This window comes from Oreochromis aureus, linkage group 9 (genome assembly GCF_013358895.1).
Source record: "Oreochromis aureus strain Israel breed Guangdong linkage group 9, ZZ_aureus, whole genome shotgun sequence".
NCBI lineage: Eukaryota > Metazoa > Chordata > Actinopteri > Cichliformes > Cichlidae > Oreochromis > Oreochromis aureus.
Genome location: NC_052950.1, coordinates 19,728,553 through 19,872,731, shown reverse-complemented (window position 1 = coordinate 19,872,731; position 144,179 = coordinate 19,728,553). Strand labels below are relative to the sequence as shown.

The following is a 144,179-nucleotide window of genomic DNA, read 5'->3' as shown; positions in this document are numbered from 1 at the left end:
CTGAATGCACTGAATCCAATGGATATTATCAACTTTGTTTTTAAATTTTGCTTTAATGCACCGTTATTATTTTTATTTATATGTATAGAAAATATCTTTCTCCTCAGACCAATCTTTACATGTGGCGGAAACATCACAGAAGAGTCCGGAGTAATCGGGAGCCAGGGGTACCCAGGAGTTTACCCTCCAAATACCAAATGTGTGTGGAGAATCACAGTGAGTCCAGTTGTTTTTTTCATTCATAGAATATGATGACAGTGATAAAGCATTGTTCATTTAAAAGAAACCTACAGTATGACAATCTTTGGCTTAGTCCAAACTCCTAATTTCCTTCTAAAAATAGTTAACCACAGCCGCAGTTAGCTTAGGGCAATCTTTGCTGAGTGACTCTGTGATGTTTCTGTACTTTACAGCAGTGAAGCTGATGATTAGGTTGGGAAAACGGCATAAGCTGGGTTAAAAGGTTTGAGAGTATTAAAGTAATTTAGTATTTGCTGAAAGGTCTATGCTCATTTGTTTGTTATGCCATTTGATAATAATAATGATTTAACTAAACATTCTCCAACTCCCCACCCAGGTCCCGGAGGGGAAGGTGGTGGTACTGTCATTCCGCTTCATTGATCTGGAGAACGACAACCTGTGTCGCTATGATTATGTGGATGTCTACAGCGGCCATGTCAATGGACAGAGACTGGGTCGCTTCTGTGGGACGTTCAAGCCAGGAGCCCTTGTTTCCACAGGCAACAAGATGCTCCTGCAGATGGTATCCGATGCCAACACTGCTGGGAGTGGCTTCCTGGCTGTTTTCTCTGCTGCCCATTCACATGAGCGAGGTAAGAAAACATGGGAAGAAGAAGAAGCTTGTGCATGCTTCCTCTTAACACAGTTGTCTTAGTCAAAGGTGCCAAGTTTGCAAGGATAGCAGAACATCTTGCTGCTATCCAAGCATGTAATGCAGAAATATGTGGAGCTTCTGTAATGTTACTAAGAAGTAAATGTTACCTTGTTTGTATGCAGACAACCAGTAAAACAACAGGATGTATCTGTTCGTGTAGTGCTCAGTGAGAGCAGGTCTGTGGGCTAAAAGTCCATGTGGACAAAAAGAATGCTGCGTTTTAACTCTTCTCGCACTGTGATGTGGAATTTCTCATGTTTTTTGGCTATTGTGCTGCAAAGCAAAGGTCAGAAATATCACTTAGAGCCTTTAGCCTTTTCCTCACTGGGCCATCTACTGTTTTTAGAATTTTAATGTCTGGTTTTCTGTACCGTGGGAGCTGACAGCTGTAGTGGACAGTGTCAATTAACCAGTCGGCCAGGCTCTTACACGCTGGCAGAGAGACTGTTGCTATCCTGTCTTTAAACATGGTTAAAACTCTGCTGCATCACATGTCACCCATTTGTAAAGATTTGTTTTCTTCAGTTTGCTAAATGTATTTTTTTACATGCTGGAAAGGCAGAATCAGTTAAAGTATGTGTTATAAGGAAAGCGTGTTTTTAAGCGATGTGATCCTTTGAGAGTTATTGTTTGTTTTGAACTGATTTTCCTCTGATGGCAGTTATTTTTAAACCCACAGATGACTAATGACAGACTTGCTTTTTATGGTGTTCATAATGACAAAAAGGCAGTGAGAGCCCTTAGACGCAGTTAATAACATGAGCACATTACTGACTCACCATTGTAGCCTTTAAAAGATTGCTAAATAGCATTCATTATTTCATTCAAGCAATAACAGGAGCAGTATTTAGCTAATTAATTGTGTAATCCTAGCACTAACTTCAGTCATTTCTCCTCAGGGGACCAGTACTGTGGAGGCAGGCTGCTTAAGCCCTCTGGGACTTTCAAAACACCCAACTGGCCTGAGAAGGACTACCCAGCTGGAGTGACCTGCTCCTGGCATATAGTAGCACCAAAGAACCAGGTCATACATTTAATTTTTTACTTAAAAAAAAAAAAGGAGTAAATGCAAATGTTTCTTTCTGAATAACTGGCCTCAAATGAGCTGAAATTCCAGGAGATTGTGCAAAGGTTTTGAGTCACTCCTAATTTCTTTGTATTTTGCTTCCAAGGAGACACCCTGTCTTGCAATTTTTTAAAGTGGCATTTAGCAATACTTCTTCAGGATTTCTGGAGGGTTTTCAAAGGCTTTCTTTGAACATTGGCTGCTTTTTCACTCATTTTCAGGCCAGTCCTTGTACCTGAGCATTTTCAGGGGACTGTCTTTGTTTGTTTGTTTGCTTATTATGCCACTTAACACATATCTGTGAACCATTCAAATATAAAAAAAAAAGACTCCCTTAGTCAAATCTATGAAAAAATGCCAAAGATCTCACAGTTTGACAGGCAGAAAATAGTATTTTTGTAACAACAGAGTGATTCCCAATGAGTTTTTAGGGGAATACACACCATGTCATATCTTGACATGGTGTGTACCAGATAAACAAAGTTTTATAAATAAATGAAGATACAGAAGTTTTTCATCTAGTCTTTTTCCGTGCATGTTTTCCCTCTATATCAATGATGAGTAAATGCCAGTGACGGAATAACACTCTATTGAAATAAAACATTACAAGTTACCTGAGCCGTTCTTTTAAGAAATCTCAGTAAGTAAAAGGTGGAGTATATCTTTTCAAAAATGACAGCATACACTTTAGTCAGATGGTGCACCCTAGGGCCTGTTATAAGCTTTTGCTAGAAAAAAGAGGATTACTTTGTAACTTGTCTCCTGCTGCAGATTATTGAGGTGAAGTTCGAGAAGTTCGATGTGGAACGAGACAACTACTGCCGCTACGACCACGTCTCCATTTTCAACGGGCCGGAAATAAACGATGCGAAGAGGATTGGCAAATACTGCGGAGACAGCCCCCCAGCGTAGGTGATTTCTGTCATGCTGTAGATTTCATTTTCACTAAACCATCGCGTGATTTCATCTCAGTTCATCCTCAGTCTGCTTTCCCGTGCTGCTCTGCAGGCCGGTGTTGTCGGAGGGGAATCAGCTCCTAATCCAGTTCCTGTCAGATCTCAGCCTGACTGCCGACGGCTTCATTGGGCACTACAAGTTCAGACCAAAGAAATTCCCCACCACAACAGTACTGCCTACAACTACCACACAGCCAGTCACCACCAGGCCAATACGTAGGTAGCAGCTTATATTCAATAGAAACCATTAAAAAACGTCTAACATCCATAGACTTCTAATATCTGCATTAGCCGATTTGACTGTATTTGCTTTGTGCTGCTGGATTCTTTGATAACATCTGGGATTTTATATCCTTCTTTCAACTTGAGAAGGATCTGAAATCTGCTTCCAATAGCAAACGTAGGCAAGAGAAGGAAAGAGCGAGGTGCTTAAGTAGTAGTACAGTGTGCTGCTTGTGGCCATGCATTCTGCTACTGTCCCCACACATGTGGCTCACATAAGAGCAAATGCTCTGCTCACATAAAATAGATTATAGCAGTCAGCCAGTGAGTCAATAGAACATACTGGAAAGTATTGTCCAATTACAGATGCAGCCAAGCACATGTTGTAACACAGCATATGCTAAAACTATGTGTTATGCTCATAAGACTTTTCTCTTGTGTAAACCGTACATAACACAAGGGGTGGGCGTGTGTCTGCACCTGCAATCACAGCTCATTTTCATAGTCAGACTCGCATTCCCACACATTGTTGTTTTTTTCCCTCATTCAGGCTAGGTTATTTTGGCACCCCCCCCCCCGCTATGATATCAAGCTGTGTCACTGCTTTCTGGTTGGCTTATCTCCCCCCCTCACCCGACTTTTCCCTCCACAGTAAGAAAAATATTTGCACAGTCACATTGTATTTTCTTCAAGCCTCAGTTCTTTCCTTTATGGATTCCCTTCTATCTTTAACTTCAAAAACAGACGTTCCCTCGCCACATAATCTAGCTATTGTCTGTGATACTGACAGCCATCCATCTGGAGAGACACTTGTGTTACCAAGAATACTCAGTAAATAGGCTGCAGCAGAAGCAGATGGCAACATAACTTACATGCCCGCGTCACTGGCGGGCAAAATTACAGAGGCTGATTTTTTTTGTGTGTGTTTCTTTTTCTCTCTGTGCAGCTCTGAAGTACTCTGTTGCCCTGTGCCGGCAGAAATGCAAAAGACGAGGAACGCTTGAGAGCAATTACTGCTCCAGCGATTTTGGTGAGAACATAAAAGCTTACTGTAACTTATCAAAAACCACATTAAGCCATAGTCACTGATACATTCCAGCCATTTTTGTATCATTTAACATATCTGCTTTTGCAGATACTAATCCTAAACAGCTTGAATTGCAGATACTCTGAAGATATATATGAGCAGACCCCATGCTGACAGCCAAAACCCCCCTTAAGTAGCAGTTTATAGTCCTGATTATGTTGCTATCTTTGCTCTGTGATTTTTTTCCCTTACACATCTCAAAGACTTCCTTGATAGCCTCTCAGGAAGTGAATGATTGCATACAGTAGGGCACGGTTACCTGTAGTCTAAACACACACTCATACTCAGCCACTGACTGTAGGCAAAGTGGCAATAAATGAAGGTGTTTATTCAGGCTCGGCAATCAGACACATGCGGTTTGTGTCGAGGAAAAGGGGAAAAAAAGGAAAGACGAGTGATGTGGCGGCGAATGCAGAAAAAGTCGCTTTTACGTGATCGGCGCATCTCAATGAAACGGGGAGACGAGACATGACAAGGCTGAAAATAGCTGGTCCAATCAGCGCTCGTAACTGCTGGTATTTTAAAATAATCAAATTATGTGGTATCTACACATTAAATCATCAAACGCAGCTCGTGTAACAGTAGCAACAGATATAATAGCAGGACTAAAACAGGCAGTCCTCTGGCTAATTTCATCCCTGTCAGGAAATGAAACAGGCGGCATGTGAAGTCCAGACGCATTGGTACCATCAGGTTAAAGAATCCTGTTCATGCCGAATGAGCCGTGCCTCCTTCTCCACTCCATCAGCTCCAGTATCACTCAGCTGTCACTGCTAAACGTCACTTCTCCACCAGTCATGGAAACAAACGGCAAAACTGTATGTTTTCTTTTGTTCTCATGGAGAGCTGGTCAATCTAAACAGGAAATGGCTGAAACTTCACCCCGCACACTGGCTGCATTGTTTAAGCAGAATCAGACAGGAAAATAAACCTGGAACAAAGTAGCAAAGTATCTCTGCTCTGAGCAGTTAAACTGTCAAATGATCGTTTTCTGTCGAGTGACCTCGATTTCTTTCTGTCTGTGTGACAATAATGATTTCCCACGTTTACTTTCCTCTTGTTTTTTAGAGCTGGAATTCTTTGATGTTGTATTAAAGGGAGCTTTTACCTCATAGATGGATAAGGAAGCTTTAAAAAAAGGTCACAAGGGTGTAGCGCTCACAGCCTGAAAGGAAATGTATAGAGTCTATGCTGTTAATCCACAGTGACATTTTTAAAGACAGGCTGCACTTCAAAGAAAGGGAGTTGAGATGTAACACGCACATATTGTTCACAGCTCTCTCAGATCATTAATAATAACTATGGGAAACAGATTTCCTCCGTGACAGCAGTTTCTGTGTTGGAAGCATCCCTGTGCAACATTTCTGTGTTACATTTCTAAATCGACTCGTCATCTGAAACGTGGACATCTATTTAACTGACTCCACAAGATCAGTCTTCCAGTTTTGCATTTTTATTCATAGAATCTAGAATTAAAACCTTACTGCTTTTCCAGTTAAGCTGCAGTTTCCCCCATGTTTAAGATTTAGTTTAAGAAATACAAATGAGGACAAAATTATTAGCATTACTATGAAAAGTAAAGTATTTTTAACCCTCAGTCGTAAAAGGCCTACGGGGTATTGTCGATACACAAGATTGTGAATGTGAGGATGAGGGGCTAGTACTGGCAGTTGCCATAATTTATTAACAGAACAAGGGATGTTCAACATAGCATTTCTGAACATTGTGGTTTTCTTTAGAAAGCATAAATTATTTCTTTTTGAACACAATAATTTAATTAATTCATAAAAAACAAAACCCAAACATTTCTAGGGTCAGTGTTATTATACAAACAGACTTTTTTATTGAGCCATAGCACAATCACTGCTGTGCAGTGATGTGCTTTTACTTTGTAATGCTTAAAACTTGTACAATCAAGTTAAAACCGAGGGTTATCTTCCAATTTACATAGAGTATATAAACCTCAGCAAGGGTTTGAGCTATCGCTAGAGAAAGCGTGATGCCAAAAACAAAAGATATCACTTTAGACTTGAGAAAAAGAATTGTTGAGGCTCACTAAGCAGGAGGTGAATATACAAAGTTATCACAGCGTTTCCAAGTGTCAAAATGTGGCATGAGAAGCATTATCAAGAATTTCAAAGAGAGCCACAGAGTACAGAACAATGTTGGCAGAAGTAGGAAGTGAAAAATATCAAAGAATCTGGAAAGAAAAATAGTGAGAGATGTGCCTAAAGACCTCAGAACAAATGCCAAGACAAAGCAAGACCAGCAAAGTTGGATATTGTAGTCTGCACAGGAATGGACTGCAAGGTTGGAGGCCAAGAAAAACTCCACTTTTGCAGAAGCTTTTAAACCAATTCAATTCAATTTTAAGGAATCAATGACAACAACAGTTGCCTTTACATTGCAAGGTAAACCATACAATAGTACAGAGAAAACAGTGAGAACCCCAACAATCAGATGACCCCCTATGAGCAAACACTTTGGCAACAGTGGGAAAGAAAAACTCCCTTTAAACAGGAAGAAACCCCCGGTTGGGGGTGAGGAGAAGAAGACTGAGGTACTGTAGCACTTGCGGGAGCCATTGCAGTTGTAGTTTTCTGTACAAGAAAATGTATCTGTGGATTTTATATGTATGTATTCTGTCTGTATAGGCTTTTTTGGGGAGTTATATACACTATTTTTCCAAGAAATGTTTCATGTAATTTTTCATCTGCCTTTTGTGTTTAATACAGTGATAACTGGAACTGTTATTACCGCGGTGATTAGAGGTGGAAGTATGCATGCCACTGTCTCTATTATCAACGTGTACAAAGAAGGCAACCTGGCAATCCAGCAGGCAGGAAAGACAATGAGCACCAAGATCGTTATCCTGTGCAAAAAGTGCCCAGTTATCAGAAGAGGTGAGTGTACAGCGTACAGATGAAATTAATTTTTCTCAGTGTCCTCGATATAATTTTTTTCCCGGTTATTATCTGCAATATGATCATCACTGTATAGATTCTGGTTGACTGTTTTGAATAACTTATGACTCTGAGTTTGCCTCCTGTGATGCGCTGTCACTCTCAGTTGAATGAAAGGCGTTAGGTGAGCGGCAGAACTCACTGTCCAAACAGTCAATTCAACTCTAAGTACTGTAAGTTTATATGTATGCATATAAACATATAGTATACAGACCTGCTGTGGGCAGATTCTCACATTTTGGCCTCCCTGAATGTCTCTGCCGTTCTGCCACTGCATTCAGGTTTTTTTTGTGTGACCTCACTAGGCTTGAACTACATCTTCATGGGCCAGGTGGACGAGGAGGGCCGCGGAAAGATCGCCCCGCACCACTTTGTTATGGCGTTTAAGACAAAGAACCAAAAAGGACTCAACGTTTTGAAAAACAAGCAGTGCTGAGTTCCGGTAGCTCTGGTGACCTTCTGTTAACTGGTCTGCTTGAGGCTCAGCTGTGGATGGAAATTATTACGTGAAAAAACAAAAGCAATCTCCTTCTCAAGAACACAAACTAAGGATATGAAAACAAATCTGAATGTGTTTGCGGAGCTGCCGCTGCAAATCATGGAAACTACATGATTTATTCAGTCGATGGAAACTTTGTGTGTTCAGTCATTTTCCTGTCCAGTCACGGTAAAAAGAAAGTACATCCTCTGTCACTATTTATATTTTATGTGTTAGGATAATAAATACATTTAAAAAATGTAATCAAATTTATTTATTTAGCAAAAACCAAGTCAAAAGGTAGAAGCCACTTGTAGAACAGCCAAGCTCAGTAGGTTAGTATGATTCAATAGCTTTAAGAACCTATTTTAGCAGCAATAACTAGACTTTTCAGTCTCACATCCTTCCAGGTGAATTCTTAAGGTCCTCTCCAGCACTGGACTTTGATTGGACCACTGTAGCACCTCGATTCTTTTCTTTTTCAGCAATTCTGTTGTAGATTTGCTGGATTGTTTGGGATCATTGTCCTGTTCCAAGTTTAGTGAAAACCAAACACAGCATATAAGCATGAAGACCTCATACAGGCTGCCGAGTACCGTAGTGGAGGGGTGATGATCACAGGACCTGGACACTGTGCAGTCACTGAGCTCACCATGAACTCTCTATACAAAAGGATGACCAGTTTCAGCCCAGCATTAGCTGTCAGAGAGATGGCCTCACATTTGACTGTAGAATATTTTGGGATACAAAGGAGTTTTGATATGCTGTGTGTGGTTTTTGACAAACGTGAGACTGTGGATTATGACCAAACACTCACTTTGGTTTCATGTGTCCAAAGCACATTGTTCCAGAAATCTCGTGGTTTGTTCAGATATAGCTTTCCAAACCTAAGCCATGCTGCCAAGTACTTTGGATGAGAGGAGGCTTTTGCCTTGCAACCCTTCCAGATAAGCCACACTTGTTCGGTCTCTTTCTAACTGTGCTACCATCCAGTTTTACATTTAACGTGTTTACAGAGGCCTGTAGAGTCTGAGATGTAGCGGCCTGACCTTGAAGTGAATTAGCTGGGATGTCCACTCCTGGGAAGATTGGCACCTGGGAATATTTTTAATGACTGTATAGAACAGGGGTGTCAAACACAAGGCCTGCGGGCCAGAATTGGCCTGGAAAGATTCCAATCTGGCCCACTGGACGGCTTTGGAAACAAACACACTTACACACACAAAAACATCCATCCCTGCCGTAGAGCGATGGACTTCATATCTTTTGGGCTCTCAGCAACAGCTCTCAGCAACAGTTTCTTCTCTAAGATCATCGCTGATGTCTTTCCTCTTCGGCATTGTGTTAACACACAGCTGAAGACACCAGACAATAAAAACTGCCACAACTTGCGTGTCACATAGGTGCTCACACATGACGATCAGTTAATCGAATGCATCGATTAGCAGCTGCTTACTCCTCATTGGCCTCTTAACTCACATGTAAGCAGTAACGGTATACATACTGCTTCTGCATTTAAGGCTTAGTTTTTGTGTAATATGTCATGTTTTGTAGTTCATCTGAAGCTGTATTTATCTGATTTTGAGCCCTGCTAAGGAGCAGATGGTTTTTTATTATGTCCTGATACATAAAACCTTAGAATTGAAAGTGAGTGTACTTTCTTTTTGTTTGTTTTTCTTTCTCTTTCTCTCTCTCTTTTTTTTTACCATGACTGTAAATTGGATGGTTACAGAACAAACAAGACACGGAGAAATTCCCATCTGTCTTCAATTAAAAAGAACAGTCAGTCTGTTTTGTGTCCTTACAGAACAAACAAGACACCGTTCTCTGCCTCGTCACATTCATGGAGAAATTCCATCTGTCTGAAATCAATTAAAAAAGAACATTCAGTCTGTTTTTGTGTGGCCTTTTTGAATACATATTCTGCCTTTCAGTTTTCCCCTTTGAGGCTCTTGAATACAATGTGAATAAAGGATGGGGTTGATGCATTAAATAAAGATGTCAGTCTGCCGGACCAGTCATTAATTTAACAAGCTCGCGTAATATCCACAGGGGGGGTTTGTTGGAGCTATTTGTCGTAGCTTTAATGATGGTTTAGCACCTGCCATTAAATTCCCAAGTTCGGTTTTAATGGGCAGGTTTGGAAGTTTTAATTGTGGTGATTTAATGTGCAATATTTAATAGATGCAATATTCTTTCAGTTCTTCTGGTTTCACGTTAACCAAGCGAGGAGCTTATTTGCTGAAGCTTTTTTCTCGAGACTGTTTATGGATTCGGGCATCATCGTCATTATGATATTTTCTTAGTGTCTTTTTTTAGAAGCAAAGGTATGAAATGAAAACTATTTTCTTATGGAAAAAACTTTAATGATATTATTTATATTTTATTGTTGTCATCTGTCCAAATAAAACGCTTTCACCACTTTAGATTGTTTCTCTTTTTGTGTAAGACTTTTCACCTGGGAGAATGTCACATAATAGCTGGTCTGTTTAGAGCAGTGAGGCAAACACCCTCTGCTAAGCATGAGAATGGGTCAGGTGTTTGTAGGGGACTCTCACGTGGAGCGGACAGCTCGGGGATTGGCTGAATAGTTTTCTTGCTTTCAGACCTGTTGTAGCCAAAACAAAAAAAAGCTATGAAATCTCCAGGCCAATGGTTTTTTTCTTAAATCTTTATTTATCTATTGAAAACAATGGCTTTTTTTTATTTACAAAAAAGGTTACATAGCTGAGTAATAGATAGGAGGCCTGAGTCTGGAGGCTTTGGTGAAGGATACATATTTGTCTAGTTAAGTTCCAGGCTTAAAAGTGAGGTTTAATAGCCTCTGTGACTCAAAAGAGCAGAGTATTTTTTTTCTTTCTATTATTTTTTTTTTTTTTTGCACATGCTCGGGTCACACAGCATCCCAGATAAACAAGAAGCAAAGATTTTGTCATGAGGACAGGAGGGGAAAGAATAACAAGTCTTTTTTTAGCTCCTTGGGTAGAACATGGCATATTTGGAGGTCCGGAAACCCAACAGGTCCCTCATCTCATTGCGAAACTTTGACAGGTCTTGGCGAAGGTCGTTCAGATTTTCCACCGTGGCCTGGTCTGTGCTCTGCATCTTCTGCCGGGTGGAGGTCAGGTAGCGGTGAACTAGACAGCACATGATCTTCTGGTAGTTCTCATCCCGCTTCTGCTTCAGGTTCTTCCACTCCTGTAAGGACAGCATTAAAACAGAGGGTTATTTGTTGAAGATTAGAAGATGGGTTTGAATCAAACTTTTACAATACTGTTTATCTCTCACCTTCAGACTGTTCTGTCTCTTCACTTTGCCCTTCGAGGTGTGTGAACAGATCCACTTGCTTAGGCTGGTCACCAAGTAGCAGACAGTCTTTGGAGAAGGGAGGATGTTTAAGGGTGGAGGCAGCGTGCACTTGTCATCAAAGTAGCTGAGCCACAGTTTGGCCCGGGCAAACTTCCACTCTTTATCCTCGTGATTCTACAGGAGTCCAAAAGCCAATAAGAACACTTAAGAACGAAGGAATGTTGGAAAACTTTCATGCATTTAAACTTTCACACACAGTTTTACAGGAGGAATGTTGAAAATGCAAAACCACCACACAGTGGAAACTTAGGGGACCAGATTTTTGTGAAAGATAAGTTGCACTTAGCGTAATCAAAATCAAGCAGGCTTTCAAAGCAAAGAGCGGTTCCAAGGAAAGGAACTAGCTAACATCTGTGCAACAATTCAGGGCTACTTTGAGGAAAATTAAACCTTAAAAGTAAACGAAAACAGTCGGAGCTTTCAGTGCCAGGACAAATTCAAACTGCCCGTGACAGCAGTGAGACCATCAGCGCCAAAACTTATTTACACTTACAGCAATTTGCCTGAAGCTTTTATGGAGCATGGCCACCAGCAGCTTGGTCAGCACAATAACCACCACGATGTTGTAGGTGCCTATGATCATGGCGCCGACAAAAGAGCGCAGCTCCTCTGTGTAGCTGATGCGGGTGACGAAGAGTGCAACGTGTGCCAGGGAGAAGATGTACCAGAACAGTGCATAGCAGGTCCCCATAAATCTGCAAAAGAGACGAAGCTAGTACGTGTGCAGGTCAGATATAAACATACAACCCTGTCTCCAAAAAAAGATAAGAAATAAATACAAACCTACATTTACATAAAAAGAGCTTCCTAGAAAGTCTTTCATAAAAACGAGGAAGGGTTCAGGACTCTTTGAAACGCTATGTGGGGAAATATTTTAAGAATAGCATTTCTTATTGTAAAATTGCTAGGGGGCATGCAGATACATTTATCTACAAATATCACTTTATTAGAAGATTAAGACAGTGGTTCTTAACCTGGGTTCGATCGAACCCTGGGGGTTCGGTGAGCCAGTCTCAGGGGTTCGGCAGAGCCTCCGCCGTGACATGCACAGCTCATTTTGTGCACCAGTAAAAAACATATCTATGTCTTGAATTTGAAAAAAATCATATTTTATTTTTCACTAAAGAGGGGTTCAGTGAATGTGCATATGAAACTGGTGGGGTTCGGTACCTCCAACAAGGTTAAGAACCACTGGATTAAGAGAATCTGGAGAAATCTCTGTACACAATGAAAATGGCTGAAAACCAATATTCAGCGGTCATTATCTTTGGGCCTGCAGGCATTAAAAAACAAACACAATTCTAAAGTGCAACAATTAGTCAGTTCAGGGGTTGTTAACATGTGATTTAAGCAGATGCACGTGCCAAATTTTCTGAAATGTGTCACTTCAAATGCAAAACAATTTCTCCTTTGGTTTAATTTTTTTAACTGAACGTAGGATTTAAATGATTAGTTGTTAAGCCACTCTAAACTGAGCTGTGCTCCGATGCACAAAATGTCAAAAGAGAAAAGCAAGCAGAGAGAGACAAGAGCAATCTGACTGCTGTGCAGACTTTATTACACAACCTGCACATGACTGACTACTTCAGAGCTTAATAAGATTTACAAAGCTTCCAGGGAACACAGATGTGCTTACCCATCTGTAAAAAAGGTGTAATCTGCACAATTACATAAAAGACTACTTTCAAGTTTTAAAAAAAGGATTGTGTGTCACGTCACTTATCAGTTATTTTTGTTTTTATACTTTTACATGAAGATGGAAGGTGAGGGAGAGTTTTCTTGTGATGCTTCTGATGTCTTGTCTCATCTTCACAGCTTGTGCTGCAATTTTCTCCTAAAAATCTGACTTGAATGGTAACATTTACAAGTTTTACTCTGTGTATTGTATAGATTTCTGTGTATTTCTTGTATTTTTTAAACACACTATTTGTATTATTAACATTTGTCTCTGCTTATGTTAAAAATCACTGTTTAGTTTCTGTCCAAATTCTGTGCTAAATTAGTGTTTTCCATGTACATGATTTGAAGAATGTATGAGCTACACAGTGTGTATTTTTATAACAGTCCTTTCATATGCATTGGCAGTGCCTCATAGGCTTTTTAAACTATGTTGACTTACCTATTTTTTTTAGCTCTGAAGAAGGCACCCTTGTACTTAGACTTCACAGTACTGAATAAAGTCTGCGCTGCATAACTGTCAAAGTGCTCCCACACTTTGCTGTCTCTTTCAAAGTTATGATCTAATTTTACAGTATATAAAGATCACGTATGCTTATAAACATATATAAAGGATATAAACATATATAAAGGTTTTATATAACCTCCAACATCCCTCAACATATACACTAAACACTCATCATTGACGCCATCGCTGTCCAAAATGAATGAGGTTTGCCCATACGTGTGGAATGCGTCATTGCTCTGCTGCTCGCAGAAGATGCCCCCGCAGTCCTTGGGTGGATTGTTTTCCTTATCTTTCTGGTCCTTCCCATAGAGCTGGGTGAGTCCAATGGTGAAGGAGAATAACACAAGCAGGAAGAGGCCCAAAAACTTTCCAAACTCCTGCAGCATTTGTCCCATGGAGATCTAGCGAGAGATTAACATTTTCCTGTTAATCTTGTGCTGCTTGCTCTAACAGCTTTCTCAAAGAAATCTCAATAATCTTCATCAGCCTTTAAGCAGCTGGATTGGATTAAACTTGACTCTGGTTAATGTCTGCTCTGAGCATCACTGGCCTGAAATGAAAACAACTAAGATATTACAGTATCACATTCTCTGTGCTAAGTAGATCTCCCTTTAAAACACCAATCAATCAAGTTTATTGAAAGTCTGGGTAATGTTAGAGACTTAGAAGATTTGATAAACTAGATTTTCTATGTTCTCTAATCAAATAACTTTTGTGTAACTGGACTGTGATATTTTAAAAGTCCAACTACACATTAATTAGACACACTTACAATTACAGTATATTAGAGTGCAACTCTCTGATTTTTAAAATGTCACAGAAAGTGTAAATTATGTAAAAGTAACACTGTAGTACATTGAAATTCAACTATAGTCCAGCAGAATTTGTTTCTACTTTGTATACTAAATTTTTACTCTAGTAGTTCTTTTCAAAGTCATTCAGACTTTAGAAAGACGCATGCTCGCACTGCTTCACCACTCCATGACCACTCATAGCGTGTTTTTTCACCCATGTTCAGATTTAGTAGTGGTTCCTCAGGGAAGAGGAAGAAAACCTACTTATTCTGGCTGCTAGAGTTCTCTCAACCTACCTGAAGAAACACAGAGACAAACACGGAGGAAACCAGGAAGAGGACGAGAACACAGAAATCTTCTTAGAGCATTGGAAAGCCACTATTTACAGGCCTGTGTGGCATATCTGTTTATAAGGACCTCGAGATGGTCAAACAAGGTCAGAATACACTCTTACCCTTACAAAACACAAACACATATAAAGTGTCCAGTGTAAGAGAAAACCACTCTGGCTGCATGACGAATCATGATGTTTGATGAATGGTGAGTACAGAGTTTGTGCTCGAACCCAGGGAGTCTATTTGAGAAAGTTTGGTCTGTTCAGGTGATTTATTCCCCCCCAGTGTATTCATCTGCCACTTTGTACACATCTGATTTAGATGTGGGCGCTCCCTGCCTGACAGATATCCTAAACTGGTTACTGTACAAACAGAACAGAAATATAGCAGGTTATTACCTCCTCACCGTGACTGGAGGTCTAATGCATACCTCAAATAAATCTAACCAAAGATACTCAATGCAGCACTGTTAGATAATGAGAGGAAATTTTATGTTATTTAATTTAGAGACTGAAAATTAAACGCATCTATTTATCCATCCATTTTCTCAACTGCTTGTTCAATTTTGGGTTCCTGAGGCTGGAGCGTATTCTAGCTGTCACAGGGGAAAAGGCGGGGTATCCTCTGAGCAGGTCACAGTACATCAGAGGGCTGATACAGAGAAACAGGCAGCCACTGAAAGCCCACATTAACACCTAAAATCAATTAACAATTTCCATTCCACCTAACAAATGTATTTTTGGAGTGTGGCAGGAAGCCACAGTGGGCACAGGGAGAAAATGCCAACTCCACACAGAAAGCGCCCAGCCAGTCTGCAGATGTCGACGACATGGAAATGTATGAGGCCTCATTTAGTCAGGTCAGGATTCACCTACTTTACAGCAGGCAGAAGACTATGTTGGTGGGCCTCTGCTGAGTAGCCAGTTGAAACAGCCATATACCATTCTGGTTTCAGTAAACACTGACATTCCCGCAACAAAAACAGCTTTGCAGCTAAACCAAATGTAGTAAAGTAAATAAAAAGGAGGCTACAGCTCTGATGGTGCTGGATTCATCCTGAGATTTGTTCCTGTTGATTTCACTGCAGAAACTGTGAAATCGGTGCAGCAGCTCAGCAGTTTTGGGTCCTGAAAACTGTTAATGTTAAATATAGTGTCAGGGACCTGAGACTGAGTGACCCAGGGTCCATGAGCAGTTATGGACTTTTATATATCTTGTAGATATGTGTGCTGCACTGTGCTGCTGTCCGTGTGTCTTTTCTATGCTTGTGTGATAGATGGGATGTGTGGGTGTGGCTGAGTTCTGGGTTTCAGTCAGGCCTGATGGGTGTGGCCCTGACAGGTGGCTGGCCACACCTGAAGATCATCACACACACCTGGGGCTGATCAAGCCTCGTCGGGGAGCTATTTAACAGTGTGGCTGAGCGCTCCTTGGCGTGGGATTGTTGTGTGAGACTCCACGTTAGTGGTCTTTGTGAGCCAAGTTAAGTGAGTGCATGCCTGCAGTGGTTGAGTGTCCTGATGGTTGCTTCTTTGTTATTTTCTCCAGGAAGGAGCGTGGAAGACAAGAGCAGCGAGAGGAAGAGCACGGCGCACGGACTTGTGGGTGGAAGACACAACACGGGGGTCAAGGGAAAACACGGGGATTTATTATTCTGTGGATTATTTACACCAATGTAAATAAACGCACTGTTTACCATAAAGAGTCTAGCATTTGAGTCCTCCTTTCTCCAACATCCCCACAGCTTGCCCTGGCAAACCGTGACATATAGTAGTTGTCCCAATGAAACGTCAAAAGATGTAAACAGTTATTCGGCCAGCATTGATAGCAAACTCTGTAGAGACTGATCACAATCTTTATGGCCTCGATTTAATGGAATTAAAGCGGGATCCTGCTCGTGTCTAACATTACAGCGGTTTGAAAAAGTTAAGAAAGGAGGCCTCATTCCTTAGGTTTCCTTAATGGAAACTGAATCTGAAAGTATTTCATAAGCTGTACATTTAGGAGACAGACTCAGTTCAATTTAATCCTTGCTAACAACCTCTAAAGTTCATCCGTATACCTTTAGCATGACTTATTTCTATTCCTTTTACACACACTCAAATATCCCAGCTGACTCTCAGTTAGCCTATGGCACATTAATGATGTCAGTGAGGTTAAGTCTGGGCCGTGATAAACCCACACCACAGACGCATACTCCCACTTTCAGTCACTCTTTCCAAACTCAGTTGGGGGCAATACCCACCAGAAATATGAGCTGGCCTCTTCAGGGCGGGCAGAATGAGAGAAACATTCATTACTCCAACCCACATAGTACTGACTCACTGTCTGTGTGTGTGTCCATGCATGAGCAGGGGTACGCCTGAGTACAGCTGGACTGAATCCTACCATGCCAGATATCACAGGAGTGTGGAAATGTGTGGGTGCGTGTGCATTAGAGGAGAGGTGTGTCTGCCACGTGAGTGCGAGTACGGCTGCGAACACGCCAAACCAAACCAAATGTATTTTCAAAGCTGATTTTCCATCCTGTCAAGCCAGATAGTTATGTCACAGAGTGAAGAAGAAGGGCGAGAAGAAGAAAAAACGAGAGTGAAGCAGGAAGAGCGTAGCTGAAAAATGCTCATTAAAAAGCTACAGAGCACCCTGACTGTTTTATAAGTCAACCACAAACAGCACCTCGAAATAATGACAGGAAGGACTGACCTCACTGCGCACCTCAAGAGTTCTTTACGCTTTAAAAGTCACACTTTGGGAACAATGAACCTCACATTTGCTAACAAAAATTCAGATAATGGCAGGCTTCATGATTTCCCTCTGCCAGCTGGATAATAATATAAAACCTGATATGAACGGGACACCTATGGCGCCTGAGTAGAAAATATGCAAACCAGACTTCTGGCTTCTCCGGAGCTACAAAGAAATTTCCAATATTCAATCAAATGTAGTCATTTGGATTTCTTTTACATTTCAAAGACAAAAGTAACACTACTTGGCTAATAACTTCTATAACCTTTTGCAAATGGCAAGAAAATGCAAGCTAATTCTGGTTGGCATTATAAGCTAAAACAGGCTAATCAAGTGAATCCAGTGCAGCTTTTCCAGGCTTCGGAGAAGCTTAGGGAATATTTTTCACTTGGATATTGAATATTTTCCACAGTGCTCCATTGATGTATTTTCTATAAGAGATGCTCCTTGTCAGAAATGTCAGACAATAAATCCAATTTTGATTTGAAAAGAAAAAAAAACCATCTCACAAGTGTATTTAATAAGAGCTTCCCTTCTCTGCCCTGCATTTATTCCCATGCAGCCAAAATCGTACACATCGCACATACTTAAATAAATCAACTGTGTCCAATGTGAAGGCAGTCATTCATATAGATGATAGCAGTATGGCGGTGTATATGGTAAATAACCTGCAAATCCTTTTTCAGTTTATAATGAGCGCATTATCAGAGCAGAACACATTAATCTACTGCCTCAGTTCACTGTGCTTATACTTAATGCTTATGATGATGGTTATGCTGAGCACAGCTGGTGTGATGCTTAGAGTTGGCTCGCCCTGGAGTGTTCACATCCACTAACAGAGGAAGAGAGTGGGTGGTGTGTGTCTGTGTGTGTGTGGCGTCCGGGACAAAGATAAAATAAAAAAATTAAAAAATAAATAGGCGAAGCAGTTTTATAATCATTGCATAACTATTAGGCCATTTTTTCTCATTAAAGGGCTTTACAGATATATCACTTAAAACCCTCAGGGATCACAGTCAAATCTCATTGTTGCCTGCTTGCACTGAGTGAGAATCAAGCCTCTCTACAAAACACTCACAGCTACTTTAATGTATATGCCAACTGTTTTCCTACCTGTAGAGGGCCCAGTATGGAGCTCGTGGTGTACATGAAGAAAAGTCGCAGGTAACTAAGAACGTTGGCAAACGCAAACAGTCCCTCGGCCACCAGGATGGGATGGAAGGCATCCCAGTCCTTCCTGTTCTGCTCCTGATCTTTAAACTGCAGATCAAGCAAAGAGATTCAGAGAAAGATACACATCTGAATGTACTGTCACCGTCTTTAAATGTCATAGAAGGCATTGTTTTTCCAAAGGACACTGAACACTACATATTTCTATAGCACTGTGCAAGTCTTGAGCCACCCCTCATTTCTTTATGCTTTCCAAGAAGCCAGACTTGGTTTCAGTAATAGTTCTCCAGGCTTTCTGAAGGTCTTTCACAGTTGGACACCGACTACATTTTTACTCATTTTAAGTCCAGTAAATGTACGTGGTCATTTCTCTCTCTCGTTTTTAGCCTATGAATCATTCAAGCATTAACTCTCATTCAACAACTTAGCAATGAATCAACTTTAAACTACATCTTTAGGCAGTTACTAGCAGCCTGTCACAAGCACACACAGTAGTTTGTTCCTATTGTGAAATTGATGAAAAATGATAAAGATAAAATAGAGGTTTTGCACCAACAGAGTTATTTCCAAAGAGCTATTAGGTGAAAACTTAACATGCAGTGTCTGGACAAGTGGAGAAGAAAAGCAGTGCCTGGCTTAAAAAACTATCTAATGCAGATGAACAGTTCTTAAAAAATAGGAAAAAAATCTAGCAAAGACCTGACACATGACCTGAGAGATGCATCTGGACCTTCAGCTCATCCGTTTACTGTTAGCCAAAGTCTAATCAGAAATGGCCCCAATGAAAAGTTGGCTGCCAAGAAGCCATTCTTAAAGAAGGGAGTAAACGAATACCTGGATAGAAAACCCACTCAGCACTGTGGGATCGTCTTAACAGAGAACAGAACAAAAGGAAGCCAACACCCAAAAGAAGAGCTTTGAATGTCCTTCAAGAAGCCTGGAGAACTATTCCTGAAGACTACTTAAAGACATGAGAACTCTAAACAGAAGTCAGACCTCTATTTCAAAACTGTTTGGCTGTGTGTGCTCCGTTTACTGCCTTAGGTGAGCCACATTACACCTTTATCAATCTTAATGGTACATTAGAAAGCTCAATTCCTAGAATAGCTTTGCCCAGCTTTCAACTTGATCTGAGATCTAATTGAAAAAACAGATGAAAACACCTCCCTGGAGTGTAGCGTTAATATGCAGAATGATGAATCACAAGCATTATTCCACGAAAACTTAAATCTAATTATCTATCCATTAATGTAAGGAGTGTGCGCTATGTGTCTGTACCTTGCTATGAGCAACAATCTTCAGAGCAAAGGTGGCTAAGTAGAGGGAATTCATCACAAAACTCAGCTGGTTCCTAGACTCTTCCAGAAAGTCTTCCAGCCCCTCATACCACAGACGCTTCACATCTGACCACACCATTCCTATAGGGGGAAAAAGAATCCACCATCACCACGTACACACAGACGTATACACACACACACACACCAGTGGAAAAAGGATGTCATCCACAACATTTTAAAATCCCTTCAAGGCTCAGCCATCAGTCATCTCACAGAGAGAGCCCGGGGGAAACAGGAATGTGTGAGACACAGAAATCAAGAGATTAATGTGCTGAAAATGTGTCATCTGTGGGATTTAGGGAGGTGCGTGGAATTTAATTAAGATGGGTTAGTGTCTTTTTGTGTTTAAATGGCATTTCATCAATTCTAAATGTACAAAAGGAATAAAAAAAATTACTCCAGGTGCAAGTTAACGTTTAGCGGCGATTTTTCTATGCCTTGATTCAGAAACTGTTACAGTAGCCAAAAACCTGACTGATCTTTCCTTTTGTTTTAACTGAAAAGAAAACAGATGAGCGAAGAGTCTACGACAGAAATCCAATTATGTTTTTGTTTTTTTTGCAGGCTCGCACACACACACACTTAGATAGTGAGAGAAACATCCAAACACATATGCATACATGTAGCCTAGTGCACTCAGTCTCATAATAATAATAATAATAATGGATTGGATTTATATAGCGCTTTTCAAGGCACCCAAAGCGCTTTACAATGCCATTATTCATTCACGCTCACATTCATACACTGCATAGCATCTGAGTTTCCCATTAACGTGAGGCCTCTGGCCCAGGGGAATACCAGGATGGTGGGAAGAGGAGAAAGATGATAGGAGGCGGGAAAGCAAACAATGGCGAGCAAAAAGAAAAAACAAAAAAGTGATGCAACTCTAAGAACTCCCCTTCCCATTCTGATGACATAAGGCAGGAGGCTGCCTGAGACCAGTAACCGTTAGTAATCTCATTCCTCCCATTTAACTCATCTTGGGTGATGTGTTGATGCTGCAGGGATACTGTGCGCCATTGCCTCTCACCTTGGAGTTAAGGCTGTTTTTAAAATGAGGCAACCTTTAGAAAAAAAATGCGGACTTTGGTGAAGTTTATCTTTGATGCTGCTCTTTTGCAATGCTTAAGGAAATGTTCTCCCTCTAGTGGGCTATCGTAGCCCATGGAAAACCCCATTACGCTTCTTATCTAATGACTGACAAACTGATGTCAATCCTGCAGTGTACAAACTAAATTGACAATTACCCCACAGCACAGCACAACACTTTACATCATTGAATAATAGATGTCAATTGCTTGTAAATCCTTTTACATCCTGTCACATGAAGTTACTGGGAAGATTTATTAAAGAAAGAGCTGAAACCTAGATGCTGTGGTCGTGATGCTTTGTCTCTGGTGGAAGTGGCTCGGAGTTTTTGCAACCAAGAGACAAACATGCCTACTGAGGAAGCAGAGCTATTAAAGAGACTGAACGGCTGTGTTAATGGTTTCTTGGCAGAAGGGTAAGGTAAAGAGGCAGAGTCAATTTCCAGCTGTCACTATCCGTCCTTTTTCTGAAAAGATAGCCGGTGTATGTGTGAATATGTTTGCACGGCTGTGTGTTGACTTCATTGATACCAGCACTCAGAAGGGCCACAGGGGGGAAAGAAGAAGCTGCAGTTTCTTTTCTATTGTGCTCAATTAGAAGCAGGGCTGACGGATTTAATCCGGTCAAGCCGGGCTTTCTGTCATTTGGTGTAGAAACAGCCGTTTGTCATGTAATGCCTGATGTGATTATGGACACGGGATACTGGACTTTAGCCAGATCATAACAGGAAGCGCTCATTTTCACTACACCATGTTACCATATTAACCTTTAGTTTGTGGGACTGGGTTTTGACTCTATTTCTAGTTCCTTAATGTGCATTAGGAGATAGATAAGTATTAAATTATCGAAGCACTGAAATATATAAAGCACAATAACTACATATAATGCATGACACGCCTCTGGAAACAGCATTATGTGTTAATTACGGGGTAAAAATCTGACCTATGATCCAGAGGATGAGCAGGTAATCAATCATCTCAAGCGCGGGGCCCATCGTGTTCTTCTTGTTCTCGTTGTAGACCAGAGAGTACAGGTTAAGCAGCAGCAGGAAGGTGAAGTAGGAGGCGCTGTGGATGATGAACTTAACGAAAGGGGTATGGATTATTTGGCCAACACGGGAGCGTGGCACCAGAAGGTAGCAGACAGAAAGGAGAGGCCAAAGCATGGCCACGCTCAGAACTGTGGCCATTTTTAGACAGGTGTGCTTGCGTCGGTAGCTGGCCATCTCTCCAAACCAGACAGTGTTGAGGAACTGCTGACAGTTGGACTGAGCCACAAACTGTAAAAGGGACATAAAGAGAGAACGGCAGTTAAAGCATCTGTGGACAGATGTTTAATACGATAAACGAAAAACTTTACGAAAAATCAGCAAAGTGAAGAAAGAGTTCAAGATTTTGTGAGAACAATTCTTGGATTTCTGGGCATGATGATCATTTCACTGGAATAAATATGAAGCTACAGCCAGAAGATTAGCACAAAGACTGGCTCAAGAATAAATAGCTGTGTGATGCTGTGGATAGCTCCAACACCCAATCTACTTCCCCCTGTTTATGATCTAAGCTCTACTAATCAGTTGCAGAGTGTAATTTAAGATTTATTGCACAAACACGACAGCAGCATCAATCTCCTCCTCTAACTTTAGGCAACAGAACCAATAAACATGTCTTTTTTAAATTTCTGATACTCGTTAGGGATCGTCACAGGAGATTATCTGCCTCCCTCTTACTCTATCCCTAGCATCCTCTTCTGTCACATCAGCTGTCTGCACATTCTTGATTCTTCTCTGTGGTCTTCCTCTTCTCTTCCTATCTGACAGTTTTACAGTCACCTTTTTTCCAGTATATCCACTATGCCACCTCTACACATGTCCAAACCATCCCAGCCTTTTCTCTCTAACTTTGTCTCCAACAACTCAAGCTGAGCTGTCCCTCTGATGGACTCATTTCTAATCCTCCCTCTCCTGGTCACTCTAAATGAGCATCTTCAGCTTGGCTTCCTGTTATTTCGGCAGTGCCACTGTCTCCAAACCATACAACATAGCAGGTTTCACCACCAACTTGTAAACCTTCCCTTTCGCTCTTGCTGCTATCCTTCTGTCACAAATCAGGGCAGCCATTCTGACAATAAATAGGCGGTGGACACATTTGTTATTAGTCACACTGCCCTATTGCCCTCAGTAGCAACCTTATGAGTGTCTTCAGCAGCAAACAGTATGTTACTACCTGCCCGGTGATGTATGCAAACCTCTTTTTGGTTGTACTTGATGGCCAGTTTAAGTCGACTGAGGTTCATGCGGTCCTCCAGTAAGCCTCTCTTGTCAACATGATCCTCAGTGGATGTGTGGTTGAGAATCACTTCTAGCTCTCGAGAGTTTCGAGCCTGAGCCAGCAGGTCTTTGGCAAACATCTTGCACTGCTTTGCCAGTTCCTCATAGTCAGTTCTAGAGCAAATAAATTAGATAAAATAAGAGGATATTAAAAGGTTAAGATTCTTATCAATCTCAGGCTATAAAAGAAAGGATTTAAAGCATCGCTATATGTATTTACATCTGTTTACAGGCAAAGAAATTGGATTAACTCTCTGATGCATGTGCAGCAAGTTGACTCTACCTGAACTCCACTTCAACGAGACTGAGCTCCTTTAGGTCTGCGCTCAGCTCAAAGGCCCTGAGTATGGGATCTTCCTCTGTCAGCATGATGAGAGAGGGGCTGGCTAGGCATCGGTAGATGTCGAGACGGAACCTAAAACACGACCATGAACAGAAACGAGGCGGTTAAAAAAACAAAGGGGAGAGGTGGAAACATGACAGACTTGTGCAGACGGGAGAAGAAATCAGGAGAAACATTCAGTCCTCTATCTGTTTCATTTATACCTTCTTTCACCTCTATGTTGTTTGGCAGCCAAACTGCAGAGTGATTCATTTAGTGTACTGTGTGGGAGGCCACACTGCCCTGCACAGAGAAAAAAAAGGCCCCTGCGGAAGAGATCAGCAAAATCTCATCTGCAAGTCCGAGAAGGTATCAGAAACCAAGAACTCCTTCTTCCCAGAGGAACTGCTGCTGTTTTGCTGTTTTCCCTTAAATTAGAGTTTGTATTGATTTTGTATTTCAGTAAAATACCAATACTGACTCCCTACAGCTAGATCAGTCGAGCTTGACAATAACAGAGAAAATCTGGAGTCCTCTCGGGGACAAAGAGGATATTTGGGGCATTCATAGGACTGTAAAAAATGGCTAAAGCATTCCTAAAACCCAGTGTGTGCATATCATTGACTAAATCATCGACTTCTAGGAGTAGCAGACTGGATTTTCAACCTGATGCTGTCAGTGAAACAAGAGGCTGCAATGTTTCACAAAAGCCACTTTACTTGGAGCAAAACTGGGTTGATTTGTTGGGTCAAAACAATCAAAACATCACCTACAAAACAGAAGTAGTATCGACTATTCCAATTTAAAGTAATTGACCAAAAAAATAGTCCTCTGGGGCTCTTAATGCACTCGTCTGCACAAAGTCAATGCTACTTAAGTATTTTGTGAGCTCTGGGTAACTGTACCTGGAGTGTCGTAAGCTGTCCTTCTTGTTTTTAACATTGCAGAGCGTGCACTCACAGCCAACAGCGTGAGGCCGGGGGAGAGAGATGTCCTGCTTGAGCAGCATGGTCAGGATCTCGTAGTTGTTCCTGTGGGCTGCCAGGATGACTGGAGCCACATCCATGGTGGTAGAATACTCTGGATTCTGGATGCGCTGCATCAGTTTCTGACAAGAGCATGGATTAAAAAATTTTTTTAAAATACTGTAGGGGAATTATAGATAAGCAAGTTTTTGCCTTAATGGTGTTTGTTTTCTTGAAAAAGAGTAATAAGAGCAGACTTACAGCAATAGAGGGCTTAGAAGATCTCCTTGGCCTGTGGTTAAGGAGAATGTCCACAGCTCCTACCACCTCTGAGTCTATGGCCACCAGCAAAGCATCTGTTGCCTACACAGAAAGAAATGCACGATTTTAGTGATGTAAATGATGTCTTGTGTATATTATTTTGCCCCAAGTCTGTGCTTTCTCGTTACCTGGCAGCCATACTCCAAGAGCAGCTGAAGGATGTCCAGATTCTCATTCTCGATGGCGATGGTCACTGCATCTCGGCCCAGCACGTCCACACAGTTGATGTTGAGCTCGCCGTGTCTGTTCTCCTCCAGCAGTTTCTTCACCATGTAGTAGTCACCTGAGAAGCAAGTCAATGACAAAGCAGCACATCACAAATGTGATCCACCTTGGCAAGTTCTCACAAAGGCGGATCCTTTGAAGGAGCGAAGCATTAGTCTAAGCGCGGTGCCAAAATGACACAAACACACAGCGCCGGTTATCAGGCGAGCTCTCTCAGAGAACAGGCTCGGCTCCAGCGGCAACCCTTAATCTTGTGTAACAATAACATCTCCCTCAAAGGACAATTTCTGTTGCTGGGCCACGTTTAGGGAGACTTTATATGGTCACAGTGGCAGTTATTGGCTTAGCACACCTCTGCCTGTACAATGTTCTTAACTTATCAATGAAATATTCTCCCGCCACGGTGACCAGTTGAGAAAACCCATGCCTCTTTGTTATTTTACACTTACACTGTCCACGTCTTGCCTTGCTGGCATTTAGCTTGTTTGCATGAACTTTCCATGTTGGGGTTTGTGAAAAGTCAGGAGACCAGGGAGAGAAACTTAAAGTGGAGCAGACATTTAACTATTAACTGCCCCTTGGGTAAATTTCCACAGTATCCAAAGTGTGGGCAGCTGTGAGTGGTATACACTGGAGTGGGGGGATCTGTAATGATTGAGTAGTTTGCCAGCTGCTAAATGAGCCTGTATGACATCTGCCATGCTGTCACCCCGTGTGCGCTCTACCTCCTATATCAGACATGTAGCTTCAGCATCCCTAATGATCACAATAACGAGCTTCCCTCAGATCGTAGTCACGTGTTGCACGGACATCCCATTGCATTGCAAACAGGGAACAACAGCCCAGATATTAAATTAGACGAAACAAGAGCCAAACCTTTCTCGCATGCCAGCAGGAAGAGCTTCTCGTCCAGAGTCGTCTCCTCTTTCACTTCTCTCACGTCTTTCAAGGCCAGGAATTTGTCCGGAGAGGAAGCGTCCGTGCCATGGTACAGAGCTGCCATTACGACGGAGAGCGAGTACGGCAAGACGCTGATGTGCATCCCACTAGAAACCGACGACCATTACACGAGAAATCCCGTCATATGCGATGACATGTGAGGAATGCTTCTGTAGTTGCGCAGCAGAGGTTTAAAGCGGCCGACTTAAACCAGTGTCAGTAATCGCTGGCATTACCGTCCCAGCTCCGGTGCGTTCGCTTTTCCCTTTTTGGGGGTTAAAATATCGCCTCCTGTAGCCCTTTTCGCACCATCGATCTCAAACGTGGGGTTAAAAAGTGTTCACGGCGACGGCAAGTAGACGAAACAACGCGGTCATTTCTCGCGGCGTGTTTACAAGCACCATCTTCTCACTCGCATCGCAGTGGTCCTGATGCTGCTGGCGAGGCGTGCACTGCGCATGTTTCCTCCTCCACCTGCTTGATCGTTTCGCAGGCGCAAAGCCTCTTCTCCGTGATTACGTAACAGTGCATCTTTGCCGTGTACAGTACACTGTGTAGATTCACAGCGTGTGAGCGTTCACTGTGACAGTGCATGCACATGTGCTGACTCTGAAGCATGCACGTAAACTGCACACATACAGCACGTTAAGCGCTAAAGACTGGGAGATAAAGACAGAAATCAGCAATGGTTGTGGCTCCTGCTCAGGTCACTTCCTGCAGTAATGTGGAAGTCCTGATGGAAATGCTGTGTTGGGACATGCATGGGTGACATTTAGTGCACATGGATATGGATATGGCGGCATATGGCCTCACATAATCCGTGACAGACTCTTAGGAAATACATCTGGTATCCTGATTCAGTGAAATCTCTTTTTAATTATGCTGAAATGTAAACGTGTCTGTGTTTAAAGCACCTTATGTCAGCTTCTGTTGTTTAAATGTTCTATAGCCTATAGATGAAGTAAACAGTGATAACAAAAAAACATTTTTCATAGTGGATCTCTTGGATATACGTTTTATTTCCAAAAAAGTATTTTACACAATGAGTGGGCTATATTGCACTTAACAGAGAGAAACAAAGTATCAGTCATATTGCACTAGTATCTGATACTATCATTGTTTTCGAGACTTTTGCTTTTGGAATCAATCCACCCACTTTTAACAACCTGCAAAGAATATTGCTAAGAAATGCTGTAACCACTGAAAGAAAGGGTTTAATATGGACTGGAATACAGTTTTAGGGCACATGTACTTCATTCAGTTCATTCACTACAGAAAAGCAATGAAGAAGTGAAATCAAAAGAAAACACAAAATGTAACAAGCCTTCACATCCAACTCAATAAGCCATAATGAAGTGACAGTGAGTCAGCGTGCTTGGTGATAAAGCATTGATAATTAATGCTCAGCTCTCTTATGCAGGCCGAGTAAAGACCAAGATTATTATTATTACATTTGAAATCAGATGTCATTAAAGACGACCTTTGGTTTTTCTATAAATGTAACACAGTTGGCTTCTAAAATGTAGAAAGGTCTTTGTTTCTTTCTTTTAAAAAAATAAGAAATGTGTGAATATTGAATATTGGCTTGCAAATCATCACCACACACATTTCTGATGATGTGAGCCAAATATATTACTTTACTCACCACGCTCAGCACTTGCACTGCCAAACAGAACAAATACCATGCACTGAAACAGAAGTAATTTCCTGGGTGGGTTTCTGTCACAGTGTGAATACATGTTGAAAATAGGGCGTGGAGGGAAACGTGCACTTTCAGTATTCTCTGCTGTGTTTTTGAGTTCACTGTTTGACTTGATACAAGAAAAACACATTCAATGAAGGGCTCTTTGCTTTCCAACAGCACCGAATCCTAGCTTTTGTTGTATGAAGTTTTATAAACATCTGTAAAATGCAGGTGGAATGAAGCGGTTGCACAGTAGGAAAGGTTTCATATTAAAAACAAGCTTCCTTATAAAAGAATAAGATTAAACGATTTTTCTTAAACCAAGCTCTATTAACACCATACACTTATATTTTTATCTATATGCTTGCACACTGAAAAACGAATATAAATTAGTATGTCATATGTATGATTAGTATATTTGTTCATGATGTGGAAGTCTGCTGTTAAGTAGATCCTTTTTAAGGGTGGGACCTCAATGCTCCAGCAGAGGGCAGTCTGCACAAAGGTATTTCGCTGTAGACACCCGCATTGGACGAGAACAAAAATCAAAATGAAGATATATTGAAAGCACACGTTACCGAGAACAGGAAGGAAATACTGTATAGTCAACTCAAAGCCTAATATGTCGCTCTTCAGAAGGACTCACTCCATGCACAGCACTTGAGCAGGGCTTGATGAGAAACAGTATAGTAAAATCACAACGGGGATATTACCCTACATATTTAGAGGCTCCTCGCTGGGGAGGGTCAAGGGACTCGAGCGGTTTCAATTCATTCAGTCTATGCTCTCCCCCCCCCCGCCCGCTTGTTCAAGGTTGTAATGCCGCACAGGCAAGCGTCTTAGGAAAGATGATTTTCAATCTGCAGAGCATGTGTTTCCCTTCATACAACCACATGGCCTTTCCAGTTCCCGGGGAACAGCTGTCAAATGTCCCATTTCAGCTGATTCCACTTGAGAGGAGTGCTTGTCACTGCCGCTGAGTGTTTCTATCACGTCCAATGAAAAATTATTACATCCTCTACAATCATACTGTAGTCCATCACTCTCAGATCAGTTTAAGATTCAAGTGTTTCTATTTTTAAAAATTAGATTTCATCTTATTAGATAAATAATTCAGCGGTATGTGCATAGCTCTTTTGTAATGAAACAGGGTTTTTCTTTGCTGCTTTTAAGACAAACCCCGGGCTACCCTCTTGTGGCTGTAGTGAGTGGGGGGGGGCTAATACATTTAATTTGAAATATTGATTCTCTCCTGCAGTCACACACGATGAGGAGGACGTGGGTAAAAGGAAAAGTAAAGACTGGCTTTGGAATAAAATCACGGCCTTAAGACTTTTTTTATTTTTTAAAAAGAAATACTAAAAATAGGTTGTATATCGAAAAAAGGGAACAAAAAAACAAAACAGAAAACCCCCCAATCGCTTTCAGTGGGTAGAGACAAGAGGCCGGAGCACGGTTCAGACAATGTGAGGTGGACTTCACCTAAACATAACAACAGCACCGCCACCATCTATCCCCCATGCCCTCCTCATCTACCGTTGCTGTGATCTGTCGGAGCGTCCATTAACGTGACGGACTCGCAGCAGGTCCAATGACGTAAGCTGGCTGACGAGCGTCGGCTCGTCGCGCTCCAATGCGCTCTCTCGGAGGGCGGGTCTTGGTCCTGCTATTCAGATTGAATCGGCCCAGTTTGTATTAGTTGGACGAGCAGAAGAACGAGACGGAGAAACGTGTAAGAGCCCTAACTGCGAATAAAAGCGTTTCTCTGCTCCATCATGGCAGCTGCGGAGTAATTTTGAGGATCCGGCCCGTCGCACGGAATCGTGACCGACGCCCGAATCCACCGCATTTCTGAGGATGTTTCAGCTGGTAATTGCGCGAGGATGCTTCCGCTGAACGTGCCCAAACTGGGCGTCTGTTACAATGCTGAAGGCTTCTTGGTTTTTGTTTTGAACGCGGGCCAAACACAGAATCACTGCAACGCCTGATATGGACAACTTTAACGCTCCCCTCTTCTACCATTTCTATGACGAACATTGCGCAGTGCAGTGAAAAGGCTATATCGTTTCGTGGCTGTCGAACTGGTGCCGAATACATTACCTAATTCATCTGGTTGTTAATTCCCGGTGCAACCCATAAACACACTACCGAGCGTTTTGGTGCACAGTCAATGTAAGGAGCTTCGTCCAGCGGTGAGAGCCACTCTCCGAGGTTACAGATGAGAGGCAAACAATATCATCAACCACTAAAGTTGACAGCGCCTTGGGAGAAGGATGCAGGCTTTGGAAGGAAGCTTAAAACATACAGGAATCATACCAAGATAATAGCACAGCCTGGGATCGTGATGAAAGTGCTACGCAGAAAGAGGATTGTGTTGTTTATGGCCTATTTGTTACTGCTCGTGCTTACTATGCTTAACTTGGCTAATTATAAATGGACTAAGGAGCCGCAGCAGTGTAATCATCAGATGAGGAGCACCACTTATCAGAGCAGATCTGACATTCGCTTCCTGTACAGGCCCTCGCTGGCTAAGAAGAGGCAGCTTATCTATGTGCTGACCACCTGGAGGTCAGGCTCTTCCTTTTTTGGGGAGCTGTTTAATCAAAATCCAGACGTGTTCTTCTTGTATGAGCCAATGTGGCACATCTGGCAGAAACTGTACCCCGGTGACGCCGTGTCGTTGCAAGGGGCGGCCAGGGACATGCTTAGCTCCTTATACCGCTGTGATCTGTCTGTTTTCCAACTTTACAACAGCCCGGGAGGTAAGAATTTCACCTCCCTCGGACTGTTTGGGGCCACCCTCAATAAAGTGGTGTGCTCATATCCCCTCTGCTCAGCCTACAGGAAGGAGGTGGTGGGGATGGTGGATGATAAGGTGTGTAAAAAGTGTCCCCCTCAAAGCCTTAGACTGTTGGAGGAAGAGTGCCTGAAATATAGCACCATAGTCATTAAAGGGGTCCGCATATTGGATGTAAATGTGCTGGCCCCGCTTATGGAGGATCCGTCCTTGGATTTGAAGGTGATACACTTAGTCAGAGACCCACGGGCAGTAGCCAACTCCAGGATCAAATCCAGACACGGTCTGATAAGGGAGAATTTACAGGTGGTCCGCAGCAGAGACCCCAAACTCCGGCGGATACCTTTCGTGGACCCTGGGCACAAAGCTAACAAGAAGGATGGCTCAGACTACCACTCCATTGGAGCCATGGAGGTGATCTGCGACCGCACCTCCAGGACTTTGAGGACTGCCATAAACCCACCCAGCTGGCTGAAGGGGAAGTACATGGCCGTACGTTACGAAGACCTGGTCGAAAACCCAGTTAAGACCCTGAGGAGCGTCTACCGCTTTGCCAACCTCACTACCAACCATGACATTGAGATGTTTGCTTTGAACATGACCAGTGGCTCCAGTTCCTCATCTAAGCCATTTATAGTCTCCTCCAGGAATGCCACACAAGCTGCAAGTGCATGGAGAACAGTGCTCAGCATCCAACAGATCAAACAAGTGGAAGACTACTGCCACCACTCCATGTCAGTTCTAGGTTACGAGAGAGTGAGAACAGCCGGGGAGGCCAAGGACTTGAGCAAATCACTACTGACACACTCCAGACTGTGAAAACATCCTCACCACCAAAGACCATTTAATTTAATGTTCATTTTGCATAGAGTGCCGTTTCCTTATATTGTGGAATTAAAGCTTTACTTTGAATCAATGTTCCTGGATCTACATCGGCCGCATTTGGAATGTACCGTCAGTCGAGCGGTTGCAGCTCCGTTCAAAGGGACCACTTCTTTTATACCGGAACACCAGACGGGACCTTAGACCTCGACACTGCAACGTCTAAGAACAGTTGACTCAAAACTGCAACTATTAGAGAAAAAAAAGGAAAAAGAAGCTACTGTATAATTCATGTATCTTGTTATGATGACACTACAAAGTGGATGTTTTGGGGATATTTTTTTTGAATGTTTAAAAGACAAAAAAATCTGTTTTCCAGTCTTCATACTGTCTGTAAAGGTGAAACTAGTTAAAGGAAGGGTTAAAAAAATTCAACTGATTTAAAAAAAAAAAGAAAAAGAAAAAAAGAAGTTGAATGCTAATGTTAATATTTGAGACGTGGTTAAGGTCAGAGACAATCACTGGATTGGATTTTTGTGCCATAGGTAGAGGTGTTATCAGAACAGCAGTAGTGTTACGGCTAGATTTTACAACAAGGGGGACGTTTTGATTTTATTTTTTTCTTACATTTATTAATTTTTTTTTTTGTCGCCACGTCCTGACAGGATGATATCGTACACTGTGGACAATGTCATAACTCCAGATTCGAAAAGTCTCTGTTGGTGTCAGCAGTCTGTTTGTTCTACCATTTCAAATGTTTACAATTGCTTGCTCTTATGAAAACACATCTGGGAATATTGCATTGAGTAAAGTTCATAGTTAACAATACAGTTTATGCATTTGTGTTGAACTCAGTTATTTTAAAGCCATCGTGGGGGGAAAAATGTGGAATTGGTTCACAAAATTGGCTGCAGAGAGCAACCTGGAAGTTACTACACCAAAATAAGATGCAAGGTTTAATGCAGATGTGAACGATTAAGTTAAATTCTATGCGGTTTTATTTTAGCACCAAATCACAACGGCATTCTCCTCAAGACGCCTTTTATTGTAAGGTAAAGACCCAACAATCAAAGACCCTATATGAGCAAACACTTAGAGACAGTGGGAAGGAAAAACACCCTTTTAATAGGAAGAAACCTAAAGCAGAATAATAATAAATGTGCTACATTTATTTTTATTTACAATCAGGATTTATAACAAATTTTGTCTTTAAATGAATAAGCTTTATCAAAACTTTATTCAGTGCACACCTTTTGTCACTGTTTGAGAACCACTGTGCTGGAGAGGTGTCAGATATTTGTTGCTATTTGCTACATAACCTAAAGGTGCCCTGTGGAGGTTTCTGGCAAACAAACTGTTTACATTCTGTGTTGCTCACCAGCATGAAGTGTGTGTGCGTGCGTGTATATATATATCTGTCAGACAGGTTGGAAACAATTGCAAGTCACATTTGAAAAGTTAGAAACCGAGTCTGTGTACTTCTCTATTGGTTTAGATTTCCTGGTTTGTTTAGGTTTTTCTTTTTTGGCAAACTAATGCTAGTAAAGCCTGACGTAAAACAACCACTGAGTAGTACTTAAAACTCCACACGGTACCTTTAAGTGCATGGCTGAAAAATGTTAGTCACAATAGCTGGGGATATTTTAATAGCTGGGTGGAAGAAGTAATTACAGTTAGTGTCAACTTCAATTCTGTTGACAACAGCACCTTAGCAAAATTTCCCATTTAAAGAGTCAGTAGTAAAAGTAACATCCAAACACATTCATTGTGCTAAATGTCTTTTTACACACCTGACTGTAGTTTCAGCCCTTAGCTCGGGATGCAAAAACACATAAAAATTGTACTTGAAAAGCTCAATGGCTGGCGACTCCCACAACAACGACAGAGTCACATGGAGACTTGACAGCTTCTTTCCTCCCATGCGGAAGTAGATCCTGGTGTTGACAGGCATACTTCAAGCAGATCATTGAAATTGGATTTACGTACCATATGGAAACTGACATGTAAAACAAAGTTTGCATCACCTTAAAATGCAAAAGAAGCTTTTTTGCATCAAACAGATATGCAACAGAAGCAAATAGATTGTGTTATACACCAGTGATGTGTTGCTTCAAATATTAGCAAATGACATAAAAACTAGCAATTTTGCACCGTGTGAAATATTCATTAAGTATTTATTTACTTTGATAGTGAGCTGCAGCTTTAAGAAACAGGCCTAATAATGGTGGAAAGCTGTTAATCATCATCTCTTGCTTGGAAAAAGCTCAGAAATTCAAATTTGAGTGCATACAAAGAGGAACGCAATGTATATTTTAACAGCAAGTGAGAGCGGAAGAAAGACACATTCCAGAGATGCGCCCATGCATTCACAACATAAAACGAAAAGCCCCCGCTTCAAGGACAATGGCTTTATTAATACACGACTAACCATCTGCATATTCGCACAGCCTAACCTTCACAAATCGTATTTGTGCAGTAAACAACACCCCGTTTCACTCAAGGGGAAAAAAAAATGGGGCCCTGAGATTTACAGTGATGCACATAGAAAGCAGCAAAGTGCAATCTTTAATTAAAGCAGTTGGAGCGAAACTTCACATGCAAATCGTCTCTCTTTTTTTATTCTCCCCCGAAAGCTGTTAGTACTTTTAACCATTTGGATACATTCTTGCACAGCAGAGAATGATAAGGAAGACATGGCAGGAGATGGGGTGGTGGGGGTGGTAATAAATTTAGCAGAATACATTTGAATCAGTTAAAAGGATTGCAGCAGAAAACAGTGCAATAAAAGTTTAATAAGGGGCTGGGGAAGAGCTAAGCAAAGTTGGCAAGAAAATACCATTTCAGCTGATTAAGGGAAATACTGCAGTGTTCAATCACAGAGTACAGTGATGAGTAATTCTCCCTAAAGCTTGAAACCTAAGCATTACGTAACCGTGTATCATGTAGCTGCCCTGCTTATAATTAATCTCTGACTTAACATATTACCTTTATTTATTTTCATGACAGCTGCTGCTTTATGACAAAGGTGAAAGGTACACTTAACATTTTCATTTCAGTTTTTAACTTCCCCAGAGCAGTTTGAGACAAGGAAATCATCAGCAGTGCAACAGGAAGAGCGGTGGCCTTTGTAATTGTTTTTTTCCCCTTCCTGTGTGAGTGTGTGTCTTTGCGTGCATTTCAGCACAGGGGGAGTGCATGACCTTTTGGGAACCATTGAAACTCTAACTCTCAGTCAGCTGTTGGCAGATGTCCTGACCAGTGACCTCCATTCACTATGGGAGGTGGGGGTTTTGACATCAGGGAGCAATAGCTGATAAGACGAGGTTAGAGCTGAGTACTGGAGCCGCTTGCCTCCCTCGGGTGAACTGGAGCAGTGCCGAGGCCCAGGTCTCCGTCCAGCAGGTCCTCTTGGTGCTCGGATGCAGAATCGCTTTCGGACGATCCCTGCTGGCTCTCCGTTTTCCCCAAATCCAGGGTGTTTTTTCCTGCTTCTATCTCACACAGCTCTTCTTCTTCATCCTGAATTGCGAGTGGCAAATAACTCATATGTTCCTCAATATTTCTGGCATGTTGTAAACACAGAAAAAAAGTCTTACCTCCTGCACACGGGGGCTACTGAAGACTCTGGCAAATATACCACAACACTGTGGCAGTGACTCAGTCAGCGGGGGGCCACAATGAGTCAGCACTGGCTTTAGATATCTGTGACATTGTTAAAGGACTGTTCAAAAAGTGTGTACGTGTCAGTGATTGTAAACAGGAGATAAGGTGAAACAGTCGGTTGTAGTCTAGCCTGTCCTCCAGCTCCACAGTCAAAATAATAATAATAGCTAACAACACTAAAGCACATATCAGATTTTTATATGTATATATATATATATATTGAAAGAATGAGTAGGACAGTGACCAGGTACGGTGTTTTACCTGTGCAGGATAAAAGGTGAGGGAATTTACATGTTACTGGTGTTACGCTCCAGTAAAGCATTAACTGGTATGGCCTGTTGGGAAAGCCCAACTCTTTGTTAGAAAGAAGTGGTTAAAGTGAATCACTGCAGTTTATCATAAACATAACCACTGAGCGTGTGACTGCAAATTGTTTTAGATCTAAGCCATCAGACTTCCAGTTGTTTATATATGAAGACAGAAATGAGAGATGCAAATTTAAAAAAGTGTACTAAATCATAGTCAACTTGTGCTCAAAGCAGTAAAAAAAACATTATGAAAGTGTATTATTTCCCTTATGAGGTCACTGTCAGCTTACTGGCATTCAGTGCAATTGGCCTTCCGTTTTGAAGATGGCACACTGCAGAGAGCTGGGATATTAGTCATTCAAGCTTTAGGTACTTGAGCTATTTTTGTTCCAGATTCTTAAGCTGTTAGCATATTTAATATACATAGCTTTTGTCAGCTGAGTAGTTGTATTAAGGAATAAAAGCTCCCATGCAACACAGAGAGATTTTCCAGGAGGGGATGTTGCATGAGAGCCAACTGGCAGAGGGTAAGATCGAGATAAAAATAATTTGCTCTGAGAAAAAAAAAAAGGAAAGGTAGCAAATGGGTCGTTATCTAGTTTCAGCAAACTGGGTCAGCCTTGCATTTGATTGAAACTAGAGGCAAGGTCACGAATGCCTTATAAATGTGATAAAGTATAGTGAAAATGTGCATTTTGATTTTTGATCAGCGTTGAGAGGAGACGGTGGAAGCGCAGCGGTGCAGGTGGCAGGTGGTTACTAAACAATAACAGCGGCATATTTATAAGCTCTGGTCTGAAAAGTGGAGGTGAGTATGTTTGTGACATTTCGGAGCCCCCTGCTAGCATCTAATTTATAATCACCTTTCTGCAAGCGGTCATACTTTTCTCAATTTTTGCTTTGAGGGGGGGAAAAAACAACAAAAAAACTGACAAATTCTTATTTTACCAGTGCCATCCGTGTCAACCTTTGTACCTCACTGCCTTTTATGAGTAATGTGGGACTAATGTGGCACACAAGTGCACAGTCCTCTGGCATGGGAACAAAAGAACAAGGGTAAGTGGAAAATAATCTAATATGGAAATTGGTACCAGCTCTCGCCATTGGGGTTCTGTTGTTGAAAATGTGCAAGAGGTTGGAATTATAAGCACCATTCTGGCAGCTAACAGGATTTATTTATAAAATGTCTCAAATGAGAAACAAGGGAGAAAGGGGGGAGGGGTCTAAGGAGGGAGAAAAGGAGAGAATAATGTCTTCCTTGGGATGTGCCTGAGTGAGTTGTCTTCCTGTTGGCACTGTGTCCTCCTGTTCATTGCTGGCATGATACTCGACAGTGATGGTAATTATAACTGCTGGTTCTGCTCTCTGCTACACAATGGTGTCAGATTGTGTGTGTGTGTGTGTGTGTGTGTGTGAAAAGATGCTGAGTAGTTATGTGGGGGTAGAAGACCAACTGCTGCTTCAGCCACCATCACAGCAAGCACAAGTCCCACGCCGAACAACCCACAGGTAACCTTTTCCTGACCTTTCATGAGTTAGGGCAAGTATTAGAAGTGTAATACATGTGATCAGCTACTAGAGTTCAGAACACATGCAAGTTCTTCACCAAAACAACAAAGCAGGTTAGTCTGGTTTTGTTAAAAACACGCTGCTTTCCGGGGACTTCACGAAATCTTTTCATACTATGTTTGCCAGGAAACCAACAAAGGTTTCACCAAGTCATTCTAAGAAATGGCCTAGCACATGGCATGCAAAACATCTCCAACAACAACTCAATGTTTTTATCTAACGTAAGTTATGCTATTTAAGTAAATGGCTGTAAATAGCCTGTTTATAACTTGTGTGAAATCACCTTGTGCTTTGTGAAGCCATGTAGTAAAGCTTCAGCTTGAGCTTTCTGTCACATTCTGTGGTGTGTGTGTTTTTTTTAAACCACCATGACTGGCGGATCTGCCTCTACAGAAAACCGCCCCAATTTTTTTCTTTCCATGCTAGTTTTAGATTTTTTACCTCTATCTGACAAACTTTCCCACCGTTTTAAATCCCTATATATATATATATATATATATATATATATATATATATACATATATATATATATATATATATATATATATATAGATATACATATATATATATATATATATATATGCCTATATATCTGCAACCGGAAGGTCAGCGTTGGTTCCATCCCTGGGCTCTCTGTCCTGGTCGTTGTGTCCTTGGGCAAGACACTTTACCCTACCGCCTACTGGTGTTGGCTTGAGGGGCCGATGGCGCGATATGGCAGCCTTACTATTCTGTCAGTCTGCCCCAGGGCAGCTGTGGTTACAACAGTAGCTTGCCTCCACCAGTGTGTGAATGTGAGAGTGAATGAATAGTGGCATTGCAAAAGCATTTTGGGTGCCTACTAAAAGCGCTTATATGAAATCCAATCCATTATTATTATGATAATTTTTTACAAAAATGTATTGTTTTACTTTGTTTCATTTATTTATTTTTACAAAATGTCAGCTAATTACATTTTAATAACCAGATTTAGATTTTACTAGCAAACCATTCTATATTCTTACTAATAATATTCTTATTCTGCAATAGAGATAACATGCAGATAATGTAAAATTTGCTTTATTTTAGTTTCTACAGTGCAAAAAATGTTGCATCTGGGTCAGTGGTTTTAGACTTCCTCACATGCCACACTTTAATGACCCAAAGGTTAACAACGCTGGTGAAGCTGTTCATTTTTCTTTCACTTTATTTATAGATAGAAAAAATGACAAAAAGGCTTATAAATTAGGAACTATCTCACAAGTGTGGTGCGTACTGTCGACATAAAAAATACTGTATAAAATTGTGAAATATCATGTCACGTTTAACCTCTGACCTCAATCTGAATTTCAAAGTGATGATAATGCTATAGAGCTATTTAAAACTATGTTTCTTACCACCATTGTTTGTACTGAGAACATATAGGCATATAGGGAATTCGATATGTGTATGACTTTGGACCTCTGACCTCTTCAAGGTCAAATACGGTCAAGCTGTGATAAAAAGTTTTTATTTTTGGTAAGTTGATCAAAAATTGTGTTTTATCTATAAAGAAAATATTGTCAAGAGAAAGAGGACGAGCTGCCTCGTTAGTTAGAAATATACTGTTGTATGTTATTATATATTAAGTTCATTCATGTCCAGTTATTTACAAATCAATACCCACTATTACCTACTCCCACAAAATGTTACATAATGTATAATATTAATAATGATGTTTAAAAAGAAAACAAAAGTAAATACTGCCCCGAGAGTGAGCTGCCTTGGCAGTTTGTGCTTTGTGTGTGTTTTTTTTTAACTGAGTTGTTGACATATCCCTGAGTTTATCTGTCAATCAGCTATAGTGACTCATCCAACCTGGAAGAGATAACTTTGTTAGACAGCAGCATGTACAACAGAGAGTACAAAAGCACACAGGAGTGCTGAAACGTCAAAATATCCCTTACTGACAGTACAATTACTGTACATTTATGGCTCAGAGGACTGAGTTGAATTGGCCTCCTTCATTAAAGAAGACTAAGACCTGCCGCATGAGATGCATGGCCTTTTGTTAGCCCCTTCCACTGATACACCCACTGTTCTCAGTACTGCTTATTCTCCTAAAGACATGGGAATTTCCATGATTGCAGACTTTGATTGCATTGCATAATGAATACGTATACACGTCTTTCATAAGATACAAAATGTAAGGAGATATTTACAGTGGGTGCCACTATGCTCTACTTGGTGCTTCTTTGTTGTATGGTATTGTTTATCCTCGTAATGCTAAAAATATGAGTAACACTCGGAGATTTCATTTTCAAGCCACGGAACACCCATGTAATTAACGACATTGTACTTCTTCAACATGGGAGAAGACACGGGTGGCTTCTTGGATTCCAGACCCAAAACAAAAACATGTGGTTGCTGGGCTAACTCCACAGTATGCAAACCAATTCAGCTGGAAAGATCAAACAGGCTTTGATGTCCCCCAGAATGAGTGCTTGTCCTTATGAACCCTAAAGCCAGGCTGACGGGGAAACAGTTAAGGAAGCAGCAGTGTGCCTCAAGGATGCAGATGGCGAGCCAAGTTGAGGCTCAATTACCTGGCAGCAGGATTCCGGCTGAGGCTCCTCTCACCTGGTCCACTTCAAAGCATTTTCAGAATATGTTTTTCCTCCTCATCAATAGGAAACACTGGTCGGGCCTTTCATCCTGCTTCTCTCATCTCCTCTTTTCTCACCCACTCTCATATTTGCATGCTTTACATGATTCCAAAAACCCATGATATATACACGAGGTCTGGTAAAAACACACAGTCTGTTATAATGTGCAAGTTAACCCAATATTATAAGCTTTAAATATAGTCAGGGGTACAGTTCGTGCTGTTTTTTGGCTTTTAATTACGTGTTGCAACCAGCAGACATATTATACGAATGTTAGCATGCTAGTACATGTAGGGACTGGCTAGCTGGCTCATTAAACATAGTGAAGAACAGTCTGTTTGTCATAAGCCTACCGGTGAAGCTATTGCATAAGACAGTAGACGGTATTAGTATTATTTAAAATCATGGCCATAAAATTGGTCAGTGAATATAATTCTTTAACAAATTAACCCACTGTTCATTCTCAAGTCAATATTTACCATCTAAATATGTCTTAAACATTTAAATGGAAGTTGCAAGACTACAAGAAACAGTTTCATGTAAACAGAACGGAAATATGTCGTAATCAGATCAGAGAATTTCTCAGTGCATTTAACCACACTCGCCTTGCTTATGGTTTGCGGTTCAGCAGCCTGAAGGCTACATGTATTTGGATTTGATTAAAACCTTTACAAACTTTATGGTTTATAGTCCGTCTGAAATATAAACCAATACTGCCTGTTTAAAACAGTTCTTAGAGTAAAATATTTCACAATGAACTCCTTTGCAATGATTTTCCAAGACTAAAACTTAAGACACAGACTTATTGAAATGTTAGCAAAAATGACCCCGTTTACACTTATTTACATGAAATGAATTTTAAACAGAGCTTAACCAATAAAGGAATTTTAAGACTAATATTTGGGGGTTTAAACATCTGCTAAATGTGTGCTGCCGGGAAATTGCATAATTTTTTCAAAACCTGCTGGGCAATCTATGCAAGACCAACAGACAGCATGGCTGAAGGGTGTGTCTTCTTTAGTTTTTACATTTTTGTTTATCAGATAAAAAAATGACAAGTAATATCATAGCTGATACATCTGTCAGACTTCCTACATTGTTAATGTTATTAGTGGCATATGCAGGAAGTTTGATCTCTGTTTTTGGTGATTAAAATTCTAGCATTAGTTGTTTTTTCATAGACTGCTGTATTATATTAACGTGCCTTGCTAACAAAACCTGTTAGCATTAGCTGATAACTTAGCACTCTATCCCCTTATCCAAATATGATCAGTTCTTATAAAAACCCCAGGCAGTATAAAAAAATTATTCCCACTATTATCGTGAGGGTTACGCTCCGGGACCCCTGTCATAGGTGAAAAACCATCAATTAGAAAGCATGTTTATTTTATTATTTTATGCACATCTAGAGCAGGTGGTGCAGGGTGTTTTACATATAAAGCACCTTAAATGTGGGAATAATGCCTTGATCAATAGGCTGGATCAGCGATGTGGTGTTTGGCGGTAAGAATTTAATTTGTACACCTTCAAACAACAGGTCCCTTTTATTTCAATTTAATATTCTTTTAATATAAGTTTAAATAAATATGTGATATTTTCATTTCAGTTGTTAGAAAACGGTTATTTTACCGCAAAAATAATTACTCATTTTAGGCCATACATAGATTAAACAAACATGTTGATCTAAGTGTCAGACAGGAGGACTCAGGGTGTGGCTTGTTACTGTTAGCCAATATACGGTTTTACAGTCAGATCCACCCTCTCTCGTCGTATCTGATTTCAGAACTGCACATACCAGCTCTCACTGTCCATGAGTAACATATTTAATACCTCACAGTCTCAGGCTACTGTTTCAACGTGCCTCAAGATGTAACAAGAACACAGACTGAGGTTGCTCCTTTTGGATTTTAGTTCCACCTTCAACCCAATCATCCCGCAGACTGTCAGGAGTTATTGGTACAGTTGTGGAGATAGATCTCAACAACACGCTTACCCAGAGTGTCAACACTCTCAGCATCATTTAAAAAAGCTCATCGGCACTCGAATTTCCTGAGGAAACTGCTTACTTCCCTTCTCAGACATTTACACTAGCAAATGTATGAGAGAGTCCATCCACCCTGCACACACATATATACACTTTATACCACTTATTTTAATAGTTATGAGCGGACCATGACCGCATATAGCGTCCAGTGAAAAGAGGGAACAGCAGGAATGTTATGTTGTGAGGAGGCTTTTCAGGAAAGGAGGGACACAGAGACCTTCCTTTCCTTTTTGAGCTTTCTTCCTTTTTGATCTCTTTCTATGAGATCAGTAAAGAAGAGACAAACTTTTGAGAAACATTTATTTCATATTCTTAGATATCCTTATAAAATTAAAATAGATAAATATATAACCCTTTTGAATGTTTAGGAGTTACTTATGTTATTTATAACTCTTCCTGCTTTAATGTAAATTACATCAAAGAGAAGAAGGGAAAAACCGTGTATTAAGGGAAATAAAACAACTATCAGTCATGTTTGAACACACTCACCCATTCATTTTCATGGGTACGGTGCTAAAAAAAATGTATTTAAATATATTTTGCATGCTGTCAAAATAATATTAACCTTGTAGCCTGACCTTTATTTCTTCCATAATCAAAGGTCAGCTACCTAGCCGGGATAATGCCATTTCTGCACTCTCATTCATTTTAAAAGCACAAAACCCCAAACAAAACAAACAAAAGCTCAATTATGCATTAAATGACTATTCTTAATGATGATGCCATCAATCCAACATTGCACTGTTTTGCAGAAGAGATAAGCCCATAAAGTAAGATGATGTGCTCCTCACCAAGCACCAGGTCATGAAGTCATTAGCGAGCAAAATTCAATTAGCTTAAACTTAATGCAATCCTCGTGAAATCCTCCTGCAAGGAGTACAACTGTTTTCCTCCTCTAACTACACTCTCTGCTTACAGGAACATCTTACCATGTAGTTAACAGCAACAGAGGCGGCAATAGTTAAGCATTTTGGGAAATAACACGTATTCACTATTGTGCAAAGTTGGGGAGGGAAGTTCAACATCATTCCCATAGAATAAGATTGCAGCTAGTAAACCCTTAACTTTGGTTAGCATAAAGACTGACAGAGAAGCAAACTGTTAGCCTTGGAAATGAACTTTAGAGGTCCTGGCCAGATTTTGTTATCCTCAGACAGATCCAGCCTGGCTGTTTGCTTCCTGTTTTTAGAATTTTAGCTGACTGGCCCTTTATTTATTGTTGCTACAGACAAGAACATCAACCTTCTTTTTCCAAATGCAAATATATATATTTTCCAGATTGTTGCAAAATAAAATACAGGTGGACAATGGAGTAAATTTCTGAATACATCCCGTGAATTTATCTAATAACGGCAAAGGAATGTACAAAATGTATTCTTGCACGGAGCAAAGACTGTGAATTATTAATCATTTAAATATTAGATTTTAGATATAATATAATATTTGCTGCTTTTCTATCTGGAAAAGGAGTGCAGTGTTGGAATACTCTTTAAATAGTCACGATGTTCATAAGAAGTGATTGCTGAGAACTGTCTAAGTCACATGGATATCTAATTGTGTTTCAAAGTTAACTTGAAAATTAAGAACCTCTTAGATAAATGCATCCTAAAGAATAGTTTATATCAGGGAAACTACAATGAGAGCATGTGTGCAAATGGTCCTAATATAACTGCACAAAGGAGGTCATACACAGTGTATGTTTGCTAGCAGGCCACACACGTTCTTTCTGAACTTTCTGTTTGTCCTGGTAGATAAGGGTCTTTCTTCAAAGTCCATGTAATGAAGCACTATTTTTTCCTTATACTCACAGAACAGTACGGCTCCGCAGCGCTGCGTTAATTATTGTGAGTGCAAGCAGATGTGAGAGTGCTTTGGAGAAGAAAGCAGTGAAAGGATACTTGTAGTCGAGAGAGTGCCACAGGCCCTGTGTTGTGTCTGGCCTCTCTGTAGCAATCTGTAGACCAGAAGAGAACCAATGTTACTCGCCAGCAAACAAAGCCCGTCTACGGTGGGCTGTATACGGTGCTTGATGGAAATGCTGAAAACCTGCACCTGTGCATGGTCAGCAGGGCCATATCACATGACCACAGCTTGAACAAGAGGGTCAGACCTAATAAAAGGAAAATCCTATTCCCAAAAACGGAACTACCAATAGAGATCCCTCCCCATTACAGTAAGAACAACTGCTCGGGTCTTGCATGCATTCAACTGTTTTCATAAAAAAAGAAATAAAAAAGCTTGTCTCCCCACTGGGATCCTCCTCCAGCTTTTGGCCGCTTGATACCAGAGAGATGCCCAGACCTTGTCCCATTCATAGCATCCAGATAATAGTCAGTTCAAATAAGAGGATAAAAGAGAGTGAATGGAGAGCTGCTGGGAAGCAGTGATGGCAGGGTGGGTGTGTGCACAACAAAAGGCCACACTCAGAGGGCCTCTGTTGTGTTCTGCTCTGGATATTGCGCAGACCATCACTCAAAAGGAAGCGAAACCACATTTCCTCTTGAAGTGTTCTTCACTTTAATGCCGTGTGCTCTTAAAATAAACAGCAGACCCAAGATTAAAGGCTGGAAGCCCATTACGTGTCAGTAAGAGAGGGTGGAAGGATATGCTGTAAGTACAGTATTTGCAGAAATTATAGATACTGGTAAATCCCTATAATGTACAGTTCTCAATATTTAAATAAAAAACAGTGCACAAAATAATGTGAAAGAAGAACGTGTTGACCACAAAACCACTCGAAGTTTTATAGTCACGTGACTGCCCTCTCTCACATGTTCAACGAAGCTTGCTGCTTCCAGTGCGACATAATGCGTATGTAGGCAGAATCGCTTCTTGTAACACAGTGAAATGTAAGTGACTGTGTGACAGTCAATATAAGAAGCTGTTGGGCCAATACCTGTTTTTTTTTTGGCATTGAGCATATTCTTGGCAGCATTATTTTCTTAAGTTTAATGTGCACTCATTCTAACTAGAGAAGCCCCCTAAAACAAATCAGATAAATTCGTAAACAGACCGCAATGATGTTCAAGCTTCAGCATGCACACGGGATGACAATTAACTCGCCGTAACCCATCGATAAACAGTGGCACTAATATACAATCTTCTAAATGGGATTGGAGAAGCGATGCCTGCACATCAATGCGAATTGCACTGATTAAAAAAAGGATCAATTTGGAATATTTAGCCGAATCCAGTTATTTGACAGTCACATAATATTTTTTGCATAAAGAGGAAGCTGATAAACATTTCTATTAAAAAAGGCAAAAAATGTAGATTACAATTAAAATACAATTTGATCCCAGAAAGAACAAAAACAAGAGGATGAATAAATATGGTGAATTTAAAAAAAAGATTTATCTATAGTAGAAGCAAGTGCACTTACCTCAAAAGAGTGGTCCTCCTGGTTTTCATCTGGATCCACCCCCACTCTAGAGTGAATTAAAATAGAAGTACAGTGAAATCCTGACTCACTGTGCAATAATAATAAGAATTTCCAATAAGAAAAAGAATTCTCAGATGCTTTCGCTCTATAAGAATAGAACAAAGGTATCTGTGAAGCTATACATGTTTGAATAGTCTAATGCTGCATGCAGCTTAGCAGGGAAGGTGAAAGTCAGTCCCGTAACATGGCTTAGTTCTGAACATGACCTTTCAAACAGTTTCATCAAAATCAGCCTCATCTTCCACATCACACTGGGAAAATGTCAGCTGGGTAAACCTTTGATAAATGACAAACAGCGACGCAATTATGCTCGATATCATGCGCGGCTGCAGTTATTATCCTGTCAAGGTGTGTGGACCCCACTTTGCTGCAACAGGGCAGGAAGGAGAGGCCACTTGTTCGCTCTGAGCTGAAATACAGTGACTCAACAACAGCCCGAGACAGCCCCCGTGAGCCACTTCATCTCGGAATGAGAGCGTTATTTCAGAGTGCGCGTGTATTCGCTGCTTTTAAGCCTAAAATTGTCGGACTTTTTTAAAGCCACGTGGTGAAAATCTTGATATAACGACGTACCACCCGCAATCATTTACATATATACGACTGCACGAAACAGTGCACCAGCAGCACCAGTAGACTGGGGGCTTAAAGAGATGCAGGGAGGGAGATGGCTGTCGATTCTTGTTCCTGCAGGTCAGCAGTTAACTCTAATAGTCTGGCATTACTGCTCGGGATATTTTGAAATAGCCTTCTGTGCGTTTGTGTGTGTATGTGTGCTTTTGCTTTTTTTTAGTGTGCTATACTAAAGCCTTTTACTAAGAATGCGGTGCAATAACACAAAAGAGAGGAGATTCTCATCAGAGCATTACAGCTCTCCGAATGGTTGTACAGATTGTGTCCTGGCAGCCGTTCCTCCATAATCCATCTCTTTGTCAATGTTTGTCTTGACTGTGCTTCAGTTTCTCCCTCTCAGATGACTGCTCATCTTGGTTTTGCTTCTCGAATTTCAGCTTAGTCTTTGTGTTTTGTACAGTACAGTGGAGGCTGCTTTGTGCCTCAGTGTGGCACGGATGCTGTGGTTTGAAACTGTCATAAAGAAAAATATCTGGAGGTGAATGTATTTGTTGTCTCATCTGATACTGGCAGCATATCCCATTACAGAGTTTTCTCACTTTGTCACCTAATAAATCTAAAAGGTCTAACATTAGACAAAGATAACCCGAGTAAACAAAACGTGCAATTTTTAAATGATGATTTCATTTGTTGAGAGAAAGAAGCTATCCAAACCTACTTGACCCTATGTGAAAAAAAATAATTGTCCCCTAAATCTAATAACTGGTTATGTTGCTCTTGGCAGCAAGAACTACAATCAAGCATTTGTGATAACTGACAATGAGTTTTTCACATCACAATGAAGGAATTTTTGGCCCACTCTTCTTTGCAGAATTGTTTTAATTTGGAGAGTTTTTCGAGCATGAACGGCTTGTTAAGTCCATGCCCAAGCACCTCGATCTGATTTAAATCTTGACTTTATCTATGCCACTCCAAAACCTTTTTAATCCATTCAGAGGTGGACTTGCTGGTGTGTTTCCCAACATTGTCCTGCTGCAAGCGAGCTTGAGCTTCAGGGCACAAACTGATGGCCGGACTCTCCTTCAGGAGTTGCTGGTAGAGAGCTGAATTCGTAGTTGTATCAGTCATACCAACTTGTTCATGTGCTGACGCAGCAAAGCAGCCCCAAACCATCACACTACTGCTACCATGTTTAACTGTTGGCTTGATGTTGTTTTTATGAAATGCTGTGTTAGTTTTACAGCAGATGTTAAGGGAGTCACGTTCAAGTTTCTCATCAGTCCACAGAATATTTTTTAAAAAGTCATGTTCTTCTTTAGATGCTGTTTTGGGTTCTTTTGTGACGTCTTGGAGGCGTCATCGAGTAATTTTGATAGACCGGCCACTCCTGGGAAGGTTCATCAGTGTTTCAAATTTTCTCCATTTGTGGATAAAGGTCTCACTCTGATACACTGGAATCATGAACCCTTAAATATGGCTTTGTATTCCTTTCCAGACTGAGAGATGTCAATTATTTTCTTTCTGATCTGTTCCTAAGTTTCTTAGATTGTGGCTTGATGTGTTGCTATTTGAGATCTTTTAGCTTACATCACTTTGTCACATAGGTGCTATTTATGTGATTTCTTGATTTAACAGATCTGGCAGTAATCAGGCCTGTGAGTAGCTAGTGAAACTGGCCTCATATGATTAATCACAGCTTCTATCACATCATCAGTTTTTACCTTACATCTCTTAACCCCAGCCGTCGTTCTCCTCTTTTTTTTTAATGTAACATTTTTCATATCACTATCATCTCTACCCTTTCTTTCCCCTTTGTCTTCCAACCCCACTTCATCTTCTCTTTGCTAATTTGTCTCCCCTTTTAGCGTTTCAATATCCATTTCACTCTCTCAGATCGCTCTTCCTGTCATCACCACCTCTCACCTTCTCCCAATCCTCTTTCTTCTTTCTCACCACCATCTCTCTCTTCTCTATTTTCTCGCCACCACGTGGATCAATGCTTTCTCTCAACAGGAACAGAAAGGGAACTGAAATCAAATTTTTGCTGAATTATTCTTAAATTCCCTGAGAACCGCTTTTATCACGCAAGGGCTAAACTGGAGCAATTTATTTTAGCGAGGCGTAAAGGGTTGTGGAAGAACCTTGTGGATGGGGCAGGCTGTGACAGGCACATGCAGCCTGCACTGCATGTGACGCATCCCCTTCAGCTGGTGGAATGCATTCTGTGGCGACAGCCTCTGTCACTGAGCTGAGCTGAAAGAAAGAGGAAAGGGCAGATATGTTGCGAGGGAAGCGAACGAGGAGAGAAAGCTGCGGGTGTGAGCAAAGAGGAGATGGCGAGTGCAGCAAAAAACAAAAAACAACAACAACAACAAAAAAAGTAGTTTTGAGTTTCTTGAGTATGACGGAAGAATATCTTTGCTGACATGACAGTGTCAGAATGAGTGGATGCTATGTTGGAGAGTGCGTGTGAGAGGCAGGGAGAGTGAGTGAAAGATAGGACAAGACAGCCAGAGAGAGACAAAGAGGGAGAGACATAAAAGAGAATGGAAAAACAGTTATGTGGGGCTCTCACTCAATGCCAATGCAAGAGCGGAACAAGGAGATAACAAGGCAGTGGGCGTTTGTGAGACGGTGTCCTTTCACGGCCTTGCTTTTCAGATTGATACGCACCCTGTGCACTGTTACCTTAACATTCAGTGCACTGGGATTCAGACAAATCAAGTCCAAACTAACTACCCTGTGACTGTGAGTTCACATGAATAACTCTGTAAATGAATTAAAGTGGACAGCCAGGGGAACGCAGCGGGAGAGAAAAGAAAGCGCAACAGAGGAGGAAACGCGTGTAAACTTTGCATAAATTTATATCTACTACAGGAAAATAGGGGCGCAGACAACAGCTGAGTCATAGATACTTCTGTAATGAGCCTCCACAGGAATATGCGATCCTCCCATGGCCCACTTGTTTCTCCAAATGAGGCAGAGTTACCCCCATTCTGTAAGGAAATCACATCTCATGCAATAAAAGTCAGTCAAAAAGAAATTCACCAAGGAGTAACTCAATCTCCTGCAATCTGGCATGATTGTAAGACTGAGTTGGTGCTCCTGTTGTGCAAGTCCTCAGCATTGTCCAAAATCAAAGCCTTTTCTCCATCAGTGGCCTTTTTATGTGCTGATACAATCATGTGTCGCAATAAGCTCCAGTGCTCCTCAAACATCTCTGGACATATTCCAGGATGACACAACACTTTGTACGGGGCCCTTACTTGACGACTCATCCGGTTCTTTTGGGGAACATTGCTATTAATAAAAGCATGTTTTTAGGCCTGGGGTTTTTTATGTAAGAGAGAGAACTTTTTTTCTTTACATTATCTTGCGCAGCCATACATAAAAGCTGGAATTACACAGCAGAAAGCACCCTCACACACTCATAAATATCTCCTTACAAGTTAATACTTCCACTGTGCCTGAGAGAAAAGTGGAAGAGCGAAATAACTTGGCCTCGGGCAGTGATGAAGTATGCGGTAGGAATGTGTACGCGCAAATGTATATGTGCCCGCGTCTCCATTGGACTGTTATCACTCTAGCTGACAGTAATGGGCTGATAAAGCTGAGCTCACTGTCTTGCAGGCGCACTGAACATGAAGCCCTCTGAGAGACTACAACTGCTTTGCATGTATACCTCATTTATACACTGAGGGGAGTCTACAGGTAGTGTCTCAATGTGTTTGGCAGAGATTCTGTCCCCCAAAAAAGACTTGCAATTGTTTATTAAGGAAAAGCAAATGAGATATAATAGGAAGCTTAAGTTAAGAACAATCAAATGAGCTTCTTTTTTAAGTTCAAGAGCTCAAGCATGAAATACTTAGCAGGCAGGGTAAATTAAGTTATAGCACTCCTCCCTTGTGCTGTGCAGGCAATGTACAAGTTCTTTTTTTCACTGCTCTGACGGAGAGGCAGGGGATAAGGAAAACAAGGAAGAAAATCGAAATAGGGAGGGGGCGAGACAAAGACAAAGAGGCAGAGTCTCACAGGGACTGTGTTTGCTCTATACTGTGAGTATGGACAAGAGGAAAGCTCATCCTTCCAGTTTCCTGTTTGAAAATCCCATTTGGCTGTTCTTCTCACCGGGGACACACTGATACCATATTCGACAGCTCTCAGCAACAGAGCCTGGAACCAGTACTGACACATACGCAAGGATATTTTCTGGGTTTAAATTCTGCCCCACAGACTTTCCAGCTGCAACAAACACACTATACCCCCAATCATAACTACAGAGTACTTCCAGAAAACAGAGTACTTTGTTTTGCAATGCCATATCATATAAAGGCGACTGCAAGCTCAGCTGAAGCAAAATACATGCATATGTGTGTATTTGAATAACAAATAATCTATAGCACTACAGTTTATTCATCAGTAAAAGTGAGTAGATGCTCAGACAACATCCAGTAGAATTTGTGTGTAGATGCAAAAATACAAGCTACAGGTTATACGGGTTATATCGCAAAAAGGAATGTATCATGTGACTGTGACGTATATGACTATACTCGAGCTCTGGCATTGAGCTACAGAAATAAAATAAAATAAAATCCCAAAACAGTGCAGACATCAATACCTGCAATGACTCATAGGCTGGTTTTAAGATTTCAATGTAGTGTAGGCTTTGCACTGACAATAAAAAAAGCAGCACTGCAAGTGAAGCAAAGATTAAATTAAAGACGTGCCCCCCTCTGACTGTGAGAGCATTAGTAAACACAATGACACACATGATTATGACTTCATAAGACGTGTAAATATATTTAGGTTTATTTGATTATGCCTGATCCTTACAAGGCATTTATACTTTGCTAGCAAATGTGAATTTAAAAAACCGTGCGGGCTGCAAGAGCTGCCGAAGAACAACACTGAAGTTATCAATATGCGATAACTAACCACAATCACATGTTACCGAAACAAAATCCTGAACTTGAACTGCAGATGTCATGAGAAAGTCGAGCAAAGAGCTCTCTCACACCCACGAAACTCCAACACCCCACCGTGAGCTCTGCAGTGCGATCAGCTCCACAACTATGCACGAAAGGAAACCTTCAAGTGCCTAAACAGTCAAGTGCGATTGTTAAAGACATTACATATTGTGCTAGATACTGCAATCTTGGATGTGGACATTAGGACATAATGTCTTTCCAAGCTTTAAGACAGATAAGTTCATGCGAGCTATCGGTCATGTCCTTGGCCGAGCCCTGTATTGCTCAGTGTTATGACTCTGCTGTGGATAAGGACATAAAACTGGAAAACAAAACAACGCGTCATGAATGACCAAGTCCTCGACTGTAATATGTAGGTCGATCTACAAAGACCCAGAATGTGCTTTAACCTAAATTTCAAATCACTTGAGCTGGTGTAAAAATAAAACTGGCAGGGTGGTGTAGAGGGACGTGTGTGCCTGAGATGCACGTGTACTGAAGATATTAGCGGGGTGCGCAAAGCATTTACATAAGTGCACGGTTCGTTATCCTCTTCTTATCTCATCTAACCAGACAAAACTTTTTATATGCTCTGCCACTTTGCTCACTGATGAATGATCACCCACTCAGCAGATGTCCAAATATTATGTTATCTTTTCTGTTGTTTGGACTGAGCTATGAGATATCGATGGCCAGAAATAACTCTGGATATGTAATACCAACTTGGACGTTTTGGCTAGTCATAACCTTAAGCAAATTACTCATACATTCAGCACAGTCATTGCAATGGAATTTTCCCATTTTTAAAATACATTTGTTATAACTTGGGCTGTATTTTTTATGCATTTAATTTACATTTCATGTAGACAAAAGACTTTATTTAAATTTTTAGTTGATTAATCTGCCTGAGAAGTGATAGCTGAACCCCTTTGCCTTTAAAAATGCCTTAATTCATCATATCATAGATTCAACATGACGCTCGAAGCATTCCCCAGAGATTTTGGCTCACATTGACATGTTAGCATCACTCAGCTGCTGCATGATGTGAATCTCCCATTGCACCAAATCCCAAAAGGTGCCTCATTGGATTGAGATCTGGTGACTGTGTCCTTTGAGTTTGAGATTATCTGAGTTTTGTGACATAGTTTGCGTGCCACAGAAAATGGGTACACTGTGGCCGTAATGCAATAGTGGTGAGCAACAATACTCATACTCAACTGGTACTAAGGGATCCAAGAGATTAGCCCTCATTATACCACCAGCAATTTAGTTCAATTCAATTTTCGCCTCAAGGCGCTTTATATTGTGTGGTAAAGACCCTACAGCCTGAACTGCTGACACAAGGCATGCACTCAAGTCATTTATTCCAAATTCTCACTCCACCATCTGAATGTTGCAGCAGTAACCATCACTCATCAGACCGGGCCATGTCTTTCCAATCTGTTGTCCAATTTTGGCGAGCCTGTGTGAATTGTAGCCTCAGTTTCCTGTTCTTCGCTGAGAGGAATGGCACCCGGCCATTCTCTTCTGACCTCTGGTATTAACAACACATTTTTGCCAAGTCAACTACTGCTCACCGGCTATTTTCTCTTTTTCAGACACTAGAGATGGTTGTGTGTGAAAATAACAGTAGATCAGCAGCTTCTGAAATACTCAAACCAGCCCATCTGGCTCTAATAACCAAATTCAAAGTCACTTAGATCAATTTTCTTCCCCATTTTGATGCTCGGTTCAAACTTTTATGTTTATATTCAGTCTGACGAATTAAAGAATCAATCAAATTAATAATAATGGATTGGATTTATATAGCGCTTTTCAAGGCACCCAAAGCACTTTACAATGCCACTATTCATTCACTGGTGGAGGCAAGCTACAGTTGTAGCCACAGCTGCCCTGACAGAAGCGAGGCTGCCATATCGCGCCATCGGCCCCTCTGGCCAACACCAGTAGGCGGTAGGGTAAAGTGTCTTGCCCAAGGACACAACGACCAGGGGTATCGAACCGGCGACCTTCCGGTTACAGATGCGCGTCACAACCCCCTAAGCCACGGTCGCCCCTGTCTCTTTACTGTCATACATGTGAATATGTGCTGTGCAATAACAGAAAATACAGACATCCTGGAAATATTACTTCATCACATTTTTGCACAGATGAGATTAGGAGATTAATAGCAGTCTAGTCTTCCAACAACAACACAATAACGGCACAGCAATCAGCTGCATATATTTCTCTAAGGTCCGGAAAAAGGGGAAAACATCTACCATTGTAAGTAACATTACCACCTACCAGCAACTCTAAAGCTCACCAATTACAAACCCAATTCCAAAAAAGTTGGCATCATGTGTAAAATGTTAACACAAACAATCATTTACAAATCTCACAAACACTCATTTTCTTCACAACAGAATGTATAAAAACGTATCAAATGTTTAAATTGAGAAATTTTACTACTGTATGTTAAACATTAGCTCATTTTGAATTTGACAGCAACACGTCTTGAAAAAGTTGGGACTAGGGCAACAAAAGGATGGAAAAGTAAGTGGTGCTAAAAAAAGAAAGAGCTCTAGGGACATTTTGCAATTAATTAGGTTAAATAGCAGCAGGTCAGTAACATGATTGCATATAAAAAGAGCTTCTTAGGGAAGCAGAGCTTCTCAGAAATAAAGATGGGCAGAGGATCACAAATCTGCAACAACAACCAAAAGTCTAGAAATTGTGGAACAATTTCAAAATAATGGTTGAGTATCTCATCATCTTGCATTGGTTTCTATCTAGAAAAGCACCACTGATACTGAAAGGTATACACAGGTTTCAGAACAACACATGCTCCCATCTAGATGATGGCATTTTCAGGGAAGACCTTGCATTGAATCATATATAAGACAAAAACGGGACAACAGTCCTCTCCAAAAAGTCCAGCTGCAGGTCTCCTCAGGTGTTTATGAGCTGAAGGGAAGAAGAAGAAGAGTGGATGCTACACAGTGGCCATGTCCCAACTTTTTGAGAAGTATTACTGCCATCAAATTCAAAATCACCTTCAATTTGTCCCCTCATTTGATATTTTTCTGTATTCTATTGTGAATAAGTGAAAGAAAATGGATGGATGGAAATTTCTCTCATTTTATTAGAGCTTGTGAAAAACTAATTTAAGAGCTGGCTGTAATTGTCATGAATTGTGAGGTCAAGGACTCAAATGCATACTTTATTTTAGGCAGAGAAATGCCCCAAACACAAAGTCCGTAAGTAGGCACAGGTGAATCAAATCTAGATAACAAGACAAAGGGCAAGAAAATCTAAGTGCAAAACACTCAAATTAAAACACGAAGTAACTAACCAATACACAGGCTACACACACATATATGTAGCAACTTAACATTAGTAGTGTGGGAAAATAAACCAAAGCACAAGGAATGAGATATAAACCCTAATCATGATTACCAAAATAATAACAGTAATAATACTACTAATAACAAAATAATGTAAATCATAAACTAGGGGATACAAACTAAGAACTCAAAATCCTGAGTATAAAACTCAGGATCATGATCAGTAGTACTGCATGTGATCAGTTACAAAGGTGCTTTCTGCTCAAACTACTTTATAGATAAATCCATTATAGCTTATGTTTCAGCTGTTTTGAGTGTAAAAAAAAGTGTAGGCACTAACAGATAAATGAAATGTTGGGAAAATAACAATATTTCAATATAATGTAGTAGGAAGAGAATATAAGGAAATTTATATTTATATGTATTTTTTGACAATTTATTTTCTCATCTTAGAAAAAGTTAACCATAGCACAATACCATTTTTCTATCTAGATCCTGCTGTGCACAAAGCAATGTAAAAACAACAAAGAATATTATTACTGAATGTCAGTATTTCCTCACTATGTGAACTGCTAACCATCAGTTTTTCAAACAGTGTCACTTCAGCAGGAAGGAGCGTTTTTTGCATTATAGCCAACTGAGTTGCCGGAGGTATCCAAAGACGGCTGGGAGTAGAGAAGCCTGTGCGAGCCAAAGATATTATTATTGTACAGAATTAATTTCCCCTCTTGCTGTCCACCTGCATGTCTCACCATGTCATAAGGAAACAGCCTAAATTTAGTCTGGGGACTTTGCGGGACAGTAACTGTCCAAGAGGATGCAACGCAACATCCCAATACTGCACAAATCCAACATGAATTCTTTTTTAACAATGTTTATTTTAGTCTTAGAGGGTCTACATGTATAGTGATAATATAATCAATGCTAAAGAAATATGCTGGCAAAGTTAAAGATGAGACTGGCAAGAACTACTAGTGACTGTGAGATTATGTGAAGTAAGTAAAGAAGTAAAAAGTAAAGATGCTCAAATATTCAGCTGGGTTCATGCTGAAGGCTGAACTGCTTTATGACATCAACTTGAATAATGACTGTTAATAACTTGCAAAGTGATTGAAAATATATTATTCGCCTCTTGCATTACTGCTCGCTGGTGTGTGCGCACTGACAAGTCACCGCGTTGGCATCAGGGAAATCAAACCAGATTTAATCACAAATTGATTAATCTTTCAATAAGTATGTTACTAGTCTAGTGGCATTTGCCGGCAACTGCTACATCATTCATACTTTTGGGACAGAACAACCCCTTTAACATGCCTTGATTTCTCCTTTCTTCCTGTTCTCACTCCTGCCAAACTACCCTCAAGGATATGAGATCAAGTGCCTTCTTTTGAGCCATGGCAGGCTCTAAGGGGATGTCTTAATCTTTGGTTGCCGTATTTGGATGCTGCCATCTCTTTTTTGTTGAGGATCAAGGGTGATGTCTGCCGGCACCACCTAAATACATCAGGAGAATCTCAGAGAAAGAAACCACTGGTAACAAGACTAACTTGACAAAGCAATTCCAATAACTTCATCCTGTTTTGTATTTTATATGTTGCCCAGGGAAATGGGCTTGTTTCTTTCCACTGCAGAGACGACTGTAGGAATGGTTGAATGGTTAACAGCACTCTGCTTTTAGATTATTCAGTATAGAGTACTTTGCTCCATAATGCTGGCTGTATCATGTAAAATTTGTCTCCTACAACTGCAGCCAGCTGGTCTGAACATTAGTCAAATGTACCTGATAAATCGCACGTCCCAAAATCTGGTATACTGTCATGTCTGGAGACGCACAGATGAATGTGTTGCAGCCACACAAGTGGCCTGCGATAGCTGATTCTGGGTTTTGACAGGGATATTATCAACAGGCTATCTTCCACCTGCTCACTCATCTGCTGCCTCATCATCCTCTACCTTCCTCACAATGCTGCTGCTGCTGCTGTGGGGGAGATTGTTCTCTATATGTAGGTGCTGATGAAATTTTGAGGGCGAGTGGTGAATTATTTAAGAGGGAGGATTATGAAAGCAGTTTCTTGGCGCGTTGCTGGCGGGTATGAATCGATATGAGTCCTCCCCAGCCCCAACCCTTCCTTTCTTTTTCTTTTTTTTTGCCTTTGCTCCCCCTGAAACCACAGACCCTCTGAACAGAAGTCCAGACACATGGCCAGGGGGCCGCGGCAGCCTGGACAGCCAGATGTACTGTGCCCCATGAAATACAGTAGATGAGAAAGCAAGCAGAAAGAAGACGGGATTGTTTATCCCTGTGTGTGTGTGTGTGTGTGTGTGTGTCTGAGCGTGCAAGAGATACAGAAGGGTCTAATTCAGACTGACCACATCCACAGGAACAGATGGCCCACTCAAGGGCTGCCAAGACTGTTCTCCTTTTCCTCTGGTTGTGCCTTGGGGCAGGGGTCTAACAGTCAGGAGGCCGTACACTCAGATGCCGGGCACACATACACACAAACCCACATTTCTGTGGTGAAGTGTCACCCATAGCTATGTGTCGGTTGTATAACAGTTTCGCACAGTTGCCTTCAATGAAGATTTGATTGCATGGGCTTGATTTGTGCAGTGCCAATGCTCGGAGGCTTTCGAGGCCGAATAAATGACCATGTTCCCAGCACTCATTCTCCCGTTTCACTCGATGGTCTCTCAGTGAGTTAGTCTGCATCCATTTCGCCCTCTGTCTCTAGCCACCACCCCACACAGACACACAGCTCCCTTCTATCTGCTGAAGCAATAAATTTTTCCCTCTTTCCTCATCTGTGTATTGGGAGTCCACATTTGACCAGCGCTCATGTCCTCTCTCTGGGATTTCCTGACTCTAGAAATAACAGTTGGGACTAAGACTGCAGATTTCGGATCAAATGGTTAGGTTTTAGCCTTGTGGCGAACTTTACTGAAAAAAAAAACAAAGTCCAATATATATATATATATATATATTAGCTGAAATCAAGTGTTTTCTTTGCTACCCATAAGTCGGCATTTTGTATTAGGCATCTCAAATTTTACCACTTCCCGACTCAAACTTAAAATAGCTCAAAATTGAGGAAATAACTTGATATTTTGAGTTATTTTGTGATCAAATCTAGGCAAAAAAGTGCTGTGTGGGGAAATGAGCTTCCCTAAATTTTAGCATGCTGACGTAAATATTCAACTCGAAGCATCACTTTGGAAAGTTACAGCCTCAAATAGATGTTCCAGACACTACATGTAGATTTTTAATTTGTCTCACCTTCTTGACTTCAGTGCTGCATTCCAAAGTCTTGCCAATTAAACTGTGAGTAAAATGTTTTAATAATTCATAAAAACGAAGGCCCAAACTGTGAAAATAAGAACTAGGTTGTAAAGAAAATAATTTTATTTTATGCGGTACAAAAATGAACTTGACTCAATTGATTCTTTCAATCTTTTCTGGCTGTCTCTCTCTAATTTTCTTTCTCCATCTTTCCCTCCAATGTGCCTGCCGTTAATTCTTCAAGAGGCAGACGGCTGAAATTATAGAGGGCTAAAAATAATGGCTCTATAAATAAAAGGTACCCATTGCGAGTGATTGAGAGGTGAGGTCGCGAGGCAGCTGGGGATGCTGGGAAAGCTGAATTCATTAGCCCTCTCCGCTTCCAAAAAGAAGCTCCCACAACTCTCACGCAAAAACAAACTGCACAGCCTCCTTGTAAACAGCACGCACAGTGATGCAGCCCTGGGATCCAGAGTGCTTCGAACTCTCTTCCTCTCTCTACCTCTGCAGCTCTCTGCAGTGCTGCAAATTTTGGCCCCGTCGGTACCATCCATCAGTCCTCATTGCCACTTTCATTCTGAGCAGTCCATGCAGTCTGCATTCTTATAGCACTGTTCATCCAACAGCAGAGTGGAAAAATGTGCGTACATGTGCATTTGCATCTGTGAATACGTGAGAGGGCGTGCGGCAGAAGCACCCCACGTCTATTTTATTATTCATACTCATGTGTGGATCCTCTTTCAGCCCACAGACACCTACCACTGTTACACACAAAACATACTGATCCAGTCCCAATATATTCTTCCCCACCTGTTTCCCTCTTTCTTTAAAAAGACCAAAAAAATGCTCATCCACAAATCCTGTGTATTCCATTTGCATATTTTGCGTCCTCATGCAAAATGTCCCTATTTCTGTATTTATAGCAACATTGTTCCCTGAAACACTCACATGAATAGACACACATGTGGCTGCTTCTCTTGCCCTGATGTTCCTTTTAATGGCCCTCCTCCTCCTCCCTCTGTATTGACGTCATATCCATTAGGTCGTGCCTCTGGGCCTTTTTAGTGAAAGCTGAAGCACAGGGCTCCAGTGTATGAGTCCTCCGTCCAGAGTCAATCTCCACCTGATAAACTTGCTGCATTGGCCGATCTGACAGATGCGGTTACCACGGCAATCTGTTTAGCCTTTGCACACTGCTACGACTATCAATCCACTATGAGAGTAACCCATTGAACTGTGCAGGAAAACCAGCACACTAAGAGCAGCTTGGACGCTCCCCTCAAGCTATCACCTTTTTTTTGTCTGCATCCACAAACACAGACACACACGCACACACACAGAGTTCAACTACCTACTCTCCTATGTGTGTTGATAGGTAAGATAAGATAGGACTATCTGTATCTGGTGCCCGAGAGTAACCCTGGCAGGCTAATGTGAAGAGATAACATTTCATGTCTGATCAGCATCAGAATCATAATTTACCTTCATCTCCCAGCTTCCATCTGTCTCACGATGTTCCTCTTCAATAACATCCTTGCCTAGGTCCCTACCTCTTCCAGGAACTAACCTTTTTTAAGACCTCGAATATGGCACCGAAGTCTCATCAACGCTGTAACCTTACAAGCTGAACTCAGTAACTGTTTTCCTCCTTCATGAATACAGAATGAGTTTGAAGTACAACTTCAGCCTAAGCATAGCAGCGATTGCCAGGTTTCAGTGGTATCAGTGTTGTGTTGCTTTGCCTAGACAAAACTGGCTAATGCCTGCTTGAGGTCATGAATATTTGGAGCTGAGAGCTCCCGCTGGACAAGACCAAGGGTGTATTTTGTTGGCAGATCCTCTTCCCTGAAGAGAGTCATCTGAAATGTTAAGTTAAAACCCGGCTCTTGGACACTTCAGAAGCTTAATCAGTGGTTGGTGCGGCTGGCTGAACTCGCAAGTCCCCACTGTGTGAGAGCAATGAGACTAATACAATGAAAAATAAGATTTAAATTTCAGTACAGCAAAGGATGGGAAGAACAGGGGAATAAGAAAAGTAAGGATAACAAAAACAATAAGAAGAATAAGAAGTAAGCTGCCTTTTGTATTGAAAAACAACAGTGACAAAGTGTTCAGGGCTCAGTATTATAGCTCCAATCCATCACTGGATCATCAGCCTTCATTAATAATGAATGTATTTTGTTGGCATACAAAGTGGAGTGCAAAAAATGGACAGATGCATTTTATGTGACAAAACAGACTGACAGGGAGACAGCTACCTAACCCCCTCAATCTATTCATTAAAAGGACTAAAGAAAGACGAGTATTCTTACAAGTTCTGACGTTCACAAGGCTGCTGTACAGCTAAGATTGAAATCTCAATACTGAATATATATTGCATTATTTAAGGGAAGAAATTATAGTATTTGTTCCCTGTCTAAATTTCAAAGTCATTCCTTGTTGTAGATCTGTTTTCTAATACACACTTTTCTTGTGTTTTTCCATTTTCCTTTGTTGCAAAGCAATCACTTTGACTGAACAGAATAAAGAATATACCAATGATGGATTTAAGCTTCTGTCTCTCTGTCCCCGTTGTCTTCTTTCATTATCAGAAGGGGCAAACCTATGCAGGAGCCATTCATCTTTGGAGTTCTTTGAAGTATCTTCCCTCCGATCAGGTTGACGTCTCTTTATTATGGGCAGTGTGTATTTGCCTGTGTACATGAGGATATGTGGCTGACTTTCCTCTCTCCTTCAGCCTACTATGAGGAGGGATGATCTACACGTGTTAAGTCTTGTTCTAATACTTGGATAAGACTTGAAAAACTGCAAATGTACATTATAATTTGATGAAAGCTGCTGTTAAAGCTCCCAATACTGACCCTTGAGAGGCAGACGGATGTCAAAGGCACAGAAAGAGAAGGAGAGAGGGAGTGAGAAAGAGATAAGAGGTCAGTGGGGCATGAAGGAGAGTAAGTGACATCAGTTTTCCACCCGTCCATCTGTCCTCTCAAAACAAGCAGGCCAGTCATTAGCCAGACTCCAGCTGTTATGCCTTAGCCTCCAAATTTTGAATACTGCTCATTTGAATGCGCATGCACACACACACACACACACACACAACCCCGTTCAGCTATCTTAGTGAGGACCCTCATTGACATAATGGTTTCCCTAGCCCCTTACCCTAACCCTAACCATTGAAAATGAATTCCTAACCCTAACCCTTACCCTAAACCTAACCATAACCTAATTGTAACCCTGACACTAAAACCACGTTTTGAGCCTCAAAAAAGGCTTTAAATGCCTTCAAAAATGTGAGGACCGGGTTGTGTGTCCTCACAAGTGACTGCTGGTTCTCACAAGTATAGTAGAATGCAGATTTCGGTCCTCACAAAGATAGCTAGACAAGAACACACACACACACACACACACACACACACACACACACACACACACACACACACACACACACACACACACACACACACACACACACACATGCAGCAGAGAGCAAAGCCTGCCCTCAATAGGCACCATGAAGTATTTTGAAATGGCATAATTTCACAAAGGGCAAATGGGATACATGGGAGCTTTCTTCTCTTCTCACATCCTCGATCAATCATTTTCACGGCATGAAGAACGCAGATTACACAAGTCTATAGCCGACCTAGGCTCTTTGTGAGGCTGTACATTGCAAGAGCTGAGATTTTAGTAAAATGCCTACAATGACAATGCTAATAATGGTCACTGGCAGGTAATTTTCACTATGCTTTCTGTCACAAGTTAGCCTCCTTGTTGTAGCTATGCACAGAGTTTATGTTGATAGAAATAACCTGTGTTACAGTACATTTGCATCGCCTCTGTCAGTGCGCCCCAGGGTGGCTGTGGCTACAATGTAGCTTGCCATCACCAGTGTGTGAATGTGTGTGTGACTGAGTGGATGACTGGATGTGTAAAGTGCTTTGGGGTTCTTAGGGACTAGTAAAGCGCTATACAAATACAGGCCATTTACAATTTGCATAATGACTGAAACTAGCACTGCTGATGAACAATGGGCTGTGAGGTCAGTTCCTTGATCATTAATATGCAAATTGTCATGATCATTGATCAACATCCACTGATCAAAGACCATTGATCAATGATCAAAGGGCATGAGTACCATTCACAGAGAGTTGGGGAATGGCTGCAATCACAGCATTGTAAGATGGCAAAAGATGTACCCTTAGGCCCCCTCCTTGGTTCAAACCTGGGTTCCTCCCTGTCCAGGATGTGCACATCCTCATTATTGAAAGAGTGTCCACTAACATGTAGGTGTAAATAGACTGCAGAGTCCTGGCCTGACGAGTTAGCTCTTCTGTGTTGTGCCATCTGCTTCACAAATGGTTGTTTGGTTTCCCCGATGTATAAATCATGACAATCCTCCTGGCACTTCACAGCGTACACTATATTACTCTGTTTGTGTCGGGGGACCCGATCCTTGGGGTGGACCAGTTGTGTTTTGGAGTTTGAAAGCCACCGAGACGCAGTGTTTAGAGAAAATGCGTCCCAACTGTTCCGATTCTCCTGACACACAAGGGATCACTAAGGGTTTTCACTTAGGCAGCGGTTGTCCTTCTCTACTGGATCAGCTGGAGCTTTCTTTAGGTGCCTTCCCAGCTGTGACAAATGTCCAGCTGGGATAACCAGCTGTGTTCCGGTGGATGATGAGAGTCAAACCTTAAATGCTGATCCATACATGTTGGTTTATGGCACACATCAACTTTGTGTGATCGCAGCCATTCCCCAACTCTCTGTGAATGGTACTCATGACCACTGATCATTCGTTGTCGATCAATGGTCATGACAATTTGCATAGTAATGGTCAAGGAACTGACCTCACAGCACATTGTTCATCAGCGGTGCTAGTTACAGTCATGCAAATGTACTGTTTATGAGAAACCTGCAGTCAGCTGAGACTGAAGAAGTCACTTGAATGAGTGATGAAACGTTTCTCCCACTGAAAACGCTACGTCCAGATGAATCAACTTTTTGGGGGTTTTACTTCAAAACTAATTAAAAATGACTGAATTGACTGAACTCACATTTTTATGGCAACAATTTTAAAATGAACTGTAGTTTAGGATATTAGTGAAAAATATTAATAATAGGCTTTACTATTTTTCTTATTTTTGTAAAACAGCAAATTTCAGCATTAAAACATTAAAAACACAAAGAAGTATTCTGGTAATTACCAGTACTGTTTAGGGCAGCTGTGGCATAAACCTTACATTGTGCGTTGGTTTAGTAAATTTAACCACTGTATGATTTTTTTTAAATACATAAGTATGCAAAGCACCAGTTGACTGCTAGTAATAGATAATCATAAATAATAACAGTGATTGAGGAATATAATGACATTCAAACGGAAATGGCTTGAAGAGGACATGACTGGCTATTCTTCAAAGCCTAGCGGCCCCAGACTGCTCACTGTGACTGAGTTTCAAATCCCCCAAGGGGCGCCCTGCCACCTCCAGCCCACATTAAAGCCGAGGAGACGGACCGAGACTGAGAACCAGCAGTGTGACACACACTGCGCATCTGAGTGTGTCTCTGCGTTTTGCCTTTTTCCACAGGCCAACATATAATTATGTCAACTATATATAGCTGTTATAATTATCGGTGCCATGCATCAGATGAATATAGCAAAAATAAAAATGATTTGAAAGAGACTTGTTCTGAAGTCCACTGCAATCTGCCCCGGTGTTTAAACACTGGCTTCGCAATAACAATAAAATTCCTCCTGCTGTCAGACTTTACTGCACTGCATCAAGGTTGAGCTTTCATCTTCGGTTGGTTAGTTCCTCCTGCACTTGATTGCACTTCAGTGAAAACAGAACCCCCTTTTTTTGTTCCTTTTTAATGTTATTTTTGGCATCTTTGTTTTGGGAGTTGGTCTTCCAAAATTTGTGTTGCACCTCCTGCTGAGTCCAACAACCTCTCTGGAGGTTGCTGTTGAGCTTACGAAAGAAGCGCAACAATGCAGAGGAGGAGAACCAGAGAAAATAACGATTACACGGCTTTGCAGTTGTGTCCCAATATATCAATAATTACAAGGGACTGTACAATAAAGAAAAATAGCATTTTCATTACCACGTGCAGTAAGGTGTAAATAATCAGTTTATTTTGTGGCATCATGATGAAACTCGTGCTGCTGTGAGTGTGGGCAATAATGTACCCTGAAATTGAGACTGAAATGGAGGAACTGTAGAGAGGGAGAGGAGGACTGGGAGACAGTCTAGCTTTAAAAGCACATTTCATCAAGTGAAGTGTGATGTCTGGACAGTGAGCTGAAAACTGAAGGAGTCTTTTATTACACAGTGCTCACATGGTCCATGGTTTTAACAGTCTATCTAAGCATGCAGCACATGAATTTCACATTGCAGTCTAAAAGACTCTTCACCCCCTCTAAGCTCAGCTCACTCGTGTGTAGCGTGCATTAATGACTTTGTATTCGTGCACTTGTTTGTGTGTCTGTGTAGCACAACGTGAGCTATAGATAGAGGAATAGAGAAAAAAAAAACAGTGCAATGAAATACATTTTTCCCCATTTGTGCCTGGCTGTAAAAGCTACTTTCTTTGTCCTTCTTGAATTCTCGTGTCCCCTTTGTGGTTAGAAAACTCCCGTGATCTTTTATAATGAAAGATAAAATTCCAATGTCAGCTTGTAAACAACTTTTACTGACAGATAATCTGGTCATTTCCTGTCTTAGGCAGTCATGTAAAAAAATGAAAGTTTCCTATGAAGTCCAGTGAACAACGAAGAACACGCCACCTTGAGCAGCAGTAACTTGAAGTAATCATTTTCTGTCTCTCACATGGTTGTGGAGGAATTTTGGCCAACTCTTCTTTACACCATTGTTTGAGGTTTGAAGGCACTCCTTTATGCACAGCTCTCTTAAGGTCCTGCCAGAGCTTTTCAATTAGGTTCAATTCTAGCCTTGGACTGGGCAAAGGCAGAAACATGATTATTTTATTTGCCAGCCATTCTGTTGCAGATTTGTGGCTGTGTTTGGGAGCATTGTCCTGTTGCACAACTCAATCTGGACCAAGCTTTAGGTGATGGGCAGATGGTCTCACATTTGACTCTAGAATACTTTAGTATACAGAGTTTATAATGAACTCAATGAGTGCAAGCTGCCCAAGTCCTGTTGCTGCAAAACAAATCCAAATGGCAACTGTCAAGTTCCCCACTGTGCTTGACAGTTGGTATGAGGTGTTCACGCTGATATGCTGTGCTTGGTTTTTACTAAACATGGTACTGCACATTATGGCCAAACATCTCTGCTTTGGTGTTGTCTGTCCAAAGGACATTGCTTCCAGATGTCTTGAAGTTTGTTCAGATGCAACTTTGCAAAGCTAAGCTGTGCTCCCATGTTGTTTTTAGATAGAAGAGGCTTTCTCCTGGTAACTATCCAAATAAGCCATATTTGTTCAGTCGTTTTTAAACTATACTTTCTGTCATGCACTTTAACATTTAAGGTCTATAGACTCAAAGATGTACAGTAACTCTTGTGTTGTTGTTTTTTTTTCTGTAACTTCCACGCCTGGGAAAATTGTGGCATTTTGTTAGCACATACCTGATTGCTCCATACAAGCAAAACTGCCAAACCTCTGTTTTATCGAGCTGCTCACACTTGCTGATTATCAGTTAATCAAGTGCATTTGATTAACAACACCTGGCTGCTGGTTACCCATTTAATTCCCATGGAGGCAGTAAGGGCGTGCTTAAGTTTTTCACAGGTCTACGCATGTAAGAGCACTCTGATATGCTTTTATGCACCCACATATCTTTTCAGTAGCAAATTACCTATAATAGAAGAGGATACGACATAAAGAAGTCTCGCCTTAGCATTTATAAATAGCACTTTACGTACAGATTTTTGTACCTTTGCTTTCTGACCAAGAGGCAGTGCAGACTCCCAAATATTTCTCCTTAGTTTTACAAGTTATAACTTCTTGTGTTTTTCAATTTCTTTCTAAATCTGCACACCCTCTTGCACTGTATATGCAGAACTAATTTTACACAGAGTACAACTTTCAAAGACTCCTCCACAAAACCATTTTATATTTCAAAGATGGAATAGGAGGTAAATTTCCTCCAGGTGAAGAAATGTAATGTATTATTCACCAAAATGAAGTCTTTCAAAATTGCTTCTTGTCCCTTTACTTCATGCAATCGGTTGAGGGAAGGGAGATGAAGAGGGAAGCAGTCGTGGGAGTTTGGGATGGGAAGTGAGGAAAAGAGTTATTCTCTGAAACATGACAGCCCTGGAGGCACGACGCACTGTACTGTGATGAGTTGATGGAATGACTACTCATAAAGACAGTCATGTCATGTGGATAAACAGCGGGCAGATGCATTATTCAGGACAAATATCCACAGGTGCACATGTAGAGTATGTACACAGACACAAAAGCAAGCAGAAGGGAGAGAGTGGGAGGTATAACAGCAATACAACTCAACAGCTCTCTCTAAATGTAAGGGTCTAACACAGTGGATAATGTAAAGATTTACAGTTCATGTCAGTACAAATCAAATTAAAGAAATACACATGATTTAATAAAATACAGTATTTGTTACATTAGCGTATTAGTCATAAGGTGCTGTATGCTAACTTATATGCCCTGGAAACAAATTTTCATTTACAATGATGAGCTTATTACCAGCTAGAGATGGTTGTGGGTGGAAATGAGAGTAGATCAGCAGTTTCTGAAACATTCAGACCAACCATTTTTTTCTCCATTCAGATGCTCTATTATGAATTCAGTAGGTTGTCTTGACCATATCTACATGTGTAAATGAGTTGCTGCCACATTATTGGCCAATTAGATATTTGTATTTCAGTTAACTGAGCAGGTGTACCTAATAAAGTGTCTGATTTTTGTATATGTTTTTTTACCTTAGCTGTACAAAAAGCTTTACAAAATGTTTCTCATCACACAAATGTTGGCAAATCTGCTCTCCATGGTGCTGGCCTGCCTTTGGTTGCAACTCAGTGTCTCGCTCAAGGACACTTCAGCATGTGGAGTGGCTGAGGACTGAACTGCTTGATTAGTGATTAGTGGACAGCCAGCATTAACAATTGAGCCAAGTTCTATTAATGACATAACAAAAATGCCTTAAAACCTTCTCAAAGCAGTTCAGCTTGTAGCACACAAAAGAGCAGGGTTTGTGGATACAAATCCAGCACCCGGGGAGATCTCACACGGATACTGGCTCTTTGTCTGGTTCATAAACTGTAGAATTACAATTAAATGAAGCTTATTTGACTATAAAAGCTCAAATGAACAACAAGATTCAATTACAAAAGCCAATCTGCAATTCATTAGCAGCAGGCTAGCTCCAGGTTTTGCTTCTCATCACAAATTGTGCTGCTGTGTGTTTCAATTTCCCACCAAAGGAGCTTTTGGACCTACTGTACAGCTGGACTGCTGCAATCCTACAAGCCAGATCTCATCCTAAGATCCTCAGGCACACCTTTAGCTCTTCTTTACTTACTCTATATTCTTTTACTGTTTTGTTTTTTTGTTGTTTTTTTGCCCTTGATCAACATTTGTTTATGGTTTATCTTTTCCACTTAACAAAATTTGTCCATATTCATCTTTTTATTAATTTTTATTGAAATGTCATTTATCCTTTAAAATCAGGCTGTGTTCACTATTATGTACTTTCTCTATTATACTGAACACATTTGCTTTTAGTTGATTTGTAAGTATATCTTTCTTAGAGTTGCATCAAGCTGAAACCATGTACACTGCACAGACTTCTTTCACAGACTGTGGGAGTCAATTATACCACTGTGATCTGGGCCATAGATTACCCTTTAATAATATAAGTATCTAATTACCGCCTTGCATCCTTCACGCCTCTTGTGCGCTCTTTAATCATTATCACCCACTGGCCTTGAATCGCAGTATACAGACTTTAAAAGAAAAACTATCTTTCGATATGTGCTTCCGTTGCAATGCTGCATTTATGTGCCCCATTGCAACAGGAGCCCATATTTTACTATTATCTGTGTGGGGCACCTGTGTACCTGCTTTCCCTGCACTCCAGCTGTGCAAGTCACTAATGGAGGGCACGTTTGCACAAAGGCTGTGTGTGGATGGTGAGGAAGAAGAGGAGGGGGCATCAGAATTCAAATGTGCTCCTTTTACAAAGAGCTGTTGTATTTTGAAAGAGAATACACGTGAGAGTCTAATTAAGTAAATTTGTGGGCACTGGCAGAACAAATGAAGAAGACACAGATGGGCAGATGGAGAGACAGGACGACAGGTCTTCCTCGCATCCCACTATCTGTATCACTCGACAAGGTGTTAGAACCAACCTGATGTCCAGACGCCGCAGCATGGGATCGGCAGCCGTACCAAGTACCCAGATGGTGAAGCCAATCATCAGTAGGGTGGTGGTGAAGATGGTGCGCGTCACTTCTGTAGCTGTGTTTTTTACAGCCAGTCTGAAAGCCACAGCCCCCCTCAAACCTGAGGCAAGAGAAGACATTTCTGAGCAAACAGCTGGATTAATGCCTTCCATTAAACCACCAGACAACCATCTACCAACCAATTACACAGAAGCTGAGCCAGTTAATAACTCTGTCAATGGGTAACAAATAACACCCTGACAGTCACTATCACTGACCACTTGCTGACCAGCAAATAGCCCTGAAACAAACTCCAAGATTGCTGTACAGTAGTGACATAATGCTTAAAGCCAAAACAATTCCCAGAGCAAATCCTTTCCTGCTGCGAGAAAAAAAAGAAGATGAGGGAGGTGGTAGCGGCGATGGTGGGGGAGTTTTGAAAAATAGCAAGACAAGGGCTTTTTATAAAGAAACCTTACGTAAGACGTAAAGTGGGTCAGACAAGCAGAGAAACATGCTGCTGTGGCGCTACCCCACATCAAAGGTTCCCTTCTCCTGCATCATCAAATCATTCGGGGTGCCAACCGTTAGTCTCAGATACCTCAGATAAGTAAGACTAAGACTTCTATATATGCTTCCACTCACAGGCAACAAATAGATAAAAAGCTTCTTTAAAAAACATAAATCTCAAATTCAGACAGTATTGATTAATGCAAAAATTCTTTCTCCAACAAGGTGAATTATTCTAAAGCCCGAGGTAGGTGCTGGTCTTTGTGTTTGCCTTAACTCAGCGGTCCCCAACCCCGGGCCTCGGACCGGTACCGGTCCGTGAGTCGTTTGGTACCGGGCCCGAGAGTTGAGGCTCAGGTGTGAAATGTATGGTTTTCAGGGTTTTTATCGGTTTTCAACGTTATTTTGTTATCGTTTTATCGTTAACTCGGTTTTCCTGGGTCTTTTCACGTGTGTTATGAATAAATCTTCTTTTTTCGGTACCGGCACTAGTTTTATTTTGTTGTATTCATCGACACCTCATTGCCGGTCCGTGAAAATATTGTCGGGCATAAACCGGTCCGTGGCGCAAAAAAGGTTGGGGACCGCTGCCTTAACTGACTTAATGCGCACACCAGCTCGCACTTGTTCCACAGAGGACACATTTTCTCAGCATCTCTACTCATGCCATTAGCTGCAGGCGAGGAAGAGAGTGGAATAATTAGAGCTTTCATGGGATAAATCAGGGTGAAAGTTTTCTTCTTCTCCCCCCCCCGTCTCTCGTAGCAAAAACAACTAGAATGAAAAGTGTACCTGCAAACATCATGAAGTGCTGGAACTTGCAAGGTATCTTGTTTGTGCGACCAAGGTTCAGCAGGAAAGATAAAGGGTAGATGTTGAATGCTCTTGAAAGAAAGACGGACAGCTGTATGCATTGAATGCAGATTAAGGAGAACATTTAAGAAACTTGCAGGTTTCATGAAAAGTTGATCATTCTGTCTTATACTGTCGAAAATCTGCCGAGGAATAAAAAAGTGGCGTAAATCACACTGGTTAACTGGACATCATTGATAAGTAATCACATTTTTCGCTCAATTCTTTGCATCCAGAAAAAAATAAATGCAACATTGTGAGGACAGGCTATAGACGTCCACCTGTGAATAACACTAAATATTACGCACGTGCGCAAACACACGAAAAAAAAATATCTCTGGATATTTTCTGTTTGGGATGAAAACACGGCAACGTGGCGCCATGCCGAGGCATGAAGCCAATCAGGCTGCGCCAGCTGTCTCTGCCCTCCACACACACTTTGATGTCTCACGTAGGATGAGACTGAATGCCAAGTGTCCTGGGCAGAAGTTATCAAGATGATATCTGTACAATTACCGGGGACATAGCTGCCATCTGGGATACACGTCACATCATCGGTCATGCTTTTAGAAGAAGTTAGAAATACAACCTCAGATCCTCTCATAGGTTCTTTTTCCCTTTTTGATAGTCTGACGTAAGTAAAGGGTAAGCTGAGCGGTCCAAAGTGAAGAGGGTTTGGAAAGCTCTTTGCTCTTAAAAAAGAAAAAAAAAGATCCTCTTTGAAATTTGTTGCAGAAAAACTAATCTGTGCAGACAGGTAACCCTGCTTTGGTATCAGAAAGAGAAAGGATTTGAGTTTATCCTTAATAAGTCTAAATATAACGGTATAAATAAAGGGACCAATATTTTAGGCAGGACACCTCGGCCTGACAGGGCTATTACTAAAACAGTACTCCCTCGCACCCTGCAGTCAATATTACATCTCACGCACCCTATGGATTTTCAAAAGCAATATCCTGCTCCCAAAAGCAGTCATTTTTCTTTATCAAAGGCCTCTGAGCTATTCGAATGGAGGTAATTAAGCACTTTCATCTCAGCCTCATTTCCAATAAAGCCTATCTCTATTGTCACTGGCAAAGGCTGCAAGCTACAGCGATTAAAATCTACAGCATAACCAAAGAGCGATTAACAGGGTGGAATCACTGGGGTTATTTCTTTTTCATAGACACTTTTAGAGCCGTACAACTGGAATCCGACCTCCACTTATTCATGTTTGTACATCCGGGTGATCTTCCTGTATGTGTAGATAGCTAGCCGGAGCTTTTTAAAACTCCTATTAAATTCCTGTGCACTCGTTCCCCACATTTCCTGACTTCCATCTAATGAAGGTAGATTGCCAAAAACATATTTTAAAGAAATCAGACCCAATGCTCAAATCATTTGTTTCTTTCTTTTCTTTTTTTTTTTTTTTTATTGGCAGTCCCTTTTGCTGAACATAAGAGCACTGGAATAAAGAATCTGCTCAGTCAACTATTTCTACGGCCCCTTTGACCCTATGGTAGAAGATGGATTGTAATAATAATTGCTGGCCATCTGGGCACTGGACTGTGAAAGAACAGCTCCTTGGAGTGCAGCCACTAGAGTCGCTCCTCCAGCATACACTATGGTCGTGCCAGCTCTCAGGAAAGGACAATTGTACAGCAAGCAGCCATCAGTCCATCACTGCCCAATCATTTCTCTCAGAAAGCAAAGCTGACGGATACAATAAAGCTTCTGAACATGAGACATCTGTTATGATAGTATAATTTTTCTATTTATCATTAAAGAGCAGATCGTTTTTTGATAAGACGACGCGAGTTCTATCGCCATTGTACTCTGGTCTACAGAGGCTGCTGCCAGGGGAGAAACCTATGCATCTCCTGCCTGTGATAGATTTCTTCCTGTATGATATTTGACACTATATGCAAAATATTAAATCTAGACAGAAGCTATGATCGTTGGATGTCTCCGAGCATATCTTTTTCAAAACCTGGCATTTATTTTTGATATTAACTGTGATTTTTTCTGCTAAACAGCATAAATATCTAGATGTCAAGGACTAGCTGATTAATGTAACAGCTTTTTGGTCTAACTTTAAACACTGTAAAGTGACAGAAAAGTAAGAAAAATTGCAAATTCTCTAATTTTCGTTGCTATAAGATAAACGTGAGGCGCGGTGGTGTGATAGTTAGCACTGCTGTCTCACACCAAGAAGATTCAAATCAGCCAGGAGGCTTGGGCTCGTTTGTGTAGAGTTTGCATATTCTCCTTCCCACAGTCCAAACACATTCATGTTAATTGGTGATTCTAAACTGGCTGTAGGCGTGAATGGTTGTCCGCCTCTCTGCATAAACCCTAAAACTTGTCCGGGGTGGGGCTGTTTGCTCGACGCTAGCTGGAATATTTTTGCTGACTAATTTTCCGCTTCGATATTCACATTCACAATATGATTCATATTTCAAATACAACCAATCAATATTTTCTCATTTTTGTGCAAAAGACAGAACAGAAAGCTTAAATCTTTACATCTTTTAAAGATGCAGAAAAAGCTAAAACAGCATCATCTTCAATCGGCTAAATGAAAGAACGGTAAGATTATTTTAAACAGCAAAAAGATTTAAACAGTTTAATTACAGCGTTGCTAAAGAAAAACCAAACAAAAACATCAGTAACAATAAGAATCTGTAGAGATCTTGACTCCAGGAAACCAGCTGGATGACATTTGCAGAGCTCTCAAGATCCCCCCCCCCCCTCTTCCCCAAGGACTGGGGAAGTCACAGTATTGCAATGAGGTAGCAAGAAATACAACAGGATAACCAGTATGATCTACTAAATGACTTGTCATTAAACTAATAGGAGACAGAACTGAGTCCTATTGCTGAGATGGGAGTGGAATTCAGAAGCTGCACAACAGGGGGTAAAGTCCTCTGTCATACAGCAGAAAAGGATACAAGTGCCCCAGAAATGAAGACTGGTTCAAATTTATGGCAAGTGAACTTCAACAATATATATCCCATGTAGCCGAAGATGGAAATCTCCCCGAGGAAGTTGAAGACTTCAAAGAGCTGCAAATTATAAAAGGGATTGAGAGGATCATGAGAGAGAAGGTCATCTGAGATCATCTGTTCGAAGTGGGTGTGTGTGTGTATGCCTGCTTGTGTTGTTAGAAACACATAAATCTATAGAGGCTCATTCTGGGTATCTGCCTCCCCTTGGAGGACAAATGGGTCAAACAAGCAGGGCACAAGTGAGTGTTTATGGTTAGGCCATATTAAGGTTAAGGTAGGGGTCAGAATCAGGCGAGCACTGAGTACACAATGAGTGCAGTCGACTTGACATTCTCTGAAAAAACAACTTTGTGTGCTGAAAGATGGGTGAAAGTGAAGTAGAGGAATTAGATTTGTACAAACACGACAAATCCAGTGTTTATGTTATTCCCTTTGAGGCGGCAGCTGCAAACATCTACAGCTCGAGGGCATAATATGGTTTGCTGTAACAGCAGACATGTTCTTGTCATCATCTTTGTGTGAAATAATTTCATTTGAAGCATAAAACAGCACATCTTTAGGGACCTAAAAAGTCATATGCTAATGAACTCTGCTTTTTATTAGAAGATTATTACAACTCATCGACTCAGGCTCGAGCTTGTCAGTTCTAAGCCAAGCTGAGGAACTTTGGTGTCATATACTGTTCATGCAATGGCATTAAATTATAAGAGATGCTACAATTTCATTAATCATATTTGTTATTTCTTATATGATTTAGAGCTCTGGTTAAAAAAAAGATATCCAGCTGAATAAGTGAATAAGTGCACTTTTTGGGGATCATAGAAAGAAAAGTATCGGTCCCACTAGCTACTCACCTACTGTCTGTATACACTCAATCACATTTTACCATAAGCTGCATGTATAAACCCTAAAAAATACAGATAGAGGCATTCTGCCAAGTGAACATGATCTCCTGCAAAGCCAATCCACTTTATAGGCCGAGGCTTCAACTGTGCTGCCTTTTAGGAGTGTCTGTGATAAACAGTTAGCCGCACTATGGTGCTGATAATGAATAATAAATGCACAGATAAGTATATGTGTGTACTTCTGATTTGTTTTGCTCCTCTATGAAGCTTGCTGGCAAAGTGTGACAGTGTGCTAGCCTCCATCTGTGCACAGCCTTTTAAGTAGATAGCTGGAGACTGATGTCCCACACGGACGCCCGCTGGACAACTGAGCACTAATGGCAATTAATGATCGCTTGCACATGAGCGCGAGCTGTAAATGCTGGTGTCAAGAGTTATTCTACACAAAAGGAGAAGACTAAAAATGACTGTTCATCAAAAGGAAAACAGTTTCGGTTGTGCTCCGTTAACCCACCTGCTTGATCCTTGCCCTGCCCTCAGAGGACAAGTTGAGAACTGTGTACCTTGCCTGACTCAAGCCGCAAAACATCACTGCCACAATACCTGAAAGATAAATAACATTTAAGTGAAATCAATGAAAATTAATGAATGAAATAGCCCCCCTCCCCCCTCAAAAGACAAACAAACATCCACGGCATCTTCTAAATGTGAACATTTACATTTTGTGGACAAAACTCATAGATGAGAATCCTGTCAGCAGCAGGGAGCTGATCAGCTGAAAGTATGCAAAACCACTTATACGTGCATATATTAGTAATCAGGATGAGAGAATCTGTATGTTTGGGAGCTGCTTAACACACAGAGGCTTGGGACTTGTCACGCCGAGAATATGGTGTAGGAGGTTCTACCATCACAGGAGGATGATTTCTGAAAAGAGCTTTTGTCTCCATGGTTCAATCCAGTTTTTTTTTGGTTAACAAGCCAGAGACGCCGACATTCAGAAAAAAGTGGGGAAATGAGAACAATGATAAATTAAATAAAAGCACTGTTACAGTAATTCATGTAAGCACTGGTTTATAATATCCAAGAATTAAACCCTCCTGTGTGCAGCCACTCATATAAAAATTAACCGGCTCAGACCAGCCCAACCTTGCATCCACCCACTCTCATGGTTCCAATAGTTCTGTAAAAATGTGCTGCCCAACCCAACTCAAGCATCTTTATATATCTGATAAAAACATTTACTTGTCCAGATACATGAGGCTCTGGAAACGATTAATTCTAAGAAAAACTGTTTTAAAAATGACATAATCACGATCACAATATCAGTTGCGTGGGAGGAGATACTAACAAAAAACAAATGCACGACAAGCAAAGTACAAAAAGGAAAGACGTACAGACAGCAGCCTCTGCTCCTAAGACAGAGGGTGGAGAGAGTGATTACTCTCATAGGGGAGGCTGGTTGGACCAGAGAGCTGGAGTTTGAAGCACAAAGCATAAAAGGTGGGCTGCTGCCTCGCAGGACACGCTTGGTTCATTGCAGAAATTCAATTTCACATTTTAGCTTCCTTCGCATTGAGCGAATCACAGAAGGTGGAAAAATGTGAAATTGCTGCGATGGGTATAGCAATAGGCAGAAGACGGGGTCGGCTGTAATAAATATGGCAGCAGACACAAAATAGCAGCTGTGGTTCAGACTGCTAAATTAAGCCAGTCCATTAGTCTCTCTTCACCGTCCGCCTTTACATCGGGATGCTGACATGGACCTGCACTATGCTAGTTCCAGTAATGCTTGGTCAAAATATACCTCTTAGCATTGTGCAACGACGTCTAATGGAGCACGCCATCGTGGCAGATCTCATTTTGGTTCCATTTGGTTGGGGGCAACAACATCGTCCTTGGTTTACATAACACTGACAGAGATAACACATCACCTGTCTTCTGCACTAAGTCTCTTTCTAAGTCTTTTCCACACAGAGCACTTTGCAACAGATTAGATGCTTCCCATAATGAGCAGTTGTGAGGGGCATAAGATTAATGACAGCAGGGCTCCCTCCAAGGCTGAGGGTCATTAGACACACCCTCACTAAACTCTAGCAATTAACAGAGACAGAAAGAGCCTCGATTACCAAAGGACACCAGGGAGGACTCGCATCACTCATTGCATTCTTTGGTATGATGTGCTGCTTCACCTCAAAGCGAACATTAAACACCTTTACCGTTAGTGCTGTATAGGGTATATGGTACCATTCATCACCGAAACAGGAATTTTCACTACTTAGACAACAATATCAGCATTAAACTAGATTTTATAACAGTGAAGGTTTCAGGTCAAAACAAAGTATTAAAACCAGCCCAGGAAATGCATGTAGAAATATACCTCTACTAGAAAACCAGAGACTCTGAGAATTACCGACTGAGGTTTTGCTGTGGTGCGACTTCCACACTGGGCAGTATTTAAAATGTGCTTTATAAACAGGGCATCTGGAATTTAATGGACAAAGGTCAAGCTCTTTCATTAAAACCATCTTCTCTGCCTCCACAGGCCAGGGGGAGCAGTGCCAAGGAAGAGAGAGCTCTACAGCATCAGCGAATCGAGTGGAATGGCCCGGGAACACTAATACTAATGTGCGCTAATGTATACTCGACTTATATTTCAAAACAACATTACACCACATCAGTAAAGAAACAGAAGACGATTCTAGGCAGCAGAGTCGAGAAATGGTCTTTTCCAAACACGAGCTTGCAAAGATACATCATCACTTAGACTTTCTTAAAGAGCAGCCACTCTGGGGAAGGACCTGTAAGACAGGAGTGACAAAGAAAGTCATGCTGTAATCTTTTACCTACTGAGACCTTAGCACGTTCTTGTATCTGCTCTTACTAGGAAAGTCACAAAAACAGGTAGGCCAAGATGCCGATATATATTTATTTATTACTACAATATCTGCGGTGTCATCTCCAAACTAAAAGTACAAGCATTCTCAGGGAGAAGCAGCTATTTTAAAAATATGTATAGACGCTATGCCCAGAATAGGACTGGTACTTCCAGTTGTCTGCTATGAGAAGATTCTTGCAACAATGCAAAACACTTTGTGGGTTAAAGAGTGCATCTGACGGAGAGATCACTGACTGTACAGGGAGTGTTGGTTAACAAAAACAGAATCTTGTATGCAAGCAGGGAATTGTGCAGATGGTCATGACTGGACAGCAGTATGTGCGCACATTATTTCCAGGTTTTTGGAGTGTGAGTGGAAACAGAAAATGCCTTGAAGCCAGTCAAACAGATGCTGGGTGTCACTGATACTGTAGAGCAGTATGCGAGCCAGCGCGAGCAGTTGAGAAGAGACGCCTGAGGGGAGAAGGGCAGCTACCCAGAGCCCTGACATGGCCACAGATACACAAACAACATAAGTCACACAGTGTTCACCTGATAGCCCGCAGGCTTCAGCCGAGAGGTAGCTGCTCCAGGACAGCAAGAAGAAGACTGACGTTTCCAGCAGGGGATTTTCATGCAGCCGAGTGAATTTGGTGAGGTGAAATGAAAGTTAAAGATACACAAGATAATCATGAAGTATTTAACACTTTGCATCAGGCCACGGCTCACATTGCGAATGCAGGACAAATTTCCCACTGTTGCACAAGTGCATTCCAGTGCTATAGTCTGGAGATAGAGAAACTGCGGTACGCTGCCTGCAAAAATAAAGCAACTGCAAATAGTGCTCAACAAGCCAGGGGATCGGCCATACAGAGTAAATGCGGGCTGTGAGCTCCACTGTCCCACATCCCCTCCGGCAAAGCTTCGGTGCAAACCATAGAGCAATATTTTACACGGTGTTCTGGGCAAAACAGTAGACACTAGAATTTTTATATTTATGACAGCCACATAGAAAGAAAAGAAGGGTAAGTTTGGCTACTGGAAATATTACAAAGTTAGGCCTGAAGGGTATTTAAGAGGCTGCGCTTAAAATACTCCTCGGGCATGCAATAATAAAAATACACCTTCTTAAGCCTGATTGTTTTTGTAATTAACGACAGGTGTGGTTATTAATTAAAAGATAAATGAGCAACTACACATCAAGGTGAATTTCTTTAACAAATAGCAGACACAAGAGCAGGATGCTGCTATGGTTAGCATCAGCAAAATCTAATAAATGCTCACTTTGTGGTTTGCCTACACCCAGAGATTAGTCACTGTAAATAAGAGCTGAGTCCTGGCCCAAACCCCTCATGACACATTCCCATTTTTCATCCTAAAGTCTAATTACTTGAAGATCAGAGAGAAACGCCGGACAACGGCGCAAGTCGAAACTTCATCATAGGCTATTGGCTTGATTGACGACCTCTCTGCAGCCATTAATGTCGCAGGAGCACTTTAGACTTTAGCTGCATCGCTTTTGTTGGTAAAAGTGGTACAGTAGGGGTTTGTTAGAGAAGCAATTACAGTGTTGAGGAACAGGATGTACTGCGGCGGATGCTGAGGTGATAATTGAGTCTGGGGTGTAGAGGCAAAGATCGGACGGGATGAAAGGATATGAGGGCTGTTATTACTGTGAAAATGAGACCTAAGAGGAAGGAGCCAATGAGCACTCCGAGAAAAAAAACAAAGGCGTGGAGAAAGGCAGTGGGGTCGAAGATGAGTCCTGCATCCATCTGGGTGTAGGTGGTGATGGCACTAGGAGAAACATGAAGCAAATGCAAACAGAGCTGTTATGGAACAAAAACAAGCCAGGGGCATAATTACAACAGAGTTAACTTTGATTGCTACAGATGCTGAGAATACAAATTAAAAAAAAAAAAAACATTGTTTATGACTCTGCAATAAGAACAGTCATCAGAAATATGACCAACTGGGTTCTTAGTGGAAAACAATGAGCATAAATTCACATTCTTATTATGCTGAGCTAAGTGCTATTTACTGGAGTCATTCCTTTTTTAGATTACATGGTTTCCCTTAGAATTTCCATCTTTTCCCGAAAAAGAAAAAAAAATATATTAGGCTTTTTTCTTTGTTTCAGAGACATCGCAGTGTAGTTAGTAAGAAACCAGTTAAAAAAAAGATGGCAGCATTATTCACACAGCTATAAATATTTACTTTGTGAGGGGAAGGGAGGCCTCCATATGGAAGTCATTGAGTGCAAAAGAGGCCTCACAGGGAGGACAGAGGGAGGAAGAAATTGTGTGCTTGTCTGTGTGTGGTGGGATGGAGGGGGTGCCTGTGGTAATGCAAGCCCAGACAAGCAACCAAGAGAGTGGCTGATGGAGCAGCCTGCCTTTGTGGAATGACACAATTTCTTTAGCCACCAAACACCCTCCCATGTACTTCCCCGTGGACTTAGATTGTTTTAAATGAAACACAAACTATGGAATCAGCAAAAACGGTATCAAAGTGGCACTTGTTTTTGTTTCCCTGCGTTTAATGGGACCCAGAGCTACTGCTCACAGTAAGAAAACAAACACACCGCGCACAGCATCTGGTAGCCACTCATAAAAAGTTGTCTTATACTCCTACTAACATTAAAATGCTTTGTTTCTGCAATTTCCGTACCATCAGGTTGGAATGAGCAAGCACACATCACAACAGGCCCTAATCTCTATAGCGGGAGGGGAAGAATCAGTCAAGCTATGGTAATGAGCTCAGCATACTGAAAAGAGGAAATCTATTACCCCCCCTCCCTAAAAGAAAGACTCCTGTGGTGTTAGCACATTACATTTGCCCACTAGTCAGTGATCAGAGTGACCTTCTGGAGACTGTAACTTCAGATGTTTTGGGCCGTTATCCCAGTTGGGATCCCAAGATGTTAAAGCAGGACCTGGCTGAATGGTGGCTGGGTCAGGGCTGCTGGAGCAGGACGTTTTGCGACTGTGAGATGGCACATCAGCGTAAGGTTGAGCTGCTCAGGGAGCTTGTTAAAATTCTAGTGCCAGGACCCTCGCCTGGCTCACTAATAAGGGCCGGCTTTGTGCATGGGGCCAGGGCGACCGGCAGGCGAGTGACCAAGTCGAGTGAAAGGAGATGGCATGTAGGCTGGTCACGCCACTCTAAGAACAAACAGAACACTATCTGACTGTTTGTCTGGAAAAACTTGCAGGCTCCCTCCTCCACCCTTCAATGTACACACTGATAGCGCAGTGAACGGAACAATTTGCACTGTCTTTCTTAGTAGGGTTTGGCGTGCCCATTTATTCAAATGGAAAGTGAGATGTCAGGATGTCAGGTTCTGTATATTTGCATCAGTCTTTGTAAAGATAATAAGCACAGATGCTCCTGGATCTTGTCATCGCTCCTCCTGCTTTATTTGTTGTTATTTGCTTGTCTGTGACTGTGGAGATGTGAGTTTTCGCCCCTCTCTGTCTCAGGCTTGCCATCTGCTTTCACATCTACATGACTAGCTCTGCTCACTAGCATTGTGTAAACAGAGCAGACAATGACGGCAATGTGCGAGGACAGAAGCATGCATAGTTTTGTGAAAAGCTGGAGAAAAGGGGAAAGAATTAAGCAAATGAAATGCATGGAGAATGCATGACTGCATCCTGGCTGCTTTGAGTTTCCAAGAATTTTGTATTGTATTCTTCCAAAGTCAACATTAGCTACGATAACCAAGTTCGCAGCATGGGACTGTCTCTTTACTCTGGCATTAAGGACCTAAATGAGATGCTGCTTGGGGCAACTCACTTATGCAGTTCGCTGCATAGTATTTAAGGGGTTGTTGCTGTTTTCCTTAAAGCTGGCAGCACCCACTCAGGCTTCCTTCCTCCACATCCACCCCCATAGTGCCATTTGGAGAAGTCTGAGCACCCACACAATTAAACCTTGAAATATATTGCATTCTCAGGGCTTGGACAAATACTAAAGCGAAATACTCACTGTGTCAGGACGATGGCTACGGCATCATTCAGGACACTCTCGCCAAACAGCAGCATGTGCAGATCCAAGTCCACACGCAGATCTGATAACAGGCCAAGGACTGAGACTTTACAAAAAAAGAAAGAAAAACAAAACAGGAGAAGTGCTGCTATTAATGGCCGCAGGAAGCAGAGCAACTTGAAAATGAACAGAAAAACTTCTCAGTTAATTACACAGCAGAAGTGTCCTCCAGTATCTCCTGTGCCATTACAAAGAGGAGAAAGTACAAGAATTAATAAGTAAGCTGACAAAAGACTACAGTATGACGACAGCAGTGGGATAAGGATTTTGACAACTGGGCAAACTAAGCATACTGTAGATTTGCTTAAGCTAAACAGGATGTAGAAATTACACAATGACTTGGGAAAGATAATATCTATGTTTGTTAATGATACATAAACAAAGTGCATTGCTGATCATAATCTTTTTTTCCCCACTGTAACATCTGGAAATAGGAGTATGAAAGAAAAAAAATGCAAAGTTTAACACAAGTGGAATTTTACATTTCTTTGTTTTTTTAGGGTCCAAGCATTGAGTGATGTGAGACTTTTGGACACATGTTTGAAAACTCATGAAACTTTACATTATGTGAGTGGGCCTTAGCAAAAGAAAGACCCTTTAAAGTGTAAGTAACCAACATGTGATATTTCTTATCTACATGCATAAAATTATGTAGCCACTTTTAATATTCAGAGAAATAAAAACAGATTCTTAGATACATGCGTAAACCCAATAGGAAGCCTACCATTATTAGTTTCCCCATTTCCATAGACTCTACTTTACCCAGCTGCCCACAAGAATGAAATCATCATTTTTTACGATGTATTCTGTGATGATAAAGGTTAAGTTTTTCGAGTTGGTCCAATGGTGAGTTTGGATGTTTTGCTACAAATTATCAAGTTGTTGTATTGCCAATATAAATACTTCAATCTGCCTCAAACTTCCTAGTCTGTTTAATAGTCTCAAACATGACAAGCGTTGCTTTTACATTAAATTTAAATGGGCTATCTGCATATAATAATGGTCTAAATCAACATGACATACAGTTAATTGGTGTTCTCTAATGCTACATCATGGACACAACACACATTGTTTTACAAAAAGAAAAAGTAAATTATTTAATTATTATAATTTTGTCATAATTTTTTGGCCTACGTGTGTCACTGCAATCACCTGTACACTACAGTTATGGTAAAAATGTAGACTGTCTTTCAATTCTAAGGCTTTATGTATCAGAACATAACAAAAATAATCTGGTCCTTAGCAAGTCTTAAAATGAGGTAAATGCAACCTCAAGTGAACTACAAAACATGACAGTTTTTTATTTAATAAAAACGCTGTGGATGAAAAACTGGTGTGAAAAAGACTTTGGAGGCACTAAGTTCTCCCTTAATGCCTCCATAGTGAGGAAGATCATTCACTAGTGGAAAACATTGAACACAGCTGCCAGTCTTCCCAGGACTTAAAGTTTATGGCAGTACAATTAGAAAAATGCTGAATTGAAACATGAAGTATGGCGTGTTTGGAAGGCTTACCAGGAGAACGCTTCTCTGGAAATAATGCGACAGCACGGCTTACCTTTGCAAAGTTGCATCTAAACAAACCACAAAACATCTGCAACAATGTCCTTTGGACAGCTGAGACCAAAGTAGAGACCAAAGTAGAGAAGTATTATACTCCCCAACCAAAAAAGGTCCCCAACCTTTTTTGCGCCACGGACCGGTTTGATATCAGACAATATTTTCATGGACTGGCCTTTAAGGTGTCGCAGATAAAGACAAAAAAATAAAATGATACCACCAAGACAAAAACTGTGGTATTTTTTCACTGTGTAATTGTGGAACTTTATTAGCAGCGTCCTCCTGAAATGCGCCAACAACATTGAGAGTAACATCCTCCTCTCTGCCCCTTAATGCTCTCTGGTTGCTATGGTAACTCGTAAATATTTCTTTCAAAATAAGGCACACAACTACAACACGGGAAAAAAACACCCAGGGAAACCGAGTTAACGATAAAAACCCTGAAAACCATAAATTTCATACCCGAGCCTCAACTCTTGCGGCCCAGTACCAAACGACTCACGGACCAGAACCGGTCCGTGGCCCAGGCATTGGGGACTGCTGTTGTACAGTCCCACGTTTGTTGACAACCAAACACAGCACATCGGCATCAACACCATACTCTACCAACACTCAAGCACGGTGGTGGAGGGGGTGAAGATTTGTGCTTGTTTTTAGCTGCAGGCCGTGGACACCTTGCAGTCATTCAGTCGTGCATGAACTCCTCTGTATGTCAAAGTATTCTAGAGCCAGATGTCTAAAGTTAGGCCCAAGCTGGGCTATGCAGAACAGGACAATGACCCCAAGCACAGCAGCAAATATAGGGAGTGCAAATTAGCATTAACCAGTTGTAGTTTTGAGGAATAATTTTATTATTGAACAACAACCATGAGTCTTAATGAACCAGTTTAAAAAACTCATTAATATCAAAGCTTGAATGTTTTTGGAAGTAATTTTAGTTTGTTTTAGTTTTAGCTATTTAGGGGATATCTGTGTGCAGGTGACTATTACTGTGCATAATTATTAGGCAGGATAACAAAAACGGGCATATACCCATTTCAATTATTTATTTTACCAGTGAAACCAATATAACATCTCCACATTCACAAATAGGCATTTCTGACATTCAATACAAAGGAAAAACAAATCAGCGACCAATATAGCAACCTTTCTACTAAGGACATCAAAAGCCTACCATCCATGGATTCTGTCAATGTTTTGATCTGTTCACCATCAACAGTGCGTGCAGGGTACCACAGCCTCCCAGACACTGTTCAGATAAGTGTACTGTTTTCCCTCTTGTAAATCTCACATTTGATGATGGACCACAGGTTCTCAAGCAGGAGGGGGTTCAGATCAGGTGAACAAGGAGGCCATGTCATTAGTTTTTCTTCAGTCTATACCCTTTCTTGCCAGAGTAATTGTGATGTACTTGGATGCGTGTGATGGAGCATTGTCCTGCATGAAAATCATGTTTTCTTGAAGGATGCAGACTTATTCCTGTACCACTTTAAAAAGAAGGCGTCTTCCAGAAACTGGCAGTGGACTGGGAGTTGAGCTTGACTCCATCCTCAACCCGTTAAAGGCCCCACAAGCTCATCTTTGATGATACCAGCCCAAACCAGTACTCCACCTCCACCTTGCTGGCGCCTTAGTCGGACTGGAGCTCTAGGCTGCCTTTACCAATCCAGCCACGGGCCCATCCATCTGGCCCATCAAGACTCAATCTCATTTCATCAGTCCAGGCCAAAGGTAGAAAAATCAGTCTTGAGATATTTCTTGGCCCAGTCTTGACGCGTTTCAGCTTGTGTGTCTTGTTCAGTGGTGGTCGACTTTCAGCCTTTCTTACCTTGGCCATGTCTCTGAGTATTGCACACCTTGTGCATTTTGGGCACCCAGTGATGTTGCAGCTCTGAAATATGGCCAAACTGGTGGCAAGTGGCATCTTGGCTGATGTTGAACTTGATTTTCTCAGTTCATGGGCAGTTATTTTGCGCCTTGGTTTTTCCAGAACGTCTTATTCAGAGAAAATACCCTGTTGACTATTTTGAATGAAACGCTTGATTGTTCGATGATCACTACAATGAAGCTTTGCAATTTTAAGACTGCTGCATCCCTCTGCAAGATAGCTCACTATTTTGACTTTTCACGAGCCTGTCAAGTCCTTCTTTTGACCCATTTTGCCAAAGGAAAGGAAGTTGCCTAATAATTATGCACACCTGATATAGGGTGTTGATGTCATTAGACCACACCCTTCTCATTACAGAGATGCACATCACCTAATATTAATTGGTAGTATAGGCTTTGCTGGAGCCTATACAGCTGCTGGTAAGACAACATGCATGAAGAGGATGATGTGGACAAAATACTCATTTGCCTAATAATTCTGCACTTACTGTATATCAGAGCAGAATGGCTGACAAAGAAAAGAGACAATAACCCAGTCAGACCTCAACCTGATGAGTTGAAGGGCCAAAATGATAAAGTCACGCAGAAAACCATGCAAGCATTGCAGCAATAACCAGTATTTAAGTTATTGCTTGTAAAGGTGGTTCTTTAAACTACTGAGTCATCAGGCACAGTTTAATAATCTGATTCTACATGTTGGCTTAGTGTTTGTTAAATAAACAATGGATGATACAATACAATACAATAGGTAACACTTTATAATAAGGAATTAAGTAACCATTAACTAATGCTTAACAGATGATTAACTAATGCTTAATAGTGTGCACTTATTATAAAGTGTTACCATACAATTTTATTTATATAGCACATTTAAAAACCCGAAGGCACACCAAAACAACATAAGTCAATAACAGGGTACAGATCGGGCACTAGCACAGACAGAATGGAGGCACCAATAGACCAGAAGAGTTAAATAAAATAGGTATCAAACCTCAATACAGAAGGAAGGAAGGAAGGTCAGATCGTGAATACAAAATATCTACTAAGAAGATAAAAACAGCAGTAAAATTAATAATAAAATAATAAATTTAATAAAAAGTTTAAAAAGGGTATTAACTGGTCAGGAAAGCCAGGTCAAATAAGTTTGCTTTCAATCTTGATTTAAAGGATTGGATAGAGTCCAAGGCACGAATAGAAGCAGGGAGGCTATTCCAAAGGTTGGGTGCAGCTGAAGCAAAGGCACGATTGCCTCTGGTCTTCAGTCTAAACTTAGGTTGGGCCAGGAGTAATTGACCTGATGATCTTAATGCACGACAAGGAGTGTACAGATTGAGTAGGTCAGTGAGGTAACTGTAATGTAATATTATTCAGGATTTTAAAAGTGAGTAGCAAAATTTTAAACTCAATGCGATATTTGATAGGTAACCAATTTAATCAACAAGAGCTGGAGTAAGAGCTGCAGACTTCGAAGAGAGAAGGCTTGGAGACCACAGTAGAGAGAATTGCAATAGTCTAACCTGGAGGTCACAAAAGCGTGGAAAAGTCTTTCCAGGTCCCTGTGTGGTATATAATGCTTAGCTTTAGAAATCTAGCGCAATTGAAAGAAGCCAGATTCAACTACAGATGACACTTGCTTATCGAGCTTAAAGAAGCTGTCCAAGTAGACACACAGGTTACGTATAGAATCAGAGAGAGAGTTAGCAAGGGGCCCCAGCAGGGCAACAAGATGGTCTCGAGGAATATGGCTATCGAACACCATAACTTCAGTTCTTTTCTCATTTAAAATGAGAGAATTATCTGACAGCCAATCTTTGACCTCTCTCAGTCAATCGAACAGGGAGTGCAGTGATGCTGACAGATCATCAGTCAGTTGACAATAAATTTGAATGTCATCAGCGTAAAAGTGATAAGAAATATTGTATATGGAGCCCAAGGGTAGCATACAGAAAGAGAATAATAAAGTGCCCAATGACAAATGAGTGTCAGCACAAATCAAATAAACAAATAGTTTTACAAAAATTACATTCATTTACGCCAAAGTTGAAAATCCCAAACATGAAAATCATGATTAAATTTGAAATCCACTTACAATATAATTAAAACAAAGTCCAGAACTGTGTCTGTGTGTTTCATGGGTCACATTTCCTGTGTTTAAAAGACATAATATACAACATTGCTGGTTTGCTGGGAGGAGTAGTGAGGGTAGACATGTGACAGACTGAATTTCTTGACATGATTCACATATACTTAGCCACTCACAGTTACCAGCTGCTACAATTACTTGTATCCTTTTTTTAGAGCTGCAGGTGTTGCTGTTTCATATCATACTCATATTCAGTGACCATGAATATACATTGACATACACTCTTTAGCTTGAGGCATTAATACAGTTTTCACTACAGAGAGCGATAACAACTAGGTTAATGGGAATCAGAGGACCTGGCTGGGAAAAAAGATAAGATTGTGTGGTGCTTTAAATAAAAGATTAACTCACTGCTAGAAAAAACTCCTACCTGAATATACTGTTTATACTGACCCTGCTGGCAGCTTTGAGCTTGTCTGTCCCTCCCTGAACTTTATTCCAGTTGAAGAGCTTTTGAGCATCTCAACAGGAACCAGACAACTTCAGATCTTTTTCCTTTTGAACCCACAGGTTGACTGATTACTACACTTCGGTACACTGTGCTTAATTCCCCAACGCGCAGTGTGCTTACAGGTGCAGTTGAGATTTTCCTGCATTTAAATGGATATGTTGAGCATTGAATTATAACTTCCTGTGCTCACTAGGTAGCATGCAAGAACACTTACAAATTATATGTCATGTCACTGTGTATCCTGTGTGGAACCCACATTGAAAATTCCATATACACTGGATGAGTTTATAATGGTTCCAAATTGTCAGTAAATAAATAGTTTTCTTTAAAACTGTCAATTGAAACTGCACCAAGTTTGATGCAAGCTTGGAGCATGTTGAATGTTTAATGTTGAATGCGAAAGCTCCAACTGTAAGTTGTGGTAAAGGGAAAAAAAGGAGGGAGGATGGGGGCAGGTTTTACATTAAAGTAGTTATGAAATAAGTAAGACTTGAAGTAAAAGAAGGAAATTTTTGGAGGACAAGTACCGACTGATCTGTCAGACTAAAATGAAAGATTTGCCACAATTATGGGATAAACTCCCATAAATGGGAGAAAATGAAGGTGAATGCAGTGACAGCGCGCATGCATGAATGAGCATTCTCCCAAATGGTGAGTTGTAGGGAAATTCAGCAACGCCTTAATGGCTTGTCTCACCACTCTCCCTTTCTCTTTAGATAGTGAACTCTTGACCACTGAGCTTTACTGAGGTGAGAGACGCCTGTCATTCTGTGCCTATTTTCATTGGATTTTTTGGTGACTTATTGGATATGTTGTCACTATACTCTTGGATGAATTATGGAAGGTTGTCCATTACTTTCAGTGTTCTCTATTTTTTACTCCTGTCTTCTCCATCTGTATATATTTGTTTCCTGCTTTGTAACACAGGCCTAGCTGCTCCTGTTACTACTGGTACCAGTTTGGACCCTTCATATCTGTTTCGGTTGATTCTTTAACCCCTCTCAATCTTCCTTATAGTGCTGTCACATGGGATTCCCACATCTATTACCGCTGTCCTCTTCTGTTCCTCGTCAACTACTACTGTGTCTGCTTGTTTGGTTGGCAGCTGCTTGTGAATCTGGAACTTAAAATTCCATAAGACCTCTTTTTCTAAACCACTTCTGGTGGTTTGTTCCATCAGGGCTTGAGGAAGTCTGACCCACAGTCAGCACAGATGCTCCTGGACACTATCCTGGGCACTTTGATTTAATTCCCCTGTGTGCTTGTTGATCTTACATATTACAACTACTGTCTGGATTTAGTGGCATCTTTACTGTTCTGTTGCATCAGGGGGGTTCTGATGTCACCATGATCAGAGTCACTGTGCTATCCCTTAGGCCAGCCTTTTCTAGTGACTGGCAGTATTTACTGATGCCAGCCAGTTTCTTTGAATGATACTTCCAATGGATTCGTCTTCACCACCCTCATCTTCTGCTATCTGTCACATGTAGGGTTCATTTTTCTAATTTAACCATGGATTTTCCTTCTATTATCCTAAATTGTAAGTCTGACACACATTAATTCTCTGGCCCTGTTTTCATTGCTCATAGAGTCTCAGAGTTCTTGACTTTAGGTTGAATATGGCTGTGGACTTTTCATGTGTTGACACCAGTAGCTTCTATCTGCCCTTCTGCCCAGCTTGCTTTAGGCTTTAGGCAATTTGATGTAAGAGCAGAATAGACAGGTGCTGCTGACAATGGCTTCATTCTATTTAGCCATTTCAGTGAACCAGCATATATAACACCAGGCTATCCATAGGGACCCTGAATGGTTATAAAAGTATGAAAATGAGGTAAATTATATGCTACAATATGACTTTTGCAGTCGTCATATCTCAACCCGCTGAACGCCACTGGGCGACCTTTGATTACCCTATTAAGACACGACTCCACAACTCTCATTAAAGCAGAAAATTAGGCAATATCTTTGGGAAAATCGGTATTTAGTTGTGGTTGGTTTCCTTTCATCCTCATCACAGCTCTAATTTGCTCAAGGGATCATGAGCAGGAAAAGAGCTGTCCTGTATGTCTGCCATCCCGCCTTCTGGTCACTCCACCGTTTTAGTCCTGATTGCTTCCCCTCTTTCCCACAATGCAGCAACACTTATACAATCAGTGAGCAGATCCTGCTGAGGTAGATCGGTGAGTCGATGCCTCTTTCACTCCTGGGGTACAGCTTGAAATCATGTACACCCTGTAGGTGGCTGTATTTGTATCAGCAAGAGAACGGCTCATAACACACAGATTTTTTTTAAGACCCTTAGTAAAAATTCTTTATGAGATTTATGAAATCTAGCTTGCAGGAATCCTAATTTCTCATATCATTTCTTAGGAAATTCATATCTGTGGTGGAAAATACTAATAAACTGATTATTTACTTATTATTTAGCCAAACCCGTCTCAACACAGCATCAGCTGACTTGAACTCCACGGTGAGTTCATGAAGAGTAAATATCACATAGAAGATGCTGAGCATATGAATGAGCACATGCACACACAGCATCCTCAGCTCAGCAGGCGACTAAGTGTCGACACTGAGTGACAGGCAGAATACTGACACTGAAGCGATAGTGACATGCCTATTAGCTCCAGACTTCCAGACACCTCAAGTATCTCCTGCAAGATATCAGCTCTAGAATTGTTCTATGTTCAGTGACACATTAGCTTAAATTACAGTAGATTAGATTACAGTGTTTTACATGAGATACAGAGATAGGTGCACAAACTGACAGACTGATATAAACAGATAAATGCAGGCATCTAATAATTGGCAGTAGTAACTGCCAGAGAAGAAGTCAGGCCAGGTTCCAAACAAGGAAAACAAAATTATCATAACAAAAAACAATGTCAGATATGAGGAAAGACAACACAAATGCGGAGTCATAAACATACACATGCAAGGATATGTGCGATTCTGAAGGCCAAACATTATCATATTCAAAACAATAACAACTCCTGGTGGATTAGTATTACACTTGTTGATTTCAAAATGCAAAAATAATACTCTGAGTTAGTGACGGAAACATTTCTGATGTGGAAAAAGAGCCAAGGCTGACTGCTAAGTTTTGTCCTGTGAACACACAGACCAGCGGTGGCAGGACAGCAAGGATACGACCAGACTGACAATACGAGCGGTGGCCAGAGAGCGGCCTCAGGACTTGTTTTGACAGATCTGGCTCTTTGGTGTTTGACAGGTTTAAAGCTCTTTCTGGTTGGGGGAAATCCTTTATCTGGAGAGTGTGGGGTAGGCCCTGGAGTAAGGATTGCTCCGTCTCCCTGCTCCCATAATGCCTGGCTGATGACAGTATGTCATGCACTCCTCACACTCCACCACTAAAGGGAAAAAAATAAAAACGCCCACCCTCGCCGCACACACTCACACTCACAAGGTGCTGGTTGGCTGTGTTGTCATGGAAACTCCATCCTACAGCTGTCAAGTGTTCATCAGTTTCCACAGCAACACCATAAGGTAGAGAGCCTAGACAATTATTTCAGACATAATACAGTTGAAAGGGTCGAAGGGAGCTTTATTAGGTCAAATTACCCATTGCTGAGTTTTAGCAGAGGCAAAGCTCGTGACCATCTTAGTCAGAAAGCATGGGATTTGCTTGCTGATTTGACCAAATTAGGCAGACATAATACTGAAAGTGATGAAGGATTAGGAAGGAGATAACAGCCAACAGGGAATTACTCTAATCTCCCCAGCTCTGTAAAAAAAAAAAAAAAAAACCCAAAACTGAGGCTTTTATAACGGTTTCATTTCAAGTTGGACTGAACAAGTTAACTAAGGTTCTCAGTGTATTTCCCAGATGTTTACATCTTTAAGATTCACATCAGTTTGATATACTTACACTGATAATATAAAAACAGCCAACCAAAACTATAGAAATTTAAGATATAAAAGTCACTACTAAACAGTCATTTATTTCTATGTAAATTAAAGTAGTGCAGAGATAGCACGCGAAATATATAAAAGTTATTCTAGATAGGAACCAAGTGATTTGTTAACAGTTCACAGTTCAGCATCTGGCAAGGGGTTCATGAGTATACATGGCATGGGTTGCTCACACATCTGTGAAGGCACAATTGATGCTAATTGTATACTGATGCTACACATGATGGACTGAAGGACACCTGAGCCAAAAATTCTCATAATTTGAATTAAATACTCAACAATAACACATTAAACATAAATAACACAAACTAAAGAGGTACCACTTTTAACAATAGACAGTATGAGGTATGGATATAGCCACTGTGATGTCCGCCACTACACGCTGCATTTTGAAGCTTCATTGTGAACCAGTCAAAGTTAGCTAATGTTAGCATTTAGCCACTGCTATGTTGATATTTTGGACCTAGGGGATTACCTCATATGGATGAAAGAGTAAAGTGTAAATATGTGTGTAAATGCACCTAAGCTAGCAAGCGTGGTTAACAACCTGCGTTCATAAAGTTGTCTGTTAGCCTTTTTTCTTCACTTTAAAAAAACAATTTTTTAATTCTCTTTAGTTAAAGAAATTGTCTAAAAAAATGATACTCATGGCCCTTTGTTAAAAAGAAAAAAGTGATACTAAGGAAACACTTTCTTGCTTTCTCATTAAACAGTTCATTAAACAGTTATTTTTTTCAGGTTTTACTTCCTTTGTAGTGCCAACTCCCTCATTACAATGTTGTGACGGTTTTCTTTCTCCGCCTTGAGCTAAATGCATTTCCTTAGGTGAAACTGGGGAGTGGCAGGATTCAGACTGTTGATAACAGGCGCAAGCTGGCTGATTTGAAATGATTCTGACTGACTAAGACTAAAACTGACGGCAATCTTCTGTGTGAAAAATCTTTTTTCTTGCCCAATAGCTGGAATTGTCTTTTTTCAACAAGAAAATTCCAAACCACATTCTACATGTATCACAAAACAATGGCTTCAATGTGACTGAGTCTGGGCAATGAAAAGAAAAATAAGACAAAGGAAGCCCTGAATTTTTGACTGGATGAAATCCTACATACAGAAAGAATGAAAAAAAATTCCAAATTCCAAAAACCGAAGGGTTATTAAAAAGAAGAGGTAATGCAAGACGGTGGAAATTATTGTTGTAAGTCAGTGTCAGTTCACCAAAATGTGCAACTGGTAAAGTGTTTGTGACATCATAATGAATTATTGTATATTATGCACCACACAGGTCACAGAATTCAGTATTACATTACTTGTCTTAGCCTGTTATATATTAATAAAGACTGAACACATACTGTATGCGTGCTTACTGAGCACCAATTGTGACCTTCCATGTTTACCTTAATGTTCTACTTCTGCTCCTCTGTTGCAATAACATGCCTAAAATTCTGTGTTTGATGATGCTATGCTGCTGGTATATTGAGCCACACCTGTGGTTTGTTTACTTTTTCACTTCTCTTTCAGCAAACCAAACTGCGTCACTACAAACTACATGAGAATGTTCAGCCCGGTCATTGGGCAGATGTATCTGGGCCTGGAGCAACAAAAGCAAATACACAAGGAAGGTGCTGTGCACCTGGTAGCTGGTTCAGATCGGGGTCAGATCAGGTTCACACCATAAAAGAACCGCTCAGGAGTTCATTTGGAAATGGACCAAGACCACCTCCTCCAAAGGCTCTTGGTGCTCATCCATCTATCTATCCATCCATCCATCCATCTATCTATCTGTGTGTGTGTGTATATATATCTTTTTAAAGAGGAAAGCCAAAATGGTAGCACAGAAACAGAAGTCATTCCTTTCAGAAGTTAAGTGAGGGTTTCACTGACCTGCTGCCATCCCTGCAGCTAGAGGATACAGCACAGCAGGTGTTCCACTTTGTGACCTGAACCGTGTGTTTTATTTTGAGTCTGGGAGGAACAGGTTTCATAGCTATGGTTCTGTGGTGGCTTGTTTAGAACTAAAAAGTTTTACAAAAATCAATAGATGCCAAATGAAAGGAACAAACAGGAAAAGGAAGACTGTGGGCCTGGCTATACTGCCAACAAAAAAAAGACGAATAAAACCCAGAAGAAGCCTCATCTAATGAAACATTAGAGGTGAAATGTTAACAATGAGGTATTGCAAATTTACCTACGTAGATATTTGAGCAGTCGGCAGATAGAGTCTACCTTTCCCAAGTGTGAATTTTCACAGACAAGAAGTGAAAATGTACATTTGCAGTTTTGAAGAATAGGGCCCTGGATAAGACCCAAATATAATCTGTGAGGTTACTATGCTAATCACATTTTTGACATGTTGAGTCATACTGAGCTGAGCCATGTGTTTGAAAAGAGGATAATACCAACAAAAAACAGAAATATTCATATGACTTTCTGTAATAGTTATGCCTAAATGCTGCTTTGAAAAGCCCTCCACACTTACAGGAGTATGACTTTTTTTTCTCAAAGACGACGTTCTAAAGAATATCAGATTCATCTAAAGCTCAAAATGTATACTTTGCCTATACCTCTAAGATGGTAATTTCAAAGAAACAATACAGGCAACATTACTTTAGTGTCCTCAGTGGTAGCTGCAGCAATAAATCAGCATCCATTTTAAGCGAGGGTGCTTCAGTTCTGCAGCAAATGTTATTACCGATCCCTCCACTTTATTCAAAGTAGAATAAACAGGAAAAAAAAATCAAATCAAGTATTTTGTATCACTTTTAAAACCGCAGCTATTTCTCTGGAGTGATCTCTAAGCAGAAAAATACATTTGGGATCAGTCAGATGGCTCACCAATGCTATTGTTTAATAAATATAAAAAAAAAAAAAAAACTCAAATAAAGAGCACTAAAGTTTTGTGTGTTGCAGCATATATGTGGCAGCCAACTCATATCCTGGATTTCTGTTACTTGCCTTGTTTGCTTTCAGAAAGGGATTACGTTAAACCATTACAGCAGCAACAGGAACCTGGGCTATCAAATATCTGACTTATATTCAATAGTCCAGGCGCAAGGAAGTGGCAAATAAGCAGGACTCTCATTTCACTCAAAGCTTGGCTACCACTTACACAACATTCTCCAGAGCTCTATTATTTTAATTATACTATAATTTAGTAACACTTATGCACTGAGTCAGTGGCATGATGACACGTCTACACTGTTCTGAGAATCACTATGTCTTTGTCTTACAGAGTAACAGACTGAGCCTGTTCAGTTGCATTGTTCCATTTCAGCCTTGTGACTGAAAGTTTACAAGGAAGAGAAATGAACTGGAAAATTCTGACAGCTGCTTCTCCGAAAGTCAGAAAACCAGTGCTGCAGTACGACATGGAAACAGGTGAGGCGTATCTGAGTTTCGGCCATCGGTGCATCACAGTGTGATTCAAATCAGCTACGAGTGAGCTGGAGTCGGCAGAGATGAACGCAGCATGGTGTTGCAAAAATAATGTCGATCAGTGTGACAGCCGTGCCATAACCTACAGCTCCTCGCTGACACTCACCCATATCAGCCACTTACAGTATAAATAATTCATTACCAAATGAGGACATTACCACAGGATGCCGTATGACACTCTACATGACTGCTCTTGAGGACCACTGATTTTATTGTGTGTACTCCACTTAGGAGAAAGGTGCACTGAATTTAAAGCAGTTACAGCTACTGAGTGGGTGTTGTGGCTCTGTTCCTGCATATACAGTAGCCTTAGCTGTCAATGTTTTTGTTATACAAAGATTCGGCTGTCAATCTCAATGTTACACCTTGTTACTTAAAACCAAGCAAGATAAGGTGTGAAAGAACATTATGCACCAGGTTTGACCTTTTTGAAACATCTTATCTAATACGTTAACTGCTCAGTGAATCTGCAGTAATAATTAAAAACTCCAAAAAATTACAGAAATGAGCAATATATAGCTCCTCAAAAATGCTCAACACATGTGGAGTTTATTTCTATAACTAATTTGTATGTTTAAGGCAGAGCCTGGGACGGGCCTGTTATATATAGATTGTGATCAACAGCCAATCATTTCATCTCTCGCTTGTGGTAAAAAAAAAAAAAAAAAAAAAAAAGCACCTCTGCTGTAAAAATTAGACAAGCGCATATGTATAAAACCACAAGATCAATGCTGCCACTGCAAGTGATGAGCTATCAGCAGAAGGTTATTTATAAAGGTTGACTACCTGGATCAGTGGCTGACATAATGGCACCAAAAAGGAGGCAGTGAGTGAGGAGGAATTCTTCTTTTGGTGGCATCAGTTTGGTGAAGCCGTACATGCAAGCCCTGGGATTGAGGACAAACAGACAGAAGGAAACACTGTGAGGTCATCAGGGAGCGCCAACCAGAGCAGGTCTATCAGTCATCCCTCTAACCACAGCAGGGCTTCCCCTAGAGTAGTCTGGGTAATGGGGCCAGACGCTACCAGCAGGTGAGTTGACCCGTTTCCAGGCAGTAGCTCCTTTGCACAAACGAACACACAAAGCTGCGACAGTGCCGGGAAACACTTATTTTATCCATGTTAATGCGAATGAGTGTGTATATCCATATGCTCCGAACCCGAATGGAACCACCCACGCACACACACACACCACACGACAAATAATCTTGGTGGTCAGTATCCATCTATCCTTACTGTTTGCATTCTTTTAAGACACTGTTATATACGGTACTCTCAAACATAACAGAACAGCATAAGGAGTGTGTACGTGTGTGTGCGTGCACAATGACCTAGAAGACTAAAAAAAAACCCCACTAACGGTCTTTGTGAAGGGCACTTTGACAGAAATATAAATGACACAATATTTTTATCAGCTCTGGAGCCAAATACAAAAATAAATCTAGTATTGTATCTCCACTGTGTTATCTCACTTATAAAGACAAAAATAAAACTGTACACAAAGACTTGATAAAGCGTCCAGTCAGCATTCAACAGTTCAGCTCCTTAGTGATAACTAATGTATGCTGAGCACTAATCCAGTTAGTGTGGGGCATGCCATAATAATCAGCATGCCAGTGTGTCCTCTGGGGAACCTTTCTGTCCACTGGCATAGCTCTGTCGGTGACAGCACATGACCTGCCCCCTGCAGCCAGTATTTAAAGCACAGTCCTCAGGTCAAGCAACTAAGCTGTGTTATTCATGTATCTTTAAGGAAGACTTGCGGTTAAGATGATTAATTGTGCATTGTGTGTGTGTGTGTGTGTGTGTGTGTGTGTGTGTGTGTGTGTGTTAGACATCCAGAGAGAGAGAGAGAAAATGAGAGAGTCAGGCACAGAAAAAGACAGGAAGAGGACTGTAAATTGAGACAGAAAGGTTCCCGCACTCTCATGACACTAACTCCCTATGGGATATGACACACTAACAAGCAGCAGGACTGGCCAGCTCTGGTGCCTTAGCATTAAAAACAGAGCACATGAGGCGCCATGAACAAAACCTTTCCTGCTTCCCAGAGGGAACGGGGAAGTTTGACAAATGCTGCTCCAGGTGAAGGAATAATAGATGGAGCAAGGAAGGAAGGCAATATCCTTTAGCCAATTAATTCCAGGCAATACTTTAAGCACATGACCTTCAAACCCACTTGTTTGAAATGACTGGGGGAGTTATATACATAAACAGAAAACACAATAAGTAAAAATGACAACTGGTAGAAGCTTTAAAAGCCTATTAAGGGAATTTTCCATGAAATAATGCTGTGGTTTTTAAAAAAAAAAAATATCCTAGACTGTTCAATTTCTTCTAACAACAGAACATCTTGAAGTTAAAGCAGGAAAACAACAACTAAGGAATTCTGAGGTTTTCTCACTTGCTCTGTGCAGCAATTAGAGCATCAGTGACAACTGGTTTAAAAAAAGTCTCAAATTCCTTCAGAGTGTGAGAGTGCCATCTAGCTATGTCAGGCTACAATAGCATCAGTAGATATCTGTACTCTCTCCAAAATCAATATTACTCGTGCTGAGTTTGGTGCACTGTAGTGTTTTTACAGAAGTTTTGATTAGTCGTAGAACCAAGATAATGTCCACCCACGTATCCAATTTAGGGTCACAGAGGCATCTGGAGTCTATCCTAGCTGTCACAGGCAAGAGGTTGGGTACACCCTGGAAAGGTCACCAACCTGTCAGAGGGCTAACACACAGAGACAGACAACCATTCCCACTCACATTCACACCAACAGTCAATTCATAATCACCAGTTAACCTAATCTCAAGCTCATGCATACTTTTGGGCTGTGGGGAGAGGCCAGAGTACCCAGAGAGAACCAATGTAGAGATGACTTGCAAAATCCATACAGAAAGCCCACATGCTAGATTCAAAACCAGGACCTTCTTTTGTGAGTCAGTGCTAACCACTGCACCATAAAGCTATGCCTGAATTGTTTAACTGTGTTTGTCTGTAGTCTCAGCATATCTTTTACTTCAATTTATTTGCATAAATAAACAAAGAATTCTTACCCTATGCACATGCAGCTGATTATGGTACCTGCAAAAGCGTAGGTGAGAACAGATCCCAGGTTTGCAATGAATCGTTTCTAGAACAACAAATAAAAATTAGTCCAATTAGTAACACTCACAAAACAAACAAGACAACAGTTTAGTAGACATTAAATACATCTGGTGTAACAATCAGTACCGTGCACCACATGGGAAGTCCTTAACAGATGGATAACCCATGTACAGTAAAAGAAATGGCCTTTTACCCCCTTTTGGGAGACGTGTCAGGAGAGCAGTCTCACCTGATTAAGAGTGTAAGCTCCATGGAAGATGATGGGTGGCAGGAACAGATTGAAAAGGACCTGCAGATCAAAGGTCTCCTGTAAAAGACAGAGCTGCTGTGTTGGTGACTGACAATGCTTCACAGGGAGCAAGAGAGGATCCCGTTTACTAAATGTGACTGACAGACAGACAGATTACATACACATACACACACAGTTCATTTCAGCAGCCCTGTTTTGGCAAACATGCACCTTTTCTCAATTGTGTTCAAGTACCTGATATTTCCTTTCTTCAAAAAACAAAACAAAAACACAAAATCACATTTTGTAAATAACAAAAATGGGATATGTGATACGTGCATAGGCGTGCCTTAAACCTGCATTCTATCTGAAGGCCACCAGATGGCGATAGTTTTGCAGTCTTATAGAAGTCTAATGGAAAAACACATTCCTGTTGAGATTGTGGGCTCAGTCACTCACTTGGAATTATATCAAATGAATAAATAAAATTAGTCTGTCGTGGTCATACTGTGCTTCACAATGGATGTTATCTGTGGTATCACAGTAAGACCTGCTCCTTCTCATCACATGTGTGTTTTTAAAGCCAGGATTATGATCGTAGAAACGGTCATATCAAGGCTTCAAAACAAGTCTGCAGAAACTATTGGGTGACATTCATCTTTTATACATGTAGGATTCCACACCTGGGGGCGTGGCTAAATCCTACGCTGGTTACCAATGGGTAACCCCACCCCTGGGTTCCTCAGTGCAACATTGGAAATGTTGCATAGTGATAAATAATACAAATAAATAATGTTATAATAGACTTCTTGCTAATTATAGATGAAAATATTAACATTTTAACTTTATGATTTCATTTGCTGCCCACTATTCCCTCAGTCCTGGTTTTTGTGAAGGTGAACTTAAAGTATGAGTGAAATACAGTGATTTGCTTCTAATGACCAAAAAGCCCACGCTGCATGTTGTTAGTTTAGTCTTTATCATGGCAGTTATATTTATACAAGCCAGCTAATGCTGAATTTTTATATCAGTTTCCAAGTTGTTTAGTAATTATTTCTGATTGTTTCCTATGGCTCACCCTCACTGACTCATGGTCTACCCCGTGCCACCCCAGAAAATCATGGAAACACCCTTGTTCATTCTTATGTACCACTTTTTTTTTTTCTTTTAACTGCTCCCACCCCATGATATATAGCAAAAGTAGGCTCCCACCTATCTAGATCTGTGTGCTCAAAAACATTTTATTAATAAAATGCTACGAAATCTTCTCAACAACAAACTGAACTTTCAATCTGGCAGCTACAGTGTGGTTACATCACTTCAGATCTCTCAGTGGCTCGATGATATAATCACTGTGTACTGCCCAAGTCTTCTGACTCACACTGATTAAAGCAAGGCATAACAAGAAAAGAGAGGTCTAACTGCTTCTGTCAATCTTCATCATAGCAGCTCCCAGAATTTATGGTAACCCAGTGCTACATCCACACAGAAAACAAGTAAATGACATTAAAACGCAATCTTAAAAAACCCCAAATTGCATTACTGTCAATACAAATAAAAACCAGCGCGCACAAGTATTTTTGTACATAGCGTGCTCTTTCGCTGTCTGTTTCTCACCCAAGCCGATGTGATGCAATGCAAGCAGCTAAGCAAGGTAGCCTTTCATGTTCTTCATCCTTGAATCCTTTTTATGTCTATTGTGGATACATTTTGAAGATCAAACGGCAGCGATATTCAATTCAGATCAAAATAAAACTACTTTTTCTTGGTTCCTACATTGCACAGGGTCTTACATTGCTCAGAACCTCACTCGAGTTCAATTAAATTTCAGGCCAAAGGAGTGAGACGGAGGAAGTGACGCTTGCTGACATACTGCTGTGGTCACAGACATTTAAGAACGACCTAGATTTGGCTTGCTTTAAGGAAGCTTTAAGGAAAAAAAACAACACAGAAGCATGAATATTTAGATGAATGAAGGTAGGCCTGTCTCTGTAAATCCTATTTCCAGGATGCACTGCATTTTGGTGAATATTTACCCTAGTACATGTGGGGGACATTTGGAAGATTGCATTTTTTTTCAATTAATATTTCGAATGCTGGAAAGTCCCCTATAGAGTTAGGAAAGCCAATATGCTTTCTCAGTAATTCACACTTGAGGTGCTTCCAGAGCTACAAATTGCTCCTTTCTTTGCTACCATAACCCAGCTCAATACAAATTACTATTTTGTGGCTGCAATTACCCACACAGCACTATATATATATGTTTTTTTCCCCCATTTATGCAGGCTGTGTATGACAAATACAAAACTGTGCAACACATACTAATACAGATACACTGTAATCAATAAATTATGCATATGCTGGGGGTTTTATACAAAGGGCCACCTGCACCACAGACTCGAGAATGGAGGTGTGTTGTATGCACTAATTGCCTCTTCAGCTGAGCAGCACTAAATTTAATCAGACCACAAACTTTAATGCCTTACTCCCCAGTGGCACGTAATGGACTCAGTAATGCAATGAAATCCTTATCTCTCCCTGCTAGGACCCCATATGTATCAGGCTTAATGGCGTGAAGGCAACACAGAACGGGTCTGACCAATGTAATGGCCTTTGTGGTAGCCTCTGCTGGTTTGCTAATGAGACCCCCGCATTCAAAAGGGGCCAAAAAGTCCAAGCCATTAGCGAAGAGTTACACTCGGCCGGGATGATTCGCAACGTTCAAGCCTCACTGCTGCCTTTCTCTTGCGGTGAAACGTGGCACCGAGATTAAGAAACACAATTTGGAACGCCCTCGTTCCGCGTTCTCTTAAGCTCGTTGGTGCATGTGCGGCTGAAGCTCCGGTTTATCGTTTGGCTTCTTTGATATGACAAATCTCTGATCACGGCGCTAAAATATGAAAGCGTGGCGGAAAAAAACTGTGTTCATGCTAATGACAGCCAAAGGTCCGCTCTTGAGGCTTAGGCTTTTCTGCTTAGAAGTGATGTTAGAGTCTCTGCTAATTCCTTTTTAACAAATAACTGCTGTGATTAGTTTGCAGCCCTGGGGCTTAAGGTTGCAGCATTACTCCTGTTGCACCTCAGTGACAGAAATAACATGAATTTACGGTACTTGAATAATCCGAATCGTTGTCTGTAGGAGCTCAAACCAAATTTTGGATTTCACAAACATCAAACTGGCTCCCAATTAAATGTTTTTTAAACATACCATACCACTATTTGGGTCTTTTTGTTATCATCAGCAGCAAATCCTTATACATTGGTGTATTATTTACTTTATCATAGTCCCTCATTCTTACATCATTACTGTGTTCTCTGACACAGATTGAAGTGTCCAACTTTATCCAAGAGGAAAATGCTGCAATGCCTGTTGAGATACTATCTTACATCTTTCCTGCACTGCAGAGAAAACCGCTTGCAATAGTATCTCATTATAAGCCTGCTGCATGTAAACACAAGCAGGGAAATGTCTTGAGAGCGCAATTTTGCGAGAAAGAGCTACAGTTGTTAGCAAAAGCTTAATTTAGATGTTTTGTTGTTTAGTGATTAAACCAGTGTTGTGTTGCTTCATTTTACTTGACTGGAACTGTGTCCATATGTGGTCCCTTAAATTTAATTTCCCTCTGTATGCACAGCACACCTGAAAATGTAATCCCTTCTATCTGATCCTGACTAAAACCGTAATAAAGGTTAAATTGCTCTCTCGTCCTCCCTTTCCTTGCACCACCACTCTTGACTTTTTCTAAGAACAAACAGACCATGAGAGTTTAAAGGAAAACCAATAACTAAGAACCATTAGAGGACTCTGTTGATGTAAATAGCCAGCATACTCAAGAGGCACAATATGGATCTGATCCAGGAAAAGGCAATGAAAACAAAAGCTATTTCAGTCAAAAGAAATTACATCAGAGGATGAAAAACCATCCTGTATGCAGTTATATACTTTCAGATATTCTTAAGGCAGTTTTTATTACGTAGTTTGTTTTTGTTTTTTAAGAAAATGTTTATTTTAGGGCAGATTGCTGGATTTATTCTGTTTTGATGTGTTTTATCAGGGAAGGTGAAATCAAACAGCCACAGTTACTACAGTTACCTCAGGATGTGAGCTAAACTGGCGTTTGTCATTTCTGATGTATCCATGTGGCGTGATGTTGACCATCGAGATGTCAGAAGTGTTCTCTTGCTCATTCGTTGCTGTTGTGTTCCCCGGACACTGCTCTCCTTTATCAGTCCATATTAATCTCACAGTTAACCCCAGAAGCAAACCTGCAAAAGAATTACAAGCAGCAAAAACTGTTATTAAAGGGGTAATTCACTAATATATTACACTAAAAACAAAAACTTTGAGTTCTAGAAAAGAATGAAAGTGCAATATGCCACATGTTGACATAAATGTGCACATTTTAAAACGATTTCCATGCATCAAGAATAGGACAACTGATTGCTTGTTACACCTGCATATCAGGAGTACCCAAAGATGCTGTGTTCTTTTATAAAATGATGAATAAAGCAAAATGAGATGCCGGTGTCCCGAACTGCATGCCTATGAAACCTCAGAAATGTGTACTATAAACATTTTCGATACATCCTTCAAGCCCCGAGTCCAGGAAGTATTGCTGAATAACGGCTTCCGTAGTCTGTAAATATTTAGGCTACTTACCATAAAACATTGCAACCCCAGCTTCATTTACCAATTTATATTTGAACTGCTTTAACTTCCACACACTGAGGATGGTTATGAGTGCCAGGGTGACAGCAGCGAACACGGGTAACGCTACATTATCTTGTTTTTGCTGCATAGCGCCCGACATCATCAAAAGCCTGGGTCAAACTTTTCGGAAACAACTCTGCTACTTTTTTGGCTCAGACACAGCAACATCCGCATCAGCAGCGCCCCGAGAGCCCGTGCTGCCTTCAGTAATACTTGGAATTTGCAGTTTTTTCGTGCGAAGGCTTGGAGGGGAAAAAAGCACCATATTTTTAATTGAAAAAAAGAAAGATAAGAGAATGTAGGGCAATAAAGATGTGTTGGTATGGTTTTTTTTTAAATAAATGACGAAATACAGAGCTGCTTTATGCTTCGTCATTAATGCAACACAAATGTAGGCCGATGAAATCAAATACAATCAAAGAAAAGTTAAGCACACCCAAGAACTGGACATTCAGAGAGAGAGAAAAAAATGTGTGTCACAGTTACTTACCTGTTCTGCTGACATTATGTTTTTGCAAAGCAATAAAAAAAATATTGACAGTGTTTTCGTAAGCCACAGAAAATAACACACGTTGGGTGTCATCCTCCTATTTTCCAGCAGATGGCAGAAAATGCAAACATATGAAAGCGTGATTCTCAGCTGCTGGGATATTTGATCGTACTGCTTATCGTTCTTTATCAGCAAGTGAATCATTCATAGTCAGAAATTAACAGAGAATAAAATAAAATTAAGTGGTTTATGAATTAGTCTTTATTTTAGGCCACACTGACTGAGCACGACATCTTTTACCCGCAGTGTATTGTCTTTATTTTATCTTATTGTGCTTTTGTTGACTGAAAAAAATGAAAAAAGTATATCAATTAGGCCTTGTATGACTTTTCTTTAACTATGCAGCCGTTTATATTAGCAGTATGGTTTCTTTTACTTACCGTCTCTAGCATCTTTCTTCCCTTCTCACATTAAACTAAACGGTACAACAATCTAAAATGAACATTAATTTCAGGTAATGTTACAAATTCCTTAACATGCTGGTGTTAGCCTAATTGGAGCGACAGGAAAGAAAAAAAAAATAGAAATTCTGGTAAAGTTCGCACTGGGGGCGGCATTCCAGACAAGACAATATTAGAATAATCGCTTAGCAACCGTGCCCGTAAACAGAGAACGGTTGTCGTAAAGAGTAAAGAGGCTGGTGTTGAAAAGAGTCGAACAGAACCCATTGTGGTGTTGGAGAGGAGTGAGCAGCTGCCTGAGAGAACAAGAAAAGAGGCAATACCCCGACCGCAGACGGGACTCGCAACACGCGGACAGATATGGACGTTAATTCACCGCACGGACGTTGTTATCCTTTGTGAAGAGGACTCCGTCGTCCAGTCGGAATCATCCGGTATACGAAGAGTTAAGGACTCGACAGCTCAACTGTTTATTTCAGCGGCTAGCAGGCTAGCTGGCTAGATACCTAAGAGCTAGAAATTGGAAGCCCGTTTGAGTGTGCTTGATAGAGATCTTCGTCGAGCTTTGAAGAAGCTGCTTTCGGCTGAGATACAATCGCCGGTGTTTTAAAGTCCCCTCTCGTCCGCCTCGTAAGTAGCCGCAACTTTGAAGAATGATATCAGCTGAGCGCTAACCATTTCACTACTACAAAGCCGGAGAGGGGGGAAAAAGTCACAGGTTTGTTTCACAGTTGTTTCTTCTCTTTGCAGTCCGTGCTGCCTTTCAACTCGTTTTCTGTTTTGATTTGTTTTTTATTTAAAGCGAGAGCAGGTAAATTGTGCATTGCAGAAGTCGCTCACACGTCTATTTTTGAGCAGTTCAATTAAGCAAAAAAAACAAAAAAAAACCCCTAAAAGCAATAAAAACTCAGATTTTTTTTTATATTACTAAGAGGATGCATAACAGTTCGAGTGTCCGTCATGTGACCTTAGATTAAGCAAAGATAATTAAAACAAAAAAGGGAAGAAAAAAAAACCTCAGCGCTTTTTAAAAACAAACTCTTATCAGATGCCCACATCCACTGTGCGGTGACAGGAAGCATATTATTACCACTATTACTGCTGGTGGTGTCATTTTAGTTGCAGCGGAACTGTGTTTTGAGTCTAAGCATAGGTGGTTAGTATGTTTCCCTCTAATTACACGCTGTTTTTAATCTTTTCGTTATTTGCCTTGCATTAGAGAATATAGCAAAGCTCTTATGCACAACTTGATGTAGAATCAAAAAAGGGGAAAAAGCATAATGGGGGAAAAAATGGATGAGAACGGATACACTGTAGTGAAGAAATCATACTAAATTACAGCAACAACGCTGGTGTCCAGGAGGTATCATGTTTGCCGGAGGCGCTATTAACGTTTTAGTATTTATTTAACAAAACATTGCTTCCCCCCCCCGATTCTCACCCCTTAATTTCCCACTGTAGTTTCAGGTTATTTAAAACACTTCATCTCAACAGGTTTGCTTTGGATTCGCCTTCCTTTTGGCAAAAACACAACAGGTTGAGGCTGTTTCTTTTTTTCCATCAAGCCTAAAAGCACCTCAAATATAAGCTTAACTCTGAGAGGATTTAAAAAACAAAAAAACAGATGAATAGATCTGACCATGAGATTTCTGTGGCATAGTAATAATTGCACTTTCTTTGAAAACTGCTGCCCTTGATTCCTTCAAAGGAAAAACAGATTAACACAAGAGTTTTAGTGTTTGGTTCCACACAAAGCTCATAATAAGTCCTATGGAATTTCTCTTTACAGTCTAATGAATAGAATGGGCTGCTTAGAATTAATTTTTCTATATCGGGAGACTAATTGCGGAGCCTTTCTGCTAGGTTCGTTGACGAGGGAACTATGAAAATAGCCTGATACACTTAAGGCGTTCTGCTGGTGGTTGATTTGAATGTTTTTGAGTGCTCGGCAGGGGAACGTCTCGTAATTGCAGTCTAAAAGCTCCCACAGCAGCAGTATATTTTTGTTTTTGACCTCCAGACTTGCCAAATCAGTCTCAGATAAAGTAACTTGTAGAGCAGACGGAGAAACAGACAAAGGTGGGAGAATGAATGTTTTTAAGGTAATCGATTTCATTTCCTCCCCATCCAAACGCATTTCCCGATTGTTTAAACTGCAGCTCATTTTGACAGCTTGTTTTAATCATTTCACTCAGCTGACATGTTTGCCTTGCAGTAGCATTAACATGGGATTCAGATTCATGCCAACTTCTCAAACTTTTCCAGAGAGATCCTGGGTTGTGCAACCATGCAGCTGTTTAAATTAAACAGAAAAGGGAGAAGCTGTTTTCACTTGGGGAATCCAGAGTAGGTCTTCGCAGTGTGTTCTTAACAGCTGCGTCATTTTGGCGCAAAGCAGATACTATTGATATTCTCATTAAAACCCTCCTCGTGTTTGGTTTGGGCCAGAGATGAATGGACTAATGTTCATTGTGGGGATGCTGCTAATTGGTACTTATAATCCAAGGACTCAATTTTCCATTAGGCGTGCGAATGTTACTGTCATTTGTATCTATCCATCACTGTCTATGTGTTTGCTGTACTGAGGCAATCCGGCTGCGGCTGAATGTTTTTGTGATCAAACATCATTGACTCCCACGGTCGATAATCCTGGCAACAGTAGTTCCTCTCTCCAGCTAGAACCACACATTGCAAAGCAAGTGAGGTAGCGGTGGCAGTGGTGGCGGCAGTGGTGGTGGTGAGGGGCAGAGGTGGCTTTTTTTTTCCCCTCCAGCTTTGAGTAAGGATTCGGGGTAATGCCAGCGGTCCTGCAGGTAGACGCTCTCGCGTGTGTGTTTGTGTGCAACCATTCAGAGATGGAGAAGTGCTGCTCTGTATTCAAGTGATCTATTTCCAGTCATTTCAATCACAAGAGCAATAACTCAAAGCTTCTCTCTTCTTGCTGGCCGCTAGTTATACATCAGTTATATCTTTTTTTTTTTCCCCTCTCTATTTTACCGACTTCTCCACTGTATTTCAGTCCTTTTCCCCACTTCCCACTGTGCACTCTCTTTTGCATTTCCATTGGAATTAATCAAGCATGTTCTTGTGTGGCTTGACTTCATTATATCATAATGAAGTTTAGCCTCAGGTGCAGTCAAGAAATGGGTTAGCCGGAGAGTAGCCTTGCCCTTGCACACCATTATCTGAAGCTGGTTCTTACACAATGAGCTGTAGGAAAGATTATTCAAGAAAGAAATTTCCTTTTCAATCCCCTCCTCTTTATCTGAGTTTTTCTTTTAAAATCTAAGTTTAATAAAAGTTGAAATATTAGAATATTACCATGTCATCTTCCTCTGTCTCAACCTTTGTCATTCTGTTTTAAGCCAACATGGGGCCTATTGCTTCATCTTGTGCCTTTTCAGTCCCAGTAATGAGCCATTTTGCGGCTCTTAACATCTGCCAAACTTGGAACATTTTGAATGCGAGACTCATCTTCCATGCATGAGGAGTCAGGCATCCTTTGATTTGCCCTCTTTTCTTTGCTTCTCTTTCGAAGCGCTCACCGCTATACTTTGTAGACTGAGTACGCTGAAAAACTTTCTTAGCCCACTTTTGGCAGCGGCCCTGTATCATGAGAAGTAATTTGGTGCTTATTCTAAACAGAGTTTTTTTCCCCTCCTCTTGGTATTCTACATCCCTCCCATCTTTTGAAGAGGCACTGTGACGGTTGTCTGGTAGGAAAGGGGGGGTAATTTGAAACACAGTTTTCTGTGGGCACAATGAGGGAGCCCCAAAGAAAACACTGCTTTAAATTTCAATGCCCTTCAATAAAAACATCTGGCTTTAATTTAGAGCTTTAAGTGAACTTTACCCTCAGCAAGAACCTGAGTAGGCAACCTTGCCATAGAGCCCTATGCGGTCTGCCTTTCTCTCTCGCCACGTCCTCTTAAATAACTCCCATCATACCGCAATAGTCAGTGAGGGAGTTAAATAAATGGTTTTGCAGGTGTAAAATTCACGAGGAAGCAGTCTAGTGGGGTAATTACCAGCGAAAGAGATCCCCGTCTTAAATTGCTATGTCATTCTCCCAATAAAGCTGAATGTTTTCATCTTATTCCCACTATTACTGTGCGTGTAGCAGCAGCAGGTTATAAAAAAACTCAAATCCAGTAGCATTTCAAACTGCACACACTCATGCGCAATGCTAATCGTGACACGCTATAAACCCATAGATGGCCGATTTGTGTGTTTCATTGACAATAATTTGAGCGTTAAAGTTGTCTTTCATTAAGAGGAAGAAAATGATCCTTTCGCATTGTGTGATTACTAACATAATGCAGGTAATGCTCCATAGGTAATTGTGGTCTAACGCTTTTTCTGGCAAGGAATGCGAAGCTATGTATCCTCTTCACGCCGGCTGCCAGCTTGTGCTTCTCATTACTCGGCGCTGTCCAGGTCTTGTTCAGGGCTTGTTTAAGCTTGCCCCGGCTCTCTGTTTCTTACTCTCACGGACGAAGAGGTGAAACACTTCTTGGCCTCGCTGAGGTTATGGTTCGTCCTCTCTGAGCCCTTAGCTCATCCTAGATAAATTTCATATCTGCTCCCAAGATCTTGCAGTCACGTCAGTGTCGTGGCTGCCTGTGTCAGATGCTAAATGGCACTTGAATCGAGATTTTATAACAACGGGAAATTCAGTTTTCCCCTCAAGCAATCGGCTTTCTCTCACTCCCTGTAGTAAAAGGCATAGACATGAATCCTTTTGTCAAAGACACCCCAGTGTGGGCCTACTTTACTTATGTATTTATCCCCCACTATTCAGAGTGCTAATTTCAGATGCTGTCTAGAAATAAATTGGAGGAAAAAAAGAAACAGTTTCTGTTCTGCTTTTTTTTCTCGCTTCTGAGTTATCTTGAGATAATGTGAGAATCAGCAGCACTCGCAATATATTCACGAAGTGCTCTCTAGATGATTCCAGCCAAATATTACCATCATTAAGGATGCACCATTTGTTAATTTGAGGCCAATAGTAAGTCTAATGTTTAAAATAACAATTTAGCCAAAGGTCACTCCAGATACAGATGTTTTGTCATTGTGCGTCTCTGTAGCTATACTTTATCCCTTTTGTGCCAGGCAATGATGGCCTTCCTGCTTTTTATTTCACAATATCTTTAAGAGTCCAACTTCAGTAATACGAGTTAATGAAAAGCTGAATAAGGCACACAGTGAAAGTGGTTGATACTGATTATTGTCTGATAAATCAGTGCATCTCCAACTTTCAGTGTAATGTGTGGTAATAGATTAATTTTTAAAAAATGCCATCATAGGACTTAAAATCATTGCATTTTAAGCTTGATTTAAAGGTTTTTACCCATGTAGAAAATGTGGCTGTAAAGTTTCTCAGTAACTCATTATCTCACTCTTTATTTATGTCAGGAAACAAAAATCATATCCTTATTGCTGTGTTGAGTCACGTTGCGCGTGTTGTGGCGAGAATGGGGGGAAAAAAATGCTCGAATAACATTTTTCTTTGCCTTTTAAAAACATGCAGTGTGGCACTCTGTAGTTCCCTATTTGGATATGGTCTATTTTTACATTAGGCAACTTGGCCTGATCAGCTCGAGGTATTTCCAGACAGAGGTGTGGGGTAAAAGCTTCTCCATTCGGCTCTTATCTGGCGTGCTGCAGGCCCACGTTTCTCACAGCCGCCGCTTTCTCGGTTGCTTTTAGCCCGCGTGTCCTACCAGATCTCAGCCTCTTCGATCTAAAAGCAAGGGAACCCATCGACACGCAAACTAATCACACTACTGTGCCTGCTCGTTAGCCATGCCCTCTCAAGTCAGCTGTCCTAATAGGCATGCCCTAATGAGCTCTAATTGAGGATGGCTAATTTGCATGGTCTGAGTCATTGTATTTCTTAAAGCGACTTAAAATACTTACTGCCTAAAAGCTGGATTTGGGAGGGGGGGCTCTAACATGGTTTCATCGTGGACAGATTTTAGTGGGGCTTGTGGGGTTTTTCTAAGTGCTTTGTTCTCTCACTGTGATCCCAGATTTTTTTTCTTCTACAGATAGGGCTTGCCATCCCCCTTCTTGGCTAAAATTAATAATCTCAGTAGAAATATTCAGATTCATTTTTTTCCCCCTCTCGACCAGAAACGTTATTTTAGCGACAGCAGCCATTTTCAAAGAAACAACATCAAAGCGTGATTAAAACGAAGCAGGGCAGCTCTGATCAAAGGTTAAACTTTGCACGGTGTGACTCTCATCACAATGCAAACCGAGATTCCTCCATCTGAAGCAAGAGAAACAAAATCAAGATTCCTGAGCTTAGAAGTAACCGTTGAGGTATTCAGATGGCAAGTTATTCTGCAGTGCATCTTAGAAAAAGTGATGGATACTTTTATAGGTGCAGAGGGAGGCCCACTGAGGGACTCTTCCTGTGAATGCAGGACATTTTATTTTAATACTTGCCGACGACGTTTTACATTTCCCCTTAATTTGATCACTGACACTTTATTTTCCCTTTTTATTTATTTTTCTTATACTTGGGAGTATACAAGAAATGATTTCCCAAAGAGAACACACTCAAACAGGCACAGGCAGGTTTATTGCATTGGCTGTGGGCCATCTCATTTCTGCTCAAAAAGTAATGAAATCTCTCAAATGACCCAAGCAATTCAAATTTGTGCGACTATTTCATATTCCAGAGAAGCTGCATTTTGTTTTACAAGGTGGGATCACATGTAACGATTTAGGGTGAGAAGGAAATTAAATCAACTTTTTTCCACTGTTACTTAAGGCAAGACGCTGGATTTTTGGTATTATAAGGTGTAGCTTTTATATTTTCCCTCATGTAATGATTTTTTCCGTCTCTTTCTCTGCTTGATTTCAGGACTGCTGGCCCAAGTTTACATACAAACTGCAGAGAGAACATGATGCACTGGCTACTGCCAAAGTCTGGCACAGTGCAGCTGTGCCAACCTCGCCCCTGTCTGCCGCTTTAGAAGGTTCCCCTTTGCACCATGACGGAGAGGCATTGAGGTTAGCTCCCTGACGATCATCTCAATACCTCTCCTCCTCCTCCTCCCCTGTCCCTCAACACCCCACTCCTGACCCATCCACATCATGCTGCGCTTCCTGCCTCTCAAACTTGGCCGCCTGTACCGCTGTCTAAAGCTCCTGTTGGTGGTGGGATTGTTTGTCATCTTGTTGATGAACACCCACAACCTGTTCGCGTCCTTCCAGAAGAATGAGCTCACGGACAGACGATTCATCAACCTCAACAAGTGTCCCGCCTGCTTTGGCACCAGCTGGTGCCGCAAGTTCATGAACGGCCAGGTTTCCTTCGAGACCTGGGGTCGCCTGCGGTTTCTAGACGTTTTCAATGTCAAGAATGTTTACTTCGCGCAGTACGGAGAGCCCAGGGAGGGCACTCGCCGCGTGGTGCTCAAACGGCTCGGCTCCAACCAGGAGCTGGCCGAGATAGACCAGAAAATCTGCAAGAGGGCCACAGGCAGGCCACGATGTGACCTCATCCAGGCAATGTACAAGACTGAATTTGCCCGAATCAACGGCGATGTTCGACTGCTCACTCCAGATGTGGTAGAGGGCTGGTCAGACTTGGTGCACTGCCCCTCTCAAAGACTGCTGGACCGTGTGGTCCGCAGGTACGCCGAAACCAAGGACTCTGGCAGCTTCCTGCTAAAGAACCTCAAGGACACAGAAAGAATGCAGCTGCTCATGACGCTGGCATTTAACCCGGAACCACTCGTATTACAGGTACTGTGTCTACATTTGAACTTCTTAAAATCTGGGTGTTTACAGGGTATAAAGCAGTCTTAGAGCTGATAGGGTTGTTGTTTTTTGTTTTGGTTTTAAATCATGCTCGACAAATACACGCTTCGAGGAAAATATTGCATCTGGATAAAGATGCACAGATCATCTGACAAAGACCTCCTTGTCAGATGATCCGTGGCGGCAGCTGGTTTCAGAGCAGATGATAAAACGCGGCTCCTGGATTACTCCCGGAGATTCAGAATATCAGTGCAACAGCGTGTTGGCCCACAAAGCCCCCACTAAATTACAGGGCGGGAATCCTTTTCCTTCCTCTTGCCTAGATCTGAGACAGGCTATCAAGTCCTCCCTAAACTCAAGGCTACTTCAAGACTGTATGCCGGCTATTTGGAGCAAGAATATTCTTCTGCTTAGAATGGAGAAGGGTTTAAGAGCTGTGGCCTCTGAGAGGAAAAAAAAGCGATTTTTGGCTGGCGGCAGTGCTGCATATTTAACACCATATGTAGGGCAGTTTTAAATTATTCAAGGATGCATCTGTAAATGGTCCAAGTTGTTTTTAATTTTAATATAAGTCTATGTCCACTGGATTGTCATCATTTGTGTGTGACTGGAACGGAGCAGTCTCTGCAGGGCTGCTAAACTGTATCAATGCCAGTATTCTTGATCCTTAATTCATCCTGCAAAATATTTTTAACTTGTGTTTTTCTGTGTGAATTTCAGTGTTGCTATAAGAAAAAACAATTTTAAGAAATTGTTTTATTTTATCTATGAATTTTTTAAAAAGAAGACTTTGGGATGTGTACTGTTTAGTTTTGATGAAAATGCAACAGGACGCTTTGTTGTGATAGAACCGGTACAGGAAAGATTAGGACATTCTTGATTTTGACGCATTTTAACCAAACAAACGGTTCATCTTGCCGAAATGAAAAGGATGCATTGAGAGAAAAAGTTTAAGGTCTAGCTTTGACACCAGGTTAGGAGAAAAATCCCGACCCACCTTTATTCAGTCATCCTGATGTCAAAGCAGCCGTATTCCTCTGCATCCGCATCCTTTTCACTCGCTGATTAACAGGCGGCCAATCAATTCCAATTTGTGTTTGGCATTGAGGGTCTCATGAGGGGACAGAACAACAATGGTCTTGGCCCGTGTAGACATTCAATAACTTGTTATGACCTCCACCACTAGCTCCCCCCCGCCTCACTGTCCCCCACATGTGGTACAGGACACCTCCAGGCATTTCAGAGGACAAAAGGCGGGATCAGCTTTTTAGTCTGGTCAATCTATAAAATCTGATTAGCTTTGTGCAGTCGCTCAACCCTCCCCCTCTCTTCCTTTCTCCCCTATTCTCACAACATCCCTTTTTTTCTTTCTATGGCATCCTCCCCTACTTTTTCATCCCACTTGTGCAGACAATTCCTTCACTTCAGTTATATTTCAGTTCGGAGGCATAGGGAATCACCCACCCCCCCACCACGGCCTTATTCTTATCTTGGACACACAGTTTAAGACATCACGCACAAACACATCATGCACTCACATTGTCCACAGCTCCTTCCACTTCCCGCTCCGTGCAGACTTTGCATGTTTACAAGGACTCATGAATTGTTGATCTCACCCTGAACTTGTGACCTGTAGGTAAAAGAAGGAACCGTTGGGTCTCTGCTCGCGCAAGGCCGCAGGATAACAGATGGTGCGCGCGGATTGCCGGGATAGATAACGCACAAAGAAATGTGCGAGACGTCTCAGAGACTCGCAGATCTTGAGTACTTTGACTGTTCGTCAGCATCACTAACCTCAAAAGATGAGAAAATTTGCTGTGAGACTGAAAGGGCCCTATACACAAGGTTGGGCAGCAGCAGACCATAAAGAATTAATAGCGTCTATAGAGATTGAACAGAAGACGTGCTGTACTACAACACCTTGGTCTACCTATTTTCTTTTTCTTTATTTTTTGCTAGAGGTTTGAGCTGCTGTGTGGGGACAGGCTTTAACAGAAGATATAGAGGAATGTGGGCCGAGTTTTATGACTCGTTATTTAATCTAACCTGGGCCTTTTTTTCAACTATTTATTACTCTGCCTTCTTGTCAGGTCATGAGTGATGCTTTATTTTGCCTGGTTGTAGTTAAACACCTCTCCAGTAAGTTGAATAAAGGAAACTCTCACTCATTTTATAATTCAAGTTTGCTATATTTAGTGTAAATAATTTCCTTTTGTCATCGGCTAGCAGTGTTGTGGTTTAGGGATTTTTTTTTTTTTTTCCGCTTTTTATTTCTTTTTCCTTTCTCCCTCCTCTGGCTTTATACAGTTGAATAATGCGAATAACATTTCTGCTGTCTGCTCAGCGAGCTGCACTCTCTCTTAGAAAGGCTTCTGTTTCCAGTCTTTTGAAGCCACAGGCAGTAAATCGGCCCTGATTCACTATGAGAAACCAGACCTTCTTTGTCAGTGGGAAACAATCTGCTGTGTTGTTTTGGGTCTGGCCAACAATGTGTTTTCTGTGTTCTCGGTGTCTGAGTGCACACTTGTGTACTGCACGCACACACACCACCCCCACTTTTCTGTCACGTGGAAGACAATTTGGCTTTGGGGAATAAATATTTTTGGAAGACAAAAATGACGACAGCCAAACAAGAAAAAAAATCCTTGTGCAATGAGAGTCGTCTTATCCAGTTTCATCCGTTTTTCCCTCATTTCCTCTTAGCGGTGCAGTTCAAGTTACCGTGGAAAGGTTTCTCTTTTACTTTGATAAATCTGCTTGTTCAAGGGGTTGTCTCTTTGCCAAGCGGCGGAATTACATGATGCTGTTTAATTTTTACCTCTTATTCAACAATAACTCGGTTTGCGTGAGAAGCGAGTAATTCATTTTCTCATTTCCGTGGCTCGAATCTTACTTGCCATCCTTGCCGTCTCTCCTGCGGCTAGATGACTCACCGATTCATCAGGTGATGGTTGTGTTTGATGGAGTACATCTGGCCCAACCTTAAATTAGTACAATTTAGCCTAGTCCTCGCTTCCAAATCATTAAGCTTAGCGAGTTTGCCAGAAGCATGTGACTGTACTCGCACCCTTTTTGGTCCTCAGCCCCGTCTTGCTCAGTGGAGCTGAGAATAGGATGTGACAGGCCTGTGGGTTAACTCAGTCAGTGGCGCTCTCATCTCCTCTAAACTCAAATCTGTGCACTCCCAGACACCCCACCTCTCAGCTCTCTCTGCCTCTTTTTCTATTACAGTCTCTCCCCACCTTTCGCAGATCCACCGACTCATTCAACACCCCACCTGACAAGGAGACGCGCTCCTCTCACGTAACACTGTATTTTTTTTCCCCCCCAAGAACTCTGACACTGATGCTAAATCAGAGGATAGATTACATGGATGACCTTATCTCCTGTTCTTCCTAACAGTTTTGACAGCAACATTTTAATGCAAATATGGAAGGAAACATTCACAGCTCTCTGAGCAAACACACCAGTAGCTTGTTTGAATCTTTAAAAAATGGAGGGGGGGGTGCCTCTTTGGTATGCTGCTGATTAATGAAGCTCTGCATAATCCATTACAATGTTCCGTCACTTCAGGAAGCTAAGCCAAAATAAACAGTGTGTGTTTGGGGTTTTTCCTGGCACAACGTGAGGCAAATGTGGTACCTCAGCTGCGACCTGCAGAACCTCGATTTATTTTTGTGTTGGTAACATAAATTTAAATCCCTCAGTTTAAATGACTATAACTGTAAATTTAAAATGGTGGTGTGGTTTTCAAACGTGCTCCAAGAGTTTTGTGGGGGAGATTTTTTTTTTTTCGACTAATATGCACATAATTTTCCCATGTACCCTTATTTGTTACACAGAAGCAATTATTTTTACAGTTTGCTGTTGAAAAGAAATGAAACAAGGAGAAAATACGGGAGAAAATATTGAAGTTTATATAGACAGGTTGTTGTGATGTTTCGTGCAAATATCAAGAAAAAACAAGTAGAAAAACAGGTTTTCAGGATTTAAGTGGGTTGTAAAAAATATTTTCAATTTATGGAGGGAAAAAAATGTCCTTTTTGCAGCATATGCTTGCTCTGGCAAAGTATCGACAGAATTTAAGCCTTTATAATTTCCATGCAGGAAAACCCTTATGGTCTGGTTTTCTGGGTCATCGTGCCTCTTCACAAAGAGGATCAAAACCTGTTTTGTTTTTAGTTTTATTTATTTCTTTTCATTTAATCACACGCTGCACGCTATCGCAGCTTAAGTGAGAGCCTTCTGTCTCAAAGGCTGGCTCAGTGGCTGAGGTCGGCCAGTAAATAGTATTTAAGTTGGTAGTCTGTGATTAGTACCTTTGTTTTTGGGTCTTGGGGATTGTGACGCTCTTAGCACATAAGAGAGGAGGTTGTGTACGCCGCTTAACCCTCCTTCAACTGCTCCCAAACCCCCTTTCATTATTCTTATAGGCCTTTGTGTACAGACTGAATCCTGTTAGGATAAGACGGGTAGTTATCTGGGCTCGACTCCCCTCTTTTTGGCCGCCCTCGCTGGATGGAGGCCCTGGTGGAAAGGCGAGAAGAGAAGGAGGAGAGGAGCCGAGGGTTTGTCTGACTGTGTGTGTGCGTGTCGTACGAGCCAGAGCCTTGTGGTGTTTTCCTCTATTTGAATGAGCCAGACTGCTTGTGTTACCATAATCCTTTCTCTCTTTCTTCCTCTCTCCAAACACGCGCACACACACAAGTACACACAGACACACACACGCCTGACAGCTGTGTTTGGTTAGGTAAATGCCTGTGGCTAACCCCCTCCCATCCCACCCACTAGCTTCTTTTTTAGATTTGTCCCTCAACACCCCCATCCAAGCTTCCTACTGTTACAGTGTGCACCCCAGCCTATCTTATGCCCTGCTCCTGAAGATACAGTTCTGCAGTGCAGGAGACAGTCATTCACAACTCTCCCTGGACCCCTTAAGATAGCCAATATTGATCCGTAACAAGCAGCTCTTTACTATCCTCTGTCCCCTGGAGAGCCTGGGGCCTAATGTTAGCAAGAATATGCCTTTTAGCACATCAGTTTGCCTGCAGTAATAAAACTGCCCACTGCATTAAAGCAAAAGGCACTTGGTTCCTGTCAGAGAAATTATAAGAGGTTAGGGATATCTGTAGCATCTGTACAGTTTTGGCATTTCCACCCCTGCTAGTTCTAAAACTCACTGCATTTTAACTGCTCACTCTATGTAAAGGGAAATGTTCACAGGCACCTCTTTTAATGTTTGACTCTTTTTCTAGCATGTCCAATAAATGAATAAATATATATATGTATGTGTGTATATGTATATATGTGTATTTGCTCTTTGTAGAGGGGAATTCTCTTCATGCATCCTCTGGTCTGTAGAGAGGTTAGAGTGCAGGGGCAGTGACAGCAGTCTCCCTGCTCGGTATGCTTACATGGTTGCCCCTGAGATAATTGGCGCCTGCTCTGAAATATAGAACCCTTGATGTAGGCCTCAAACCCACAGCCTTCAGGTCTGAGGCCAAACTGTGTGGGCGGCAATACCACCTAGACTGAGTGAACACTGCTGCCTATGACTTAATACATTCCTCATCTTCCAGCGGAGGGGATTTATGAGGTGACTCCATGTGCAGTGGCTCAGGTTCAGGTCGGCAAAGGGTTTCAGCTATCAGTAAGCGGCGGAGTGTGTACTAGCAACCCCGAGCTGTGCCGTCCTGTGCACTCATTCCTCATCCTGCTCTCATTCTCTCTGCAGAGCAAAGGCCTGCAGAACTCAAAGAGCCAGCTAACCCATTTCTATCAAGACTTGAAGTAGCTCACTGAATCATGCGCATAGTCTTTCTGCCCTGTACAAGCCAATTCTGCGTGATCTGATCGGTTATTGTACTTGATGTCTTGGTTTTGTTTGCTCATATGAGCCTAGTGTCTTTTTTTTTTGTTCTCCCACTTGGCACAAGCAGTCCTCTGAATGTATAAAAACTGAAAGATTTCTGATATTCATAAGGCTGTTCATACACTTGTCTAGACAGACATTATTTTTCATTTAAAAATCAATAAAAGGCTGTCATAGCATATATAATAAGATATTAAACCAGTAATATGAACATCATCCATTGTCAGACGAAGCCATGGGAATGGGAAAGGAGTACTCAAACATAAAGAAGGAAATTACCAAACCCTACCTGTAATATATTGGCCTAGTTTTCAGTGTTTCCTGCAGAACTGCATGGTATTTCTGGAGGTATCAAGACAGTGGCGCTCCCATGATTTCAAATCCACCACTTTTGATTGCATCTGGTGACATGTAGAGCTAGTGGCACTAGCTCTACATGTTGCACTCCCAACCCCCTAACCTTAACTCAGTCACCAGCCTCAGTTCAAGAAAGTGTAGTTGGTCTGTTTGACTGCAGAATAAGACAAGAGGCAGCTGATTGAGATCAAGGACTGCTCGACAGTAGCAAAATAAGAGTGAGGGAAAAATCTATAACATTTTTTCAGACAAAATCAAAAATAAAAACTAATTCCAACTATACTTGGGTGGCCACAGCAAGTATAGTCTTATGAGTGGGGAAACAAAGACTTGTGTGACGCATTAAACCCAATCAGAGATTAGTTGTCTTTGTTATCCTTCACAAAGGTATCACTTTTTGGCCGTCTGTCCAAGAAACAGCCAGATCAGCATTTTTCCCAAAGCCGCCTTTTATAAGGGTTCTGAATGGTGGAGTTGTACACCAGTGGATGTGGATGTTCCCCAAGACTGCTGCCAGTGGTACGTGCTGTAACTTTGCAGCCTTTGAACCATACGCCTGGATAAAGAAAGAGGTCAGGCCTATTCTAAATTCAGAGATCTACACAGTTGGCTTGTCTCAACCAGCAGACATGCATGCACTAATCAGGGTGGTGCCGTGACTAGGCAGTTCCTGGATCCGATGTCCGGAACATGCGGGATCATTGCCCTGTATTGCAGGTTTAGGGGGTGGAACAAAGGGAGAGAGGGAGGGGAAACTAGGTTAGCAGGAAATGCAGCAGCGGGAGACTAGCGACACGGAAAAGAAGTTGCACCATGTGTGCTAGGATGAGGCTGGTTCCCCTGTGGTGTCTGAGCTCTCACTGCAGACTAACTGACTGGATTTTAAACATAAATGGCCAGCAAAATGCCAGACGGGGCTCGCCACACATCCTCCAGACACACAAGGTCAACAGGAGAGCTGCACAGAAAAGCAATGTTTTTTTGTTTGTTTTTTTTTCTTTTTTCCCAGGTCCAGCTTGGCAGCTCCTGCCTTTCAAGCCTTGCAAAACAGATGTGGCTCCTTCTTAACACTAATCCCCCCTGATAAACAGACTGAATAATGTTCATTTTGCAACACTGAGGTTCAAAGTTGTTGGTTTTTTTTCTGTCTCTCTTTCGTTGTATCTGACTGAATGTGTCTATTCGCCACGTGTCATCAACTTTACAGTTTGATCCCAGGACTCTTTACGAGTCTTGTCCTGGCTTGTTTGTTAAGAAACGGCGAGGTTTTGTCGAAGACAGAAAATGTCGAGAATTCACACCACGCCCCGCCTCAGGGCTTTAACAAGCTGCACACTTTGGTTGCAACTACTAATTTCCTTTACACAGAAAGTAGCTGTGGTTGCAAAGATGAAGGCAACTGCTTCCTTTTAAACTCAACTCTGTGTCCAACATATACGTGTGTGTGCGTGAATGTGTGTGTTTGATGGTCCAGTGTTCTCTGCGAGCCAGCCAAGGCAATATCTTGGGAGCCACTCATGTTTACTCGGCCCTTGAATAGAGGTTGTTATCAGCCCTGGTCACGTTGCGTATTCTCATTCACATGCACTCGGATGGCGTTTCACGTAGACACAAACACTCACACGCACACCCAAACAAGGAGCCTCTTTTTGAACGCTCTCTCACACGCACGCCCACGCCCTCCCCAAGTGGCCCTGTAGAAGGGCATGCCTTTGTCAGCAGATGTCAGGACGCAGGTGTGTGTTCCTGTGCCTCTCGCTCCATTCGTTTCATCCTCTTCTCCAGAGGCTGCCCATTTGTCTGTGGCCCTGTTACATTTCAGCCCAATCCAATCTACCCCCGAGAGAACGCCAGTGTGTCTGTTGTATTACAAGGGAGGGGGTGGAAAGCACAACAACCCCCCCAGTCACTGCTACGGTGGCGAATTGGCACAACCTTAAAGATTAGATTAGTCAGACTTGGGCCTAGAAGTCACTGTGAGGTCGCCTTTAATGAGAAGAGTCTGTTTTCCACCCTTGCTTTCATTGTCTCCCGAGCCCAGCTCATTATTTCTGTAACACGGCAAAAAATTTTTGCAGGGGAGGAAGGGGGGAAAAAAAAAAAAAGCATTGGGCTCCATGTTTTACAAGTTCAAGGTTTTGCTAAGCAGGAAATAAAAGGTTCTTATCCAGTGAAGGGAACAAGAAGTGATAAGACTTTAAAAAGCAGTAAAAGTTGCTGGGATGTGTCATTGGCAGTTTTGCACCCTCAGCATTTTTAAATAGCATAACATGATTGGGCGACGGCTGGTAAAATTCACTACCTGTGCAGTAACCCCACACACACACACACACACACACACACACACACACACACACACACACACACACACACACACACACACACACACACACACACACACACACACACACACACACACACACACACACACACACACCAGAGTACCTCCCAGGTCTGCTCAGAGACAGTGCAGTGGATGTAATATTAGGCTGGGCTTTCCAATTTATCCCCCCCTCCCCACTCAACGCCTCATTGCGGACGTTAATGACTTCTGCAGAGTAACCGTTTAAAGAGCGCTAAGGGAGAATGATTGGTGGGACACGTAGAGTATTTATCAAGCCTTGCAATAGGCGAGTTTGAATCCAAAGCTCAGGTGCCCACTCTCGTGTGCCTGCCCACGCTGTTCGGTAGTTCTCACTTTCAGACTTATTGTGTATAAAATTTAAATACAGGAAGCTCATAAAAATGGCACCGAGGTAATTGACGCAGCGCAGTGAGCCTTCCAGCACCGCGAACGAGCAACATCTATGTTAAGAACCACGAACGAGGGCCAGACAGACATGAAGGCGTTCTCATAACAGCCGTTGACAGTATATGAAAGTAGCCGTAGGGCATTCATCCTTCTCCTCCCTCCCATCAGCCATCCCCCCCATCTGCTGTCGCTCTACTTTTTCCTCCTATTCAGGGCTGTAACCTGACAACAAAGAGAGAGATGTGTTTAGCAGGCAGGTCTTTGCTGGTTTCTTCCTCCTGTCTACTGGAGCGTAGAAGTGAAAGACACTCTGTTTGTCTCTTCTGTTTGCTGTCTCCATCGTATTCTCTCTTTTCTCCGCTCTTGCTCTCAGGCTGCCCCCGCAACCCCACATCTCACCATCCACCCTGCAGGCGTGAGAGAGGGAGGCTGATGCTTGGCAAAGGAGGTTTTAGTCGTAATGTTGGACAGGGCAAGTTTTGTCATTGTGACAGAGAGCCGCTTAGGTTTGCAGCAACATAAAGGCTTGAATTTGGGTCAAAGGGAGGCGAGCCTAAGAAGGATATACCCCCTAACTGATCAAGCTTCAACTTAATCATTATATACCACCCTCAGAAATTAGAAAGCCATTTTAGATATTTAGCCTATTAAATCTCTAATCCTAATTCTCTTAGCCCAGTGGCCAATGGCATCTCAGTAGTCTGGGATTGTCTCCCCTCCAGCCAGTATTTGGGAATGCAGTCAGCCCACCATTATCATTCATTTCTGAGCATGTGATGGACTTCCTCTAATTTCTCTACTTGTCGCATTTGCTGTATCTAAAAGTCTAGACGAAGTTTATTGAGACACAGGCTTTTGGAGAAGTTTGTGTGAGTCATTGCCAAGTCTAGTGATGATGAGCACAGACAGACAGGCAGCAAGAAGCAAGTAGTGCTTCATGGACAGACTGTTGTCTGGCCCACGATTGATCGGGTCACCTCAGGGAAATGGGTTCGACCTACACTGCATGCAACTTATCATTGTCCTCCAGTCAAGCTTGTGGCTCTTTCTTAAAACTGATGGGAACAAGAGATACACCTAAGGTATAGATTTACGCCACTTAACAGACTGATAGGCTGGAAAAAGTTTGCTTCTGTCTGGATTTGTCGCATTGAGTCATCGCTGCTTTACTTGACTTTGTTGGGCTTAGAATTGCCTTGACTTCATTGCATCATGCACAGCATAGTTTGCAGAGTGTTCAAAATAAAACACCCCAAAAATAGTCAGTGGCACACAAGCAAAGCTGCAAATCGCACCATAGTCATCACCTGAATGCCTTTTGGGTTCCAGATCACTTGCATCCTCCCAGTGCCACAGTCTCCATGTGGCAGGAGTCCAGCTGCTGTCTTTGAGATAGCAGCTGCGTGGTGTGCGGGAGGAGGAGGATGGAGGGGGTTAAAATGTATGTCTTTAAATAATTTGTATTTCATTAAAGTTTAAAGAGTTGGGGCAGCCATGCATATTTAACCTCCCACCCTCATGACAGAAATTGAAAGCTGGTAAAGTATTGAATTACCTCGAGTGTAAAGTGAGATGCAACACTGATAGTAGTTCACACCTTACCTGCAGTGTCACAATGCGTTCCCTGCCTTATCGCAGGTGCGATTGGGTTTCAGAAAGGGAGGGCCACCGAGGCTGCTGTGAAAGACAAGTGCTCTCAATTCTCAGTCTGTGTCTGCGTGGTGGCTGCCTGCCAAAAACTGCAACCCAGGAGAGATTTGTTACATAGGAAATGCAGGCAATCATTAGGCTAGCATATGGCCAGGTGTTTATTATAAAAGATGGAGGCCTATGGCAGCAGGTTTATAGGGTGGAGGGCGTACCACTTGCAGAAATACCCATGTGTCTAGGGGGAAAAAAAACAAAACGAAAGAAAAACGGGGCTTTCATTCTATTATTTTCTATTAATTTGTCTGACCATTGTGGCAGCCTGCGACAATGAAATGGGCCCCAGAGAAAAGAAATGGATGCAGGGAAAGTGTGAGACACCAGAGCTCATGGAGGAAGATCGAAGCGGTAATGAGACTTAGAGATTCGAGTCCCCCAGCAGCTTGCAACATTTGCCAGATACAGCTGCTTCATGCCTAACTCATTTAAGTTTCATGTAAGTTTGTATGTGTACAACTGTCCACAGTTGTGTATGTGTTTGCCTGTACAAATGTGACCACTTGACTAGGCAGTTGCAGATGATAGGTCACACATGCATATTTGACCCCAGCAGAGGCAAATAAATCCAAGAGAGATTAGGCTCTAGTGCGCTAGTACCGCCTTCATCTGGTGGTATTACCTTATTATTAATCAGTTTAACCTATAATACACAGCGATTTCTTGTCAGCATGCCCAAGCTGCATTAACTCAGTTAGTCGACATCACACAGCAGTTTAAATCGCCCCACTGCTGCATCACAACACATAAGGCTTTCCTGCTAACTGCTGTTACCACAAATCATCTCCTATCAGTTCTCTGGAACCACTGAATATAGCGGCGTACATCAACTCATAGCTGTAGGGCTTTAACACAAACTGGCTTTTGCTTTTATTAAATTTAATCCGTTATACCCAGTGCTGGCTCTGTTTCACGTGATCCTTGGCAGATTTTCAGCTATTGTGCTTAGAATTGTGTATAAAACATTACCTCAGGCTGCACACAGAATCTTTGTGTTTGCTTTTTGGGATTTTTGTTTCGTCTGTCCGTGTTAAAGAAGCTGATTCGTGTGCAAGTTAAACAAATATTTTCTGACTATTTGAAAGTTCTTCCAATTCATGTGTTAACCTTTGCTGTTCAGAGCCACTGTTATTGTTTTGTTTTTGGGTTCTTCTTTTTCTGTCAGCCAACTCGACATTACACAGCCTGACTTCTTTTATCTTTTTTTTTTTTTTTTTTTTTTTTTTTAATAAACAGTCTTCCATGCTCATCTGTTTCTCCTTCCCAGAGCTTTCCGTCAGATGAAGGGTGGCCATTCGCCAAGTACCTGGGAGCATGTGGGCGCGTGGTAGCTGTCAACTACGTAGGTGAGGATCTGTGGAGCTTCTACAATGCGCCGTGGGAGAAGAGGGTAGACTTGGCACGCCAGCTGATGGACATTGCCGAGCAGCTCACCAACAATGACTTTGAGTTCGCCCTCTACCTGCTCGATGTCAGCTTTGACAACTTTGCGGTCGGCCCACGTGACGGAAAGGTCATCATTGTCGACGCCGAGAACGTTCTTGTGGCCGACAAAAGGCTCATCAAGCAGAGTGAGTGGCACTGCCTATAAATTTCCACACATTCGCTTTGTGTGTGTGCGTGCACAGATATGTATGTCCATAGGTCTGTGACTAATGCCTCACAGAGTCTGTCCCTCCAGTTGCCATGACAATAAGTCATTGTTCGTGAACATGTATGCATATCACACCTTTAAACACAACCACTTCACAAGAACTGCTGCTCATCTTTACAGGATGTTATTTACATTAGCACATAAAGCAACATGCAGAAATGATGGACCTGTCATTGATGCTTCTCTAAAGTTACGAAACCCCCCGATAAACCATTATTTTTATTTATAACATAATTACTCGTGAATCAGTCCTCCGTCTGAAAAGTTTTTCCGAAGCCCGAGTGTGATTTAAACGCTGTCCACAGTTTGTATTTTCTAGAAAACACTGCATTTGATGTCAGAACTATACCCGCAAACTGTAGCTTATGAGGAAGTGATGAAGGTTTGAGGAAAGGCCTCAAGGGACGCGCATGCTCGAAGCCTCCTCTCTTCTAAGAATATACACTCCTCCAGCACCCCTTCTGCCTCTAACACGCACGTCCCCATCAAAGCTAAGATCGTTCGGATAACGAGCCATCTCCGCTGCCCTAGTTTTTTTTTGCCTCTCAGAATAAACCTCATAACAAGGACAGAGATAGTTATACATCACACACTCAGTGCTGCGGTTTCCTACAATTCTGTCCCCCTTCTAGGGGCCACTACAGAGAGAGGCAAGGCCACCTAGTCAGGCTCTTAGATTTGTCCCTTCCTGCAGAAATCCTATTAAAGTGATAAACTGTTGTGTCGCTGGGTGTTGAGGTTCCACCATTATGCCCTGTGACAGATATGAGCTATTGTCTGTGTGCGTGTGTGTGAGAGAGAAGGAGAAAAGGGGGTGTGTATGCACTTTTTTAGCTGGAGGCGAAAGTATTGTGATGAATTTATCCTGAGATAAAGTGCCATTTTGCCAAATTACAAGATCTGACACCAGAAAACCGCAAATTGATGGACAACATGGGAAGGTACTCCAACATGCCCTGTTGTTTTTGCCCCTTGAGTTTTTCCTTCATTTGGTGCGTGATAATGTTGATATGTCAATGCACCACACTAAAGTGTGTATATTTACCTTGGTGCCAAAAGCTGCAATTTGCCACCCTGTCACAAGTAGTCCTTCTTGCAAGCCCTAAAGCACAATCCAGGTTGAGACTCCCTTTGTCTGGCCGACACATTTAGAGCTTGACATCTGAAGCTGCTTACCCTGGCTATTCAGAGTTTAAGCCTCAAGTTTATTTGCTTCTTGCATGTTTGCGCGCCTGGATCTCTTTATGTGCGTGCCAAGTGCCGGGGCGCAGCAGGACGGAGAGGGACGACAGCGATAATGAGTATTACGAGGTCAGTGCCATGTGTTGGACAGCGGTAGGAAATAGCCACGGTAACTTCCCAAGGCCCGACAAACAGAGAATTCAATCCCTACAATTAGAGCCTGAGATTGAAAGCGAGTGTGATGCGAATCTCATCAGTCTAAACTAAGGCCAATTGATTTGCAAATCAAACACGCAGAAAGCCATGTGCTGTTCCACCCTCTCATTAGGGGCATCCATATTGATGTGATGGGTTTCGGCGAGATAAAACGCATGCCATGTTGAAGTTGTGCTGTGCGCTGTGTTTGCACAGTCCAGTGGTGCGAAAGGAGCCATTCCCCATCATTGAGTTTATAGCATTTGAGGATGTTTTCACCCCTAGTGGCTTTTGGAAACACATGCTGTATAATGTAACGCACACTTCACTCACTCTTTCATTCTCCCTGACGCTCGCTGGCTTACACAAACACATGCAGCAGCACACACACACACCACCATTCTCGTTCTCTTACATTCAATAATGCACTCTAACGCAGGCATACATTGTTAAAACTGGCTCGTACTCTTGAATGCCACTAGTAAGGCCGCGCTAACAAGCATTTCAGGCCCAATGTCCCCTCTCAGTGCAGCCCAGTGAAGCCAGAGGTGTGAGGGGAATGTATACAAGTCAAGCCTGAGCTCCTTAACATGGAAGGTACCAGATATGCAGGAGACAAGTGAGGCTAGGCAGCCTACCTCATGTGCTGCTCTCCACTCATTTGAATTGGAAATTATTTAGTTTGTGTTGGAAATCTTCTGGCTTTGTTACACTCGCGCTTGCAGGAGGAGAGAACTGAAGGCATTGAGGTGCAAGTAAATAGACCTCGTAGTTCTTTTTAGCCTTTAGTTGAGTCTCAAAGTACTTTTTTTTTCTTTGCTGTGCTCATCTTTGTCCTTGAGAGCAAACCTATTGCTCTCTTCTTCTTTTTAGGTGTGTGTGTGTGTGGGGGGGGGGTAAAAGAACAGGACATTCTCCTGATGCCATCTGTCAATCAGTGCTGAGGTGTGATGCATGGCCAGCTCCGAAACATTAATTGCTTTCACCTCACCTTGCTGCTTTGGCGTGTATGTCTTTATATGTGTGCGCCTGCTTGCGGTATATGCATACACAGGCATATCCATCTTCATCACCCACACTGATTGAGGTTGATGTGCCCCTCCTCTTCGGGGGGCCACGGAGGCCCCTTGCTAACAGGGCAGAGTTGGATGTTTGATTGAGTTGTACTGATGAGCCAGAGGAGAAGTGCATTACATCGCTGATACACTGATTATGTGTTTGCATCCTCTGGGTCCAACCCCTCCCCCCTCCCCCTCCCCACCATGCTATTGATCTGGCTTTTAATGCACAAACCAATAGCTCTCTCATCATTCCAGGTTATTTTCTTGGCCCCCTTCTTTCCCAGCACAATCCTCTAAAGGGGGGGCGGAAGCAATGTGAAATGAGCTGGAGAAAGAATTTTATTTGCTCAATAAATCTGGAAAGTGGTTCATTTCTGTCAAATGAAACTGTAGATGAGTTGTTTGCCTCTGGGCTTTGAAAAAAGTATTTCGCGTTAGGGCCTGTGGGGTGTCAAAAGTGGCACCTTGGTCTTGTCAGCTTCTGCTGAGGCTGATTTCATGGGTAATAATTTGCACAAACTAAAAAAATAAATATTCTTCTTATTCTTCACGGTTAGATGCGGTGGAACAGTTGACTGTAATTACCAAAGTTTCAAGTTTTGTTTTTCTGTTTAGTTTCGAAAAACAGTTTGCTAAAAGAGAAATGCTCTTACTACACGAGGAAAGAATTCATCTAAAACTGCCTGCCTAGATCTGAGGGAGCTCTTTAGCAGAATACCCCGAATGCAAAGATTGAACCCTTTTTGCGTGACATACCCAACAACCCCCCCAGGTTTCCTGTTTGTGTATCACTCTCAATAAAGGTGTAAATGCTAAAAGATTAAAAATGCTCTTGATTTTATAGCTCCAGGAGTTTCTTAAAGGTTTGCAAGGCCTACATAACCCAGCCTCACTTCATTACATTCACCTGGGGAAAAACAAAGCTTATGATCCACTAGATGCTTTTTATCTGTTTTAACTAAATGCTGTTAGTACGTTTTCATAGCAGTGGATTCAATTTGTGTATCTGTTCTCTTGCAGATAAGCCGGAAAACTACGACGTGTGGTACGAGAGCCGGTTTGAGGAATGCGACAGGGAGGCCTGTCTGTCTTTCTCCAAGGACTCTCTTTGTTCCAGGGTCACTGTGGACCACAACTACTATGCCATATGTCAAAACCTGCTGTCACGGTATGCTACATGGCGGGGCACCACTGGAGGTCTCCTCCACGACCCGCCTGCCCACATAGCCAAAGATGGACAACTCAAGGCTCTGTTGGACGAGTGCACCAAACCCAAAAAACGTTGGGGCCGCTTTCAGGCAGCAAAGGAACTGCGCGAATACCTCACACAGCTAGCTGCCGCTTCCTCCTCTGCCATGGCCAGGTAATGAATGGAGTCGGCGTTAGCCTGACGCAACGAGAGACTGAATTCTGTACTTTTTATCTCTGGACTCTTGAGATCCTGGTTCTTGTTCATGATGTCATTTGTTCTCCTTTATGCTCTGGAGCTGGAAGGTGTTAGCTCTTGCATCAGGAAGGGTAAGAATCAAACTTCAAAGCTGATTTCTCAAAGCTGTAGCTTTTACCTTACTTTGCTCCTGTGTAAAAGAGGAATGTGGCGCTATAAAATTCTGGTTAGAACCAGGATGGAGAGGGAATCGAGGTAAATTCTCCCCTCCCAGAGTGGGCTGCCATCTCTGGGGGATGGGAAGATGAGAAAGGGCTCTGGTAAATGCATCCTTCACTGGACACAGGCTTACACAAACCAGAGCGTCCAAGCAGCCGCAGCAACATTACATAGCCCTGACCACGTCCATCCTCCTGCCATTCCTCAGTCCATCCGAACTGTTGTGTTTGATCGTAACACTTATTTCTCTTGTTTAAATTTGCTGTTCTTTTCAAAGCTGAATCCAAGTTTAAGTTTGTCTTTTATTTTTTCCTTCCTTTTTTGCTGTGCCATGGCTTTGCCCCCCCCTGTAGCGTTGCTGCAGAGAAGGTGGAAGTAGCATGAATCTGCCGTCTGGCAGCAGAAAAGGCCAGGCTGCATCAAGTTTAGAGGATAAACAGGAAGTTTGGAGTTTTCGTTTTCACGCAAGACGAAAGGAAAACCCTTGATGTCTGTCGAAGTATAATTTCCTGCTATTCCAAACAATCACTTGATCTCCAGGTTATAGAATTGATGCACTCATCCTGGACTGTTTTTTATTTTTTTTTTCCCCCCCCTGTCTTTCCCTTTTAATGGGACCAGTGAGAGCTTGAGACAGCTGTTTTTAGGAAAAAGAAGATACAAATTGGACATTGGTGGGTCTCTTGATGCAGATTTGCCTATACCAAAGAGGCTAGTTGTAATATTAGGAATTCTGAGCAGTACAGAGTTATATTTTTGGTTCCCCACCAGAGCTGTCCAGAAAAACTTTAATGTGTACACACATCTTATGTGAGCTGGCAGGCCTGCATACTGATTCTCCTCTACTAAGAACCAAAAGTCTAGGCAGATCTAAGGCATAAATTAGCCATATTAAATGTCACAAAACCCCCTCTGCTTTGTTAGCCTCTTGATAGGATAAATCTTTTTTTTTTTTTTCCAAACTTGATAAAAGTGAATAGTGGTGGCCTCTTCTTTCAGATTCTGTCTTTAACAATAATAAATAAAAAAAAAAAATCTGTAATTATAAATGAATTCTTCTGTGCTATGCTCCCACTAATGTTGAGTTCAGTAAGCTCCATCAAGCCAACAGTATAAAAAGCAATGAAGATAACCAAATTACTTCCTTGCTCCAGAAATGGCTTCTGACCTGCACTTTTTGAATCCCAGAAATGTCTGCTGAATATTTAAACACTCGGCACCACTTAGAGGTTGGGTTGATTTTACACTTGGTGGGCCAACAAATTAAAGCGTAATCACAAATGTAGGCTCAGCTGGTAATGCATTGTGAGAGATCTTACTTTAAAAAAAATCAAATAAACCCATCTCTGGCTCCATATGTTTTCTATGTCAACTGTTTTGATGTTGTGAATCAGATGCCCAGTGGAGTGTTGTGTAGCACAGTCAACAGACAGGCGAATAATCAAAAGTGAGCCACTCCACCTGTGGGGAAAGGAGAAAGCACAGCAGTTTTTGTTTGGTTTTTTTTTTTTGTTTGTTTGTTTTTGATTTGTTTGTTTATTTTTTGGCCTTCTCTGAGACCTGGAGAGCTGATGTGACCTTTTGCCAGTTTGGAAAAGCAATAAAGACAAGTTTGGCTAATGGATTTTTGTTTCTGAACCCCCTTCTCCTTTGTTGTGTCAGCTGTATTTCCGTTTCCCCGAGTCTGGAGGATGGTCAACTTGGAAGGATTTGTTCATGCGTAACTAACTGTCCTCTTTTTGTACTGTAATATTTTTTTTTCTTTTGAGTATTATATCAGCATTGTCTGATTTTTCCTGTGCCTTTCATTCAAAAGTTGTATTTACAACTTTTAGTGGGTTTAAATATTAAAATAAATGAAGATCTATATATAGATATATACACACTTATGCTCTGCGTGGCCTCTCTTTGATTCTGCCTTAATTTTCCTTTTATTATTTCCCATCTATTTATCTCGCAGGTGATTTGGCTGTGGCTCATATTGCCTTTTTAAAATTTGATTCTCTGTGGCACAGCTGGATATCGGTGTTTGCCAATTCCCTTTCCTTTTTTCTCGTTCCTCCTTCTTGGTTTTGATCTTTCATGTCTTCATCTTTCCTCTAATTTGGATTCCAACCAGAGTTCCTTTTGTTGTGCTCTCCACTCAACTGCGGATGCAAATCCTCGTCTTTTATCGACGTTTGAATAGATTGTTTTTGAAATAGTTTACCATAGCTACGGATTCTTTTGTGAAACGTTTATAAGGACGTTAGATTGCTCAAAATAAGCCAGTCATGGAGGAGGGCTGTACTTGTTTATATACATGACACAGAATTTTCAAAAATACTCATCACCATTTGGAGTTTTTATTTTTAATTTTTATCATAAGTCTCTCCTCCTCATTGTATTTGTGTGTAGTATATTTTTAGTGTGTGTGTGGAGTGTGGTTTTTGCTAATTCAATAGCTCTTCTGAGTCTCTCTGTCTGTCTTGAGCCTGCTCATGCTTGTAGCATAAAAGCCTGTGGTGGAACAAAGTAGTGCTCGAGCCATAACCAAAATTAGAAGCTACATGACTGACACTCTTTGCCACTCTTCCTCTTCCTCTCTCTCTCTTTCTTTCTTTCTTCACGGTCATTTTTCCACCTCTTCCCTTCTCCTTCTCCTCTGTAATTGTGCTTCTCTTTGACACACCCGCTGGTTTGTGTGGAGAGCTGATGTCACACTCATTGTGGTGAAGTGCTGTTTAGCCCTCCGTGCTGTAGCTACACTTAGTCCAGCTGATGAATGGCTCCAGGGTTGGCTGGCTATAAGAAAACACCACAGAAAATGAATGGGGCACCAGGCGCTCAACTGCCGCCCCTCTAAGTTTAAATAAACATGAGGCCATTTCAGCGTGCAGCCACCAGGGATTCTAGACACTGGACATGGACAGGAGGAAGGTGGTCGTGTCGGAGGGGGGAAATTTAAACAATATGGTTTTGCAGAACTTCTTGTCCTCCCAACTACAGCAAATAAATAAAACCCTCACTGCATTATCCAATTTGCTGTGTGTTAGCTTGCTTCCATAAACTGCAACCCAAGTTGTCAAAGTGAAAACGGAGGCAAGAGCAGCTTACTACTTTTTGTGTGTGTGTGTGTGTGTGTGTGTGTGTGTGTGTGTGTGTGTGTGTGTGTGTGTGTGTGTGTGTGTGTGTGTGTGTGTGTGTGTGTGTGTGTGTGTGTGTGTGTGTGTGTGTGTGTGTGTGTGTGTGTGTGTGTGTGTGTGTGAGCTTTGCAGCCACTCTCCAAAAGGGAGACTAGATATTGTTGTAATTCACTTGCCAGTCATTGAGCGGGATAGGTAGCGTCACAAATGGGTCGGAAATCCAAATATCAGCATTTTGAAATCCAAAGCATTTTGAAATCCACCCCCGAATTCCCGCTTATCAGCACGGGGGAAGTTTGAAAGGCAGAGGTGGAAAGTATTGTATAGTGTTCAGCAGTCACATTATCTAAATCTCTACATGACTTTAGCCGCGCCTGTCATATTCCGAACCTGGCAAACTGCTGATATCTTATTCAGGTCATAAACTGAAAGAGGAGGAGGGGGGAGTGAGAGAACTACCATATGTTTGATTACAGCAACAAAGGGGATGAAAAATGAGCAATGACCAAAAAAAAACTTTGTTCGTCGCCGTTACTCATTCTAACCTGATGTAAAGTCTATTTCATGCTCTGGCAGGCCCTGGGGACAAGCAGCCATTTTTAGAACCAGAATGATCCACATATATTTTTTTTCTTATACTAGTAGGGGGGTTGGTATAGTTAGGGCTAAGGGTTGGTTATCAGCAGAACGTGTGAAGTTGTGTCACTCACCTGTGTGCACGTGGCCTGCTGTTTTGGGCCTTTTCCGGGTTGTGATGGGACTCGGGAGAGTGTTCTGAAGAGTCTTTGTGAGCGCCTCCTGGAAAATCATCACTAATGCAACACAGGAGTTGCTAGAAGCAATGTTCCTGTCGGGCTGCTTACATCCCTTCAACATGGTTGTGTCACTCTCACATCTATTATGCCTCATTTAGATAGCGCTCTGGTTCCAGGGGTTTTCTTTTTTTAAAGCTGTCGCACACTTCAGCCCAGCACAAAAATCCACAGTGGAAGCTATGTGTTGTTTGAAAATGCAGCTCAAAGAAGCTTTGACGAAGACCAAAAGGAAGGCGTCGCGGGAATCTAGATGCTCTAATGTTTTGTAAGTCAAACTGGTTTTTAAGTTTGATCTGCTATTTATGTGCATTTGACATCAGAAGCACTTCGAGACAGAATTTGTTCAGAAAGAGGAGAGTGTGAAAGAACGTGGCTCTCAAACTTTTCCTTGGGTTTCAGAAAATGCCGAAGAAAAGTCAATGCCTGGCATCCCACAGTTTTTATTGATTGTTACCAATTAAAAAAAAAAGGATCCTAGCTGAATTTTAGACGGATAAAGGTCAGCACCATAGAATCGGCAAACTGTTCCCTAAAATATCACGTGCATTTAGCTTAGTTTTACCTCTCTTTGTCTTGTGGCCCGCTCCACAAATTGAGAACTGCTGCAGTGGTTCTCAATCTTTTGTCCACTTTTCATGAGCCCATCTGAGTCCTGTTTTTGGGAAATGGTGACATCCATTGAGGTCATCTGCTGCTGTAGCCCATCTGTTTCAAGTTTTAAAGTACTGTGCACTCGGAGATGCTCTTCTGCATACTTCGGTTGTAGCGAGTGGTTATTTGTGTTACTGCTGTCTTCGTATCCACTCAAAGCAGATTGGTTGCTCTCCTCTGCCTCCCTGGCTATCTTCTCTATGCTGGACCATTTTCTGTAAATCCCAGATATGACTGTGTAGGAAAGTCTCCGTACATCAGCAGTTTCTGAAACACTCAAACCAGCTTGCCTGCCACCAGCAAAAAGGCCAGTTTCAAAATCTCTTAAATGATTTTTTTTTTTTTTTTTTCATCATTTCTAATGGTCGGTTTGAACTTCAGGTCATTTTTCATCTTTTTATCCCAGTGCTTAGCTGACAATTTGATTTTAAAAAATAGTCTCTAATTTTGAAATCAGTTTTATTAGCAATTTAGCCTGTTAGCAGTAATTTTAGCAAATTATTGCTACTGTCTTTTTTCACCTTTTGACCAATAATTATCTACTTTAATCATTTACTATTACTTTATGCTTACTTTTCTGCTCATGTCTATAGGACTACCAGTTATTTAAATAATTTGTCATTTCAGATCATTCTGCGTAGTCTTCTTTTGGGTAATTGTACCACTGGTTGGGAATGACATCCTAAACTGTTACCTTTAAACTGATGGTCACACCATACTTCAAAATGTTGATACAACAAAGTATGGAGCAGAATTTGATAATACTGACATGAATCAAATTTTAAATATTTATATATATTCCCATTAAGCTGATTTTACTTTGTTCCCTTGAAGTTAAAGAGAAATGGCTTGAATTAACTGTGAATTAATCAGATTGGCCCAGTGCTTTATATTCAGCTGAATGCTAATTAACACTGTGTCAGCTGTTGAATAGGTCTTGCAATGAGCAGTTTGATATGCAAGTTTTCAAAAGAACACCAGGCAACCAACGGAGCTTCAAAGAGGACAAATCATATGTCGAAATCGGGAAAAACTTTTTTTTTTTCTGTTTTAGAATTGCTCAATTTCCTGAAAAGAACTGTCTGGAAAGTCATTGCAACACAGGCCGCCTGAGACGAGCTGCAGTCACAAAGTGGAATAGCGGCCACAAGTTGAAACTACCCAACAGAGAAAATATAAAGCTGCTAATCTGCATGCAATTCAGTATTACTCAGTGTTATAACAGTGTTTAAAACGTGATCATATGGCTTTAGTTTCCATGACTTTAATGTAAAAAGTGGATTCCTAGCAGATATGACCTGCCTCTTTAATTCCTAAACTATCCTTTCCCCTTTATTTATTTTCCAGCTGTGGAAAAGTTCACGCCTCCCACCTGCACACCTACCGTTGCCCATTTGTCTCATGCATGGCGCCTTCAACCTAAACACGCAAACAAAATGAGCCCTTGCTACGATTCCCCGTCCCAGCTGTTGGGAAGGAGGTCAGTGGCACTATCAGAGCCGCTTATCCAGCAAGACACCAGCGTGTTCACAATCCCATTACCCACCCATGCAGCAGTTTAAATGCACATTATCCTCTGCCTTGGAGGGGCTTGCTCGGACAAATGAGAAACTCAGCACCACTCCCCTCTCAGCCCCCCCCCACCCACATCTCCCTAGGCACATTAGTTGACACCCAGGGCTGTGATTATAAACATCATTTATTCAGCAGACTCACTTATCCAAGCTTGCATTCATCCCTTCTAAAGACAAATATTATCCACCGTGCACAAAGATCAGTACGAGCACCAGCAGTCTAGATACCGGAGGATGCCAATCGCATTTCCAAGCCCAATAAATCAAATTTTGATGTGCACATCTGTTCAAAATCATCGCTTTATTCCATTGTATTTTTTTCTCAGGCTGTCTGCAGTGAAGCTCGGATAAGATTTTTTTTTTTTTTTCCTTCAAATCTTATCACTTGCCATATGGTATGTTGTGACTCAGACAAGATGTAATAAGCATTTAACAAGTTGGAGATGATGCTAGGTGACATTTGCACTGATTGTGATAACTGTTCATGCTTCCACTTCAGAGGCAGGGTACAGAATTTTGGCAGGGAGGGAAGTCAGCACAAAACAGCAACCTAGATAAGACAAATTATATATCTCCGCATAGCATGGAGAGAAAATGCTACAGCTATAGCAGTAGGTCCACTCCTTGCCCTTCTCTAGTCCTCGCTTAGTTGAAGCGCCTTTGTTCCCTTTCACTCCAGAGCTGGAGGAAGGACAGCATATCTGATGTGAGCCTGGACCGAGGTCCTTAACACTCTCTCTGGGATATATTTACAACTTTGTGACCTCACATGGCATCTCCACTATGCCTGTGAAAAGCAGTGCTAAAATCCTTGGTGCTATTCACATTTGCCCTACAGGCAGCTCCGCAACTGTAGCCAGACTTACTCTGGAGGCATCCATCACTTAGTGACACTCGAGTGGACAAAATTTTCCCCTGATGACTGCTCCCCTCGTTGAGTGACATTTGACTAAAGCTGATAACACGATGGAAAGTTTCACCCTGGATTACGTCCCACTTGCTGAACTTTCCGGTTGGGCTCGGAAAAGCAATTAAAAGTATGCAGGTAGTACAAGAGCAGATAACCGAGATGCAAAACGGCCACCATCTTTCACCATGCTTTCACGCTGTGATGCAAGTTTTTTCTTTTTCTTTCTCACTTTCAGTGGAGCAGAGTGACCAGGGATGATGAGAAAACACTCATCTGCTCTTGTTTTCAATCACCAGGCATTTATTTCATGAATAACAGTTCCTCTCTGACAAGAGCAAAATGGATGAAAAGTTGATTACAGTTATTTAAAGGTTTCCATCTTTCTACAGCTTTGATTGGAAGCACTACAGGAGTAAATGTTTCAAAAAAAACATGCTTGAATAAACACTAGACACATCGATCATTAGGGTCGATAGTGAGCTCTGAGGCGATTTTACTTTCTTCAGCTTGTGATTAATGCCACTGATATTTTCTACTCAAATCAAAGAGTCAAATATTGGGGAGGGGGAACTCGGAGCAAAATAGCAACACATAAAACATCCTATATTGTATATTCTATACTTACAACAGAGTCTTTTGCATATCTGCAATTAAAATATAGGAATTCTCCACTGTCACTGCTGTGTGCACCGAACAGTGGCTCACACACTCTAAATGGTAACAAAGGCTTGGCTGGACAAAACATCCTGCTATTGTCTGAATGTTTGGCTTGTCTCAAAAAGAAAGACCAAGGATGATATTTGGTGAAAAAAAAAAAAATCTTTTCAGCAGCTGTCTCGTCCATTTGTTGGGGTCAGACCTCTAGCTTTTATATTCAGCCTCCGCTCCAATCTCATGTCTTCCCACTAACAAGTCTAACACTGTGTGGCTCGTGGAATTCGCTACAGATGAGAACTAGCATGTAGCGCACGTTTACGCCATGCCTATGCCCAACATGCTGACAGAGACGTCGAACAACTCTGTTACTGCCCCGCGAAGGGATTGAGCAGACGTCAAAGCGGCCAACAAGCAACGACAGACAATTATTTCCACACTTTACCCAGTCAGCCGCTGCTACGCTGAGATTGTGGCTTGCATGTGCAAGCAGATCACTCCAGAGAAACTGCACCATAAGCATTTCAAAGCTGTCGTCTGAATGCTTAGACGTGATACACAAGGCCTACTGCAGGCTGGACAGCAATTTATTGAGTAGTTATGATGTTCGGCTGCCAAGTTTTGACTTTGAGACAGAAAAGGGAGCACGGGTGGATCCATGGACAAAATATAACTGCTGCTGTCTCACAGTCCATACATTCATTTTATTGCTTCCTTTGGGCTTTGAAAAAATATCACAGGGAATCAAATCAATTCTTTCATCTATCCACCAAATTTCTTGTCCAGCTCAGGGTCAGCTGTCATTGGGCGAAATGCAGGGTACACCCTAGACAGGCCACCAGTCTACAGCAGGGCTTTAAATAGTTCTTTTTACTTGCAATCAGTTCTTCAGCATAATAATACACGGTCTACAACTGAGGTCCACATAGATTCTTTTTAAAAGTTTAAGAACAATGGGCCAGGTAAGAGTTCAGCACAGAAGAACAAAATGCAGACGTTTCATCTTGTATGTGGCATACCGTGGGATCTGTAGACCGGCCAATCAAAGACTTTGGGTAACAACAAGAAAATGAAAGGTGCTGAAAGCAACTACAGACATCACTGAGATGGGTAATTAGGATAATACTTAATGGGGTATCTATGCCCCGGCTGTTAGTTATAAATGTGTTCTGATTGCGTTTTACATGTTAAATGTTAAAGTTCCCTTTTATGCATGCAAGGCTGGACAGCGCTGGGTACAATTATGCAGATTAAATACTGGTTTTCAGTATTCATTCTCAGGTTTTCTACGTGAATAAATCCTTTGTTGCAAATGCCTTCACATGACATGAAAGATTAATGATTTTTTTTTTACTCACTAGTTGCAAAGGTTCTTACTTGAGAGTCAGGAAATATGGAAATTGAAAAATAATGTTATGAATTTGAGCTGATTGATTTTATGAACTTTAAAACTGACTTTGTAAATGGCTCTTTTTTTTGTTTTTAACAAATCTGTGGTCAGCATTTCCAGATCATTACAATTTATAACAGACAATGTTAGGTCTGCAAGGTTTCAAGCAGTATGCATTGAGTTTAGCAAGTACCTGTATATATCTGACACCATTTTGTTAGGTATATTAAGCAGCTTGTTAATACATATATCTGATCAGCCAGTCACATGGAAGCAACTCAGTGCATTTAGGCATGTAGGCATGGTCCCGGATGATCTGCTGCAGTTCTGTCACAGACTGGCACATTTATTTCTAAGGTTTACAGAGAATGGCCTGAAAAAGAGAAAATATCCAGCGAGCAGCAGTTGTCTGGGAGAAAATGTCTTGTTGATGCCAGAGGTCAGAGGAGAATTGCCAGACTGCTTCGAGCTGACGGGGAGGCAACAGTAACCCAAATAACAGCATGAAAGCATGGGTTCATCCTGCCTTGTATCAACGGTTCAGGCTGCTGCTGGTGGTGAGGTTTTTTTGGCACACTTTGGGCCCCATAGTACCAAGTGAGCATCATTTAAACACCACAGCCCACCTGAGCATTGTTGCTGACCACTCAGAGATGGTTGCTTCCAGCAGGATAACATGCCATGTCACAAAGCTCAGATCATCTCAAACTGGTTTTTTGAACACAAAAAAGATTTCACTGTAATGGTCTCTAATGGCCTCCACCATCACCAGATCTCACACCAGTACCTTTGGGATGTGGTGGACCGAGAAAATCACATCACTGGTTGTGTAACAGACAAACCTTCAGCAGCTGCGTGATCTGAGAGGAGTGTTTCCATCACCTTGTTGAATCTGTGCTATGAAGAATTAAGGCAGTTAGTAAAGTTAACTTGTTACTAGGAAAGTATACCCCAAAAAGAGAAAAAAAAGTGTCTGCTGAGTGTAGTTTGTAATGTGCACGGTGGCCTCTTATTTAAACACTTTCCAAACCAAATAGCCACTTCTATATGCGATTGAAAACTGCACACACTGGCTGGCTTATAATAATGCTTTAATAATGACCTAGCTTTTCTCCAGGCAAAGATGCATTCCACACATCCTATATTATTTTATCAGGCTATAGAGTAAAGGGAAAAACAAATTTGATGTCAGGCATTTTCCCTGATGTGTGGAAGCTGTTTAGCTTCTGCTCTGTATTAGATTTGGATAAAGTAACAAAGCCACCCCAGCCAAACACATTGGTTCACCCTTATCTGGAACGCATTCTCTCTCCACGACGACGCATAAATCAAAGCTTTGCATCTTGCTTGTCTATGTACGATAGGAAGCAACAACAACAAGAAAAAATGTCCTCATTTTGTATAGTGCTATAGCTCTGTGCATTACAAGAACAATGCTGCAGCTGTAGCCTTTCAGTCTTAGTATGTTACCACATACGTAGCCATCGGGTGAATCAGTGTTATCATAATCAGTTAGGAACCTGATGATGAATTAATTATTTCAGAAAGTAGATTTGCAGGTGGGGGTGTAGAAATGAGATTATTATTTTTTCTTTCTCTACCTGTGAAATCAAAGACCAATTTTAAATAAATAAGTGAAAGCAGCCGATCTGCCAGTAAGATCTTTCAGAGAATTCCCGCTAATCTCTAAAGTGTGTCTTACAAGGAAGATTGAGTGCAGCTACTGCTCCTGCCTGCTGTGGTGGTGTCACATGACACTGTTGCACCGCTAAGAGGTGAAGAGGCAAGTGACAAAGGTATAGAGTATATTTCATGCATTTACTAGGAGTTTGGAGTCTGTGAGCGTATTTTCACGGTCACTGGTCATGAAAAGCCCTAAAAAGACAGATATAAATGAAAAGTTGAGGAGAAGCTAATTTTGCCAAGAGATAACAGAGCAAATAGAGGAGAAACATTTCACAGGATTACGGTGTTTTTGGTGGCATACTGTCATTACTTCACTGCTATTGTTGAAGTGTGCATCTTATTCCTCACCATCATAAATTATCCATTCAATAGCTCAATCTACAGCTCAGCATAGCATTTGCTTAATTTGTACTTTAGAGTTCCTCCTCGTGTCTATAAGTGTCTATACATTCATGCATAATAGATGCAGAAGGCTTTATTTGTTAAAGTAGATCCCGGGTTAGTTGTCGAGGAAGCTCCAAATGCCTCAAGGGTCCCTGACCAATTTAATTGTTGAGAGTGTGTGTGTGTGTGTGTGTGTGTGTGATTGAGAGATGGGAATAAATATGGCCTATTTTCTTTGTAGCATCATTAAAAAAACATTAAAAAAACATTAAACCTGGGAGCCACTATGATTTGAATCTCCACCGGAGACGGAAAAACCAATCCGATTACTGTAGCCAAAACAAGAAGCCAGATTTTTTTTCCACATTTCATTCCTGCTCCTGCACTTTTACAAGAAGAAAAGTGAATCAATGCTTCAAACTGTATTAACCCATTTATTTACCTGCTGTAGAGGTTAACAAGCTTAGATCCACAGTTATGACGTGATGTGAACTAACAATACGCTGAATATACTGAAGAGTTTGGGGAATAAGACGCATCAGTTTCCCACCTGGAAGTGACTGCTGACAGGTTCAGATTATGAACATACGCCTGATATAGCAGGCAGTATAGTAGCTGCGTGTCCGCTAATCTTTTGTATTTGGGGGTTATGACAAAATGAGTTCACAACACAGCTCTTCAAATGACCAGAACTGTTTTTCCCCTCCTTTTCGAACTGGCAAATAAAAAATTCTACTCACACCCGGCAACGATTGATGAGGGGACTGAAGGGTATCGTCAGGAAGACGCTTGGATGAGATGAAATCTAATGCTGAAATAAAGCAGCACAAAGGATTAGATGTGGCTAGGTACTGTGCGATTGCAGGAACAAAAGGATTAGCCAAAGAGAGGGATGTGGGTCACAGCCGGCAGACAGTGAAACTAGCCAGTCAACCGGCCCTGAGGCCTCCCCATAATCCACCATGGATGGCCAGGATGGTGGAGGCCATGTGTCAGCAGGAGCAAAGGAGAGGGAGGGTGAGTGGAGACGTGTCATTTGAGTCAGGGCTACAGTGAGCTTTATATAGGCTTAAGTCAGGGCTGTGTGGCCTTTACAGGGGAGCATATAAAGTATTTGTTTTCACACCTTTCTAAATTATTCACATGGCACAACTCCCCTCAGCTTTCCATTGAATATTTCTGAAGGGTTGTCAATTTCCTGGGTCGCGCACTTTGACCTGCATCCCAGAGGATAAGTCACTGAAGAGGATTATGCCACATTAAGCAATTTGTTAACCCTGCATCAGTAAACAAACCTTAGCATGACAAAAATGGGTGCATTAAATTAAATACATCCAGCTTCATAATAAAAGATTGTCACTTCTAGGGACAAAGCAGAAACAAAGGTGGGTACAACCTGTGTGTTTAGCTTCTGTTGCTATCAGAGGATAAATGGGGGTAGATGATATCATGATGCAATAATTGCTGTGACATGACCTCTTCACAAGCCTCAAAAGTCACAGCTTTTCTTCAAACACAGGAAGTAAGATGGGGCTACAGATCTGATAGGTTGCCAAAGCCGAAAGCAGCCACAGAAACAACGTCCTCTTTATCTGATGGGATCAGTGTGAGTGCAGGAAACTCTGTGACCTACATCTCCTTCAGACAGACATCTGTTACCTTCTAGTTCCTCCCTGTGCCAAAGTGGAAAGCACCTATTACTTTGATAAACCACTTTTGCAGCAGTCTTTGCAGCTACTGTAACTATGAATGTTCAGGTGGAATATTACTTTCTGTAGTCCGGAGAAATGGCGTATCGGGGGGGATTTTTGCTGAGGAATTTATTCAAATGTTAACATCTGCAGCACGGGGATAATTAGAAAGATTCATGGTGGCATGTGGCACAGTCAGGAGAACGGGACAGAAGGAGAAAAGATGATTATTGTTATTGTATCATCTAAAAAGATTGGTGTGTTCAGTCTTGTGCTCTAAACCCTAGAGGTCAGAGTATAAGAAATAGGATTACAAACCAGGAGCCAAGTAGATTAAACAGCGGCTGACTCTGGAGTACCTTGTCTAAACTCATTCCTTCATCCTAACTCAGGATCACCATGCACAGTGATTACAAAACGGTTACACTGATTACTGCAGGTCATATTCTGAAGAAGTTACATTGTGTAAGGAGTTCATCTGTGTGTGCTTGGAGCTGCATCTGTGACTGTGCTCGCTCTGGAGCAATCAACCAGCCATAATCAAAGGGAACTAGAAGCTCAAAGAGAACAATCAACCAATGCACGTCCGCCACGTCGCCATGGCCTGATTGTGCCCCAGTGATCGTGCAATCAGTGGCTATAAATAGCCATTGGTCATCGCTGGAGTATCTAAAAATATATATAAGCATCATCAAAAAAGTGGACTGATGTCTAAAAAAATACATTTTTCATTAAAGAGATGCCATACGAATAAGATGGTGGGGCTTTGCTTGGTATAGACAGGCTCTTTTAAAACGAGCTTAGCCCTGACCCTTCCATCCCTCAAAAATTTAGACTTTTATTTCCAAAAGTTGAGAAAAAGTAGTTTCCAACCAACTTATAGAAGGTGTAACCGCACATAACATTTCACAAAAGTTTCAGTTTGGTTATTGTCCCCCTACTGAAAAAGCACTTCTTTTTCTTTTTAAATATGCTGCATATTTAAATAGAGATGGAGGTAAATATTCGGCTCGTACTGTTGGATCTTTCTGTTGCCTTTGACACAGTTAGTCATTAGATCCTGACTGACACTTTGAACGTGAGTTGGCATCTCTGGGTCAGCTATGGATTGGTTCTCTTTCTATCGCTCTCACGGGAGCTTGTCAGTCTCTGCTGCTAATTTCATGTCCCCTTCCACCACTTCATCTTGTGCTGTGGTCCACGGTTCGGTCCTGGGATTTTGTCTGCTTTGTGTATGCTTCCACTTGGACTTCCACTTCAGTGACTGAAGACATCTCTTAGCGTTGCTGCGCAGATGATATCCAGCTGTACATGCCAAACTTGTCCCCATGGTAATTGAGAATATTGGACCCATTTCATCTTCAGTCTTCCCAACTGTGAGAAATGTAGGTGTTACTTTTCATCAGCCACTCAGTTTTGATAAACATGTTGGTTATCTTGCACAAATTTATTTTTATCATCTGAGGAATATTTTCTATCTTAACCCTTTAAAGTCAAGCGTGTCATATTTGATATATGAGTTTTTGAGACTTCAGTGTGACGAAATAAACTAAGCAATAAATTACAAAAAATGATACATACAGCAAACATGATACAAATTCAGATTAATATCTGCAAATAAATCTTGAATTTCTTTTTTTTTTATTTGTCAGAAGGTTCAATAAAGACTCAATTTACTGGCAATTATTATTATATCATGGGTCAGGCTTTAAATAGTTAAATAGAAATGATCATACATGTTTTTGTTTAATCAGCTACTCGATTATTGCGATTCGTTATTCCTTTGCATGAGCATATTATCCCTGGATCACTTACAAATGGTTCAGAATGCTGCTGTGAGGCTTCTCAAAGGACCCCCTAAAATTGGTCCCATGTGACACCAATTACACTGGCTGCCTATAACCCTAGGGCTCAATTTAAGATTTTGGTGATCACTTTCAAAGCTCTTCACGGTCAGATGCCTCATATGTTAGTGAACTTCTACATCCATATGTAACTACAAGGTCTTTGAGCTCAAACTGATTAGCGCTTGTAGGTGGTACCTTGGACCAGGTTGAGGACAAAAGGTGGTTGTGGCTCCCAGACTGTGGAAATCCCTTCTTCAGTCTGGATTCTAATTGGACTTAAGGTTTGTGGATGCTACTGAGACCTTTAAATAGAAGCCCAAGACCCACCTGTGCAGGCCTGATTTTGTTCAGTTTTATCCACTTATACCCTTTAAGTATAAAATATCTTACTTTTATTCTTGAAAAGTGCAAAATAAATTACCTTTACTTACTTCTACACACCATTTTTGGGGGGCTGGGGCTGGAATTTGACTTTTTAAAAATGTATTTATTTTTGCATTTTCTAGTTGGATATTGTTTTGGCAGTTTTGCACTTTGGTTTATCCGAGTGGGAGTGTGCGGAAAAATTACCAGGTGGGGTCATGTTAGCAAACCTCTCCCTGCTCACTTGAAAAGTAATTCCATTAATGAATAACTACCACATCGCATTTTTGCTTGTGCACTTAATCGCGCTCTGGCTTGCGTGCTTGTGTGCATGTCAGAGGGCATGGGGAAGTTGATGCATCTGAAATAGGAGGTTGGAGTTGTCCTCTTGAAGGACACAGGAGTCACGCTTAGAAGGATATTTACAGCTTTGAATCAAGCACAGAAGTGATTCAGGGCACTCTAGATGATGGGATATCCTATCCTTCAACTTTGCAATTGAACGGGCTCTGATGAAATGGCACAGAAATGATAGAGAGCATGTATAAACGAAGCAGAACTATATGCCCTGAGGCTGATAACAAGGTTAATAATAGGATAAGACGCCAAAGAATTCCGGTTGAACAATCTCTTTATATTCATCTAAGGCCGGCCTCTCCTTAGGTTACTCATCTGGTGTTACTGTAGTTATCCAGAATCTCTATAAATGACAAACTGTGACTTTGGCAGGAATGAAATATCATCCAGTATGTAAAGTAGTGGCTCTCTCCATGTTTTTCTTTTTGCTTTCCTCACTTCAGAAGCTGAAAAAAGTTCTCTCTTTCATTTTAATCAATCATTAACAGTGTTCAAATTGAATTTTAGTGACATAAAGGTCAGCACAACAACACTACTTTGTTTTTTTCCAGCAAAATTCATATAAATGCAATTGAAACCACCTCCATATTCCTCCAACCTGCAGTGGCTTCAAGCCCCACCAGTGGTGCCCACCCCAAGCTGAGAGCCATTGACGGATGCACCCATTGTATTAAACAGTCTACTCATGCAAAAGCAAAGAAGTCATGCATTTCTAATGGAGTCTTGTTGCAAATTTGTTCTAGCATAACTTGTCAGGAAATGAAAGGGTTAAGATATTTAGAAGGGTTATTGTGTATATGGAAAGCAAGTCTGAGCCATGGTAAACACTTCAACACACTCAAGTGACTTCTTATCTAAGCATGGCAAGTGTGAGGGTTCATCTTATTAGACTTTCAGAAATAGACTGGAGTGAATCTCTCCACTCATATGGAGAGATTGGCAGTGCAGTCAGGGAAGTGATTTCAGCACTGCATAGAATTGAATTGCTGGAGGGAGGTTGGTTAAGCAAGGGGTTTAATTTGCTCCGGAGTATGTATTCTCATACTGATACGCCAAAATGTAATTGGAGTCGGTACAAGAGCCGGTCGTTTTCATTTGAGATTTGAGAGTGCTCATTTGAGATTTTTTTTTTTTTTTTGTGTGAATTGTATCATCTAAACAGTATGTTTTACCCTGTGTGGTGTGCACAGTGGATATCGTACAGTTATCTGATAGGGAAGGTAAATGAACAGCGACTCTGGAGATACAATCTGATCTGGCACGATAATAAATGTGTAACGTGCAACCACCACATGCAACATCGTGCATTGCACCTAAACCAAAGCCAGATACACATCCGTGGCTTCTGAGAGGCTGGGGTCATGACATATGGAGATGAATGTCAGTAAACACTGGTGCACACACTGAGTAGCAGCCACTTCCCACACACCTTTCCCAGTGTGATTCCTGTGTAATGATCTGGGGAGTCTGGACAGCCGTCTGCTTAGCCTCACCACACCGTAGGGTGCTGAGCTGACTGATAGGAAGAGAACAGGGGGACAAGACAGGAGGAGAAGGTTTCCTTTTTTCATCCTGGCAACTCTCTGCATCCTGTGCAGAGATGTGAGAAATTAACAAACACCACCTCCCGCAGAGACTAAAAAAGGTACAAGCAAAAATCCTAATGAATGACGGCAGTTCACTGAACTCGCTAAGGAAATCAGCAGCTGCCGCTAAGATAAGAAACCACAAAGAATCGTCTTACTGTGACTTATGTGTGTGATTTCATTCACGGCATCATTAAAAAATAAAAAAAAATAAGCCTTGTTGTGATTGTAGTTTGAACCAATTACATGAATGATACGAATCCCATTATTCTAGCTGAAGAACAATGAGGAAATTCCTTGAGTTTGCTGATGCAGAAACTCACCCCTCTGTTGTAACTCTCAGTCCCTCTATGAATATTTTATATGCATTGTTACAGTGAAACCAAAGACATTAAGGATAAAAAGGCATCAAGTTGATCTTTTTGTGGGGTCTGGACCCTCAAGACCATTCAGCGGGGTTAAAAAGTCTTTCTGGAACTTGCAGCTGAATTAGTCAACAGTAGCACATAACTGCTGTCTGAAGTAGGCCACTCCTGCTGAGCTGATGTATTTTTGTACTTTGCTCTCACATGTAGTCTACTGGTGAAGCTGCTGGTTTAACAGAAGGAGATTTTGTGGTGTGAGTGTTTTTATTTGGCACAGCTAGATAGTAAAAATATAACCACTGGTAACTGTTTACACAGTGGAAGGAATCCTCAGAGGGGTGGAGACTTCTGCCCTTTCCACGTGAGCCAGTGATGCATAAAGACAGAAACACACAGTATCATAATACGGGACCCTTTCTTGGATATCATGGTTTTTCTTCACCATTCATAAGAACACGGAGAAGGATGAGGTGAGGGTTTGGAGTAAGAAGCTTACTGGGAATAGGTGCCATTGTCTCAGGAGAAAAAGAAAAAAAAAGTGAGAGAGAAAGTTAAAGAAGAAGAACGGTGGAGGTGGGGTTTCAGATAAAAAGCACAAACCCTGGAGTGCTCTGTAATCCAAAAATGAGAGAGTTGTGACTCTGAGACACTCAATCTGACAAGATGCATTAAAGCAATGGAAGAAAGGGAAGAGGCAAAGCCTGATAAGAGGGCTGCTTCCAGGAAAAAAAAAAGACAGAGATGGGATGATGAGCTGGAGATGTGACAAAGGAGACAGTGCTGGAAACCAGCCAACAACAGATCCATGAAACAATGGCATCATCCTGGGCAAAGCACACAA

The 144,179-nt window shown here is 41.4% G+C and overlaps 5 protein-coding genes across 7 annotated transcripts in view; 3 read left to right on the top strand and 2 right to left on the bottom strand.

Annotated features, from left to right (window-relative positions):
* Positions 1–9,469, top strand: part of pcolce2b (procollagen C-endopeptidase enhancer 2b) — a 10,076-nt gene extending 607 nt beyond the window's left edge. Inside the window, exons 2-9 of the mRNA XM_031732581.2 lie at positions 108–216; positions 578–833; positions 1,795–1,919; positions 2,733–2,869; positions 2,970–3,133; positions 4,086–4,169; positions 6,962–7,129; positions 7,495–9,469. Coding sequence (XP_031588441.1) covers positions 108–216; positions 578–833; positions 1,795–1,919; positions 2,733–2,869; positions 2,970–3,133; positions 4,086–4,169; positions 6,962–7,129; positions 7,495–7,625 — 1,174 coding nt within the window. The 3' untranslated portion in view covers positions 7,626–9,469. The remainder of the gene's footprint in view (positions 1–107; positions 217–577; positions 834–1,794; positions 1,920–2,732; positions 2,870–2,969; positions 3,134–4,085; positions 4,170–6,961; positions 7,130–7,494) is intronic.
* An 854-nt stretch (positions 9,470–10,323) lies between these two features.
* Positions 10,324–26,269, bottom strand: trpc1 (transient receptor potential cation channel, subfamily C, member 1). Its single transcript, XM_031732509.2, has 13 exons — positions 25,727–26,269; positions 24,754–24,908; positions 24,566–24,667; positions 24,245–24,447; positions 23,301–23,432; positions 22,936–23,131; positions 21,634–21,970; positions 19,544–19,683; positions 18,209–18,355; positions 13,438–13,622; positions 11,530–11,731; positions 10,956–11,150; positions 10,324–10,865 (listed from the first exon to the last, which is right to left on the bottom strand). The coding sequence occupies exons 1-13, from the start codon at positions 25,890–25,892 to the stop codon at positions 10,638–10,640; spliced, it is 2,388 nt and encodes a 795-aa protein (XP_031588369.1). The 5' UTR covers positions 25,893–26,269; the 3' UTR covers positions 10,324–10,637.
* Positions 26,270–28,983: 2,714 nt separating this feature from the next.
* chst2b (carbohydrate (N-acetylglucosamine-6-O) sulfotransferase 2b) lies at positions 28,984–31,927 on the top strand. The gene has a single exon (XM_031732508.2). It carries the CDS (start codon positions 29,692–29,694, stop codon positions 31,087–31,089), a length of 1,398 nt encoding a protein of 465 aa, XP_031588368.1. The 5' UTR covers positions 28,984–29,691; the 3' UTR covers positions 31,090–31,927.
* A 1,558-nt stretch (positions 31,928–33,485) lies between these two features.
* LOC116314471 (sodium/hydrogen exchanger 9-like) lies at positions 33,486–101,910 on the bottom strand. 2 transcript variants are annotated; one of them, XM_039616942.1, is made up of 16 exons: positions 101,761–101,910; positions 100,213–100,385; positions 96,120–96,197; positions 95,839–95,915; positions 93,575–93,675; positions 79,324–79,429; positions 76,992–77,130; positions 75,886–75,991; positions 72,970–73,058; positions 71,554–71,667; positions 68,564–68,675; positions 67,229–67,382; positions 44,683–44,728; positions 43,199–43,254; positions 34,689–34,794; positions 33,486–34,611 (listed from the first exon to the last, which is right to left on the bottom strand). In XM_039616942.1, exons 2-16 carry the CDS (start codon positions 100,276–100,278, stop codon positions 34,417–34,419), a joined length of 1,545 nt encoding a protein of 514 aa, XP_039472876.1. In that variant the 5' UTR covers positions 100,279–100,385; positions 101,761–101,910; the 3' UTR covers positions 33,486–34,416. The 2 variants fall into 2 exon arrangements, with proteins under 2 accessions (XP_039472876.1, XP_031588367.1); XM_031732507.2 differs by lacking the exon at positions 101,761–101,910 and adding an exon at positions 100,780–100,980.
* Positions 101,911–102,037: 127 nt separating this feature from the next.
* dipk2ab (divergent protein kinase domain 2Ab) lies at positions 102,038–127,829 on the top strand. 2 transcript variants are annotated; one of them, XM_031732505.2, is made up of 4 exons: positions 102,038–102,411; positions 108,656–109,542; positions 121,510–121,813; positions 125,355–127,829. In XM_031732505.2, exons 2-4 carry the CDS (start codon positions 108,889–108,891, stop codon positions 125,699–125,701), a joined length of 1,305 nt encoding a protein of 434 aa, XP_031588365.1. In that variant the 5' UTR covers positions 102,038–102,411; positions 108,656–108,888; the 3' UTR covers positions 125,702–127,829. The 2 variants fall into 2 exon arrangements, with proteins under 2 accessions (XP_031588365.1, XP_031588364.1); XM_031732504.2 differs by having other exon boundaries at positions 102,362–102,499.
* The last annotated feature ends 16,350 nt before the right edge of the window (positions 127,830–144,179 follow it).

Bases quoted from the DNA above. Each gene is read 5' to 3' on its own strand.
- trpc1 (XM_031732509.2), bottom strand. From the start codon at position 25,892: ATGCACATCAGCGTCTTGCCGTACTCGCTCTCCGTCGTAATGGCAGCT. The intron at 21,971-22,935 runs GTTTGCATACAT...TCCCTTTTACAG, and splicing joins TCAAGTACAACCAAAAAGAG to TTTGTGGCTCAGTCCAACTG. The intron at 18,356-19,543 runs GTACAGACACAT...CTTGATCTGCAG, and splicing joins AGATTGTTGCTCATAGCAAG to TTTAAAGATCAGGAGCAGAA.
- chst2b (XM_031732508.2), top strand. From the start codon at position 29,692: ATGAGAGGCAAACAATATCATCAACCACTAAAGTTGACAGCGCCTTGG.
- LOC116314471 (XM_031732507.2), bottom strand. From the start codon at position 100,933: ATGATGTCGGGCGCTATGCAGCAAAAACAAGATAATGTAGCGTTACCC. The intron at 75,992-76,991 runs ATATCCTTTCAT...CTTTCATTTCAC, and splicing joins TCACAGTAATAACAGCCCTC to CTCACCAAATTCACTCGGCT. The intron at 43,255-44,682 runs GTAAGTGCACTT...TCTGGTCTACAG, and splicing joins AGGAGGACCACTCTTTTGAG to ATTGCTACAGAGAGGCCAGA.
- dipk2ab (XM_031732505.2), top strand. From the start codon at position 108,889: ATGCTGCGCTTCCTGCCTCTCAAACTTGGCCGCCTGTACCGCTGTCTA. The intron at 109,543-121,509 runs GTACTGTGTCTA...TCTCCTTCCCAG, and splicing joins CGGAACCACTCGTATTACAG to AGCTTTCCGTCAGATGAAGG. The intron at 121,814-125,354 runs GTGAGTGGCACT...GTTCTCTTGCAG, and splicing joins CAAAAGGCTCATCAAGCAGA to ATAAGCCGGAAAACTACGAC.